The following is a 144179-nucleotide window of genomic DNA, read 5'->3' as shown; positions in this document are numbered from 1 at the left end:
CCAAATTTCAACAGTTCAACACTCCCCTAGATAGCATTTTGTAAGCTTACTCATTCTTCACCGCCAAAGGCAACACAACAGGAACATCTACCAATTTGAATTGCCATTAAATGCTTATTTAAGCACATGTGGAAGAATTCCGGGGAAAGTAGCTAAAATCACCTCTTATTCTGTATTCTTTTTAAGGATTAGATCCTGTATAACAGTTTTACTTTCTTTTGAAAAATGTGTAAGGGGCGCCTGGATGGCTCAGTTGGTTAAGTGTCTTACTCTGGCTCAGGTCATGATCTCCTTGAGTTCAAAAGTTTGGGCCCCCCATAGGGGTCTCTGCTGTCAACACAGAGCCCACGTCGGATCCTCTGTCTCCCTCTTTCTGCCCCTCTCCCACTTGCACAAGCTCTCTCTCTGTCTCTCTCTCTCAAAAATAAATAAACATTAAAAAAAGGAAAGAAAAATGTGTGGTATATTATTATAGTCAAAGGATGAACAGTCCTTAATTATATTGATTGCATTCAGGAAAATTATAAATTGTATTACAAACTAGATAGCCAAAAGTTAATAATTTAATTGAAAATTTATCTTTCTCATCTACAAATGTCAAGTTTCTTTGCTTCCTGAGACATAATTTAAACAAACCAAACAACTGGGGCGTTCTGTGTGTTACAAATGCAAAAAATTCAAAAGCGTAACTTGACTTGCCAGCTGGGCTCTTTCCGCGTAATTATATTTATGTGGATAATGGTTGCATTCTCATAAAAACTGTGTTAATAACAATTTTAATACACATATTTCAAAAAGTAAATAGGGGTGAAAAGGGCATTCTACACATGGCGATATAATTGATAAAATAGCGGATTTGGAATACGGAGACTCGAGTTCTAATATTAAAAACTTAAGACACATGAATCATATTATAAATGCTTGGACTCTTTAGGTTGTCACCTAAACATGAAACTTACACTGAGTATATGCAATACTGCTCACTTTTCTGTGGAAATCTCCCCGTAAGACCGACAGCAGTTTTATAGGCCTCCAGAAGTTCTCAGACTATGAAACTATGAGTTGTGTGTGGCATGATTTTAGACTATATTGTATTGTGTGTATAGATAGATAGATGACATGATATTATTTCAATAATTATCTCTTATGAAAACACGTATTTTGAGAGAGAGAAAAAAATGGGTGTGCACAGGGGAGGGGCAGAAAGAGTAGGAGAGAGAAAATGCTAGCAGGCTCAGCACTGTCAGTGCAAGCCCTACGCAGGGCTTGATCTCAGGAGCCATGAGATTATGACCTGAGCCAAAATCAAGAGTCGGAGGTTTAATGGACTGAGCCACCCAGGCGCCCCTATGAAAATACATACTAATAAAGCTTTTCCCATTTCAGGAGTCATTAAAATATTTTTGATGTTTATGTTCTTAAAATATTTGTTTTAAAAGAGGGTATATAAAATATTAAATATCTAACACTACAGCTGATAATAAACAGATTTTTAAGTGATGGAAGAAGCTTGATTGCTGAGAAGCAGAGGCTGCTTGAGTATGCAAACCTCAGTTTGAGAAACAGTGAATGACATGTATTTGAGGTTCCTTCCCGTTTTGAAGTAATAAAAGTGAACCACATTGCTTCCTAGATGGTAAAAAAAAAAAAAGAAGAAGAAAGAAAGAAAGAAAAAAAGAAAGAAGGAAAGAGAAAGAAAGAAAGAAAGAAAGAAAGAAAGAAAGAAAGAAAGAAACTGACCACACGGCAAATATCCTAAGTAGGCATTTTCAGGACCCTTATGCTAAATTTTACTTTTCTTCAAAATGTAGTTCTTTATGCCTTGGGAAATTCCTCCTCAGGAGTTATTCAAGGGCTTTTACGTGGACCACCACCCAGAACACCCCCGAAGAGATTACTCAATCAATTCCATATGGTATTGATGCAAGGACAGACATATAAACCCAAGAAACAAAGTAAAGGCTACAGAAATAAAGCCATTTATGTAGGGTGAATTGAATTGCAATACAAGGACCAGTGCATTTCAATGGGGAAAGGAAAGTGGTTTTAACTTTTAACTTTAACTTTTAATAATACTGAAACAACTGGAAGTCCATTTAAGGAAAACAGTCTTGACCCTTAACTCACATCATACACAAAAACTAATACAAGACACACCCTGGTCCTAAACATAAAAGCTAAATCTACATTTCTAGAAGACAGCAAGGAGAAAATCTTTGTTAACATGGAGTAAAAAAAAAAAGGCTTCTTAGATAGGTTACAGAAAGCATCGATGATATAAGAAGAAATTGTAGATTGGACATAATCAAAATAAAAAAGAAACTCCTCTTTGAAAGACATTAATATGCCCGGGAGAAGGAAGGCCATGGACTGGGGAAGGAATTAACAGTGCATATATCTGATAGGAGTATCCAGCAAACAAAAAACTCTTATGACTTAATCAGAAGACAAACACCCTAATTTTTAAAAGACAGGTAAAATATTTGAATAGATACTTCACCAAATAAGATACACAAGTGCTTAATAAGCACGTGGAAAGACGTATGATATCATTAGTCGTCAGGGACATAAAAATTAAAAAGTGATGAGGTACCACTACACACCAACCAGAATGACTAAATTAAAGAAAATAAAAAGATGGACAATAGCCCATGTTGACAAAGAAGTGGGGCAAATGAAAGTCTCATACATGATGGTCAGCATGTGTAAGCACTTTGGAAGTCAGTTTTTCAGTAAAGGTCAAGCTAAGCATATACTTGCTATATGATACCTCATTTCTGTCCCTGGGTGTTTATCCAATAGAAATAAAAGATAGGCCCACGTAAACCCTTGTACAGGAATGCTCATAGCAGCGGTAGTCATAATAGCCCCAAACTGGATGCAACCCAAAGTTCACCAGTAGGTGAATGGATAGAAAAAAGTGTATCCATACAACATAACACTACTCAGCAATAAAGAAGAATAAACTACTGCTACATGTGACAGCATACATAAATCACAAAAATGTGGCACAGAGTTACATGGCCAGAAATAAGAGTATATAGTATATTACGAGTCCATTAATGAAAAATTCTAAAATAAACATCTATAGCAACCGAAACCAGATCAATGGTTGTCTGAGGCCGGGAGGGGAGTGGAGATTGAATACAAAAGAGAGGAATTTTTGAGGTAATAGAAATGTTTCTTGGGGCACCTGGGTGGCTCAGTCAGTTAAGTGCCCGACCCTTGATCTTGGCTCAGGTCATGCTCTTGGGGTTCCTGAAATCAAACCCCGCATCTGGTTCTGCATCAGCACAGAGCCTGCTTGGAATTCTTGCACACGCACTCTCTCTCTCTCTCTCTCTCTCTCTCTCAAAATAAATAAACTTTAAAAAAAAGAAATGTTTCTTATCTTCACTGGCATGTTAGTTACACATGCGTATACATTTGTTAAATCTCATTTATGTGTACACTTAAAATAGCTGCATTTTGATATCAATTTTGATAAAGTTGATGTTTAAAAACTATAAAATCAGAATAACGTTTGCTTATGAGGGAGAAGTAACAAAATGTACACAACGGAACCTTCTGCAGTTATCAAATATTTTACCTCTTTGTTGGGGTGGTGGTTAATCTGTTACACACATTTGTCAAAACTTATCAAGCTATAACCTTAAATTCTATTCATTTTTATTTTGTGCAAATTATTCCTCAATCAAATGAAAAAAATTACTTCAAGAAATACACAGACATATAGATTAAAGCAAAAGGAGTATTTTTACCTTTCCCCAAACGGCAGAGATATATTATATACATGTATATATCATGTATGTATGTATATCAGCACTGATAAAAGTTGGGCAAGATAGAAATATTAGTATACTGATGGTGGAAATGCAAATTAGTACATTTCTAAAAATAAATTTGCCAATATTTATTAGCTTCTGAATATATATACCCTTTGGCCAAGTAATTGTACTCCTTGGAATCTCTACTAATGAAACACTCAGAACTCCAAAGATGTATATGCAAATATGTTTATTTCCTATATCTGTAATTTAGCTATAAAATTGGAAAGAAACCTAAATGTCCAAGAAGCAGGATATAATTCTATACATTACGGCACATCCATGTGGCTGATTGAATAGCTATTAAATGATGTTTACAGATGATTTTGAATAGTATGGGAAAATACTCTATTAAATATTTAACAAAATGAAAAGATACCAAATGATATTAAAATATTATGGTTATAATATATAAACTATGAAAGTGAATTTTAACAAAAAAAATGTAAATGCTAACCATGGTTGTGAGTGGGAAGCAGGATTATGATTCATATTTTATTTCCTTACACTTTTCTGCTTTATAGTTTCATAATTTACAAGTATTTTGTGAAAAAAATAGGATTAAAATTGTAACAATTTTAAACATTAATCTTGTTCATATTTGCAAATGAAAGTGTTTATGGTATTAATGTTACTAAAATTTTATAAGGTAAAGGTGTGTAAATATATGCCTTATACAGTTGTAAATTATGCTTAATGTTTTAGCCATACAAATAAAACATGAATATATTTCTCTGAATATAAGGTATTGCATTATTCTTTATCAGTTTGGAAAGTATCCTTTTAACTTTTTCTCTTTCCTTGCTATGATTTCTGAAAAATAACTTCTGTTGTTTTTTCCTCTTCTGGGAGTGGCAGAAGTAACATGAAAGAAATGGATTTTTATTTTTCAATATAGTGCTCAATACTTATCATACATAAGACAGAGACATTTCATACTCACTAAATACTCCCAAGCTTCCTCACCATTGCCAGCTCCCTTTCACCTAACACAGCCGTGTGATGTGATAAATTCTGGCTGCCTATGTAATTCTGCAGATCTTTCTTCCCCTTCTGCGGTAAACTGGAATCCTCATCATAAGGTTGAAAGTGGAAGGAGTTCTTAAGGGACACCTGCTAATCAGGTCAGTCACCAATAAACAACAGAATGAATATGCACTTGTGAAAAGCGGATCTTTGTGATGTTAAGCCGTTGGGGTTTCAGGATTTGTTTCTTGCTTCAGTTTCAACTGCTATACTTACCAGTACAAATATTGGTACCGGACATGAGGCCTGTTATAGAAATACAACAAGAAAAACGAAACCCCAAAATGTCTGGCACTAGCTTAATCGTTTTGGGGGAAAAGAAAGTATACAGAGGCTGGAAAGATGGCGAACCATTTTATCCCATGGCAGAACACTGGGTAAAACTTTCTAGTATGAGGTAGTGCTGTTTGTTTTTACATTTAGCAAGTTACTTCAAGGGAAAAAGTGAAAATTAAAAAAAAAAAAAGTGGCTCGGATGTAAGTGGAAATAAAAAGGGATCATGAAAATCCAGAAATTAAGTGCCTTATCGGATTGGCAAAGTCACTAGTTCTAGACACTAACCCATAAGAGGTGGCATTTCAGAAGGCACTTTTCAGCAAATTTAAAATGAGCAGCTGGTTAAAATGACTCAGGGCGAAGATCCAAGAAAGGGTATGACCTTCATGTCTACTGTTATTACAGCTTAAGGTACCACCGTTAAGTCAAACAAGAGAAAAATAGGGGTAAAAAGGCAGGAAAATATAGCAAATCTGAGGGCCATGGTTGTGGCACATTGATGTGACTTCAAACAAATAATGGGTACGTATATTGAATTTTTATTATTTTTTTTATTTTTTTTTAACGTTTATTTATTTTTGAGACAGAGAGAGACAGAGCATGAACGGGGGAGGGGCAGAGAGAGAGGGAGACACAGAATCGGAAGCAGGCTCCAGGCTCTGAGCCATCAGCCCAGAGCCCGACGCGGGGCTCGAACCCACGGACCGCGAGATCGTGACCTGAGCCGAAGTCGGACGCTTAACCGACTGAGCCACCCAGGTGCCCCCGTATATTGAATTTTCAAGAGAGTCTTACTAGGGGTGCCTGCCTGGGTCAGTCAGTAGAGCATGTGACTCTTGACATCAGGCTCATGAATTTGTTGGGTCCCTATGTTGATTGCAGAGATAATTTAAAAAAAGTAACTTAAAAAAAGAGTTTTACTTTTATAGAGATCAAGGGTTTGATCAAAAAAATTTGTGACTATTCAAGACATAACAATCATTAGGATCCCAAAACTTCCTAGACCGGAAGCAACTGAAAAAGGAAAGCCACGAGTAACAGTGGTCAAAGGAATTTCTCCTTGACAGTTGAATCAGTCTGATAAAGGTGCACCCAGGATAGGGAAGCCAGCAGGATTTCAAAATTGCTGTCAACCAGTGCAGGCTTGTCTCCATTCTTTCCTTTTCTGGAGAGAGATTTTACTGAGGTTATCTTGTCTCTGTTCCACCAGTTATACTGGGTGAGGGAGGAGCCGATTACTTTCTTTTTAGTTGATAGATGTCTGGCCCGAGAGGAGTCACGACCAAATCTGAGGGAGAAACAGGCATATAAGCTTGTACGTAGAGCTGGGTGAAGTGACTGACTGTTAACACTGAGTTGTCTTGTTTGGGAAAGGTTGAATGTGTTCTGTGAGTGGAAAGATATTAACAAAGGCATGTTTATTGACCAGAATGACAGATGGTGGTGGAGACACTGACCAATTATGGAATAAATCTGATCTCACCCCTTTTCCCAGTTCCCTTACATGCAGCGCCATGTGACTAGTGGGTAGCCAAGAAGCTAAAAATAGAAATCAGGTGTGTACTTTAATGTGTTAAGCTGCTGAACATTTTGGGTTTATTTTTTGTTGCAGGATAACCTAGCTTATCCTGAGAAATAAATATATTCCTAAAGTAGATTTGGGAAACAGATAAAAGTTGGAAGAACAAAAAATAACATCCATAGTACATTTGCAAAGCTTTTGTTTTTGGTGGCAGTTAATATGTTTGTTGTTGAAATTCAGAGAATACTTTCCCAAAAGAAAATAAAAAATGAAATCACTTATATTCCTACTTCCCAAATATAATTACTGCTACGATGACATATATGTGAAATTTTCAATAGTAGATTTATAACTTGTATATTTTATTACCTGCATTAAACAATGTATTATGATAATCATCTCAGTACAAATGTATCTGTTTTGTTCTTAGTATGACAATATTATAATTTGTTTTATTTTTTACGAATTTTTAATTCTAAAATCTCATTCCATAAAGTTGAGTTGTTTATTGTATGGCACACCTACTTTATATATTTTAAATATATTCGGGATACTAGTTATTCCATTGTTATATATGTTGCCTATATTTTCTCCCAATGTATGATTTAACCCCAAACTTAGTTTATAAAATCTTTCATGGGCATGTATTTTAAAAATACTAGTAGAATCTTTTGATTTTTTTCTTCTTAAATTCTTCCAGGTTTCACATCTTTTTAAAATAAATTACATCCAATGACAACAGAAATTCAGTTTCATTTTCTCCAAATATTAATATGAGATTATTTCTCTGTTGTTTTATTTATGTTTTTTAAATTTCAGATCATGTAAGTCCCCAGATTGTTTTCATTTGCCTCAACATTGTTTACAGAATTTACCTTCCCCCTCACCAGTTTGCAATGCTACTTTTAACGTATCTCAGATTTCTACATAAATGTGTGCTGTCGCCCCTCTTTTCTTTTTTTTTTTTTAATTTTTTTTTTAATGTTTATTTATTTTTGAGACAGAGAGAGACAGAGCATGAATGGGGGAGGGGCAGAGAGAGAGGGAGACACAGGATCGGAGGCAGGCTCCAGGCTCTGAGCCATCAGCCCAGAGCCTGTCGCGGGGCTCGAACTCACGAACCGTGAGATCGTGACCTGAGCTGAAGTCGGACGCTCAACCGACTGAGCCACCCAGGCGCCCCTGTCGCCCCTCTTTTCTGTGCCATTCATTTTACTTGTTTCTGTCAGTGCCAACCTCTACTGTTATCATTAATGTATTCTTACAGATTATGCTGTATCTTTTAGAGAATTTTTTCACTTAAACAAAGGCTACTTTTGTACATTGTCTCTTGCATAAGAATCACCTCACTAGCTTGTTGAGATCTGCAGAAAGTTATGTTTGGATTTCACTGAATTCAGAGGTTAATTTACTGGAGATTGAATTTGTTACACTATTAATTCTTCATAACCAGAAATTGAGTATTTATCTCCATTTATTTAAATCTTATTTTGTTCAAAAATTTTTTAAAAATGCCTAGATGTTAGAATATATGTTAAGGACCATCATTTTCTCATGTTTCAAAGAATTAAAAAAATAAAGAACTATATCAACAGCAAAAACTTAAAAAGGATTCTAACTACAGCAATGAAGTGGAAGGAGAAAACATCTTCATTGAAATAAGGCATAACCGTATTGAAAAGAAGACTAGAATAATAGGGAGGACTTGATTTTGCATTACTAAGTACGTGTTAACATATTTCTTCTATTTTAAGAGTCAAATCTTTTTATGTGCTTACTCTGGAATATCTCTGAAATTGCCATGTGTTATGCAATCTATGGCATCTTACAATGGCTTTCAACAATCGTGACATAGTTATCATTGCTTGTGTGCATGGCCAACGCTTGGTCATAGCTGGTTACTTGTTATGACATCAACTGAGACAATATTGAAATATACTGTGTATACTGAATTCCATTGCAGTTTTTAAAAAATTTCACTGCAGCTTAAAGGTGGAAAGTTATCATGTACCTAGAAAGGCAACAGAAGAAAGCAATGGGAACATAAATTTGCCATTTGCAAAGCAAATATTTCCATTGGAAGAATAAGCTCATTCTGCATTTTCTTGCAAAGCTGCAACCAAATGCTTCCTGAGAACCAAGAAAGGAAGAAATCCATGGTAGATGATGTGTGAGGTTTTGTTACTAATATATACGCTATAGTATTGTCTATCATAGGCAAGGAACAGTAAGCACCAAAATTTTAGAATGGATGTGTAGGACTTAGAGAAAAATTACAGAGACAACCGTTGGGCATATAAAAAAGTTATGTCACCGAGGATGATATCCGGTAGGAACATATGGGTAATGATGATGACCGAGATGATTTCAGAAGAGTTGAATACTAAGTGGGAACACATTTTAACTAGTGTATGTCATTTATATGCCCTAATGAATGCCTCCCAAACTTATTTGATTGATAAAAGTCTAACAGAGATCTTTGATAATGTTAACAAAAATTTTATAACTTAAGGGATGTAAAGCAACAGTTTCTAGTTTAATTGTGCATGCTTTTTCTCAATAGTATATAAAATAATTATGATTCTTACAATGGATAGTGATTTAGAAGAGATGACATATTTCATATCAGTTAGAATCCTTTCGTTATAAGTTAAAAAATTGAAAGACTGAAACTTGCCTAAACCCTAAAGGTGATTATTTAACTATGAAGTCCAGTTTTTCAGCTTGATTCAGGTAAGCTCTGAGCCAGATGTTCATAAGATCACCAAGCAATCGACTTCTGTGTCCTCACCCTACCTTCCACTAGGAAGTGGATAGGGTAACCCGCTATCCATCGTAAGAATCACTATTATTTTATATACTATTGAGAAAAAATATGTGCATAATTAAACTAAGAACTGTTGCTTTATACTCCTTAAGTTATAAAATTTTTGTTACCTTTTTGAAAGATCTCTGTTAGACTTTTTTCAATCATGTAAGGGAGGCATTCCTTAGGGCATATAAATGACACAAGCTAGTTAAAATGTGTTCCCATTCATCTCCAGATTAGCTCTCTGTATAGTGTCAAGATGACTCCCAGCGGCTGCTGAGACAACCGTCTTCTTTTTCCTCATCCATCAGGATAAAGCGGAAACTTCCCTAGGAATTCAGAAAAAGTAGATAACTCTAGACCAGCTTAAGTCATATGCACGGCCCCTGGGCCCCAAAGGTAATAGGGAACTCTTACACTGACCAGAAGAAAGAGATATGGAATGCACACAGGGAAGGTGACTAGAAATGATGAGAAAATACACTTATTTACCAAACGTAGCAGACCCATTAATTTCCCGTCCATATGATCACGCACTCAGGCCTGATTTCCAACTGCCGGTATCCACATCTCCTTTCCTAAGGACTTTTTTGCTCTCCCAAATCCTCTTTATCCACAGGCTCCGTGAGCCAGTAGTTCTAGAAGTTAATGTCTCCAGTGTTGGTAGATAAATACTCCAGCTCTTAGTTCTTTTGTAATTTGGGTGGGAAACTTCTAAAGTGCGCATATGACCCTGGTTCCCAGAGCAAGATTACATCCCAACAGCCGAGTGGTAAATAAACTGATAACACATGCGTTATTGATTGCTTTTTCTTCCCTATCTCCACTCCCCTTCCAGTGTTTCCTTCTCCCCCCACATAAACTCGTTACCCTTAGATCTATAGCTCAGGATCTGCATGTGAGGAAACCCAAACTCAAGACAGTGATGTTAAGTCTTCACCTTTCCCTACTCATTTAAAATCAAGTGTTTCTTTTGCAAGACGTGTCTGAACCTCGGTTTCTCCTTGAATAAAAGGGAGATAGTCATGCTTGTGCCACTTTCTTGACATGAGTAAGATGGAGATCAAATGTGAGCACATATATAAAAATCTTCTGTAAGATGCTGCCCAAATGAGCATAGCTATAGTTATAATCATTATCTGCTTTAGAAAAATTAATCCCTTCAATTTTGCACACGTAAAGAACAAATAGTATTCATCAGTGGCTGGATCCTAGGCAGTGCCCTCTGCCTTCTCTTGAAATCAAAAGGACAAGAATTAATAAAAAATTAGATGATTCATCACAAAGGGATTACCTAAGGCATCCCTTTGTGTAGGCTACAGCTGCCCATTTATTTGTTAATACCAGAGACTTCTCAGCAGGAAGAGAGCAGAAAGTAAACAGGGAAAACTGCTAGAAAAGGGCAAAGGGAAGCCACCTGCTGGGCACTGCTCACTCAAAGGCTAATGTCACCTGAACTGACTCACACTTCGGGCTCCACAGGGCAGTTGATGGAGAACACAACCCACGCCACAGTCACTCACTCAATACAAAATGTGGGTTTCCAGAAAAAATTCAGATCGAATTGACAATTAATGGTTGCCAAATTTATGGTCATTCATCTTACTCAAGTTAGGAGCTCAATATGCTTTACTGTGTTGTATTTTATTTTTATTATTTTAAAATATTATTAAATTCCAACATACGTGCAGAAAAGTTCACAAACTGAGGAGTTATCACCGTGTGAATAAGCTGGTGATCACCACACGAATCAAGAAATTAGCAGCACCCCTCTTGCCCCTCCCAGTCACTACCCTACTCTCCTTCATAAACATAACCTCTGTCTGGATTTTACCACCAGAGATTAATTTTGCCTGACGTTGAGCTTCATATAAATGGAATCATATGGTAGATACTCTTTCCCGTCTGGCTTTTTCACTAAAAGTTTGATAATGAGACTCATCTATGCTGTTGCCTATAGCCATATTTCATTCATTTCATTGTTGTATATTCTTGTAATGTATGATCTTACCATGAGTTATTTACCCTTTTTACTGTTGATAAACATTATGTTGTTTCCTGTCTTGGGCTATTATTACTAAATCTATAATGTATATTCTCGTATGTCTTTTTATGGATATATGTACTCATTTCTCTTGGGCATATTCCTTACAAGTACTGCATCATGGAGTGGATGTATGTTTAATCTCATTAAAATGACATTTTCCCAAAGTAGTTATGCCTTTTACAATTCCACCAGCAGTTTATGAGAATTCTATCGTTACATAGTCTTGTAAACACTTGGTATTATCAGTCTTTTTGTTTGTTTGTTTCACACACTGTGATCGATCGTATCTCATTTGGTTTCAAATTGCATTTCACTGATTACTAATGACTTGAACATCTTTTTAAATATTTTTGGCCATTTGGATATCTTTTTTTGTAAGGTATTTGCTTAAATCTGTTGTCCATTTTTTACCAGGTTGTCATCTTTCCCTTAACTGAGTAGAAGTTTCTACAGACCATGGATACAAATAATTTCTCAGTTAAGTATATTATGGCTTGCTTCTCCCATTCTGTGGCTTCCCTTTTCATTCACTTAATGAATTTTAAGAAACGTAAGTTTTTAATTTTAATGTATTCTAATCGATCAAACATAAATATTACATACCATGAGGTCAGGGCATAGTCTTCTGTATTATCTTCTAGACACTTTATTGTGTAGATTTTACGTTATTTAAAAAATCTACCTGGAATTCATATTTGCTTATGCCTAAAATCACAAAGATTCACCTTTTTTTCCCTCATGGATATTTGTCCTGTGCCTGAAGAACTTCCTTTAGCATTTCTTGCAGAGCAGGTGTGCCAGTAATAAATTCTTTCAGTTTATGTTTGTCTGAAACTTCTTTCTTCTTCTTTTTTTAATCAACCAAATGTCAGACTATTGTCTTCTGGTTTGCATTGATTTTGGTAGAAGTCAGTGGTAATGCTTATCATTGTTCATCCATACAGTATGTTTTTCCCTTTCTGACTCATCTCAAGATGTTCTCATGACATTTAAAATAGACTTGTCTGAAGTGTGCCAGATGTAATTGATTGTTCTGGAAAGATAGATTCAATGTCATCAGTGGAGGGTAAAGTTTCAGCAAGGATGTCAAGGTAAGAAGAAGCTGGGTTATTATAAGAAAATGAAAGAAAGTTGAGTAAGGTACTAATTTGTCCTTCTGTGCCTGGGACTTTCTCAGTTTCGACACTAAAAGCCCTACATCTGGGAAGGTCCTCAAGTCCCTAAAAATTGAACAGTTTTCCCAGGAATATTCTGGTTTTAAAACTGAAAGCCTGGGACACCCGGATGGCTCAGTCGGTTAAGCAACCGACTTCAGTTCAGGTCATGATCTCTCAGTGCATGAGTTCGAGCCCTGTGGTGGGCTCTAAGTAGGCTCTGTGCTGACAGCTCAGAGCCTGGAGCCTACCTCGGATTCTGTGTCTCCCGTCTCCGCCTCTTCCCCACTCACTCTCTGTCTCTCTTTCTCTCTCTCTCTCAAATAAATAAACATTAAAAGAAATTAAAAAATAAATAAATAAAGCTGAAAGTCCTACACCTCAGAAAACCTCTCAGTTCCACATAAATCAAGATGGTTGGTCATCTGACATCAGCTTATCTCTTTATATATCCTTTCCTCTCTATCCCATCTGTTACTAACTTAGTTCATCTCCATTTTCCATTTGGATTCTTATAATGGCCTGCTAACCAGTTTCCATGTTTTTTATCATTGCTCCATCCTTGTTCATTTTAGCAATCATTTCCAAGTTTGTGAACCCAGAGTGTGCATGGCTTCTAAATTATATTTCTTGCAGCTAGCTCTGTATTTGATTTGCCTTAGTACTGAAGTTTCTCTATGCGATAACCTTGGTATCCGTTTGTTCTAACATGTCAAGCAAGAGACCATTTCTGGACTGTAGGAAATGATTTATCTTGATGATATAAAATGCTCGGTATTTTCTAGATCCCAGTGCGTGAACTTCCCGCTAAAATGGATCTAGAGCAACTTATTATTTTCTTTAGTGATCTGACAGTGCCTAATGGTTTCCAGCACTCACTATGTTGGATGAATATCTGTTGTGCTCTTTTCCAGTCCAGGAGGAATTCGAGTGACCACTGGCTTCTTGGGGTGCTACTATAGGAACAAAAGTAAATTGTCCCAAGAAAAAAGTGCTCGTTAAAATCATAAGTTGAAAATAAGGTTTGGATGCAAACAAAGTTAAACTAGTCAAGAAAGAGGAATGTATTTTGAATTAAGTGTGAGCTGTGGCTACTGAAAGGCTAGGATAGTTTCTATTCTTTAGTGGATCTTGGTTATAATCCAGTTTTTCTTGTCCTCTAGTAATTTCTTGGATGAAGTGTCTATGCATTTCTTATGTACAATTTTCCAGAAGGTTAAGAACTTGTCTAGAGAAAAGTGTGGGCATCTTAACTACCTTCAACAGGTTTTGAATGAGATAGTTATAGCAGGGCAAAATATTTATACCAGATCATCATTAGTATATGGAGGGAAGTGTTTCATTTTTTCTAATATTGTCTATTTCCAATTAATGACATCATTGCCAAAAACTTTCACAAAGTTAACCACTCCAGGAATATATTTAGTATAGATTTGGGCAAATAAACCACTTGGAGACTAGAAAACCATAGACTTTGTAGCTGAACTTCATGGCTTCAAGGTCATTTAGTGAGACAGCTTTGAAGCTGTATTTTTCTTTCACAGCTGATAAACTTTCTTCGAATAAAATCTTGTGCGGAAATGCAATATATAAAAGTAAAAAAGAAGCATTTCTCTGGATGAGGTCTGAAAGCATGACTGCTCACCATTTGCCCCTCCCTCAGCATTTGCAGTATAATGAAGAATCAGAATTATTAGAATTTATAATAATATTGTGCCGAGTTTGCACAAAATTGTGATGTAGCATGCCCACCAAATGTATGGAAAAATTGTTCTCAAATTATATCCTTGCAAAGCACACAGAAGAAATGTACAGTTCCCCTTAACATTTCAAAGGAGCTGGAAGGGAACCTTCCAAAAAAATAGTATATTTTTAAAACGATATTTTAAGATCACTGTATAGAAATCACCCTTAGCTTATACACAAAATACTTATTTGAAATGGCAAAGTTATCTCTTTAAAATTTATCTTATGTACAAAATAATAACAGCAAGCATAAAAACAAACTTACAGTTTTTTGACTATGTGACAGATCTTAACTTGGAGACATACAAACTCATTTTTGAATCAGATACTTGTTTTGTATACTTTGTGTTGTAAATCTGTGGAATCCCTTCTTCAAATCAAATTTTGTGGAAGCTCGGGGGTACAGAAATCTGACGTCGAACCCTTCTGATGGAAGCAGGGGTAGGATCCTGGAGCCCTGACTGCTTTCGTCTCCAGCAGTGTGCCTGCTTTCTAGTGCTCCAGGAATCGGTCTTGGAAGGGCCCAGACCTCCTCCGTCAGTGTGGAAGCCTCCACAAGAGAGGCTGTAAAGCAGAGTGCTTAACGACGCAGGCTTTGGGGTCCGTGATAGCTCGAACTGAGTCGCATCTCTGCCATTTATTAATTTGCCAACCTGATCTCTCTGTGCTCCAATTTCCTTGTCTGACAAATATGAGCAGTTGGGGCAGATAGTCTCCAAAGTGGGATGCCATCATTTTTCTCTCTCTCTGTGTCCATGGTTGCTCCATCCATTAAGAGATAGATTCTATTTCCCATCCCCTCGAACATAGGCTGCCTTGTGAATTCCTTTTACCAGGAGCTTGTAGAGGAAATGACTCTGCCAGTTCCTGTAATAAACCTTAAGAAGTCTGGAGCCTCTGCTCAGGAAGGCCAGCTGACATTCTATAGTGAAACTCAGATGACGCTGTTAAGATGAGAAGAAATCAGGCAGAGGCACTGAAGTCACAGGGAGGAGCACAGAGGCCCCAGAGATCTGAGGGGGACCTTCATGGATCTTCCAGCCCAGCCATCCACCAGCTAAGCTGAGGATGAGTGAGTGATCCTGTTTGGAAAGAGAACCATCTAGCTGAGAAAGTCCTGAAAGTCTGGCTCACTGAACAGTGAGAGATGATGAATTGTTGTGTATCAATGCACTTAGCTTTGGAGTGGCTTATATGTAGCAATAGACAAATGAAACAGAAATAGAATGTACCTCATGTGGTTGTTTTTAGGATTAAATGAGATAGCAATAATAAAACAATTAGCACCCTATGGGGGAACATTGCAATTAAATTCAACTGTTGCTAGTGATTGGACTGTGAGTCAGAATTCCAGAGACCTTTCCCTTTTGGGGGCTTACGTTCTAGAAGGAGCAGAGGGAAATAATACATAAGTAAATTATATAGTTTGTTAGACTGTATTAAGTCCTGCGGAGGGAAAATAGAGCAAAGTAGATGGGTAATGTGGGGCTGGAGAAGGGAGGAGGCAGTTTACAATTTTGGTTAGAATAATCAGGGTAGGCTTTATTGAGAAGATTAAGTGTGAGGAAAAGAATGTAAGGAGGTTGGGGGAGCACTCTGTGCTGTTACTTCTCTGTCAGAAAAGAGCCTTCCAGAGAAAGGACAAACACTACAAGGCAGGAGCAGGCCTGGAGTGGTTAAGATTCAGTGAGGAGATCACTGTGTCTGTGTCTGGAACACAGTAGACACAGAAGGAGACAGTGGAGAAGAGGCTGTATAACCTCCCGCGGTATCTTTGCCTGTCCTAGAACATTCAGAAAGACATGTTCTGTGTGATGAAGGCAATGCTCTTTTCTTTCAAAAACCGTGAGATGGAAGTTCAGTAGCAACCATTTGACATTTATCGCCCCTCAATCATCTTGTTCTGTTCATTTATTTGTGTATTCTGCCAGTCCCACGAAAACGTAAGGTTTATAACGACACAAACCTCCCCTTTTTATTTCATCGTTGTATCTGCCAAACCTGAAGGAGTTCCTGTCACAGAGTAGATGATCAAGATAGACTTTTGTTTACAGGAATTTCATGGGTGAAAATACTTCTTAGTAGCCAACTTCTCCTCAGCACTTCATAGTTTACAAAGTACTTTTAATTTTTTTTAATGTTTATTTTTGAGAGAGAGACAGAGAGAAAGTGGGGGAGGGGCAGAGAGCGAAGGAGACACAGAATCCAAACAGGCTCCAGGCTCTGAGCTGGCAGCACAGAGCCCAACGCGGGGCTTGAACTCACAAACCGTGAGATCAGGACCTGAGCCGAAGTCGGACGCTTAACTGACTGAGCCGCTTAGGCACCCCTACGAAATACTTTTAGATTGGTAATCTCAATTTAACCTTACAGCACGGTCAGGAAAATAATATTATCATTCCATGTTGCAGACGTTCAGAGGTGCAGGAAGTTTAAAGTTCTGGCTGGTAGCCATCTGAGAGCCAGATGCAGGGAGCTGAGGGAATTCTAGGGAGTCCAAGGGTTTGTGTACTAAGGTTTTAAAAGAAGCTGTGTCACATGGCACATTTTAACTTAATATGTAAAGACATTTCATCATACATTTAAGTTGAAGATGTAATTTCTAGCAGAGTGACATTTTGACACCTCTCTTTAATATTTTTCCCCTATTCTTAAAAAATGTATTCTCAACTTAGTTAACATACAGCGTAGTCGTGGCTTCAGGAGTAGAACCCAGTGATTCATCAATTTCGTATAACACCCAATGCTCATCCCAACAAGTGCCCTCCTCAATGCCCACCACCCACTTCCCCCACCTTTCCACTCCCATCAACCCTCAGTTTGTTCTCTGTATTTAAGAATCTCTTATTGTTTGCCTCCCTCTCTGTTTTTATTTTTCCTTCCCTTCCGCCATGATCATCTGTTAAGTTTCTCAAATTCCACATATGAATGAAATCATGTGATATCTGTCTTTCTCTGACTGGCTTATTTCACTTAGCATAATACCCTCCAGTTCCATCCACGTCAGTGTGAATGGCAAGATTTTGAAACCTCTCTTTTGAATGTAACAGATCTAGGAGTGCCTGGCTGGCTCAGTTGGTAGAGTATGGGACTCCTGATCTTGAGGTTGTGAGTTTGAGCCGCACGTTGGAAGTAGAGATTACTTAAAAATAAATCATATGTATGTGTGTGTGTGTGTATTAATGAAATTTTAACAGTAAGAAATTTTTACATATTTCTTTTTACCTCCTTGAACTCACTTCCATTCTATTTCCTTCATAGGATTTTATCTTAAAAATGTATTTTTATATTTGAAAGGCTTTAATTGATCATACTATCAAAACTCTCTGTGACAAAACAGTGCATATAAATTGAAATTTAAGTATTTCATTTCTTATGACAATAAGGTTCCAGATTGAGTGATCTTTATAGCTATTATTAATAGATAGCTAATAAAAATGGCATAGATGTATTACAAGTGTTAATAAATAATGAGCATAAAAGGAAAACTTATTGCATTTCTTAAGGAGATGGATAAGGATGTAGGGTAGATTCTACTTATTTTTTTAAAAACCCCATGGGGCGCCTGGGTGGCTTGGTCGGTTAAGCATCCGACTTCGGCTCAGGTCACGATCTCACGGTCGGTGGGTTCAAGCCCCGCGTCGGGCTCTGTGCTGACAGCTCAGAGCCTGGAGCCTGTTTCAGATTCTGTGTCTCCCTCTGTCTGTGACCCTCCCCCGTTCATGCTCTGTCTCTCTCTGTCTCAAAAATAAATAAAAAACGTTAAAAAAAAATTAAAAAAAACCCAAGGTTTAGTATCAGCTTTATTCCTATTTAATGTCTTTTTCTGAGGTAAATACTGAGAAAACATGTTTGCATAAGTAAATAGGTGAGAATGAAAAGAATTGTGTTACTAGCAATGACCCTTTAATTCTGTGACAGCTCTTTCAAGTTATACAATAAAAATGACTTTGTGATCTACCACCAAGGATTATTTTGAATGATCTGTAAGCTGATAATTCACTGAGATATATTGTGAAAGGTGGAGAATTAGAAAGCACCTACCCTGAAAAAGGTTTGCTGCCTTTTCCTTATAGTTATTCACTTTCTTGACACCTGCACGGACATTTAGAAATGACTCTGTCGTGTGCACCAGAGGATTTTCCAACTCGAGTACAGAAACAGAGAGATAGGAGGCATTAGTGAAAAGGTGTGCTGAGGGGTACTTGTAAAAAGGAAAGCAAAAAAGGAGAACTTGTGAAATATTCTCAGGCTGGTTCATTTTATTTATTTTTTAAATGTTTGTTTGTTTTGAGAGAGAGAGAGAGAGAGAGAGAGAGAGAGAGAGAATCCTAAAGAGGCTGCACACTGTCCTCGCAGAGCTGGATGGTGAGGGGCTCAGTCTCACAGACTGTGAGATCGGGACCTGCGCCAAGATCAAGAGCCTGGTGCTTAACCGACTGAGCCACCCAGGTGCCCCTCAAGCTGGTTCATTTTAGATGAGAATATGGAAGTTGAGAATTTGGAAACTGGCTCTCTTAAAATTATCTACATGCCCCAGTATTGCTTGGGAACTCAGCAATTCCCAGAACCCAGTTTGAAGACAGGCTGCACACAGCCCCCCTGCCCCCCCCCCAGTGTGGGCAAATGCAAAGGAATAGAGTGATCAGAAGATACCCCTAGAAGCATGACCTCCAAGAAATGAGGCAGGAGAATGAGCCCCAGAGACGGAGAAATTTCTTTCTTTCTTTTTTTTTCAACATATGAAGTTTATTGTCAGATTGGTTTCCATACAACACCCAGTGCTCATCCCAAAAGGAGCCCTCCTCAATACCCATCACCCACCCTCCCCTCCCTCCCACCCCCCATCAACCCTCAGTTTGTTCTCAGTTTTTAAGAGTCTCTTATGGTTTGCCTCCCTCCCTCTCTCTTTCCCCCCCTTCCCCTCCCCCATGGTCTTCTGTTAAGTTTCTCAGGATCCACATAAGAGTGAAAACATATGGTATCTGTCTTTCTCTGTATGGCTTATTTCACTTAGCATCACACTCTCCAGTTCCATCCACATTGCTACAAAGGGCCATATTTCGTTCTTTCTCATGGCCACATAGTACTCCATTGTGTATATGAACCACAATTTCTTTATCCACGGAGAAATTTCTTTAGAACAAGGGCACAAAATGGCTAAAGTAGGCATTTCAGGACCAAAGTTCCAGAGCCCTAGACTGCTGGGGATGGGAATGAGCATGGGAGCAGCAGGGATAGGGTTGGGTGGGGGTCTTTAAGGAGCTGGCACCTCCAGACTACTGGGAATTTTTATCTGAAACTTAGAATCCTGTGGGAAAACGTGATAGATATGAGAAAGGAATAAAATGGTGCAAGAGGGGCCATGTGAAGGAAATCCTCTACCTTTGAATACTAGTTTAACTGTTGTGCTTGTTTGAGATCTACTGCAGCCAAGTAAAACATGAGAGACCATACAGAGCTACTCGACCCCATGTGGCAGGTACTAGCCACCTGTGGCTATTGAACACTTGATATGCGGCTGATCAGAATTAAGATGTGCTGTGTGTAAAATACCAATCAGATTTCAAAGATTTAAAACTGAAGAAAAAGATGTGACTCATTAATGATATATTGTATTGACGGCATCTTAAAATGGCGACTGGTCGGGGGGCACCTGGGCGGCTCAGTCAGTTATAAGTGTCTAACTCTTGGTTTCAGCTCAGGTCGTGATCTCACAGTTTGTGGGTTCCAGCCCCCAGTCGAGTTCTGTGCTGCCAACGTGGAGCCAGCTTGAGATTCTTTCTCTTTCTCTGTGATCCTTCCCTGCTTGCTCTCTCTCTCTCAAAATAAATAAACTTTAAAAAAGATAAAATTTAAAAAAATAAGTGTTTAAAAATAAAATAAAATGGTGATTGGGCGATATAGTGGTTTAAATAAAATATACTATTAAAATTAATTTCAACTTTCTTTTAAGATGTCGGTACTAGAAAATTTTCAATGTATACATGGCCCATTTTCTCTTGGTTAGCACTGGCCTGGAACTTCTCCTATACCTGAGGAATTTTTTTGAATCAAAATCATTTCTGGATTATTTTATTTTATTATTTTATTTTTGAATAATTTTAAAGTCAATTATAATTTTCTTTTTTTATTAACAAATTTTTTTTAATGTTTATTTATTTTTGAGACAGAGAGAGACAGAGCATGAATGGGGGAGGGGCAGAGAGAGAGGGAGACACAGAATCCGAAGCAGGCTCCAGGCTCTGAGCCATCAGCCCAGAGCCCCACACGGGGCTCGAACTCACGGACCGCGAGATCGTGACCTGAGCTGAAGTCGGACACTTAACCGACTGAACCACCCAGGCGCCCCATAGTCAATTATAATTTTCTTATGAAAGAAGTAAAAAGATGTGGAAAAACAATAAGGTCACTTTATACATTTTTTTAAAAGTAAAGATATAAGTGATAATAATATATTAACTAAATAAAGCATTCTTAAAACTGTACTGATTCCAAACTTCAAAAAATTAAACACACACATAGAAAATGACTGGAAAATGGGGCACCTGGGTGGCTCAGTGGGTTGAGCTTCTGACTTACCCTCAGGCCATGATCTCACAGCTGTGAGTTCGGTCCCTGTGTTGCCCTCTGTACTGACAGCTCAGAGCCTGGAGCCCACTTCAGATTCTATGTCTCTCTCTCTCTCTCTCTCTGCCCCACTCCACCCTCATGCTCTGTCTCTGTCTCTTTCTCTCTCAAAATAAATAAACATTAAAAAAAAATGACTGGAAAAGTCTTTACGATAATATTAATAAGAGATTTTTCCTTAATAATGGGATTGTGTGTGATTGTATCTTTTTATATGTTTATATGTTTTTATTTTCTAATTATCCAAAAGAGACATGCATTATTTTTATTTTATTAATTATTATTATCATTATTATTAATTGTTAAAACAGCATGATGGGAAGATGTCCTTTTGTTATCCATTGACAAAATATAAACAGAAGCATTGAGAAATGCTTATTTCTATCATTTGGAGTGGTATACTATAGCATAACTAAATTATGTGATACATGAAAATATTTTAGGAATACCTTATAGTTTGATTCCCTTATTGTCCATTATCAATTAGGACTTCTTCCTCATTTTCATTATCAGTAAACTTCAAAGTAATGGGAGTCAATGATAAGAAAGCATTACATTGTTTTGAAAGTACCAGGAGAGAAGAGCCATGAAAACAATTGACTCAATTTTTCAAAAACACTATCTACAAGGAAAATCTAGCTCCTTGGCTCTCACACAAAAGCCCAATTGTATGAAAAGCATTTCATGGAGCTGATTCCAATACAAAACAAAAACAGGAATTAATTGATTTGCAGAGATCTCAGATACGGCTCCCAGTATCCGGCTATGATTTACCAACTCAGAATGGAAAGTGAGCTGAATTCTCCCAGAATTTACACCCTTAGTACTTACTTTTAAAAATTGTTGCTGGGAATTTACCCAAGGGATACAGGAGTGCTGATGCATAGGGGCACATGTACCCCAAGGTTTATAGCAGCACTTTCAACAATAGCCAAATTATGGAAAGAGCCTAAATGTCCATCAACTGACGAATGGATAAAGAAGATGTGGTTTATATATACAATGGAATACTGCTTGGCAATGAGAAAGAATGAAATCTGGCCATTTGCAGCAATGTGGATGGAACTGGAGAGTGTTATGCTAAGTGAAATAAGCCATACAGAGAAAGACAGATACCATATGTTTTCACTTATGTGGATCCTGAGAAACTTAACAGAAGACCATGGGGGAGGGGAAGGAGAAAATAAAAGAGGTTAGAGAGGGAGGGAGCCAAAACATAAGAGACTCTTAAAAACTGAGGACAAACTGAGGGTTGATGGGGGAGGTGGGAGGGAAGGGAAGGTGGGTGATGGATATTGAGGAGGGCACCTGTTGGGATGAGCCCTGGGTATTGTATGGAAACCAATTTGACAACAAATTAGATTAAAAAATCAAAAATAAAAATTGTTTATAGTTTGCCTGAGCAGTAATTTTCTAATTATACTCAGTTAGCTATAAAAGAATTCTGTAGTCTCCCAAAGCACCTAATTTATAATCAAGAAGTCATCCCAATGAGACAAGGTGAGCCTGTTTGCTAGTGTATCTCAAACATCCATATTTGGCTCATAAGCTTCTAACCACGTGTTTCCTTTAAAAGGTGAAGATATGCAACCCAATATATGAGAAGCCTGGATGTCTGAAGCCTTCAGAATGGCAACAGCAAAAGACTGCTTAATTAAGAAATGGCAGAGTTGTCTAAACCCAGCAAGAGGGCAACGATTCAGCATTCACCCCATCACTGATCTGCTTTTTCATCTTCTCCAGCTCATCAACTTTTTTCTTTTCTTAATAACGACTTTATTGGGTTGTGTTTCCTTTGAGGTTTGAGAATGGAGAAAGAGATATCTATGAAAATTTCAGGACTGTGTCATTGATGCTGTCTTTCTCCAGTGACTTACTTCAACACGCATGACTACTGGGCCAACACTGTCAGTGAAAGAATGCTCCTCTGTTACACCTTTGACTGCCGCTGGCATCATAAGATAGAAGTAAGTTGAAATAGAAGTGGGTGGAAATGGGTGGAAAACTGCTATTTTAGAAAATGTGATATGTGCTATAATGGAGAGTTGTACATATGTCCAAATTGCCCTGAAAGTACAGAGGACAGAGGAATTCAGGGCACTTCTGTTCTGCTCAGCAAACAGGGTTTTGGGTTTGGGGAAGGGGCCCCAAAGAGGTCTGATATATGGGGCCATGCTGGCCAGGCAGAGAGCTAGAAGGAAGTCGGGTGGAGGTTCTAGATTTCTGGGCCCCACTTCTTCAGATTGAGAAGTTCGGCAGTGGGGCCTGATAATTTTAACGTCTAGCAAGTTTCCAGGTCATGCCAATTCTCTTGTCTGGGACCATATATTGAGATTCACTGTTCTAGGCCAAGGGAGCAATAAGAATGTAATCAATTCTATGACGATGTCACCCTTGCTTGCCATCAACAATCTCTCTCTCTCTCTCTCTCTGACACACACACACACACACACACACACACACGTTCACACTAAGCAAGGGAAAACAGAGCTTGGTGTCATGTCTGAAGTTATCCCTGCCCCTACAAAGCATTTTTTTGAGATTTCAGTTTTGTCCTTACAGGTCCAGTGGAACACCTCACTCAGTAACGGGCAGCTTTGTTTCCAGTAGGCCTTGCAGACTGCAGTTTGACAGCTGCAGGAGGAGATGAAATCCAGAAACTGGCAGTGCTCCACACCTCCACAGAAGTGCAGATTTCACTGTAGTCTGGAATACCCTTGAGGGTGATGGAGTGGTGAGAACATCATCTTCTCCTTTCTAAGCTTAGGCTTTTTTGATTACGGATATTTGACAATTAATCTTTGCTTTCATCGTGTGTGCAAATGTGTTTATATGATCAGTTGACCACTGAAGACTGGGGGAAAAAAATAAAGAAATAGCTATGATTCACAGTAGGTGGGAGACCAGGAAAATGGCTGAACTTGGTGGGGCTATGTCCAGTCTAAGTTGTGCTGGGGAAGCTTAGAACACAAAAGTCAAGGGGCTCCTGGGTGGCTCAGTTGGTTGAGCGTCTGACTCTTGATTTTAGCTCAGGTCATGATCCCAGGGTGGTGGGATTGGGCTTAGCATTGGGGTATGCACTGAGTGTGGAGATTCTCTCTCCCCTCTCTCTCTCTCCTCTCTATCCCTCTGCCCCTTTCCCCTGCCTGTGCTCCCTCTCTCTCTAAAATAAAAATTAAAAAAAAAAAAGAACACCAAAGTCAACCTGAACTGTTCTTTAAGAGTCTCCAGGGCAGTACTCCAGGCCGAATAACTCACAATTGAGACAATGAACCCTAGGGGGAAGGGGACAGACGAAGGCTGGGATAACTCTAACAAACAATAGGCAAGGGAGGAGATTTCCCAAAGATGGATCAAGATTTTCATATCTGACGGTCAGTTAACATTACTCTGAAAAGAAAGCAAGCCAGAATTAAGGGAACAAGACTTGCAACACGGGGGGACACCTGTAAACATATTCTCTGTGAAGGGTTTTACTTCCTAGGTACCTTTCCCTCATGGGAAATACAACAGTTAGCTAGCTCATAGTTTTCAATTCTTTCCCTCACATTTAATTTGCTTTAGTTTTTTCCTAAACCTTCAAAGTTGTCTGATGTGTTCATATAACTGTGTGGAGGTCTTCTGAAAGGAAATAAGGAATCCATTCATAAGAGGAAACGAGTCTTTTCTCCTCCCAACGATTTCCTCTGCAGAGGCTCTTCAGAGGTGTCTGCATCACCTTTGCCACAAGGAAGCCTGAAATACACGTTTCTGTGCCACAACCAACTGCAAAGTAGTGTGACTTGAATTGGTGTGGTCCAGGGCTGGGAGGGGCCCTGAAGTTTTTTTTTTTTAATTTTTTTTTTTAACATTTTATTTATTTTTGAGACAGAGAGAGACAGAGCATGAACGGGGAGGGGCAGAGAGAGAGGGAGACACAGAATCGGAAGCAGGCTCCAGGCTCTGAGCCGTCAGCCCAGAGCCCGACGCGGGGCTCGAACTCACAGACCGCGAGATCGTGACCTGAGCAGAAGTTGGACGCTTAACCGACTGAGCCACCCAGGCGCCCCAGGGGCCCTGAAGTTTGAAGTGTCCTTTGCTTCACAGAAAATCCACCTGTTACAGTAAATCCACTTCTGTCAAAATTCCTGAACAGCTACTCCTCCCTCCTGAGTTTTAGTTTTCTGTCTCAGGAAGCAAGTCCCCACCTGGATGGGCTGTAATGTCACCATAAGCTGGGACTTTATTTTATCAAGTATAATATGCATATATAAAGGTTCACATTTCAACATTGTACATTTTGATAAGTTTTTACAATCTTAATACGTCTCTAACCAACACCCCAGAAGGCCCTCCCTCCTTCCAGGCACTACACCATCCCTTCACCAAGGAATCACTATCCTGATTTCTAGCTAGTAGACCAGTTCTGCCTATAGATGTGCTTTATATATAAGAACTCATACACTATATATATTGTGTGTCTGGTTTCTTTCTTTCCATATTACGTTTCTGGGATTTGCAGATGGTTTATTCTCAAAGGTGTGTGGGTGTATACTATTACTCTGTGTGTGATTACTACAACTTATTCTTCCATCTAACTTTTTTTGTAAAGAGCAGGGGGAGGGACAGAGAGAGAGGGAGAGGAGAGAGAATCCCAAGCAGGCCCCGCACTGTCAGTGCAGAACCTGAGCCCGATGTAGGGCAGATACTCAACGGAATGAACCACCTAGCTGGCCCCTTCCTTCTAACTTTTGATGAGCATTTGGTAGTTTTGTATTTTAGGCTATTAAAAATTACTACCATGAACATTCTAGTATGTATCTTTTGTAAGCATGCATCTATTTATATATATAGGAATGGAAATTCTGGGTCATAAAGTATTCGTGTATTAAACTTAATGAATACTTCCACATCCAAAGTGCTTATGCTAATTTACATTTCCATGAACTGTGTGCATGGGAGTTAGTCAGTCCACAGCCAGATCAGAACTTGATGGTGTCTGCTTTTTACATTTTATCAATTCTAGTAGTTGTATATACCATCTCATTGTGGTTTTATGTGCATTTCACTTATGGCTACTGAAATAAATTACTTCTTTAAAATGTTTCTTTGGGCATTTGGCTATCTTCTTTAAAATGTACTTTTTCAAGTATTTTGCACATTTTTCTATAGAGTTATCTGTGATTTTGTTGTTAATTTATAGGAAATATTTATGTGTTCAAGATAAACATTATTTGTTGAATGTGTGCATTCCAAACATATTCTTTTAGTCAAGATTTTGCTTTTTGATTTCTTCATGGTCCCTTTTTGACAAATGGAATTTCTTAATTTTATATAATTTATTATTTTTTAAAAAATTTTATGGTTAGAGCTTTTTGCACACTGTTCAAAAAATTTCTGTATACCCCAAAGCCACAAATACATTATCCTATATTTCCTCTTAAAGTTTTATGTTTTACTTCCCATATATAGATTTGCAATCCATTTAGATTTAATTTTTGTGTGCAATGTGAGGTAGGAATCAATATGTTATGTTTTCTCCGTATGGATAAACAATTAATCCATCACTATTTGTTAAAATTAGCATCCCTTCCCTGCCACTCTGAACCATTGCCTTTGTTACATATATCTGGAGATCTGTTTTATCATTTATCTGTAGTCTGAATACAGGAATAAAGCGGGTTCCCTGGAATGAAGGACAAAGGAACAGAATTAAAAGGGATTGAATTCAGATGCATGGGTTTGTCACACTGATTAAGATGAAGGCTGGAAAGACATAGAAGGAACCAGGCAATGGACAATGGAATGTCCTCCAATCAACTATTTAAGATTCTTGGGGAGCTATGTTTATAGGCTGAAGTCCCTGGGCATCAGTCGTGGGAGCATTCTTTTTTCATTTTAGGAGAAAATTTGGGAGGAAAATAATATGGATAATTTTCAGAAAATACAATCTCCCCAAAACACAGTGTAAATTGGAACAATAATTCCTACCTCATAGGGTTATTACAAAAACAAATCAGTAAATACACATGAAATTCAGCAATTTGTTGAGCTTAAATATAGTAATATATGTATTTAACAATATTATTGTTATATTTACTATTAAGGTCCTGAATTTCCTATTCTTACATGGAATTTGTATTTTTCCCACAAAATAAAGGAATGTGCCATGCTTTGAAAATTCCTGTGAGAGATCAATCTGTCTAGAGATTATGCTTACTTATTGTTTAAATGTTCTATCAGAAATCTGATAGGAAAGGGGGTAGAATTACAACCCTGCCCCTCAGTATATCCACTGAGAAAAGGATGGTTGTAATCAAATGGTATAGAAGCCATATGACCCAGAGGAGGTCATAAAAGTTGTTAGAACATTAGTTCTCTTAAAAGTAATTATGTCCATAGAGACTAGTAGTCAGTTGTGGACAGTTGTCACTCTTTTTGTTACTTGCCTTTGTTTTGTTTTAATGTTTATTTTTGAAAGAGAGAGACAGACAGAGACAGAGACAGAAAGACAGAAAGACAGAGCATGAGCAGGGGGAGGGGCAGAGAGAGAGGCAGACGCAGAATCCAGAGCAGGCTCCAGGCTCTGAGCTGTCAGTACAGAGCCAGACGCGGGGCTCGAACCCACAGACCGCAAGATCATGACCTGAGCCGAAGTCGGACGCTTAACCGACTGAGCCACCCAGGTGCCTCAAAGGTTTTATTTCTGAGTAATCTCTATACCCAAAATGGGGCTCAAACTCACAACCCCAAGATCAAGAGTCACAAGCTCTACTGATTGAGCCAACAAAGCACTCCACTCTTAAGGCATTTTAAATTAAATTTTCTACCTTTGTGCTGGTATTCAGAGTGAAGCCGGTAATGTTGCTAAATCCTCTCCTTAATTCTAACAATTTATTTGTATATTATTTTGCTTTTTATCTCATCTGCAAATAGCAAAGTTTTTTTCCTTCTTTTGAAAACCATGTATTTTTATACCTCTCTATTAACTGGCTAGAATTTCCAGTACAATACTAATCAGAAGTCCTAAGTCTTGTTTGACTCTGATTTTAAAATAAATACTTGGGGCGCCTGGGTGGCTCAGTCGGTTAAGCATCCGACTTCGGCTCAGGTCACGATCTTGCGGTCCGTGAGTTCGAGCCCCACATCGGGCTCTGTGCTGACTGCTCAGAGCCTGGAGCCTGTTTCAGATTCTGTGTCTCCCTCTCTCTCTGACCCTCCCCCGTTCATGCTCTGTCTCTCTCTGTCTCAAAAATAAATAAACATTAAAAAAATAAAAAAAAATAAAAAAAATAAAATAAATACTTTTATTTTCAGAAAGTTTATTTACTTATTTTGAGAGAGAGCCAGAGCATGAGCGGGGTAGGGGCAAAGAGAGCGGGAGAGAGAGAATCCCGAACAAGTTCTACAGTGACAGCAGCCCCGAAGTGGAGTTCAAACCCACGAACCCTGAGATAATGACCTGAGCCAAAATCAAGAGTCAGACACTTAACCAACTAAGCCACCCAGACGCACCTAAAATAAATACTTTTAACGTTTAACTGTGAAGTATAACACTTACTTCTGAGTTTCCTTTTTGGCAAATTCTATATTAAAGTCGTATCCAGATTATATTCTTCACAAATTGTTTTTAGAAAATCCAGAACAAGAGTAGTTTACCTACAGGGGAGTCTATTCAATTATTTAAAGTAGTACAGAAGTAAGCAGTCCAAGGATGGACACAGCAGCTACATAAAATCATGAGGAGTGTAGCTCTTTAGTATTTTCCTCCACCATTCTTCACACCAGTTGCCCTTCCAAAGTCGTTTCATGGCCCCACATAGCTGCTAGGTCTCCACCCATTTTTTGAGGAGCAAGAAGGAGGAAGTTAGAAAAAAAAAAAAAAAAAGAAAGAGAAACAGAATCACTTCCTGTTTAGAGGACTTCTCAGGGGTCTCACATGAAATTTGTCCTTAGTTTCATGGACAACCACAAGCAGCTACAAGTGAAGTTAATAAATGTAGTTTTATTGTAGTCCACATTGCTATTCTCTCCCAAATTGCAAGATTATTTACCTAAGAAAGAAGGAGCTAATGGACAGTAAAAGGCAAGTCACAGTCTCTGTCTTTATGAGGTTAAAGAAGTTCCAAGCTATTCTTTGCTTGGCAATAATTTTTTTAAATCATAAATATACATTGACTTATACTGAGTGCTTTTATGCATCTATCCAGATGACCACATTTTTTTTTTCCTTTCGCCTGTTAATGTTGTGAATTACATTCATTGATTTTGTAATTTAAATGTACTTTGCACACCCAGGATAAACTCAACTTGGTCACGATATATTCTTGCTGTTACACTGTTGGAATTGACTTGCTAATATTTCGTTTAGGATTTTTTCATACATATTAATGAGTGAGATCAATTTGCAAGTTTCCCTTCATCATGTCCTTACTGATTTGGGTATCAAGGTTATACTATCTCATAAAATTAATTAGAGGGAGTTATCTACTGTTTAAGATTAAAGCTTATCTGTACCTTGAAGCTTGGGTAGAGTTTTCTAGTAAAACTAGCTTTCATCTTGGGATTTCCTTTGTAAGAAGATTTTTAACAATGAAGAGTATTTTTAATTTTTTGAAATTATTAATATTTCGATATACTTCTCTCAATCCTTTAAATTTAGAATAAAGACTCTTCTCAACATATTTTGTTTTTCTAAAATGTTGTAAGTGTTTTGTTTATGAGGACCATGAAATACAGTGTATATCTTTTTTTTTTTTTTAACGTTTATTTATTTTTGAGACAGAGAGAGACCGAGCATGAACAGGGGAGGGTCAGAGAGAGAGGGAGACACAGAATCCGAAACAGGCTCCAGGCTCTGAGCTGTCAGCACAGAGCCCGATGTGGGGCCCGAACTCACGGACTGTGAGATCATGACCTGAGCCGAAGTCAGACGCTTAACCGACTGAGCCACCCAGGCGCCCCTACAGTGTATATCTTAAAGCCCACGTGTTAGGGCTACGGTAGTTGGTCTTTTTTTTCCTAGAGGAAAAATTTTAAAACTTTTCAGTAGAATCAGGTCCTACTTAGTCCTAAGATCAACGAAAATGGGGCTTGAAAGTGTACAATGAGCTCTATCCTAACCGACAGATGGAACTTGACATAAGCTCATGTCCAAGCCTCGTCTGTAGAGTGTCTGGAGTCATTGGTTTAATGACAGCAGATCCCTCCTCTCTTGTGTGACCTAGTTCTGTGACTGACTTCTGTCTTGGTCTCTAAATACACTTAATTCCCACACTGCTTGGAATTAAGCACTGAGAGCTCAGCCACCTTGTAGATGACGTTTTCTCGTTCTACAATATGTTCTATCTGCTTACCTTTCCAGCCTAACCACCTTAGCAACCTCTATTCTTTTTACTCTTTCGTTTCAAACTCATGGTCATGAATCTTTTCCACGGGGAGGTCTTGCAGGACATAAACAGAGATGGACTGTCTTTCTTCCATGTTCTCACCATACCTGCTACTTGCCCCTATCACCTTACCCTTAGTATTTTCAAAATTTCTTATTGGGATATATCAGAAATGCACATATCATGGGTACCTATATTTATAAATTTGCACAAGCTGTACATACATTGTGCTTTATATTTTTAATCTCTTGGCTTCCCCTATCACACTCAGCTAAGCAATAGCTCTCTATAATAGTAGCTTTCTATAAGTAGGTCTTTCTAGGACCTATCACAGTGGCTGGAATAAATATTTAGTAATAAGCAAATGACAGATAATTTTCTTTTTTCTTTTTGTCTATCAGTTATGATTATCGAGCAATTTCTTAATCCGTTTTAACACTGTGAGTTTGCTACTGTTCTTGCCATCGGTTGTTTCCTGCTTAAGGTAACTTAAGAGATTGAATTATTGAATTATCAAGAGATTGAAATGGCCCCAATACTTCATCCCTTTCAGTAACCAGGTCAGCTGACATATACTTTGGCAGTTTTTCCCATCACCATGGGAAGAGTCTTCTTCCCTAATCTTTGGAGCTCAACGAGGTAACTTGATTGCTCAGTTGGAGATTAGCAGAAGAGATGGTAAAGAGAGGCTGGAAATGTGCTTCCGTACTTGGCCAAGTACTCTTGTGCCTGTCATTGCCATGAAAAAGAGCTTTTCTTATGTGGCTGCTGCCCCCTCAGCCTGAGCCCTAGAACGAGACATATGGAATAGAAACTGGGCCAATCAGACTCAGCCTGGCCCAGCTGACCTCTAACACACGTGACTTAATTGAGCTTTGCAACATGAAGTTTGAAATAGTCTCATGCCACTGAGACTGTTATAATGCACTAGCTCTAATCTGGCTGATTCTAAAACCAGATTTTACTGACTCTCAGACCATGTTTTCAAGTATGGTGAAATTCTCCTTCATCTATGATGCATTTCCTAATCTTCAATCCAGAGTTTAGGACTCCTGTCCTTATGTTTTCTATGTTTCTGCTTTAATACTTTTTTTTTTTTTTTTTGAGAGAGAGAGAGAGAGAGAGAGAGAGAGAGAGTAAGTGCTGGGGAGAGGCAGAGGGAAAGGGAGAGAATCGTAAGCAAGCTCCCTGCCCAGTGTTGAGCTGGATGGGGGCCCAATCTTGGGACCATGAGATCATGACCTGAACTGAAATCAAAGTTGGATACTGAACTGACTGAGCCACCCAGGCGCCCCTCAATAAAACTTTTTAGAAAGTATATTTAAAATTGTATTTACACTCTATTGGATGCTAAATATGGCCACATCCTCTCCTTGAGGGTGACTTCTTATGACATCAATCCATTAAATGGAAGTCTGTCTTCTTGGTTAGTGATTATTGGTTTAAACATGGCTGTTGTGTCCAATGTGGTAATTTGCATTGAAAGCCACCCTCCTGGGAAGCCAGCCCTCTAGCTACATTAAATATCACTCTTTAAGGTCTTTCCTTATCCAATTTACTCCTCTCTCCTCTTGAGTTCATCTCTGAGGACCCACTGTGCCTTAAGAGGTGTTTAACCTGGACAGGTTATGGCAGCTCTTAACAGAAATTAATCAGTGGGATTTCCATGTCGTTCACTGTAGCTGGCTGGCTCAGTAGGTATAGCATGCGACTCTTGATCTCAGGGTCAAGAGTTCAAGCCCCATATTGGATGTGAAGATTACATAAAACAAAATATTTTTTAAAAAACTAAAAAAAAAAAAAAGTGAGATTTAATTATCAGGAGTGGTTACAGGGCTCTGGAATGGCTGGTTCTACTCTCTTCCAAGCCACTTGATTCTTCCTGTGGGAAGGGAATTACTATCTCCATAGCTCGATGTTCACATCTGCACATTTCTAACATGCTTCAGTAACTGATTCCACAATAAATACGTAATCTGCATAGTAGCCCAGAAATAGGAGAATAAAGACTAAATGCTCAGTTTTAAAAAAATTCTTTTTTTAGTTTTACTTTTTATTTTTGAGAGTGAGAGAGAGAGCACAAGTGGGGAAGGGATGGAGAACAGAATCTGAAACAGGCTCCAGGCTCTGAGCTGTCAGCACAGAGCCCGAGGCGGGGCTCGAACTCATGAACCATGAGATCACACGACCTGAGCTGAAGCCAGACGCTTAACCAACTGAGCCATCCAGGTGCCCCCAAATGCTCAGTTTTATCATTCTTACTCTATAATCATTTCTTCCATCAATGGCACACATGTCCTCTTATTTTTCATGTTAGGTATTGAGTGTTGAACGAATCATACTCCCTACACCAGTGGTTCTCAAAGGTCAGTGACATCAGAATCACCTGGAAGAGTTGTTAAAATACAGATGTCCTAACCAACCCCCTCAAGAATTACCGACTGAATAGTTCTTGGGTGGGCCCTAGGAATTTGTATTTCTAACCAGTTCGAAGAAGTGATGCTGTGCCAGTGCTGATGGTCCAAGCACCACACTTCGAGAATCATTGCCCAAATTTATGTTGCACTAAAATCACTATAAAACTCTACATAATATCTGTCAACTGTCTTATTTACTTCCCCATTACCTACCTCCGTCTCCCTCACATAGCCAATTGTCTCAGTTCAGGGTGAAATGGACCCTGAGGGGGGGAGTTGCGTGAAGAAGGTTTTTGGTTAGAGCTCTCAGGAGATACCCCAGTTAGGAGGTGAGAGAAGGCAAGACTGGGCAGAAAGACAAGCTGACCCACAAAAGATTTCCACTGAGGCCTCAGCCAATGCTATGACAGTGCTCTGGAGCTGAGACAGCTGTTCAGATCCATCCCAGTGGAGACGAAAGGTTGGCTTTTGTATTCCCACATCAGTCAATCACTGGCAGCAGGCAGTCACTGGGAAGGGGCATTACCCTGGGTGAGGCAGTTCTCTGATGCCAAGGTAGTGCCCAGGAGAGATTGCTGTCACCAGCAGAAATTCCCAGCATCTAGGGAATGGAAGCTTTCACTCCAAAGAGAGTCAGATCTGATGTGCTGACCTCCATGGTTATTTATGATGTATATTGTTCCACGAGAAAACAGGTTTCAGAAACATGTATACAGTATCATCCCACTTTCAGAAAATAAGCATCTCTGTTATGTTTATAAATTCTCGTGTTTAGGTTTGGAAAAGAATGTAGGAAGAGAAATACAGGGCTCCTTACACACATTACTTCAAGGGGAGGAAAGTGTGAAAGGGAAGGGATTGAATAAGATAATTAACTATTTTCGTTATTTCTGTGCTGTCTTAATGATTATGTGAACATGTCAACTATATACTGTTACTATGTTTAATTAGAAAACATACAATGTGGTTTATTCATATTACAAAAGAAACAGGCATCCACCTCAGAATTCTTTTTTTACTTTATCTTTTTTTTTAATTTTATTTTTTATGTTTCAAAATTTACATCCAAATTAGTCAGCATATAGTGAAACAATGATTTCAGGAGTAGATTCCTTGGTGCCCCTTACCCATTTGGCTCATCCCCCCTCCCACAACCCCTCCAGTAACCCTCAGTTTGTTCTCCATATTTATGAGTCTCTTCTGTTTTGTCCCCCTCCCTGTTTTTATATTATTTTTGTTTCCCTTCCCTTATGTTCATCTGTTTTCTCTCTTAAACTTCTCATATGAGTGAAGTCATATGATTTTTGTCTTACTCTGGCTAATTTCACTTAGCATAATACCCTCCAGTTCCATCCATGTAGTTGCAAATGGCAAGATTTCATTCTTTTTGATTGCCGAGTAATACTCCATTGTATATATATACCAAATCTTTATCCATTCATCCATTGATGGATATCTGGGCTCTTTCCATACTTTGGCTATTGTTGGCAATGCTGCTATAAACATGTGGGTGCATGTGTCCCTTCAAAACAGCATAGCTGTGTCCCTTGGATAAATGCCTAGTAGTGCAATTGCTGGGTCATAGGGGAGTTCTATTTTTAGTTTTTTTGAGGAACCTCCATACTGTTTTCCAGAGTGACTGCACCAGCTTGCATTGCCACCAACAATGCAAAAGAGATCCTCTTTCTCTGTATCCTCGCCAACATCTGTTGCTGACTGAGTTCTTAATGTTAGACATTTTGACAGGTGTGAGATGGTATCTCATGTGGTTTTGATTTGTATTTCCCTGATGATGAGTGATGTTGAGCATTTTTTCATGTGTCGGTTGGCCATCTGGATGTCTTCTTTGGAGAAGTGTCTATTCATGTCTTTTGCCCATTTCTTCACTGGATTATTTGTTTTTTGGGTGTTGAGTTTGATAAGCTCTTTATAGATCTTGGATACTAACCCTTTATCTGATATGTCATTTGCAAATATCTTTGCCCATTCTGTTGGTTGCCTTTTAGTTTTGCTGATTGTTTCCTTCTCTGTGCAGAAGCTTTTTATTTTGATGAGGTCCCAGTAGTTCATTTTTGTTTCCCTTACCTCCAGAGATGTGTTGAGTAAGAAGTTGCTGCGGGCAAGATCAAAGAGGTTTTTGCCTGCTTTCTCTTTGAGGATTTTGATGGCTTCCTGTCTTACATTGAGGTCTTTCATCCATTTTGAGTTGATTTTTGTGTATGGTGTAAGAAAGGGGTCCAGGTTCATTCTTCTGCATGTCGCCGTCCAGTTTTCCCAGCACCACTTGCTGAAGAGACTGTCTTTATTCCATTGGATATTCTTTCCTGCTTTGTCAAAGATTAGTTGGCCATACATTTGTGGGTCCATTTCTGGGTTCTCTATTCTGTTCCACTGATCTAAGCATCTGTTCTTGGGCCAGTACCATACTGTCTTGATGGTTACAGCTTTGTAGTATAGCTTGAAGTCTGGGATTGTGATGCCTCCTGCTTTGGTTTTCTTTTTCAAGATCGCTTTGTCTATTCAGGGTCTTTTCTGGTTCCATACAAACTTTAGGATTATTTGTTTTAGCTCTGTGAAGAATGATGGTGTTATTTTGATAGGGACTGCATTGAATATGTAGATTGCTTTGGGTAGTATCGACATTTAAAAAATATTTTTTCTTCCTATCCAGGAGCATGGAATCTTTTTCCTTTTTTTGTGTGTGTCTTCTTCAATTTCCTTCATAAGCTCTCTATAGTTTTCAGTGTATAGATTTTTCACCTCTTTGGTTAGATTTGTTCCTAGGTATTTTATGGTTTTGGGTGCAACTGTAAATGGGATCGATTCCTTGATTTTTCTTTCTGTCACTTCATTGTTGGTGTATAGGAATGCAACCAATTTCTATGCATTGATTTTATATCCTACAACTTTGCTGAAATTATGAATCAATTCTAGCAGTTTCTGGTGGAATCTTTTGTGTTTTCCATATAGAGTATCATGTCATCTGCGAAGAGTGAAAGTTTGACCTCCTCCTGGCTGATTTGGATGCCTTTTATTTCTTTGTGTTGTCTGATTGCAGAGGCTAACACTTCCAATACTATGTTGAATAACAGTGGCGAGAGTGGACATCCCTGTCTTGTTCCTGACCTTAAGTGGAAAGCTGTCAGTTTTTCCCCATTGAGGATGATATTAGTGTTGGGTTGTTCATATATGGCTTTTATGATCTCGACGTATGCTCCTTCTATCCCTACTTTCTTGAGGGTTTTTATCAAGAAAGGATGTTGTATTTTGTCAAATGCTTTCTCTGCATCTATTGAGAGGATCATATGGTTCTTGTCCTTTCTTTTATTGATGTGATGAATCACGTTAATTGTTTTGCGGATATTGAACCAGCCCTGCATCCCAGGTATAAATCCACTTGGTCGTGGTGAATAATTTTTTTAATGTATTGTTGGATCCAGTTAGCTAATATCTTGTTGAGGATTTTTGCATCCATGTTCATTAGGGAAATTGGTCTGTAGTTCTCCTTTTTAGTGGGGTCTCTGGTTTTGGAATCAAGGTAATGCTGGCTTCATAGAAGGAGTTTGGAAGTGTTCCTTCCATTTCTATTTTTTGGAACAGCTTCAAGAGAAGAGGTGTTAACTCTTCCTTAAATGTTTGGTAGAATTCCCCTGGAAAGCCTTCTGTCCCTGGACTCTTGTTTTTCGGGAGATTTTTGATTACTAATTCCATTTCCTTACTGGTTATGGGTCTGTTCAAATTTTCTATTTCTTCCTGTTTCAGTTTTGGTAATGTATATGTTTCTAGGAATTTGTCCATTTCTTCCAGATTGCCCATTTTATTGGCGTATAATTTCTCATAATATTCTCTTACTATTGTTTTTATTTCTGCTGTGTTGGTTGTGATCTCTCCGCTTTCATGCTTGATTTTATTTAATTGGGTCCTTTCCTATTTCTTTGTGATCAAACTGGCTAGGGGTTTATGAATTGTATTAATTCTTTCAACGAACCAGCTTCTGGTTTCATTGATCTGTTCGCTGTTTTTTTTTGGTTTTGATAGCATTAATTTCTGCTCTAATCTTTATTATTTCCTGTCTTCTGCTGGTTTTGGGTTTTATTTGCTGTTCTTTTCCAGCTCCTTAAGGCATAAGGTTAGGTTGTGTATCTGAGATCTTTCTTCCTTCTGTAGGAAGGCCTGGATTGCTATATACTTTCCTCTTATGACCGCCTTTGCTGCGTCCCAGATTCTCATTGACTCCCATATACTTTTCAATTTCCTCTTTAACTTCTTGGTTAACCCATTCATGCTTTAGTAGGGTGCTCTTCAGTCTCTAAGTATTTTTTGCCTTTCCAAATTTTTTCTTGTGGTTGATCTTGAGTTTCATAGTGTTGTGGTCTGAAAATATGCACGGTATGATCTTGATCTTTTTGTACTTACTTAGGGCTGATTTATGTCAGGTATATGGTTTATTCTGGAAAATGTTCCATGTGCACTGGAGAAGAATGTATATTCTGCTGCTTTAGGATGAAATGTTCTGAATATCCGTTAAGTCCATCTGGTCCAGTGTGTCATTCAAAGCCATTGTTTCCTTGTTGATTTTTTGATTAGATGATCTGTCCATTGCTGTGAGTGGGGTGTTGAAGTCTCCTACTATTATGGCATTACTATCAATGAGTTTCTTTATGTTTGTGATTAATTGATTCATATATTTGGGTGCTCGCACATTTGGTGCATAAATGTTTACAATTGCTAGGTCTTCTTGGTGGATAGACCCCTTGATTATGATATAATACCCTTCTGCATCTCTTGATACAGTCTTTATTTTAAAGTCTAGATTGTCTGCTATAAGTATGGCTACTCCGGCTTTCTTTTGTTGACCATTAGCATGACAGATGGTTCTCCATCCCCTTATTTTCAATCTGAAGGTGTCTTTAGGTCTAAAGTGGGTCTCTTGTAAACAGCATATAGATGATCTTGTTTTCTTATCCATTTTGTTACCCTATGTATTTTGATTGGAGCATTGAGTCCATTGACGTTGAGAGTGAGTACTGAAAGATATGAATTTATTGCCATTATGATGCTTGTGAGTTGGAGTTTCTGGTGGTGTTCTCTGGTCCTGTCTAATATTTGTTGCTTTTGAGATATATATATATATATATATATATATATATATATATATATATATATATTTTTTTTTTCATCTTTTCTCCCCTCAGAGAGTACCCCTTAAAATTTCTTGCAGGGCTGGTTTAGTGGTCACAAACTCCTTTAATTTTTGTTTTTCTGGAAAACTTTTTATCTTTCCTTCTATTTTGAATGACAGCCTTGCTGGATAAAGAATTCTTGGCTGCATATTTTTCTGATTCAGCACACTGAATATGTCCTGCCACTCCCTTCTGGCCTGCCAAGTTTCTGTGGTCTCCTGCAAACCTGATCTGTCTTCCCTTGTATGTTAGGGACTTTTTTTCCCTTGCTGCTTTCACGATTCTCTCCTTGCCTGAGTATTTTGTGAATTTGACTATGATATGACTTGTTGATGGTCGGTTTTTGTTGAATCTAATGGGGGTCCTCTGTGCTTCCTGGATTTTGATGTCTGTGTCTTTCCCCAGGTTAGGAAAGTTTTCTGCTATGATTTGCTCACATAACCCTTCTACCCCTATTTCTCTCTCTTTCTTTTCTGGGACCCCTATGATTCTGATGTTGTTCCTTTTTAATGAGTCACTGATTTCTGATTCTTAAATCGTGCTCTTTTGCCTTCATTTGCCTACTTTTTTCTGCTTCATTATTCTCTATAAGTTTGTCCTCTATATCACTGATTCTCTGTTCTGTCTCGTCCATCCTTGCTGCCGTGGCATCCATCTGTGATTGCAGCTCAGTTATAGCATTTTTTATTTCATTCTATTTTTTGCTTCTTTTATCTCTGCAGAAAGGGATTCAAATCTATTTTTGACTCTAGCTAGTATTCTTATTATCGTGATTCTAAATTCTGGTTCAGACATCTTGCTTGTATCTGTGTTGGTTCAATCCCTGGCTGTCGTTTCTTCATGCTCTTTCATTTGGGGTGAATTCCTTCTTTTTGTCATTTTGAAGGATAAAAGGAATCAATGAGGTAGAAAAATTAAAATTAAAAAAATTTTTTAAATTAAAATTAAAAAATTAAACACACACACACACAAATCGAATAAGTGATGCTAGATCCTACGTGTGTTTTGGTCTGGGTGTTGAAAGTGGTTTGACAGATTAGAGAAAAAAAAAGGGGAGGGGAAGGAAAGAAAAAGAGGACATCGTTTGAGAATTTGAAAAAATGAATACACTGAAGTAGACTAAAATGAGATGATGGGAGTAAAATAGAATTTGAAAAAATACACACAAAAGTGAATATAGTAGAAAAAAATTAAGGAAAAATATTTTAATAAAAATCAAAAATAAAAATGATTTTTTTCTTTTTCTGTATTTAAGAAAAAGAAAAGAAACAAAAAGGAGAAAAAAGAGAAAAAGAAAAAAAGGAAATCATTTGAAAATTTGAAAAAGTGAATACACTGTAGTAGACTAAAATAAAATGATGGAAGTAAAACAATTGGAAAAAATTTACATAAAAGCAAAAAATATAGTAAAAAAATTAAAGAAAAATATTTTTAATAGAAATTGAAAGTAAAAATGAAGTTTTTCTCTCTGCATTCAAGAAAAAGAAAAGAAATGAAAGAGAGAACAAAAGAAAAAGAAAAAAGGAAATCGTTTGAAAATTTGGAAAGGTGAATACGCTGAAGTAGACTAAAATAAAATGATGGAAGTAAGATAGAATTTGAAAAAATTTACACAGAAGTAGAAAATATAGTAAAAAAATTAAAGAAAGATATTTTTAATAAAAATTGAAAATAAAAATGAATTTTTTCTCTTTCTGTATTCAAGAAAAAGAACAGTAATGTAAAAGAGAAAAAAAAGTAAGAAAATTGAAAAGATGGACCTGCTAACAGATTGAAGTAGGACTGAAATTACATCGTTTTCCCCTAGAAGTCAGAATGTGTAGCACTTTATAGTCCATAAACTAAGTAGGCAGTGAGACTTAACGTTCTTAAAGAGTCAGGTTGGCCCACTTGGCCTGGGCTCAGTGTAACGGCTCCGCTCTCCACTAGATGGCGCTGCTAGCCTACTTGGGTGGAGTGTTGGGGCGCTTGTAGGTGCGTATGCGCATGCGCGGGATCAGTTAAAATGGCGCCACACAGGTATCCAGTCGGTTCTCCCGGATCAGCAATCGCGCACCCGTCCTCTGTCTTCAGCTTTCATCCACTCCCCGCTCTTTCACTCTCCATGACCAGGCCCCAGGCAGCACCTCTCCCGAGTTTTGTCTCAGATGCAGCTGTTTTCCCCGGCCCCTTACTTCCGAAGGACTGAGGCTTTGACCCGTTCCGCCCCTCTGCGGGAGGGTCTCACTGAGCAGTGGCCGGATGAGCAAGGGCCGAATGCCGGCCGCACCCAGGAACGCTTGCTGGACCCTGCTGCTGCCGGTGCCCTGAGACTGCGGCCAGGTGCCGCCCGGCCCAGAAAAAGTTCGCGAGACAGTGTAGCAGCAGCGTTTCAGGGATTATGGAAAATCACAACACACATCTGGCACCAGGCTTCACCCTTAAAGACCTTGTTCCAGCACCAGTGAATGTGGCCGTTTTCTGGGGTCTGCGGGGACCAGGTGGCTTCAACAGTCTCTACCAAATGTCCTTCCAGCAGTGGAGCCGCTTTTCCCCGTGTGGCCCGAGAACCTCCCGGACCCCACTCTGCTCCTGGGGATTCGCCCTTCCCACCAGAGCACCGCCAGGTATGGAGCTGTGGAGTTGCAGCCTTTGCGCTCCCCTTGTTTACAGTCTTAATGGAATTTAAACCCTCTCCTTTCTCCTTTCTCCCTTTTTGGTTTAGTCCCTGCAGCTCTTTCCAATTTTCCACTTTCTCCCCAGCTGCTTTTGGGGAGGAGTGCTTTTCCCGTATTCTCCCCCCAGTCTCTGACCTCTCTCTGCTCACAAAAGCACCTCCCTGCGCCTTCTCGCTCCTCAAGTTCACCTCTCTGTGCCGCCTACCTGCTGAATTCTGTGGTTCAGGTTGTGCAGACTGTTGTGTTAATCCTCCAATCGGCTTTCTAGGTGTGTAGGATGGTTTAGTGTTGGTCTGGCTGTATTTCATGGACGTGAGACACACAAAAAGCTTCCATGCTGTTCCGCCATCTTGGCTCCTCCCAGAATTCTTTAACAATGTAAATTTCTTCAGTGTATTTGAAATACAAATCAACTAAAAACAAAAAATAAGTTTACAGATTTTTTAAAGAGCATATGTAACAAGAATCCCAGTGATGAATAGGTTACCTATAAAACAGATATTTTTGACTTAAAAGCCAATTACATATTTTCAAGTGTAATCTTAAATTTGACTTTAGGGAGATTTTCCATCTCCCTGCAGACCATACAGGAGTGTCCTAGGTGCTCAACGTGCTCTCCAGTACTGGGTAACATCAGCCTTCAACATTTTAGACATTTTGTAGGGATATAGGCTAATCTTCACTGAGGTTTTATTTTGTTTGTCACTGATGGCTGGTGATGTTAAGCACCTTTACATATACTTACTGGTCATTTCACTTTCTTTTCTTTCTATTTATTGATTTCTCTTCCTTCCTCTTTCTTTCTTTACTTTCCTTCCTTCCTTCTTTTCTTCCTTCCTTCTTTCCTTCCTTCCTTCCTTCTGCAAAAAGCTTTATTGTTTCCATTTGGTCCAGAGCTTGGGAGAGGGCTCCAGGGCGGTTCAAAAGCTGCCTAGTGGCTGCAGGGAGAGGCTGAGGCAGAAGTCCTGGCACCAGGGGGAATACCAGGGGAGTAACAGTCTGCTGAGCTGGGTGGGCTCCTAGTCCTGCTAGAGGGTGGGCCTTTTGCAGCGACACCAGCCTGAGAGGTAAGTCAGGTGGTCACCATCTTCTCGATGAATTTCCCTTCCTCACCTAGAAAGTGGTTCTCCCTGGTGTCACAGAGAGGGGGACTCTGCGGGCAGAACCCAGAGCATGCCTCTCCCAAAGGTTTTTCTCCAGGACCAGGATGGCTTCCATGGAGTCCCGGGTTTGCCCCGCTCATCTTGGGAAGGCTTCAGTGCTCCTGGAAGAGGGTGCCAGGCGGTGGAGGCACGGTTTTGCATCTTCAAGAGCCTCTCAGCCCCTCACACTGCTCCTCGCCCACTGGCGGTGGCCCCTGCCCCCAGAGTCACTGAGTCACGGTGGAAATAGAAGCCCAGAGAGGAGTAGGTGGGGGAACCCCGCAGATGCCCGTTGACCAGGTTGGTGAGGGGGCCTCCACTTTGTGGGAGAATGGTGAACGATCTGGGAGCTCACGTTGGTGGGCAATAAGGAACCGGGCTCAGAATACAGTGTTGGCTGGTCCTGGAAGCAGAGGGTGGCTGACATGGTTCCCAAGGCTGCGACTGGAAAACAGATTGCAGGGTGGTGGGAGGCGGGAAGGAGGGGCGTCCTTGGGTCTGCTCCTGGCAAACTCAGTGAAGCAGAGACAGACTGGGGACTGCCAGACCGTCCTCTTTTATTATGTATCTCTTCAACTCTGTTGCCATTTTTCAAAACAGGTTAGCCTGTCTTACTGATTTCTAGCATTTCTTCATATATTTTTGACACAGGTCCTTTAGTGTTGTGAACGTCTTCTTTCACTTTGTGGCTTGCTTTTTCACTCTTTATGATGAAGAGAAATACTTTTTTTTTTTAAGTAAGTTGCACCGAAGGTGGGGCTGGAACTCACAACCTGGGGATCAAATTCCTATGCTCTACTGACTGTGCTGGCCAGGTGCTCCCGTGAACAGAAATTGTTAACTTTTACAAGTCTGACTTGTTAGTTTTTTTCTAGTTAAGGCTTTTGGTGTAGAAATCTTTGCCTACTCTAAAGTTATAAAGATAGCCTGCTATATTTTCTCTGGAAGCTTTCTTGATTTATCTTTCACATGTAAGTCTCTGCTCTGTGTCAAATTAATTTTTGTTTGTGGTGTCGGGTTAGGTGTAATATTGTGTACCATTTTAAGGACTCAGTGTTGGGTGTATAAATTGTGTGTGTATGTTTAGAACAGTGCCTGATCGTCACGGCTATCAAAATGTTAACTATTATTACTATTATTATTTGCTATTTATAATTTTATTAATTCTCTTTTTTGAAGTTTATTTATTTTGAGAGAGACAGAGACAGAGTGGGGGAGGGGCAGAGAGAGGGGGAGGGGGAGAGAGAGAGAGAGAGAGTGAGTGAGTCCTAAGCAGGCTCTGTGCTGTCAGCGCAGAGCCTGATGTCGTCGATGGGCCAAACCCAAAACCATGAGATCAAGACCTGCACTGAAACCAAGAGTCAGATGCTTAACCAACTGAACTACCGAGGCACCCCTAATTTTTTTAACTCTCTAATGACGTTTTAATCTTTATTTTCTTAGCGATAATACTTCTTAAATTTTATATTTCATTAGTTAATATCCACGTGCTTGTTTTACTTCACTTTTAAATTCTGCTATAATGTAAAACATTACATTTCAGGGACTGTTTGTCAGCCTTTTAATTTGCTTCTTTTGTTTGCTTCCAAACTGGATTTTTGATCTGTTAGTCACTAGTCTCCTTCCTTCCATTTTTCTCTCTCCTCTTTTATCCTTCCTTCTCTCTTCTCTTGCTTCCTTCTCTACTCTGGCTTTCCCTCTCGTCTTCCTTCCCCCTCACCCCTCTTTCTTTTGTCACCCCACGCCTCTCACCTTTCTCATGATATTGTGGTAATGTTTCCCTAGACTTTTTTTTTTTCATTTACTATAATCAGAATAATTTATATTTCTTCATGGAAATAGGTAGCATTTCTCTTTACTTTTCTTTCTTTCTTTCTTTTTTTTTTTTTTTTTTTTTTTTTTTTTTTTTTTTTTTTTTTTGGTGTTGTGTTAAATGTCTTCTATTTGGGCTCATTCCTCATACACAGTAATGTTGCCTATATCCTTGGGGGAAATACTGTTATATAGTTTGAAAGGTCACACTTCTTCATCTTTTCCAAGTAATTAGCCACATCTGCATTTGTGTCATCAGCACTGAGTCTTTGACTTTCCCAAATATTCATTGATAAGGTGCATTGGCCATTTGCAAGGTTTTCTTATTTCTTTTTTGAACTATCATTTGACATTTATGTTTTATTTTTAATTATGTCTTTAAAGTGGAAAATTGGTCCAATCAAGAAATCAATGCTTGAAAATAACGTTTGCAAAATATTTTATAATTTATAAGCCCTTTCAAAATTGAAATTTTTTTATTGAAATTGCTTTCCAAATTTCAAAATAGAGCTCTTATTGTTATATTCCTCAAATATTGTGAATAGCTTGCTTATATTTTTTCCTTAAAAAGTACATATGAGATGTGTTCAATTGCCGGTTAAAAGAACAAATATGATAAGGTGTTATACATTCAGATAGTATATTATAGTGAAAAAAGAAAAGGAACTAAATATTTTATGGTCTGTAGGCTGGGATTCAAGCTTAAACTTTGTCACTTATTAAGTATAAGCTTTTCAACATGAGTTTCTCTGAGTGTCAGTTTCTGTATTTGCAAAGTGAGGATTAAAATAACTGCCTGAATGAGCTCATGAATTGTTACAAGAATCAAACTGGATAATATGTAAAATTCCCTGTAAGTGGAAATTGGCATGCCAATTAAAGTTGTTTGTTTTCTCAACATGAAACTGAGAACTGGGAAACTTTTGAAAAATTTGACAATTGGCTCTTTGAAAACAGTTTGAAACAAACAGAGAGGACCCAACTTGGGCTAATGTCACTTCATCTCAGGCTCAAGTCTTTGGTTACCTAGGATACAAGGTGGAGGTGAAAGGTCACACTCAATAGTGACACCTTCTGCTCTTCGCTCTCCTCTTTCCCAATTTTAGTTTTTTAGACACTTAAAAGGAAAAGTGGACAAGCTAACCAGTTTGATAGATTAGGGAAAAAACTATGAGGGTGCATCGTGTTCTATTGGAAATCAATTATTGTCACAAATGACTCATTATGTGACAAACACCAGCCATCTTGATTGTTATTTCTTTCAAAGAAGAAGTGATAGATACCAGACATACTAACTAAACTAAGACCCATCAGATGGAACAAAACTGTCTTCTTCTTAATTATCTCTGAATCTGAGTCCTTCTATTTCATTTGGGCTTATTCCTCCATTATGAGTCACTAATTTGTTGTTGTTGCTGCTATTAAGGCAGTTTACGTAGACAAGCTACGAGTGTGCAGGGCCGTCTGAAGTCTGAGATTACCAATCTTGGTCCCAGACTATTGGTTGCCAAGTATAAGTCAATGCAATCAAGATGGAAAGTTTTTGTGTTTTGCCAGTGCATTCCTGGCATAGCATCAAACCCAGGCTCAGTCTCTTCATTCCTATTTTTCTTGCCCTGTGAATTCATGCCAGAAAGCTTGCATCACTGGGTGAAGAGATAGTGATTCAGAGCCCAAGCACAGATGCAGAGTGGACGTGGGTTCAAATCCCACCTCTTTATCGTCTATCTGATCTTAGATCGGTCACTTAATCTCATTTGACCTCTGTTTCTTCATCTCTAAAATTGACATATTTACAGTACTAGGTTCTTAGAATTGCTGAGAATGTTACAGAAATTAATTTGTGTAGCTCTATGTTAAGCTGTGTTGGGCACATAGTAAGTGTTCATTATTATTAGGCTGTTCTAGAATTTAAATTCAAATGACTCCCTAAACTTATACTATTTTTGCTATGAAAAATGTTTGAGATTTCAGCTGGCTAACTTCCCTGCCTTCCAATAAGACGATACTACCGCACAACACACAGGACTATTTATTCTTCCTTTGGCTTCAGTACCTTTCAAAATTAATCCATGGTTAAATCTAAAGTAAAACCAAACACATTTAGCAATGGTGAATATCTCTTGCAAAAAATAAAAACTGACCTGAATCTTTGAGGCAAGTTGGAGTTTTCTGTAGAGGCCGGATGCCAAAAGCCTGCTGAGAGAACAGCATATGATGAAATCGGCAGAAAAGACCAAAATGATCATATCCTCGAAATGCATTTTATCAACACAAAGCCCATCCACTCTCCTCTCCCCACAGGTTCGGGCTATGACCACCTAACTCTCAGGACATTGTGGTACAACATTATTGATGACGAACTCCAGGCTCTGTAGTGAGGGGTTAGAAGAGGGAAGGGAAGCAAGCCTGAAGATTCTCTTCACCTATTCTTTTTATTACACATTTGTTTTTATTTTACGGAACTTCTCTAGGCCTGGAGTGAAGGGCATGCCTAAAAGGCAGTTGTGTGCTTGCAGAATATTCTAGAGCAGTGGTTCTTGAAGTGCAGTCACTAGACCAGCAGCATCAGCATCACCTGGAAATTTGTTTGAAATGCAGATGCTTGGTTCCATCCCATCCCTGTTGACTCTGGAACTCTGGCTGTGACACTTAAAGACGTGTGTTCTATTTTGTTTTTTTTTTTGTCTTTTTGTTTGTTTTTTGAAGTAAACTCTTTGCTCAATGTGGGACTTGAACTCACAACCTCAAGATCAGGAGTCTCATGCTCTACTGATGGGAGTCAGCCAGGCACCCCAGATCTGTGTTGTAACAAGTCCTCTGGTGATACTAATGCGTGCTCAGTTTGAGAGCCAGGAATGAGAAGTTGGTGGGCCTAGTCTCCTGGACTGGCCCTGCAGTTTGTTTCTGGTGTGGCCTAGAGATAAACCTTATAACCTCTCAGACCCTGAGCCCTCTTTTGCAAAAGTTAAACAGAGATATTGGGCCCCTGGCCAGAAGATAATATGTCAGAGTACTTCATAAACTAATGTGATATAGCTATATATCTTTTACTGGAGCCTGTTGATAAGGGCACAGGAGAAGTATGTCAGAAGGGTGAATGACTTTTTTTAATAAAAAAAAAAAGATAAAATAACAACAAAGTTCTCAGAGTTTGGGACTGCCTTTCATGGGCAGACCAGACTAGAACAGTCAGAACAACTGATAGGGGTGGTGCCCAGGTAGGTGGGAGACAATTCTAGAATTGTGCCAATGTGGGGGTTCCACTTGAGGAGAAATGAACAATGGTGATTCCTCCTCCCTTTGCTTTTAATTGTATACTGTTAACCCCCATTAGAGTGCCTCTTTCTTTGTGACAAGATGAGGGTAAGAGGTGGCTTGAGTTACTCGTAAGGAAGTGGAACCACAGTCAAGAAGAGTTAGCTGGAGGAAAAACCTTCCTAAAATTATAGCAGGCCAAAGGGAAGCCTGATTGTTTGGACCCCAGGAAAATATATTCCTCCAGAGCTTAAGAGAATACATTAGCATCTTCCTGAATCCAAATTGAAAAGACTCAAGCTTATTCTCTAGTTATTCAAAAGGTAGCAATTTTCCAGTGACAATAAGCGCTACGAAGTGTAGCAGTTGAAAAGGACAATAGAGTGTGGCTCACTGAGCCCAATTCCGAATCAGGATTCTTTCTTAGTATCAATAACATTGGTAGTGCTGTCTCTTTCTTCTTTCTTTCTTTCTTTCTTTCTTTCTTTCTTTCTTTCTTCCTTCCTTTCTTTCTTTCTTAATTTTTTTCTTAATGTTTATTTTTGAGACAGAGAGAGACAGAGCATGAACGGGGGAGGGTCAGAGAGAGAGGGAGACACAGAATCCGAAGCAGGCTCCAGGCTCTGAGCTGTCAGCACAGAGCCTGATGCGGGGCTTGAACTCACAGACCGTGAGATTATGACCTGAGCCGAAGTCAGACGCTTAACCAACTGAGCCACCCAGGCGCCCCTCTTTCTTAATTTTTTTACTTTATATTGGAGAGAGAGAGAGAGAGAGAGAGAGAGAGACAGCACGTGTGGGCAGGGGAGGGGCAGAGAGAGAGGGAGACACAGAATTAGAAGCAGGTTCCAGGTTCTGAGCTGTCAGCACAGAGCCCGATGCAGGGCTTGAACCCATGAATTGTGAGATCATGACCTGAGCTGAAGTCGGACACTTAACTGACTGGAACCACTCAGGTGCCCCTGTGCTTTCTGTTTCTATACACTTCTTATAAGTTACTTATGTGTGTCACTGGATTTGATAGAAATATTTAAAGTATCATATCTGCATATGAAATGTCTTTGCTCTGAAATTATTTTTTCAAAGTCGTGACGACACATGAATCCCAAGCTATTTTTTTATACACTAAAATGCTGTTTGTAGGAATTTTGTTATGTTCTTTTTCTTTCAAGGGTCTTTCTTCTTGTAAGGTACCAGCTACATACAGAAGACAGCTTTTTAAGGCAACAGAAGGTTGAATTTCAAATGCCCAATATTAAGCTGTATTTTCTTTATTTACCAATTAAATTATGCATGCCCCTGGTGACGTCAAGGGGGAATATAATATACCCAAGAAAATGTTGTTTTGTTGTGTGTTTTCCATTTTGTGGCACAGCTCCTTTCTTTTTTTTTTAAGTTTAATTTATTTTGAGAGAGAGAGCATGCGCCCTGGAGAGGCAGAGAAAGAGAGAGAGAGAGAGAGAGAGAGAGAGAGAGAGAGAGAGAGAGAGAGATTCCTAAGAAAGCTCTACATTGTCAGTGTAAAGCCCAATGCAAGGCTTGAACTGTGAGATCATGACCTGAGATGAAATCAAGAGTTGGCTGCTTAACCGACCGAGCCACCCAGGCGCCCCCTGGCAGAGCTCCTTTCAAATGATGCCCCATTGTTCAAGTACTAACACAGAAGTTCTCAATGAATGGGGTCTCTCTGGCATACTTGGAAAATGCCAGTTAGAAAACAAAGCTTCAGAGGAGTTGGTTTTGCCCTAACTACATATCCACCCCTTCTCCAACTCAAAGTCAGAAGAGGGTACAGAAAGCTCCATAAATTTAGACATGCGGTTTAGGATACCCGGCTGCCACCAAAACCTGAGGTCAGATGCTTTCAGTTCAATCGCTAGCATTGTAACAGTGGTGTACCCATTCACTGTGGTACCACAATGTCCTTTTAACACAGAATGGGATAAATATTCTAGTAAGATCATATTACTATCTGTATTGGCCTATGTGCTTCTTCATTTGTCAAACATCACTTATTTTTAGAGTGGTTTAAGGTTTACAGCAACATTGAGCAGAAAGTAGAATTTCCATATCCTCCCTGTGCCCACTCATGCCCAGCCTCCCGCACTATCAACATCCCCACCAGAGTGGCACATTTGTGACAATTGATGAACCTATTTGACACATCATTATCACCCCAAGTCTATATAGTCTGTATTAGGGCTCACTCTTGGTGTCGGACATTCTATGGGTTTTGACAAATGTATAAAAGCATGTATCCACCATGTAATACATAGTTTCCCTGCCCTAAAAAATCCATTGTGCCTCCACCTGTTTATCCTTTCCTCCCCTAACTCCTGGTAACCACTGATCCGTGATTTTGCCTTTTCAAGAATGTTATATAGCTGGAATCATACACTATGTAGCCACTTTTAGATTGCCTTCTTTCATTAGTAATATTTACTTAATGTTCTTCCATGTCTTCTCATGGCTTGATAACTTATTTCTTTTTAGCACTGAATGATATTCCATTGCCTGGATGTACCACAGTTTATCTGTTCGCTCACTGACCGAATGATGTCCTGGTTGCTTCCAAGTTGTGGCAAGTAGGAATAAAGCTCCCACAGACATTTTTGTATAGACCTAAGTATTTCAACTCTTTTGGGTAAATGCCAAGGAGTGCAATTGCCGGGTCGGAAGAGTATATTTTGTTTTGTAAGGAAACTGCCAAACTGTCTTCCAAAGTGGCTACCATTTAACATTTCCATCAGCAGTGAGCAAAAATTCCCACTGCTCCACCTCCTTGCCAGTATTTAGTGTTGTCAGAGTTTTGGATTTTGGCCATTCTAATAGATGTGTAGTGGCATCTCATTGCAAACCCCTAATGACATTTGATGTTGAGCATCTTTTCACATTTTTATTTGTGATGTGTATATTTTATTTGGTGAGATGTCTGTTCAGGCATTTGCCAATTTTTTAATTGGTTGCTTATTTTCTTACTGTTGAGTTTTAATAGTTCTTTGCATATTTTGGACAGCATCGCTTTATCAGATACGTTTTTTTTTTGTAAATATTTTCTCCCAGTCAGTGGCTTGTCTTCCCATTCTGTTGATAGTGTCTTTTGCAAAGCAGAAGTTTTTAATTTTAATGAAGTCTAGCTTATCCATTATTGCTCTCTTGGATTATGTCTTTGATGTTGTGTCTAAAAAGTCATTACCATACCCAAGATCACCTCGATTTCCTCCTATGTCACCTTCTAGGAGTTTTCTAATTTGGTGTCTTACATTTGGGTCTGTGACCCATTTTTGAGTTAAATTTTGTGAAGGCTGTAAGGTTTGTGTCTATAGACTCATTTCTTTTCTGCATGTGGGTGTCCAGGAGTTCCAGCACCATTTGTTAAAAAGATTATTTTTTCCCTCTTGTATTGTCTTTATTCCTTTGTCAGACACCACTTGGTAATATTTATGTGGGTCTGTTTCTGGATTGATCTATTTGTTCCTTTGCCACCACCGCACTATCTTTACTGTAACTTTCTTGTAAATCTTGAAGTTGGATAGGTCAGTCTTCCGACTTTCTTCTTCTCATTCAATATCGTGTTGGCAACTTTATAATCAGTTGGTTGATACCCACAAAATAACTTGCCAAGGTTTTGATTGGGATGGCATGAAATTGATAGACCTTACTTGGAAGAATGGGCATCTTGAAAATATTGACTCTCCCCATGCACGAACATGGAATATCTCTACTTACTTAATTCTTCTTTACTGTATTTCATCAGAGTTTCAGTTTTCCTCATAAAGATGTTGTACATATTTTGTTAGCTACATATCTAAGTGTTTCATTTTGAGGGACACTAACATAAATGCTATTGAATTTTTAATTTCAAATTCCACTTGTTCATTGCTGGTACATAGGAAAGTGATAGACTTTTGTACATTAACTTTGTATACTGCAACCTTGCTGTAATTGCTTATAAGGTCCAGGGGTTCTTTTGTTGATTCTTTTGGATTTTCTATATAGACAATCATGTCCTCTACAAGTAAAGACAGTTTTATTTCTTCTTTCCCAATATGTATACTTTTTATTTTCTTTTACTGTCTTACTGTATTTGCTAGGACTCCCAGTACTATGTTGTAAAGCAGTGAAGGGAGGGATCATCCTTGCCTTGTTCCTAGTCTTAACAGGAAAGCTTTGAGTTTCTCATCATTAAGTGTGATTTTATTTCTAGGTTTTTTGTAGGTATTTTTTATCAAGTTGAGAAAGTTGCCCTCTATTCCTATTTTGCTGAGAGTTTTTATCATGAATGGGTGTTAGATTCTGTCAAATACTTTTCTGCATCTTTTGATATGATCATGTGATTTTTCTTCTTCAGTATGTTGATGTGATCGATTACATTAACTAATTTTTGAATGTAGAATCAGCCTTGCATACCTGAAATAAATCCTATTTGATAATGGCATATAATTCTTTTTATATATTGCTGAATTTGATTTGCTATTATTTTGTTGAGGGTTTTTGCATCTATGTTTACGAGAGATAATGGTCTATAGTTTTCTTTTCTTGTAATGTCTTTGTCTGGTTTTGATATTGGGGTAATTCTGGCCTCAGAGAATGAGTTAGATAGCATGCCCCCTGCTTCTGTCTTCTAGAAGAGATTATAAAGAATTGGTATAATTTCTTCCAAGTGAACCCACCTGGGCCTGGTGCTTTTTAATTTGGAAGAGTATTAATTATTGATTCAATTTGTAATAGATATAGGCCTATCCAGATTGTCTATTTTTTCTTGATTTTTATGGTAATGTTTAATAATTACTTATTTCCAGAGCTCCAACAAATGGATTTCAAGAACCTCTTTTCATGAAAGCATTTATATTTCCCTGATCATATAACCAAATCCTCTATCACATTTGCTTATGGGTGTATATATATATATATATATATATACATATATATGTGTATATATATATACGTGTGTGTTTATAAATCATATCCATCTTCCAAAAAGGGCTTTGCTCCTTCTGCCAATGTATTGCTTGTTTGCACAGAGCACAACCAAACAACAATGTCTAAAGAATATAATAAATTATATTAATATTAATTCAGTATTTATTTCAAAAAGTATATAAGGCATATAAGTTATGGTATTAAAAGTGAGATTCGGAGTTCCATTGCCCTAATATAGCAGATTTCATTTTCCAGTGATGGCCACATTCTTTCCCATCGTAGCTCTTTAATGGAGAGGTGAGATTTATATGCTCTCCCCTTGAATTGTGGCAAATTTGTGACTATGGTATAAGTGATGCTGTGTGAAATTTGAAGCTAATTTAATAAGTTGACAGAGTTTCTACCTGATTCTCTTTTGGGACATTTGCTCTTGGAATCCAGCCACCATGGTATGCTGGAGCCCAGACTACATGTTACATGTACAGGTGTTCTGATTGACAGCCCCAGCTAAGGTCTCAGCCGATAGACAAACTAAACTGCCAGATCTGTGGATAAGTGAGCAGACGATTCTGGCTCCCAGATATTAAGTCACCCCTCAAAGTCTTACCAGCTGATGTTCCAGACATCGTGGAGCAGAGAAAAGCTGTGCCCCTGTGACGTTTTTGAATTTCCAACCCTGTCTCCTGTGGGATGCCAGGAATGTGTTTGTATTTCAGACCCTGAGATGTTGCATTACTAAGTAGGTTTGGGATCGAGTGTTAGGCAGCAGTAGTAATTAGGACACCTGTTTAATGCTGGTAGGGTGGATATCTTCTGTTGGTCTCTTCATCCCCAAATCTACCTTCTACCCACCTACACTATGCTCTCTTCCCTGTGGATGCTGACCTGCTGACCGGCAACAGGCTCCTGTGCCTTCCAGTCCAACTGGGGACCCCAGGAGTTGAGAGGGAGAGAGAATAGAGAGGTCTGAAGAATTATCCCTCTGGCTTCCTCTCTGAGAAGACAGCTCAGTGCCTTTAGCTCCAGACATTGCTTTCTCAAGATGGCCCACTTTACATGTCTCTCTCCCCTGGGTTTTAATTCAGTATGCATTTAATATTCAATACTGCTATCTCCTCTCATTCCTTGCCATCTAGTAGTGGGGTCGGTCATAACCTTCTGTTAGTTATTCTTTGTGCTGCTGTGGCATCTATTTCGTGGGCCTTTAACCAGTTCAGTTAAATGAAACCAAACTTCTCATTTCACTGCCTACTTAGATAAGGCCCACATACTAATTTCCTCTGACCACTCCCAAGTTCTGCTCTTACCTGTCAAGAATATGGGACAGCTAAGTTCCCACCAGACATACAGTCCCTAGCGACCACCTTTCAACTAACCAGTTCCCCAGGAGCCTGGGAATCCCTCTTGGCTAATATCTTGAATCCCAGTAAAGATTGACCCACAGTTCTCTTCCTTTCATTCCCTGCCTGCTGGTTGAGTCCTTGCATCACTCAGCATCCTGCTGGCCCTTCAAGGTAGGCCAGAGTTTCCTCTCTGGGACCTGGGAGTAATAAATTTTATTTTCCTTTGGCATTCTGGTCTCTTGAGTGCCCTTCAGTGTGCTGCATGAGAAACCGTCACCTTAATAACATACAGCAGTGGCACCTGCTGTTACCTCCAGGTTCCTGCATGCATATCATGTGCTCCCTGCACGTGACTTTGTATTTAGTCCTTTTGTTATTCTAAAATTATTCTAAACATGAGCGCACTGTGTATTTCCTGTTGGGAAAGAAAGGTATAGAGCTAATGGATGGTTTAGCTGAATCTTGAATTTTAACCCGTCTATAAAGGCAGAAGCCCCTCACCTGAATTTATTTAATGACACTTAAAACTCTGTAATTGTTATTTAAATTCATTCTTTTCTTGGCTTATCTTTATGTCCCACTTTCTTTTAAATGGCTTTCCCACAGTAGACGCTGAGTAAATGTCTGTTGAGTATGTAGATACTTGCCAATCACAAGGTACCCACAAAATAAAATAAATGTAAAGTTAATTAAGTGCCTTTTTTTCTGGGGGCATTCTCTCATGTATCATAACAGACATGGTCTTAAGTTGAAGATGTATTCAAATGGGATAACATAGAAAGTGTGTCCCACTGACTGAGGAAAACTGACTTCAGGAATAGCCCACAATGAGAGTGACCCAGCAATTCCTACCATGTGTGCAAAGTGCACAACATGCATCAGAGTGAGTCAGGTGACCCCTCTTATTAGTCATAGAGCAGGAAATAGATATATATTAATGCTGGACTCCAGGCCATAATCTCATTCCCAAGTTAGGTTGGCAATAGGTAGTGGGTCATATATCCTAGTGGACCAGAACTCTCTTGATTTACTCCTGCTTCCAACATACTATTTTAGTGTCCCTTTTCAGTCTTTATTATTATTATTATTTTGAGAGAGACAGAGATAGCACAAGTGGGAGAGAGAGAGAGAGAGAGAGAGAGAGAGAGAGAGAATGAATCCTAAGCAGGCTCCACACTGCCAGCACAGAGCCTGATGCAGGGCTTGAACTCACAAACTGTGAGATCATGACCTGAGCTGAAACTAAGAGTCTAAGAGTAAGATGTTTAACCAACTGAGCCATACAGGTGCCCCATTAAATGTGTACTTATCTAGATGATAAATATAGGGTCACTTTAGCTATAAATTTTCATTTGTAGACTGGAGAGTATGGAGAGAGTATGCAGGCTTTTGGAAAAGAAGACAGACCAATTTGTCCTAGAAGGAGAGCAGTCACCACGAAGCCGGAAAAACCAGAGTGGAGGCTCAAAGCAGAATTTCAGTTTTTTGGGTTGGGCCATTATGGTAGAGGTTTGGGCAGCAAGGAGTGTTGGGACATCTTAGTTTTACTTGGATCAAGAACTGAGCGTTGGGGCACCTGGGTGGCTCAGTTGGTTAAGCTTCTGACTTCAGCTCAGGTCATGATCTTGTCATGAGTTCAAGCCCCACGTCGGGCTCTGTGCTGCCAGCTCGGAGCCTGGAGCCTGTTTCAGGTTCTGTGTCACCCTCTCTCTCTCTGTCCCTCTCCCACTTGCACTCTGTTTATCTCTCTCTCTCAAAAATAAATAAACATTAAAAAAAAAAAAAAAAGAACTGAGTGTTGACAAAGGAGGCTGGGAGAGGGCACTAACATGGCTCTAAGTATTGGGCGTTTTTATAAAGTCCCCACTGTATTGATTCACACAAGTACCTCTAAACTTCCTCTGGGGTGGTGGCCCTAGCAGGCACAACTATCACTTAAACACTGTGAAGATAGAAAGCATCTATTTGGTGAAATTTATCAGAATGACCTACACTTGGTCCACTGCTCTGTAGTGTAGTACCTGGCGACCCCTATCTATCTTCATCTCTAGAAGAGAAATTCTTACTCTTATCGCGTTCTTCATGTTTCATGATTATGGACAAAGCTTGACCTTCAAACACATTCATATTAAAATTGCCACAGACCTGGAATCCATTCTTGTTAAGTTAGGTTATTAGGGGTTTTGATTTATATCCTGAAGTGTAGGCCTTTCTTCTAAATATCCCCACACACTAGGTCTAAGGCAACGGACACTGTTTTGCCTCGGAAAGTATAATTGGCCTCGGTCGTAGCTAGGTCCATTGGTACATCCAGCTTTGGGGATCAATGAATTTGAAGATAAATGGGAGTAGGTACAACCTAATAGGGCTAACTTCAGTTCACAATTTTGTTCTTGATGCGTTTTTTGTACAATCGAGAGCAAATATAAGTAATTCTATAGACTGGCTTATTCATTTACTAGTATTCACAAAGTTATGGAAACTTTGTATAAACTAAATGCACGGATAATGGAGTCACAGTTACAGGCAGCTAGTTACCCTGAACAGAACAGGTTTTGTCACAGTTTGCCAAGACTTCTGGCTTAGGCACTCAGGGAATAGTTAGGTGAGGCCTAGTTTTAAAACTGAGAAAATGTCTATGCATTCGTTTGTGATGGTCCTCAGTAAGAGTATCCTGGACATCAGGGCAATAGAACTGAATTTAATTCCTGGCTTTAGAATTCTTCACAGACTCTTGAACAAGACCCTTGGCTTCTCTGCATCTGTTACCTCAATTCAAAAGTTGCTCTGAGAGTTGAATGTGGTCATGCACATGACCACAGCTGGAAAATGCTGTTGCAGGGCTTTAAAGGTTAGTTCAATCTATACACAGTGGTTTCTCTATACAATCTATATATGGTGCTTATTTGTGGTTTCAAATTATGTGCTAGATCATAGGTGAGGAGTTCCTTATAACATGTTACGTGTAACCTTACTAGGGCTCTTATGCAGTGACTGACTTACAATATTTTTGGTAAAGGAAAGAGGGAAGGAAGGAAGGAAGGAAGGAAGGAAAGGAAGGCAGATGTAACCATGATATGATTAAAGAATTTAAAATTACTGAGATGAGTTCCAATCATGGATATGGATTAAGTTTGTTATATCTCTGTAGAGTTTGATGATGATTTTTCAGAACCAATGGTCTTTATTCCACATTGTACAAAACACTTACCCAGATTGTGCTCCCAAGCAGGGTTTTATGGAAAGCTTCTTGTTTTTATCTCCAAGAAGATAATCATAAGACAGTACTGTCCTACTGAGCCTGTGTCGTGTCATAATAATTGCTTCGTTAATAAATAGTTGTAGCAAGACAAATTGGAACATCAGCAGCCATTTGACTTGGGAGATCTGATTAAAACTGTAGGAGGTCAACAGAAAATGAAAGAGATAAATATTATTTTTAGGTCCTGGTCTGGGAGCTCCTTGAAGCTCATTCATTTCAACAGTTTGCACTGCTCAATGAGTCTGTTTCTAACAAGCGCTATGTGGTCACTGGTTCCCAAGCCAACCCACAAAAGCCTTTTTAATGGCTAACACACCTCAAGCAGTCTCTGTGTCTGCAGGGCAGTGTGGTCAAGGTTTCACTGAGGAATGGCAGGAATATGTCTGTCTTTCTAGCTCTGTGAGATAGGGAGTTCCTTTCTCCCTTCTAATCCCTTCAGCTTTCATCCAGCCAGGAGGAGGATAAGCGAACCTGGAGGAGGCTTTGAAGGCACTGTTTGCTTGGACTGAGTTCAGTGGAGGCATTTCTGGGATGTACAAAAAGGAGATATTAAGTTAAATGACTCTAACAGACCATATATAATAATACCGAGACTATTGCTTTTTATTCATCCATTCACATCTGTTATTTGAAATATTTTATTTTTAAATAATCTATACACCCAACACGGGACTCACACTTAAAACTTTGAGATCAAGAGTCGGATGCTCTACTGAGTGAGCCAGTCAGGTGCCCCTATCCATCGAATCTTTTATGGTTTTGGGGAAACAAATGGACATTTTGAAGAAAAGTCACACACAATATCTAGCATAAGTTTTATCGATAATCATGTAATTATACAGCGATACATTAATCATGTAACTTAAGAGCTACTAGAATTCAGCTATTTCAGTGTATAATTATGAATTCACTTCTGCATTTTTCTGAAGGGTCTCCAAAGAAGCTTTCTGTAATGACTCCAACTGCACAAGGAGCAGAAAGTGACCTTTCCCGGCTTCACAGGGAGAAAGTGTCTGTAAGGGAACTCCAATTGCGTTTGTCGAACTACAGAGCAGAGGACAGTTCTCTCACCTCCATGTTAGTCCTTTCGTCCTGAGTTTCGCCTCTAATCCTGGAATCAGAGAAGTAGATTCTTTATTAGCCTCGCTTTCACTTCTTAAACTATTCTACTTTGAAATGAGAATGGTTTTCACTTCTCAGACACTATTCCTAGGCTGGGGGCTCACGTGGCAAGGCTGCCATCTAGTGTGCAATAGCCTTCATTACATCCTGTACATCCTGAAGCGGGGCGGGGCGTGGGGGTGCGGAGAGAAGAATCCACAGAATTGCAGTATACACACGTGCGCATACGCTATCAGCGTCAGCTATATTGGGGGATTTACTGGTGATTTCAAGACAAAAACAGGTCAAATATCACTAACAGAATTACTATTCTTAATCACATTTTTCTGTGACTAAAAATATCTGCAAGCTGCAGCCCTCACGTTTGGGGTACTTTGTAGTATCTTGGGAAAAAATACACGCACACATCCTTGGGCTCTGATCTACGGGAGAAATCGCAATTGCTAAAATAAGATCATGTGTACGGAGATTAGATTCAGCGGAAAATTTCTTGCTTTACTGCTGACTTTCAAACTAATTTAAATAGTTTATCTAAATAATGGTGGTGTCCTTAAGTCCCTTATATCTTGACAAGGTATCAGTGAATTCATGCCAAAGACTTTCGTTAGAGAGACTTTTAGGTAAGAGGCAGCACAAGATGGGTTTTTAAAGTCAGACTCCTGGGTTTGAATCCTGGCTTCCCAACTCAGTAGCTGGGCAGACTGTGGAAGTGTTACCTTAATGGCTATGTGCCTCAGTTTTCCCATCTGTGGATTGGACTAATGAGAGCAGTTACTTACAGAGAATACTGTGAGAATTGAGAGTTATGACATACACAGGAGTCTAGACCATTGTTTTTAAAAAATACATTGTATCCTTTATTGAATAAGCAGGGATAGCCAGCATTTGAGTTTGAGAGTCTGCACTGTCTTATTTATAATCATACGTTTGACAGATAATAAGGAAGCAAGCCTAAACCTACCTCCATGTTAATTTTTCTTCTCTAGACATCAGTCAATGAAGGCAGCCTTGCTTTCTGCGCTGAAAACTTGTATTTCAGGGTTCAGTGCAGTAAAGTAGCCAAAAAAGGTAAGGGGGAAATACCTGAAGACATGATTATTATCATAGTTTTTCAAACAGTAGGAAGAAAGCCAATTGGTTTGTACTGAAAAGGCTGCTTTTAGAGTTTAGCTCTCTGCACCATTTTCTGAATCATATTCAGTGAATCAAAACGAAATGAAATGTCACATCTCACCTGCCTGAGTAATTGAAAAAAAAAAAAAAAGAAAACAAACAGGAGACCATTTCATGATACATAATGAAACCATAGAATTTAGAGATAAGGCATATAGAAACCCAAAGACACAATAAAGTTAGTGAGTGGTGAAGGCTAACTCCAGAAGCCCTTCCCAATACCCAAGATGGACTTCAGACAAAAATAATACAAGGTCACTAAAATGAAATCTTTATTGGTAACTCACTCTTTTTAGTAAGCACTGATGAAGCCAAAAATTTAGAACGTGTGCAGTTTGAAGAAACGACCCCAGCCTCACAAACATTGTTTACTCATGTAATCTCCTAAACTTTGCTCCTCTTAGAAGGTGTAGGAGCTGGTATTTACCAGGAATGAGAAGAGAGGCCTGATGTGGGTAAATTACCCCTGCATCTTGGAGGGTTGAGCCGGAACCGGAAGCAAGAAGCCTACAAATGCCCTACCTAGAGAAACAATTCCTAAGGATGTACATATTTTTTAATGTGAACGGGAGGAAGGTCCCATGAGGATGGAGAGCAGAAACATTCAAGATTAGAGTTGACAGTCAAGGTGACCACCTTTCATTCTTGGTTTTGTGAGAGCGAATCTCTCAAACAGCCATCCAAATATCTACCTAGACGATCCCCCTCTGTAGCAGATGCCTTGGCCCATGTCGGTTCAGCAGCAGCTGTGGGGGACAGTTTCTGTGCGTGCTGGCTGTGTCCCACCGGGACTCTCCATGGTTCTTATTCAGTGCTTTCTCTAAAACCAAGGGAGCTTGCCCTGGAAGTGTGGGGAGATTCATTTCCTCAGGAGAGACCATTATACAAGAAGAGATTGGAATCACTAGAAAAACTCCCCCCCTCCGGCACCCATTCTTTGATGGGGTAATTCTGAGGTGCATTTTGCAAGGCTACTCAAAAGGGCTTCAGCAGGACTGAGTCCTAATTACTGAGGGCAATAACCAGTTCTAACAGAAACCTTTTAAAGCTTGTTTCTTGCCTCATTCTCCTTACCTTTCTCTCTCACTTACTAGAATAACTTACACCCTCCCTGCCCATCCCCTACCCCCAACAACAACAACAACAACAACAACCTCTGCCTGCACTTAATCAAGTCCTTGTCTCAGGTTCTGCTTGTAAACAAACCCAAACTAAAACTCCACTTATGGTTCGGAGAATGTCTGACTCCTTCCTTTCGGCTCCCTCCTCATTGGCTAGGAGAAGGATGCAAGAATCCCTGTTAACTGACTCTGGTTTCCCTGCAGTGACTCTGCAGACATCCAGCACCTCTTGGAAGAAGACAAAGCCTATGCCCAGCAACACTGACCATCTTTCTTTGCAAAGTTGCAACCCCCTTTTTCAGGATGAGAAGCAAGGGCTAGGGAGAGTTTACTAGGGACCCAACTCTCATCCCTGAAGAGCAACCCCCCAGGGGTCAAGAAAGGCTCTAGGGCTGCCTGCCTAGAACAGAGCCTTGCTGTACATCTTCATGTGCCTGCATCCCAGGATGGTTTCTCTGAATTACTTCACTGTATTGGGAGACTGGGGAAAATATCACGCCGTAGGATGTCCCTTCCCACATCAAGTTCACAATTATTGCAGTCGAACCAAACATTGATTTGAGCAACCAGGACTGTATGTTTTGCTCTGTAAGATCCTCTGAAGCCTAGTTAGAGAGGTTAAAACTCTGGTAGTCATGAACGGTGTTCCTTGTGCTTTCAGACAGGTATACTACTATAAGGGACAAAACATGTGCTTAGAGCCAGATAGGGCTGAATTTGAAGACTGACTTAACCATTAACGGGTTATATGTAGTTGGTACTGTGATGGTCCACCCAGAAATCTCTTCAGGAATGAGGGACACTTCCTCCCAGTGACTGAGAGTTCGCCAGCTGAGAGTTTTCAGCTGTCAGCCATCTCTAGAAGTTACTCCTGGTAATCCTTTGCCCAAGGTCACTGTGGCAGCTGACCCATATCATCCACTGGCTGACTGACAGAAATATGTAAAGGCCTGGCCATCTCCCCCCAGGTCAAACAACTATGAAGGGCTCAATTACAGAACTCCCCTGAGGGTTGGCCAAGGCCGGTTGAATCTTTATCAGAGCTTAGCTCCTCCCTTAGCCCAATCCTCCATTCTTTCCCCCTTTTTGTAGGTGTTGGTGCTGACAATATGCCCTTATCAGTTGTCTGCATGCTAACTGCATTTCAGAGTATGCATCCCGGGACACTCGCTTTGTGGCACTCCATCATTGGACTTGGTGGAGACAGGTGAGGTTTTTGGAAAACTAATAGTGCAGCCCTTGATTGAGACAGGTAAGGTCCTTGGAAAACTTGACAATGCAGCCCTACTTTAAAAAATACTCTTTTCGTGTTTGGTCAGCATTTCCTCCACAAGGATGAGATCAATACCAATGAGGAGTGTTTCATACCCTTGTTTTTGGTTTTCTCTCCTTCAATCCCAGAGGATTTCCCAAGTGATGCTAAGGAATTTAATGTGAATCCTTGGATTAGCTGTCAAAAATTTTTCCACGTACTTAGATAATGTTTCAGTACTGGGTACAGATTGATTCTATATGAAACTGACCGTGTATCCTGCCCCTTAATCTATTCTGGGCTTATATGTGTGATCCTGAGAAAGTCATTTAAATTTTATGAGCCTTGGTCATAGCCACAGAATGTTGATAATTGTGTCTTACAGAATTATGGAAAGGGTTCAATTAAATAGTATAATGGCACAAAATAGCTATTCAACACAATCTAGCTTACCTCTCCCCACTTCAGTACTCTGGGCCATTTGCACTTTTTGAGTAAAGTAAGGCATTACAAATTATAACACAAGAACCATGGTTACTGTAGGCAAATTTGGACCTTTTTTTTTTTTTAATGTTTATTTATTATCAAGAGACAGAAAGAGACAGAACATGAGAATGGACGGGGCAGAGAGAGGGGAATCTGAAGCAGGCTCCAGGCTCTGAGCTGTTACCACAGAGCCTGACGTGGGGCTTGAACTCACAAACTGTGAGTACGTGGCCTGAGCCGAAGTCGGATGCTTAACCACCTGAGCCACCTAGCCGCCCCCAAATTTGGACCTTAAGTAGACAAGGTCTATTATCTCTTGAGAAATAGGGTCTCCTCCAAGGAGTGAGTCACAAAATCTCCAGAGTGTTCCCTGATTTTCATCATGTCAATGGCCACAGTCCATGCTGAGGTCTTTTCTTTCTCAGCCAATATTTCCTTTTTTGGGTTATGTGTTTTAACAAGAGAGGCCATTCACATCATAGCTGTTCGAGTAGGTCTTCATAATGACCTCTGCTTTTGATGATAATCAAAGCAACTTTATAGAAGGCAATATTTCCCCATATATTGAAGGAATATAAGTGAAGGAATAGGAAGAGTGATGGTAGGAGATAGGACATAGAAACAGAAAAAGGAATTTCTTAAGTTATTATTTCCATGGAGATACTGCTTGCCATTTTTATTAATCTTAGCATTAACTAATTTCCAGGCTCCATAATAATTACCTATTTCCCTGAATCTCTCTAATCTAAAAAAAAATTGCTTAGCATAATTCACACAAATCCCACTGTGTGTGCAGTGAGAAATTGCAAACCAAAGGAAGAATTAGGACTTCTAGATTCCAATGGTTTAACTAACATATGTTTCTGGGTCCAGACATCCAATCAAAATTTCCAGGGCCATTTTAATGGGGTATGGACTATAGGAGACAATTTATTATCTCTTTGATCTAATAAAAAGGTGCTTTGAATTTTTAATATGTTCTCATTGGGGCTCCTGGGTGGCTCAGTTGGTTGGGTGTCCGACTTCGGCTCAGGTCATGATCTCGCGGTCTGTGAGTTCGAGCCCTGCGTCGGGCTCTGTGCTGACAGCTCAGAGCCTGGAGCCTGCTTCGGATTCTGTGTCTCCCTCTCTGTCTGCCCCTCCCCTGCTCATGCTTTGTCTCTCTCTGTCTCAAAAATAAATAAAAACATTAAAAAAAAATGTCATAAATTCAGGAATCTATTCAAATAATCATTAATACTGAGAAGAAAAGAGGAAAAATGAGGTTATCACTCAGCCCATAGAGAATGACAGAATAGAGCAAAGTCAAAGGTGAAGGTTAGATGTATGTCCAGATGGAAGCCTGGATTCTTCTCAGATGCCAATTGAATTGCATTTCTTCATCTTTTCTCCTCATTTCCACCCCCTCTTTCTTTTTCAAATCTGAAATCTTAGCAGTTTTTTTTTTTTAATTGATCATCAAACCATCACACTATTAGGTTTTTTTAAAAAAATTAAAAGTGAGTTGAAGTAGAATCATTCTCATTAATAGTGCCAGTGACAGACAATATTTTGAAATACAAAGAACTTTCATGTAATGCTGGCATCTTTTGTGTTTATTCCTCTCCTGGCTGAGAGTCACCACCCTCATGACTTAGATACGGTTTCCCATTGTTGTAACTAAGATGGGATGAGACAGAGAGTTCCAGCTTACCAAAACTAACCTGCCTTGTCTTCCAATCCTCACAGACCTGGCTTTTAGTTAATTCTCAGGCTGGAACACAATCTAAATAATCTACAATAAACTATCACTATTCCAATTATGTTAATGGATACTCCTTCTTCCCTTTTTGCCTTATTTAAATTTTCTTTAACCTATACTTCCTCCCATGTGCCTGTCTCTTTGTTCTAATCCTTTACCAAATTTGGTAATTCTGTCTCCTTATCCCATTCAAATAGTCTCCAGTTGACTGCCACTGCCCTAGTTTGGTCCCTGAGTGACCGTTTTCCAGCTAATGGAATAACTTCTTAAAACGTCTCTTTTGTTTCCAGTCCCCAGCCCATGCCTCAATTCCAGTGACATGTAGAAACTTTATTCAACACAGATTTATTCCCTTCCTATTCCTTTTTGCTGTTATTGTCATATATCTACATCTTTATATAACCCCAACAGTAGCTTATAGTAATAGTTCTATGCAAAGAGAAAACATATGCTTATATTTACATGTTTACTTATGTGTAAGTACATTTTATTTATTTTATTTTTTGTTACTTTCTTACATAATTATATTTACTGGTGCTCTTTCCTTCTTTGTGTGGATTCAGGTTACCATATGGTATCATTTCTTTTCAGTCTGAAGGACTTCCTTTAGTATTTCTTGTCATGAAAATCTGTTAGCAATGAATTCTTTCAGTCTTTGTATCTGGATAGACCTTAATTTTGCCTCATTGTTGAATTATAGTTTTGCTTGTTATAGTTACTGATTGATAGTCTTATTTTTTAAGTACTTTCCGTGTGTCATCCCACTACCTTCAGGCTTCATTTTTTCCTGTCATCTGGTAATTTTAATGTGGTTTTCTTGTTTGTGATGAGTTGGGGGGTGGCATGAATGTGTATGTGTAAGCTGCTTTTAAGATTTCCCCTTTGACTTTGTCTATGATATGTCTAGGTGTGGATCTCTTTGTATTTACCTTACTTGAAGTTCATTTAAGCTTTCTGGATATGTAGATTAATGCTTTTTCTTTTTTGGCAACAGAATTTTGAAAATGTTTAGCCATAATTGCTTTATTTATTTTTCTGCCCCCTTTCCTCTCTTTCTGAGACTCCTTTACATATATGTTAATATAATTTATGTTGTCCCATGTGTCTGAGGCTCTATTCATTGTGTTCTCATTCTTTTTTCTTTCTGTTCTTCTTTCCGTTTTCTTTGGGTCATTTTTATTGACCCATTTCAGGTTTGCTGATTGTTTCTTCTGTCAGCTCAAATCTTCTGTTGAGCTGTTTTAGTGATTTTTCATTTCAATTATTGTACTTTTCCATACCTGAAATTCTACTTGGGTAATTTGTATAATTCCCCTTTCTTTATTGATATCCTATACTTGTTGATCCACTGTTATCATGCTGTCCTCTAATTATTAGAACATGGTTTCCTTTTGCTTTTGAATATATATAATACCTACTTTTCTTTGTCCGCTAAGTCCAACATCTGGGCCCCTTGAGGGAGTTTCTATTGAAACAGAGATCGTGTTTTTCTGTATATTAGTTACATATTCTTTATTTGCATGCCTTTTATTTTTTGTTGTTGTTGTTGTTGAAAACTGAATGTTTTAGGTAATATATTGCAGTTCTAGATTCTGCTTTCTACCTCTCACCTACTGTAAATGTTGTTAGGGTTTTTTTTTCCACTTGTTTACTTGTTTAGTGATTTTTTTTCTACACGATTTATATAGAGTCTATATTCCCTACAGTGTGATACTGGCTATCTCTGCTAAGTTTTTAAGAAAATGTATTGTTATTTTTATTGTTAAAACTGGATTCCTATGGGTCATCCCTGGATTAGCATAGCTTGGCGCTCAAAGATTGGTTAAAGATGTGGTGGGAAATTTCAGTCTTAACATGGTTTATCCAATCCATTTTCTGACTTTAGAGACACACAAATTTCTAAATGCTTAGAGATATTCATCTATTGCCAAAATAATTGTAAGGGCCCTACTGTGTATCCAACACTCTGCTAAACTGTGGGACTATAACAGTGAATAGGAAAGTCACCATTTCAACTTCATAGAACCTACAATCTCATAGGCATGGCCAAAGAAAGAGAAAAAATATCACAACAGTCCATATTTGGGAATGGGGAAAATATGAAGAAAGAACAAGATAAACTTATTTTTTCTTTTCTCAAAAACTTGGCTGTGTTGGCCATTTCAAAATTATTTTCCCCTAAATACAGTTCAAGACACCTGGTGAGGTTCTGAAATACCTAAAGCAATGGTTAGAGTTGCAAAGGGGAATCGTGGTACTTCCTCATTTCTTATCCTGTGATAGCAGAAAAAGAAAGCAAAGAAGGGAATGTAGTCATCTGTTTCATTTATGTCCACAACAAGCCTCACCATCTTCAGTAAGTAACCTCCTTCAGTGCTTATGAAATGGTTGCAAGGATTCTGATCAAAAGACTGATTTCATTTCCTTGTAATCAGACAAGGTATTTTACTGTAACAATTAAAAACTAAGTAGCTCTTCTTTGATTATTGGTATTCAGTTTGGCCTAGAAAATAATTAGAAACTTATCAATCTCTAATCCATGAGGATGCAAAACTCCTGATAAATGCAAAGTAGTAGCTCTGACCTATGCATGTTGGAATTTTCAAAATTATAATGAATGGGCTTGATTGAGGCATCAAATGTGGTTTTTATAATGCAATTTATTTCTGTATGGTTGCTTTCAGGGACACACATCACAAATCACTATACAAATCATTGCATTCTATCCAGCAAATACAATTCCTAGCTATAAATATGGCATTGCATATATCAAGAAACTACAGTGTCAAGGAGCCAAAAAATGACTTTGAACAAGAATGTCACAGAGTATGGCATATTTGAGACACATTGAGTTGATTTGGTTGTTTTATTATAGAGGCTATGAGGTATTACAGATCAGAGAGAAAGATTTAGATTTTGAAGTGATGAATTATATAGTTATTCTCCCCCAAATACAGATAGTTATATTGTTTCCCATTTTCCAAGCAAAACAAGAAAAAGATACTCATAGAAATGAACTGAAAGGGAGGTTGCTCTTGCTTTCAAAGATTTATTTTTCCATTTACATGCGATTTGTCCATTCCCCAACCCCCCCCCCCTAAAATATGCAAGAAGACTTTAGCTGCAGGAGAGGCAGTCTTGCTCAAGGAATAATTCTCTAGCTTCATTGTGGAGGAACCCTTCAGCTGGTAGAAAAACCACATTTTTGCTCCTAAGTAAAATGATTTGGCTACGAAGCATAATGAATGGTAATTTTCAAAAGCAGTATGATTTTCAAAACAAACTTCACAATACTGTATTCAAGAGGTTTCTTTGTGCTGTAATTAATGGAAACAACTTCACCAGCTGAGCCTGTGAGTCCCCAAGGACACCGTCATTTTATCTCGGGACTCAGAGAAAAGTTTCGATAGGTGGTCTGCAGGTATCAGTCTGGTGCAGGAGCAGGAGGAGCCTTAGCTGGAAATTAGACCCAGCTCCTCCCGGAGCAGAAGCGATGCTGGCAGTTTAGAAATGGAGGAATGCATTTGTGTGTGTGTTGCTGGAGAAGAGGGTGCCAAGAGAATCTGGCTGACCCTGCAATTGTGTGCACAATCTTTGGTACTTCGGTCCTCAGTCACACTTGTGGTAAAAACAATGACCCGGGAACGTATATGAGTTTTCTATTGCCATGTCACAAAATATCACAAATTTAGCAACTTAAAACAACATGCATTCATTATCTCACAGTTTCTGTGGGTCAGGAGTCCGGGCACAGCTAAAATGGTCTTTTGCTCAGGGTATCAAGCAATCAAGGTGTTGACTGGGATGCATCCCTTTCTAGAGCTTTGGTCCTTCTTCAAAGGCCGTGGGATGGTCAGCAGAATTTAGTTCCTTACGTTCGAAGGTCTGAGGTCCCTTATTTCCTAGAGGCCACCCGGCATTCTCTGCCACATAGCCTCTCTACAAAGTGACAGTTTGCTTCTTCAAGACCAACAGGGAGCATGTCTGCTGCTGCTTTTTTCTTACTCTTAGACCCTTTTTTGAAGGGTCTAGATTGGGCCAGGATCACTGAGGATAATCTCACTTTTGATGTTCTCAAAATCAATGCACCTGAGATCTGACGTATACCTAAAAATCTCAGATTTGTTGGCATATAGTGCCAACTAATTGTGCAGTGACATCCATCATATTCACTGGACCCACCCATGCTCAAGGGGAAGGGATTATATAGGGCATATTAAGGATTAGAAGTCTTGGGGCAATCTTGTAATTCTGCCTACCATAGGACCCAAGATAAAGAAGCAGGGTGAATCACCAAAACTGAGGAGGAATGAAGGAGGTAAACACCAAAATATGGCAGAAAGAGACCCCTTATTGGATACCAGGGCTTGATTTGAACAGCTTCCTGAAATAGGAACTCAGAAAAGCCAAGACTATGAGAAGCTTCGCCTTGGAAATTTAGAATAGAACAAAAGCATTAAGGTCATTAGGAATAGCTATAATTCATAGAGGAAGGGTCTGTTGTTTTATCCCGTCTTGAAATGGTAGTGATGTGAGGTCAACATAAGAGTATCATGGACATATACGACTAAGAAAAAGTAAGGAAAAGATCTAGTTTTAAGCCTTGTTAAGAGTTAAGGGTGGATATTCAGTACCATATTGCAGGCTATCTCATAAAAGCTAAACCAGAGAATGGGGCTAAAGTTTAGGGTCTAAGTAGAACCTTCTAACCTCTGACTATTTCTTCCCTACTCTCAATTTCAAATCTAAAAATCTGAGATAGATGTGATCAGGCAAATCTGAGGAGAGAGAAGGAGAAGGAGAGAGAGAGGGAGAGGGAGAGGGAGAGGGAGAGGGAGAGGGAGGGAGGGAGGGAGGGAGGGAGGGAGGGAGAGAGAGAGAGAGAGAGAGAGAATGGGCAAGTGAGTACTCAGCCCTAGAAGGACTCTGAATTTACTCAGCCTGCCACATGGAATATAAAAGGAAGTTCAAAAGATAACTGACTTGTCCCATGGACCAGTTTTTCTCTAAGGGTGAAGTTGGAAGGTCAAGATAAAGGGTGAAAGCTGGGCTCATACAATTAAGTGGTAGCTGCCTTGTCATTTATATATATGACCTGATCCAGTGAATATCCTGGGTTATGACCAATCATAGCCTCTTTTGATGTTAGCAGATGTGAGGAAATTGGTTTGCAGAAGAGTTCTGCTCCCTCTAGATTAATGTGGAGGGCCTATAGATGCTATAATTAATGAGCCTTTTTTTTTTTTTTTTTTTTGGAAGCTGGCATAAGAAGGACCATGGACATGCCTTTGGGTGGCAAAGAACAGATCAGGCCACTTTCAGGAGCAGTGGAGTTGGGCAATAGGCTGTTTATGCTAGTAATTAGATTTGATTTATTTTTTATTTTTTGCTTTTGACCTGGTGGGCACCAGGTAAAGGAGCAGTAGACTCTTTGCAAGCTCCACTAATTACCAGAAGGTTGTCTTCATTGTACTGTCTGCTCTGGTTGTCACTGGTTCATCCTATAGTGGAACTCAGGGGCCTGAGCTCAATTCTCTAATACCCAGTTTTGATTCCCTAATATTAGACATTGTATGGTGTGTTAGGCATTAAAATCATAACAGTGTGATGCATACAAATTATGTTGTCATTTTCAGAGTGCTGCACTTAGTTTAATTACAATGTTGTTTTTGCTTTTATTGGTGCTTTAAAATGTCTCTTGCAGTTATCTTAAAAATATATAAAATGCTTATTTTTCAGAGTGTAAAATGTACTCTCGAATCTCTAGAATCTTTGAGAAATGTTACAGTGTGAAGAGGTAAATACCCACCATATGCAGTCTTAACACCTTTTAACCCTTTTCCACTTTTCATTAAAAGCACAACTTATTAGTCAATGATCAAATAATAACCTTGGCTCAGACTTGCCAAATTAGCTGCTTGCTGGGGTCAGGCCTGTGTGTGTCTTTGACTAGTGGGACAGAGCTTTGGTTCATGATAGTAATTGGAAGGAGCCACTAATAAATATAAAAAGTTGTGCACATCTTTGCTTATTTCCTTTAGGACGTATTGCAGGAACTAGAATCCTGGGTCAAATGGTAGGAAGCTATTTACACCTCTTGATAACGTTGCTGTGACAGCCAGTTCCATGTGTCAAGCTACCTGGGCTATAGTGCCCAGTTACTCAATCAAACTCTAATATAGGTGTTGCTGTGAAAGTATTTTGTAGATATGATTAACATCTACAATTAGTTGATATCAAGTAAAGGAGATTATTCTCAATCATCTGGGTGGGCCTGATTCAATTAGTTGAAAAGCCTTACAGCAGGACTGAGACTTCTCTGAAGAAGAAAACATTCTTGCAGTGGACTACACCTTTGGCACCTTCCTCAGGTTTCTAGGCTGACCTCCCTCTATGGATTTCAGATTTGTCTACCCAGCCCCCACAATCTCTCAAGTCAGTTGTTTATGTATTTATAGATCTTTTCACTGTGCACATATATGTCATGTAATGTGCATGTGTGTCTCACATACACGTGTATGTGTGTTATATGCATGCATACATCTATATGTATATGTCATGTATACACATACATACATGTCACAGAGATAGAGGCGGTACTGGTTCTGTTTCTGTAGTAGAACCCTGATTATTCAGTTGTCAAATTCCTTTTCTGAATGATCATACCTGTGGTTGATAAGAATGTCCTACTCAGCACATGTTAACCAACACGAGTTACTATGATTCTGTAGACACGAGGACCATTGGCTAGTTTTGACTGACCAGAATGGTGTTTCAATTCGTGACATTAATATGGTGACAAGGAGCAGGGTGTAATAAAAGGGAGGGTAAAGAAATCAGGGGACCTATCACAGCTCATAACAATGAAATCCCAAATACTTAAGGCATATCCAGTGGATAATGTGTATCCGTTAGGATTCTCATATATTCTGTCCTTTTTGCTCTGCAATTGTCTGTATAAATTAAAACTGAGTCTCCAAATGATTTACTCAATTGCTCATCCAAGTATTAGGATTATTAAAAGACTTCAAACTCCTGTCAAATACACCTCAGGTAAATTCTTTGGGCTGTTCATCTGTTGTGGAATGTAACATGGTGTTTCTGTACACAAACAGCCCTTTATCAGACTTTCTTTGGCTCACAACTATCCATGCTTTATAAAATAAACCTTGATCTCTTCTATCAAAGGAAGAAGCTGAGGACAAATGTGGAGCAGTGGGTCAGCCATGGGTTGGTGTAGCAGGAATCTCATTCAGAGACCTTAGGAAGGTATGATAAATGCGGTGTGTAGAACCATTACTGAAGACACATCGCTCATGGGGACATGAGAAAGCAACAGCCACTTTAATTTCAGCTTGCCATTCTCCTTTTACATCTCCACTGGGAGGCAAATTCTTCCCCTGCCTTTGGATCAAATCTTAGGCCCTTGATTTTTCTGGTCTTTCTCCAATAAAGCTGAGAATTCTTTTGTCAATTAAAATCACAAACAGAGTCTCAGTTGAGTAATTCGAAAGTTGCATCTCCTGTGTAGTTAAAAATGTCTCCTCCTCCAGTCGCTCAGGCCGCCTGCAGACAGGAAGGCAGGAGTCACAGAGAAGGGCGTCGGCATCTTTTCCATATTATGTACGTTCTCTGCCATCTGACAAACCATGCTTCTGACCCTTCCAGAGTCAGAGGGAGAGAGGGAGATGCCCTAAAGGGAAAAGTTCCCACCTAACATGTAGGGTTCTACTTACCTAACTTCAATGCTTGTGAGATTTGGCAGGCATTTATTTTTTTAATGTTTATTTATTTATTTTGAGTGAGAGAGAGAGAGAGAGAGAGAGCAAGCGCATGCACGCATGCATGGCAGAGGGGCGGTGAGCAGAGAGAAAGAGAGAGAGAGAGAGAAGGGGAGAGAATTCCAAGCAGGTTCTCCACTTGTGAGGGCAGAGCCCTACAAGGGGCTCCAACTCACGAACTGTGAGATGATGATCCGAGCTGAAACCAAGAGTTGGACACTTAACCAACTGAGCCACCCAGGCGACCCTGGCAGGCATTAAAAATGGACTTTCTGGAGGCACTTGGCTGGGTTGTTGGAGATATCTCGCCCCCTTCCTTCTTGGGGAAATTTTCTGCCTGTCATCACCTTCACAGAGGAAAATGCATCTGTATTATGGCTGATATCTTACTCCCTCCCAGCCTCTATAAATCCAGCGGTACCTCCAGCCTTTTCTCCTGGCAGGCTGCCCTCTTGGTCACAAGTTATGAAGACCCATGTAAAGGCTCTTGCACATGGCCCACATGTAATCCCTTGGGGGAGGGGGGGAAACTCATCTGACTTTTTTCTTGACAGACTTCAGCAGGGCAGGCTAATTATATCACAGTAGCCACTTTGCATAAGCCCTGCCTTCAGATCAGCTAGCCTGCCAGTCTCTGTTGCTATTTAGATTTCTCAGGCTAGGGGGAGAGAGAGAAAGAGAGAGAGGGAGGGAGGGAGAGAGAGAGGGACAGGAGTCCACTCTGTGTTTGCAAACTGTAAGGAAGATAGCTGTGTAAGTGGTTAGATTGAAGCTTTCTCCCGTAGTCATGATGCGAAGTGTCTGCACCTCCAGCCCGTTTCTACCACCCATGGGGGGATGGGATTCACAGCACACATTTGAGAGTTCTCTCTAAAGCCCTCTACCTCCCTCATCTCTAAATCTCCAGATCCTTGTGGGGGAGGAGCTTTTAGTCACCTCCTATAAATAATTTTCATCATAGTTGTCTTGCACTTCATTTTTGGGTACAGTAGCAATTGAATGAAGGCAGTGACTCCCAGAGTGGTCCCAGACCCACATTATCAGCATCCTTGGGGGTGGGGAGCTTAGTAAAAGTGCCAATTCTCAGAGCTCACCCTCGACCTACTGATCAGAAATTCTAGAGGTGGAGCCCAGAAGTCTGTTTTAGCAAACCTTCCGGGTGATTCCGGTGTATGCTAATGTTTGGAAAACACTGTTACTGTTTGAAAAAAAAAAAAGATGTTTTTAACGTTTACTTATTTTTGAGAGAAAGACAGAGTGTGCTTGGGGGTGGGGGGCAGAGAGAGACACACACACATATAATCCGAAGCCGGCTCCAGGCTCTGACTTGTCAGCACAGAGCCCCGTGTGGGGCTCGAACCCACAGACCACAAGATCATGACCTAAGCCAAAGTCAGATGCTTAACTGACTGAGCCACCCAGGTGCCCCAGGAAAACACTGTTTTAAGATATCTCCCCAGATTCTACTTTAATATCCTGTCACACAAATACTTAGCTGAACTTGTCGACCCACTTAATCTGGTTCTTCTAGTAAGTCATGTGTTTACAGATTCAAGAAATAACTATAAAAATGATAAATCATAATTACATTTTACTACAGCCGAAGCCTGCTGATTATCTGACACTCATCAATCCTAAATTACCATGAGTTGAAGGTTGGCCAGTAAGGACAGCTGGAGTAATGTGTTCTGTTATCTCCCCTCTCCCATTTCCCTAGCTCTAGCTTGCTCCCTAAACTGTAAAATAAATTACTGTTTTGTAAACTACTGCATTAATTGTTTTTAGCTTTGGTCAGACTTCTTATTGTTCTTTTTGTAGTGAGAGACATCATCCCTTTATTTTACTTGCTACTTTTTACAGTAACCTTTTAGGTCCTTTTGTTGGTATAAATCAGGATTCCTCAACTTTGGTACTGTTGTTATTTCTGGCCAGATGATTCTTGGTTGCACGGAGCTGTCCTAGATGCTAATAACATACTCTAAGTTGTGACGGCTCCAAATTTCTCCAGACATTGCCACATGTTTCCTGGGAGTCAAAATGAACTCTAGTTGAGAAGCACTGGTTTAAATGGATACCCATTAAGTCCCCAAATACATTTGACATTTCTAATCGATTCCACACATTTTGAAGGCCAAGAGGAACACTCCGTTTTGGTCAGGACTTCTAATTACCATAGAGATAATTTGGAAATATTTTAAATAGTATTATTTTGCAACTTGTTATAAAAATGCATCTTTAGATTGCTGAGCAAATATTCTTAAGTTCATCTGATTCCCATCATCAATTAAGCCCTTAGAATCATTCTGAGAATTTACTGTCTGAGAGTCCTCATTTATAAACACAACAAGCTCCAAGAAACACAATTACTATACATTTTCTCAAGGAAGGGAGTGGTGGTTGTATCGTAGACTGTTGATTTAAATTGTCTTCTTTTTTTTCTTCTTTCATTAAGTGGTAATTCAACTCTTCATCTTTCGTGATTTTCTTTACTCACTTCAGGCAATTATTGCCGGCGATTATGATGTTAATGAGTTATGCAGAGCAGACTGAAAAAAAAAAGAAATATATTTTTAGGAAGTTAAGTTAATGGAAGCAACAACTTGAATGCATGCAAAAAGCAGGCATCTTTCTTATTGTGCCCTGATTGATTTCATAAGTCAGGTGTTCATATGAATAGATAACCTTTACTTAGCGCGGGGAGTATTTTGACAAGAAATTTACTCTGATGAGCCATAAAGGAAGTCTTTTGTGAGATTGCCTGTTCTGCATTGTGTCTGATGTATTTTTTTTATATTGCTTGAGTTAATTTTAAGGCCTCCAAATCTAAGCAGATGATGCTGATCGACATGAAAACCAGAACTCTTTTCTTGCCTCCTTTGTAGTTGAATTCTAATGGTCTTGACATATTGTGGTATTGTTCACCAGGGTGACATAAAATACAATCAAACGCACACACAGATGACTATGGAAAAGCAAACCCAGATGACAACACATATCAATAGAATATTTTCTTTCACCCTTTTCTTTTTCTTCTTGAGTGACACAGCAACCGAATTAACCCTCCTTTTTGAATGCCTTTGATTCAATCAGTTGTATGTTTCCCCTCAGATGGGGTTGAAGTATTAACACTTCACTGTCAAAACCACCTTTGTTTCTAAATTAATACCCAATATTTACATACCAATAAGATAGACCTCTCAGCTTTCTCAACCTTCAGTCTTACAAGCCACTTTTATTCTGGATAAACTTACAACCCCAAAATATGCATCAGTGATCCAGGACTTTTGGTGAAGAGATTGGAGATGGCAGCCGTGAGCTAATGCCGGTTAGGTGTTTTTCAAGGTAAGAACATTAAAAAAAATAATAACATCTATTATTAGGAAAAGTCAGATAAAACCAGGGAGGACAAAAATGTCTAAATAAGGCATTTTCCTTAAGTAGATAATGCATTTGGCTCATGTGAAAATAAAGTTATGATATGTAGATTAGAGATATCAATGTTCAGTAGAATTTCCTGAAATTATGGGTATGTACTAGATATGCACAGTTAAATATGGAGCCGCTAGCCTTGTGGCTATGGAAGACTTGAAATGTCGTAAGTGTAGTTAAAAGACGAAATTTTAATTGTATTAATTTTAATGAACTAAAATGCAAATTTAAATAGTCACGTGTGGCTAGTGGTTACTGTACTGAGCAGAGGAAATATATATGATGTATGTATTTGTGTATTTGTTCCTACTTTTCTCATTTTTACAGAGAACCTGTTATTTAGTGATTACTCTATTCGAAGCTGCATGGGGCACCTTGGTGGCTCAGTCGGTTGAGCACCGACTTTTGATTTCAGCTCAGGTCATGACCCCAGGGTTGTGAGATTGAACCCTTCTTCAGGCTCTGCACTGAGCATGGGGCTTACACTGCTTAATATTCTCTCTCTCTCTCTCTCTCTCTCTCTCTCTCCCCCCCCCCCGCCCCCGCTCCTCTCCCTGCTCCCTCTGTCTTTCTCTGAAAAAACAAACAAACAAATAAAAAAACCTCTTTATAGGTACCATGCCATATGATACACTCATTTAAAGTGTACAATGTAGTACCCTTGGCATAATCACAGCTGTGCGTTCATCATCACAATCAACTTGAAAATATTGTCACCCCCTCCAAATTTCCCCACAGCTCTTAGCCACCATCCATCATACCCAATCCTCCCCACCCCAGCTTCTATGAGGCAACCACCAATCTCCTTTCTGTCTCTCTGGATTTGCCTACCTGGACACTACATAAGTGCAATCACACAGTATGTGGTCATTTGTGACCGGCTTCTTTCACTTGTCACAACGTTTGCAAGATTCATGTTGTAGCCTTCATCAGTGTCTCTCTCTGTTTTTATTGCCAAATAATATTCCATTGGGTGAATATACCACATTTTGTTGATCCATCCATCACATGATGGGCTTTGGGTTGTTTCTATTTTTGACAATTGTGAATAGTGCTGCTGTAAATATTCACATACAAGGTGTTTTTTGTTTGTTTTTTTAATGTGGACCTATGTTTTTATTTCTCCTTGGTATATATCTAGAAGTGGAATTGCTGGATCATCTAGTAATTGTACACCATTTGATGAACTGCTAGACTGATTTCCGAAACTCTGCACTGTTTTATATTCATTATATTACAGCGTATGAGCATTCTACTTTCTCCACATCCTTACCAACACTTGTTATTATCTTTTTTATTATAACCATTGTAGGGGTATGAAGTGGTATCTTCTTGTCGTTATCAGTTACAAAATTTGCAAAAGTTTTCTCCTATTTTGTTGTTTCTCTTTTTACTTTCTTGATGGTGTACTTTCAAGCACAGACGTTTCTCATTTCGATGTTGTGTATTTTATCAACTTTATCTTCTTTGTGCTCTACAAGTTTTATAGTTTTAGCTCTTGAGTTAGGTCTTTGATCCATTTTGAGTTAGTGTTTGTGTGGTGAGAGGTGGGGTCCAACTACAGTTTTACAGTGTGTATCCAGTTGTACCAACATTATTTAAAAAAATTTTTTTTTAACATTTATTTATTTTTGAGAGGCAGAGTATGTGCAGGGGAGGGGCAGAGAGAGAGGGAGACACAGAATTCGAAGCAGGCTGCAGGCTCCGAGCTGTCAGCACAGAGCCCGATGCAGGGCCTGAACTCACAAACCTCGAGATCATGACCTGAGCCGTGACCTGAGCCGAAGTTCATTGCTCAACCGACTGAGCCACCCAGGCACCCCTGTACCAACATTATTTGTTAAAAGACTATTTTTGCTCCACTGAATTTCCTTGCTACCCTGGTTGAGGAACAATGTTAGGGTTTAATTTTAGACTCTCATTTCTATTTTATATGATTTATATGTATATTTTTATAACAATACCACTCAGTCTTTATTACTGTATCTGTATAGTAGATTTTTAAATTTGGAAGCATGAGTTCTCCATATGTATTCTTTGCAAGTCTGTTTTGGCTATTCTAGGTCCCTAGCATTTCCATATGCATTTTTGGAACACCTTGTCAATTTCTACAAGGTCAACTGGCATTTCTTTTTTTCTTTTTTTTTCTTTTTGTGAGCTCCATTTCTTTTTTTTTTTTAATATGAAATTTATTGTCAAATTGGTTTCCATACAATACCCAGTGCTCTGGCATTTCGATGTAATTGTGTCAAATCTGTAGATCGATTTGGGGAGCATTGCCATCATAATACCATTAAGGCTTCTGATCCTTGATTGTGGTGTGTCTTTCCATTTATTTAGACCTTCTTTCATTTCCTTCAATCATGTTTTATAGTTTTCAGAATATGCTAAATTTATTCCTAATTACTTTATTTTGGGTACTATTATAAATTATTTTCATTTATTTAAATTTTGCTTTCTCATTGCTACTGTATAGAAATACAATTAATTTTTAAAGAATTTTTTAATGTTTTTTATTTTAGAGGGAGAGAGAGTGTGAGTAAAGGAGAGGGGCAGAGGGAGAAATAGAGAGGGAGTGAATCTTAAACAGGTTCTGTGCTGAGTGTGGAGCCACCCCCAACATGGGGCTTGATCCCTGACCTGAGCAGAAATCAAGAGTCGGATGCTCAACCAACTGAGCCACCCAGGTGCCCCCTTTAAAAAGTTTTTTTTTTTATCTTTTTATTTTTAGAAATACAATTAGTTTTTGTATATTTATCTTGTATGCTGCAACCCATGGGACTCACTTATTAATCCTAAATATTTTTGTAGTGAATTCCTTAGGATTTTTTATATACAAGATCATGTTCTCTGCAAATCAAAATAGTATTACTTCTTCCTTTCTAATCATGGGATATATTCTATCTCATTTTCTTGCCTGATTACCCTGGTTAGATCTAATTAGTACAATGTTGAATAGAAGTGGCTAGATCAGACAACTGTGCGTGGTTCCTGATCTTTACGGGGAAAATATTCAGTATTTCAATATTCAGCATTCAGTACGAAGTATGATGTTAAATGTATTTCGTAGATACCCTTTATCAAGTTGAGGAAGTTCTCTTCTATTCCTAGTTTGTTGAGTGTTTTTATCATAAAGGAGTAATGAATTTTAGCAATTCTTTCCCCTGCATCTATTGAGATGATTATGTGATTTTGCTCTTTATTCAGTTGATGTGATAGATTACATTAATTTATTTTTGATGTTAAAACAACCTTGTGTTCCTGGGATAGATCCTATTTTATCAAGCTGTATTCTGTTTTATATATTTCTGGATTTGATCTATTAGTATTTTTTTGAGAAATTTTCTGCCTATATCTGCAAGAAACACTAGTCTTTAGTTTTCTTGTGATATTTTTTTCTGGTTTTAGTATCAGGGTAATACTGGCCTCACGCGATGAGTTCTCTCCTTTTATTTTTTGGAAGAGGTTGTGAAGAATTGGTATTAGTTCTTTTTTAAAAAAAATTTTTTTTTAATGTTTATTTATTTTTGACAGAGAGACAGAGCATGAGCGGGGGAGGGGCAGAGAGAGAGGGAGACACAGAATCGGAAGCAGGCTCCAGGCTCTGAGCTGTCAGCACAGAGCCTGATGTGGGGCTCGAACTCACAGAGGGGGAGATCATGATCTGAGCCGAAGTCGGGCGCTCAAATGACTGATCCACCCAGGTACCCTGAAAATTGGTATTAATTCTTCTTAAGTGTTTGGTAGAATTCACCAATGAAGCCATTTGGTTTTGGGTTTTTGGGTTTTTTTGTGTGTGTTAAGTTTTTTGATTACTAATATTTTTATTTGTCATGGGTCAAATCAGATTTTCTAGTTCTTAATTTAGTTTTCGTTGTTTGTGTCTTTCTAGGAATTTTTCCATTTCAGTGAAGCTATCTAATTTGCTGGCATGTAGTTGTGGAAAGTATTTCTTCATAATCCTTTTGATTTCCATAAAAGGATGGCTCCTTAGGGCCGAAAACAATGGCAATAAATGAGATAGAGTTGTCGGAATACTTTGGCTCAGACTTGAGTAATAATTTAAAACTCTATAAAGTTGTGTTAAATGGATGTATTAAGTCAGACATCTAAGACTTGAGAACTAACCAATTAACTATATTCCCAGGGAAGGCCTAGGGGACACTCCCATTATGAAGATGATAAGGAATGCATTGGGGAGACAGGCACTGGTATCGCTGAGAAGTCAAGAGGGGCTGTTCTTTGCCACTATGGAAATGAGCTTGCTGGTACCGGTGGGAATAATAACGAATCAGGACAGAGGGAACTAGACGCCAGAGACAAGATGGATGTGATTTCCTGGTGGGCAGCAAGGCCAATATGGCCCAGAGGGCCCTGAGCTGCTACAAGGCGTGGCAGTTGCATGTAGAGCACGGTGTGCCTGGGGGTAAGACAGACGGTAGCCAGTAAGAGTATTGTTTGTCTAATACAACCACAAAAGATCAAAAGCGAGTGAACAAGAAGACCCATGAGAACCATTAAAATGGAAAATCACAATTTTTCACCTAGCTTTCATACCTGCACAGTTCTCAAAGTCTTGAAACATTACTTCCCTTTAATGGAAGAATAGTCCAAATCCCTTTGAGGAAGAACCCTGCAAAGACGCAGCGAGGATATATAGTTAGCGATTTCTCCAGTTCTTCCCCAAATGATCTTATGGTATTTGCCAGAATAACTGGAAAGGACAACACAGATCTTTCAATGACTTATATACACGGTCTCAGATGACAGTGAATCCAAATGGCTCAAAAATGGCAATATATTCCCTTTGATAGAATAGGAGCATGTAGCTAGAGTCCTGGTATGTTAATTAGGATCTTGGATGAACTGCGGCAACAAGGACAGTAGCTTGTTCCATGAAACCTGCTGTGTAAGGCTTTCTCTCTCTTTCTTTTTAAAATTGCAACTGGATATCACCATGAACAAGCACTAACTTAAAGCGACCTTAAGTTGGGGCACAAAAAGTACATCTGAATGGTGCAAGGAATTGAGTGCCTTAAACATAGCCCCTCAGCACCCATCATTCACAAGCATACCAACTCAAGAATTTCAGTTCCAAGCCCTTACAATTCTTCACCTGGAGCTGTTTGGTCCACAGGCTGGAGGCGTGGGCGAATAACCACCCCTCCCTAATAGCCCTCGAACAATGAGTGACAGGAGTTGGTAGATAAATACTCCAGCTACCTTGCAGGAGTTAGTATCTGAGCACGTTGGGATAACTGAGGCATGTGACACCATGTCTCTAAGCCTCAGTTACCCACTGTTGGTTGTCTGTACAATGACACACCCCTCATTTGCTGTCTTACCTTCCCTGTTTCGCTTCCCTCCTTCTCTACAAGTGTTTTCTAGAATCACCTTGCATATAAATTACTCATACCACATCCTTGTCCCAACATCTGCTTTGGAGAAACCCAAACTAAAACTAACAAGAACTAACAAGACTAACAAACCCAAACTAAGACACTTCCACCTTCAATTCAGTCTGACTTTTTTCTTTGCTCTTTTGAAGCAAAATAGAAGCACTGAGAGAAAGAGGACTGAAAAAAGGCAAGAAAGAATAGCTGAAAGACTGGAAGGACTAGCGGGGGGAAATAAAAAGTGTTCGCCAGTGGTATTGTGGGTTCACCTGCTCAGAAGAGAAAGATCTGAAAAAAGAACTGGCTCATGACCATCTTGTTCCATCACGCACGTACCTAATCTCTGAAACAACCCACAAAGAACACGTGGTTACCTGAAATTGTTAGCACAGTGTAAGGTATGTGTGATGGCTAATTTTATGTGTCAACTTGACTGGGTCACAGGATACCCAGATATTTGGTTAACCATTATTCTGGGTGTGTCTGTGAGGGTGTTTCTGGATAAGATTAGCATTTGAATCAGTAGACTGATTAAGTAGACTGCACTTCCACACGTGGGTATCATCTAATCCACTGAGGAACTGATGAGAAAAAAGGCAGAGGAGGGGAGAATAATTTCCCTTCACTGTCTGACGGTTGGAGCTGAAACACTGATCTTTTCCTGCCTTTAGACTAGGATTTACACCATCAGCTCTCCTGAGTCTCCAAGTTGTAGATGGCAGACTGTGGGACTTCTCAGCCTCCATCATCAAGTGAACCAATTTTTGACAATTAATCTTTATTGGTTCTTCTTCTCTGGAGCACCCTGTCTAATACTGCGCATCATTGAAGATAGTGGGTAAGCTGCAAATAACAAAACATGACTACAGTCACTTAAGCATATAAGGTTTTACTTTGATCACATAATAGAAAATACAGGGGTAGTAGTCCAAGTCTTTTCCAGCTGCTTAGCAACAATGTCAAGAACCCAGACATTTTCCATTTTTGTGTTCCAACATCCTTTTGTGTTCGTGTTTGCCACCTTCTGGTTGCGATATAGCTGCCACACCTTCATCTCACTTTTGTTGCAGGAAGAAAGAAGGTCAGACATGGAGTGGTACCTCTTCTAAGAAATCTGAGCTTTCCCAGGAAGCCTCAACCATTTCTATTGGCTAGAATTATGTCCCATGGCCATCTCTAGCTGCAATAGACTATTTTTAGCTGGGTACATTGCCACTCTGAATAAGGGAGAAGAGATTGAGGAATTAATATTAGGTCACAATTATCACCATCTTCCACAGAAGGTGAGCACAAGTAAAACTCAAATTATCTCACAGCAGGGTTAGTACATCCCTCTAAGGTCATTTTGTAAAATCAATTTCTGAAGAATGGACCCTAGAGATATGTATGTGACTGGTCTAGTGGCTTCATGCAATTAAAGGCCCACCTACATTGTGTGTGTGTGTGTGTGTGTGTGTGTGTGTGTGTAGTGGGGGGTGAAGGGAGATGTCATCTAAATCTAAAAATAAAATGTATTAAAAAGCTAGGATAACATGGTAAAGAAGAGAGGGAGCCAGAAACAGAGAGACAAGCAGAATTTGTAGAGCTCACTCAACAATCCACGTAAGGAACAGAAAGTACTCTTTGCCCAACTTAAACTCCTTTGGACCTTAGCCAAAAGATCGAGAAGGGGTAGCTGGCTACACTTAATCACAGCAAGCAAAAGAGTTTTCGGGTGGCCTTCCTGAACACTATCTCGCATCTATAGTCTATGTATGAGGCTAAATGACTTCATAGACTGAGGAGTGAAGTTCTCCACGTAAGAACTTCTATCTTGACTGCAGGAAGACTGTCCTAGTTGTTGTATTCTACTTGTGCGTGTTTGTGTGTCTGTGTAGGTGCATGTAAGGGTGAAAATGCTCCCTGGAAAATGCCGTTTATGTGAATTTATGTAGGGATATGTGAATAAATGGCATTTTGTAGGCCACTTATTCCAGAGTCAACCTCATGCTAATTTTTTATTTCTAAGAGGTTTCTTGGAGGAGTACTGAGAGACCACTCCCTTGCACTCACCTGCATGGTTCACTTGTTACAAGCAATGAAATCCCCAGGAAGATACAGTATCATCATGCTTCTGTTCTTTTCTTTCTGAAATACGTGCAGTGACACTTTTGATCTCTCCAGAGACACCAAAAAATGCTTGCGGACAGAAAGATGGTTCTTCCAAGACTCATAATTTGTATTCTCTCTTTATGTGTCTGTATCTTTTACTACATGTACAGCACTCACATGACAGCGCGGAAAATATAAACAAACCTTTTTTTTTTTTTCATTTAGAATTAAAAGTCTTCCGGATACTCATTGTAATGGCGATAAGAAAGGCATGCTCATACATTATTAATCTGTGCTATAAAAAATGGAATTTACAGTAACATGATGTTTATTGCTTTTGCTCCTGAGATGCAGGGACATGCGCCTTTTTTTTTTTTTTTTGCCAGGCACTTTAAAGCAGAGCTGTTCCACTTCATGCTGATGGCACTGTGGCATCAAACAAGCACCAATGACATTGCTCAGGGTCTTCCAAATGAATTTCTAGATTTCATTATCAAAAAAACAGTCTGCCCATTTGTACTGCCTGTCTTAGTCCAAACTGACAGCGTGAGCTGGAGTGACTCCAGATCTGGTTTTGTAGGGATATCTCACAAATTACAATGGGGGTAGTGGAAGTGTATTAGAGTTCCATTACATTACCTCGCTGTCTTTCCAAAAAAAAAAAAAAAAAAAAAAAAAAAATCCTACGAAGAGGCTTTGTTATTCTTGTTTTATTTTGCTTCTTGTGCAAGAGTCTAGCAGATTTGCATTTAAAATTTCCTGCTGGAAAGGACGAACATGGTTGCACCAAGTTTTCTGGAGCACTGGGCATGGGGACAAAACCCCTGGGTTTCCAGGTGTATCACCTGTGCTCATGGTGATCTCATAGACGGACTTAAATTTCCACAGTTACGAATACAGTTTGCTCTCATGGATTCAAGATTGCTGTAGGTTCAGTGTAGGTTAATTGGTTTGGGCTAGATATTTCAGCCCGGACTTGTGAAACAGACTTTACCTTCAATTTTTTTTTTTTAACATTTATTTATTTTTGAGACAGAGAGAGAGAGCATGAACAGGGGAGGGTCAGAGAAAGAGGGAGACACAGAATCTGAAACAGGCTCCAGGCTCTGAGCTGTCAGCACAGAGCCCGACACGGGGCTCGAACCCACGGACCGCGAGATCATGACCTGAGCCAAAGTCGGACCCTTAACCGACTGAGCCACCCAGGCGCCCCCAGACTTTACCTTCAAATCAAACATGCTTTTTCCTGGGAGCCCCGTACAGTAGGGCAGTATATTAGATGGACCATATGTAATCATCCTTTTCCTATGTCAGAAATGGTTGAATATGAACAATTTCGTTGGCTCAACCTAGTATTTGGGCCTAACAAGAAAAACAATTCTCAATGAAATATGACTACCTCCCTTTCTTCAGTTTACTCCAGAGTCCTGTCCTTAGAACGGTCCCAGAGAGAGCACTGTAACTCCTGACCTGACTGGAGTTGCAGGAGATACAGTACGGCCCAGAGAACTGGGCAATCGTGGCTCAAACTGGTTCTTCTCTTTCCATAACTTTAAGGTATTTATTAATGTTGGTTCCCGTGTTATTCACAGTGGTTGTCCCAGGTTTCCATGACGTTTTCAAATATATTTTCAAATACTCTGGGGAAAGATGAGCCTAGGCTCATCTTATACATTGGGACACTCAGGCCAAATGTGATGTTGTTGCAGTTATGATGTGGTCAGTGGCGGTGTCACAGTCTCCTCCTGTCCACCTCAAGTTTTGTTTTCCCACTTGCCCCCCCTCACAGCAGTGAAGCTCTCAATCCTCTAACTGCTCACTATCAGTGATGCTTCAGTCTCCACATTTAGACTTATTTAACTTCATTTCTAAGCTTTAAAGTGGGCATAATAATAGCTACTTCATAGGACTGTTTTGAGGATTAAGCTAGTTAATTCATGTGAAGTATTGGAGCACCTGGGTGGCTCAATTGGTTAAGCGTCCGACTTCGGCACAGGTCACGATCTCGTGGTTTGTGGGTTCGAGCCCCGCGTTGGGCTCTTTACTGACAGCTCAGAGCCTGGAGCCTGCTTCAGATTCTGTGTGCGTGTCTCTCTCTCTGCCCCTCCCCCGCTCACGCTTTGTCTCTCTGTCTCTCTCAAAAGTGGATAATAAACCATTAAAAAAATATATGTGAAGTATTTTGAATAGTGCTTGTATTGGAATAGTGCTATGTGTGTTTATTCTTATCAATAGACTTTTTGATTCAAAAGCCTCCTGCTCTAGGAAGCTGAAACTTGATGGAAAACCTACACTTGAATTTTATTACAGGCAGCTTTTATATTCATGAAGTCAACAATGTGAAAGCACAACCAAAGACTGATTATGAGTAGATGTATTGCATTCTGCTCTAATAGGGGTCTTATGTTTCACCATTCAGGGAGCTCATCCATATTCCTCTCGGTTTATGGTCTTATGTTGGGCTGAGGAATAATTTTAGAGACTCATAAAAAAAACCAAGGTGTTTGTCATAGCACCTGGAAGCAAGCATACTGTGGGCAGGTGCTGAGAAACCATTCTCCATCCCTGGTGCCAAAACACCTCAGCCTTTTCCCTGCCACGGCCCTGGTCTTGGACATCACCGAGGCAGCCCCTGCCAACCCAGCAGGCTGTTTGATGGCTCGGCGTTCTAGGAACTGAGACTGCGGGATGAATGCTCTGGCTGCATCTCACAACTGGCACTTTCCACAAGGCCTGTGGGGTTGGAGCGGTTGGTCTCAGGGCTCATTGCATGATGGCCAGGTATAAAATGCTCAAAATGCTCAATGGGATCAAATTGGCTGCTTCTGGGTTATTACCAATAGACTACGTCTTCCAAAGACCAAAACTAATACACGAGTAAGACTGTATTATCAGCCCACTACTAGATTAAGTCATTGTTTTCTATGACAAGTCCTCTACATAGGGGTTGCTGCTGCTGCTCTGTGTTTGTATTACCAAGAGTTTGCTTCTGAGTTGTTAAAAATGTCTGGATCGAATTTTTGGAGTTGGGATAGATCAGGTGAAGGTCTTTCTGTGGGAGCCTCAGTAAAGAGGGTAGTCAAGCAGATGCTGAATGGATTGTGGAAGGTGGAACCCAGGCGAGGAAAAGGCCTAGTTCTTTCACTTTCTGTACAGCTATTTATAGAAATGTTGTTTATAGACAGGTCTTCATGGGAATGAGGAGCCTTGTTGGGGAAGAGAGAAAGTTTGAAGACAAAACAAATGAAAGCCTGGATTATGTTTATCCTGGGATGGCCTAGGTGGAGAAAGGGTGGAGGCAGAATTTTGATGGGATTTGAGAGGCTGATAAGGAGAGAGGCTCAAAGAGTATAAGCCCAGGCAATCTAGGATGTGTATCCACAGCAGCCAGGAAAGTAACGTGTGTTCTGTTCATAAGGCGGCCGATCAGTGTATTTTCTTGGTTATAAATATAATTGTTCAGGACCAGGTCAGACAACAAAAATTTTAAACTTAAAATTTGCATAGGAAGAATCTTTCAGAAGATAATGAATCAGTACATTTTTAACAAATGACATTTTATCCAAGTTTCTTTTCATTAATTGAAACTAGAGATTAAAAAATGAGTGAAAAGAGAAAGAATATGCAATGGGGAAAAGACAGTTTCTCCAACAAATGGTGTTGGGAAAACTATAGGCAAAAGAATGAAAGTGGACCACTTTCTTACACCACATGCAAAAATAAATTCAGGATGAACCAGAGACCTAAATGTGAGAACTGAAACCATAAAAATACTAAAAGAGAGCACAGACAGTAATTTCTCTGACATTAGCCATAGAAACATTTTTCTAGATATGTCTCCTGAAGCAAGGGAAATAAAAGCAAAAATAAACTATCGGGATTACATCAAAATAAAAAGCTTCTGCACAGTGAAGGAAATAATCAACAAAACTAAAAGGCAACCTGCTGAGGGGGAGAAGATATTTGCCAATGACATATCTGATAAAGGGTTAATGTCTAAAATACATAAAGAACTTCTACAGCTCAACACCCCAAAAGTAAATAATCCAATTAAGAAATGGGCAGAAGACATGAACAGACATTTCTCCAAAGAAGACGTACAGATTGTCAACAGACACATGAAAAGATGCTCAACATCACTCATCGTCGGGGAAATGTAAATCAAAACTACAGTGAGATATCACCTTATACCAGTCAGAATGGCTAAAATAACACAAGAAACCATAAGGGTTGGTGAGGATGTGGAGAATTAGGAACTCTCGTGCACTGTTGGTGGAAATGCAAACTGGTTCAGCCACTGTGAAAAAAAGTATGGATTTTCCTTGAAAATTTAAAATAGAACTCTCCTAAACCCAGTAATTGCAGTACTGGGTATTTACCCCCAAAATACAAAAACACTAATTCAAAAGGATACATGCACCCCTATGTTTTATAGCAGCATCGTTCATAGTAGCCAAATTGTGGAAGCGACCCAGGTGTCCATAAATAGATGAATAGATTAAGAAGATGTGGTGTGTGGGTGTATATATATATATATATATATATATATATATATACACACAAATGGAATATTATTCAGCCATAAAAAAGAAAGAAATCTTGCCATTTGCAATGACATGGATAGAGCTAGAGAGTATAATGCTAAGCAAAACAAGTCAATCAAAGGAAGATACTATATGATTCCCCTCATATGTGTCATAAGTGGGATTTAAGAAATGAATGAGCCAAGAGAAAAAAAGAGAGAAACAAACCAGGAAACAGACACTTAACTCTAGAGAACAAACTGATGGTTACCAGATGGGAGGTGGTGGGGGATATGGGTTAAATAGGTGATGGGGATTAAAGGGTACACCTGTGATGAGTACCAGGTGATGTATGGAATTATTGAATCACTATATTCTACACTTGAAACTGTATGTTTAAAAATTAGTGAAAAAGAAAGGTAAAAATGTCAAAATCAACATAAGTGAGAAATATATCCTCTGCTGAACAAATATCCATAAATTTGCTTTTTGTTTGTTTGTTTGTTTCATGTAAGAAGCAAGACTCGACCAAGACCGGAATTCCTCTTGTGCCTAATAAAAGGTTAGTAGATTCTTCAGCTTGAAAAACTCAGTGTTAAACAGATTCTCAGTTGTGGAGGTTCTCAGAGTCTAAAAAATATTTCTAGTAGTTCCCGTAGTACGCATTCTCCAAACTTATTTGATAACAGAATCCCTTTATAAGACCCATCTGTAGGGATTAATGTTCTCCCAACATGTTTTGAGAACTGTTACTACTCAAGAGCCTCTGCAATTCTTTCATGAGCCTCAGAATATCTTAATAGACCTTATTAAATGGTAGGTATTATTATTTGTGAAGCACTTTCCACATATTGTTTTTAATTCTTAAACTGTCATGTGTAAGACATTATTATTCATACTACAATTAAAGAAAGAGACTGAGAGAGGTTAATGGATCTACCCAAAGTCACAAAGCTAGTAAATAATGGAGATTATTTAAACTCAGATCTACTCCATCAACAGCCTTTTTGTTTTCTGTATAAATATGGTTGAATGTCAGAGTTCCTCCCTCTGTGTTTGCTGAAGAAGGTGGTATTCTTCTATCCCTTAGAATTAATTATAATAAGGAATACCCTTTTGGTAAACTTGAGGTTTGATTTAAATGGCGATTGTAGAAGGTCAGTCAACTGATTAGGAAAACAAAGGAATGAAATCATTCCATATGAAGCAGGACATAACCAAATTTGCTGCTGAGTAAGACTTGAAAATTATTTTCAAGGCTGCATTAATGCATCATCTACTGGCTTTCCCCTGGCTCATGCTGTTACTTCGCCAGATTCAGATTTGATTTAATAAGCAACAGCTTAAGAAAAATCATTTATGGAATATCCTTGCAATGTTTAAAAAACATGTTCAACTTGAAAGCATCTTGAAGACCTTATTGAACCAGAAGGACGGTATCCTGCACAGCTCTTATGTTGCCTTGAACGAAAAGCCTCTACTTGTCCATGCGCTCTTATTTGTAAAGCCCAGCTTAGAAGCTTAAATGTTTTCCTGTAGGAACAATCCTTGCTACTTTACCTTTGCTTCGACCACAGTAAATGCTTGACAAAGCACAACTGACAAATTCAATGGCCTCTGCCTGCCAGCCACACCTTGCTTTATAACAAGGGTCTTCAAATGCCAAAAGGAGGATTTCTAAAGAGAACCATTTAAGGAATATGCCTGCTTTGCTAACTCTAGCACTATTGAGTAAAATCCAAATTCTCCTTTCATTTCTTTTTTTTTTTTAAATTTTTAAATGTTTATTTATTTTTAAGAGAGAGAGAGAGACAGAGTGCAAGCAGGGGAGGGGCAGAAAGAGGGAGACACAGAATCCAAAGGAGGCTCCAGGCTCCAAGCTGTCAGCCCAGAGCATGAAGTGGGGCTTGAACCCATGAACCGCGAGATCATGACCTGAGCCAAAGTCATGTGCTTACCAGACTGAGCCACCCAGGCGTCCCTCCTTTCATTTCAACTGCACTGTGGAATTGTTTTCAGTTTATTTTATAACTTCAGAATGCCTTATTATTATAAACAGCATACTTTTTTTTATGTGACCTAAAGTATCTTCTGACCTAAACTTTTTTTTTTAAGTTTATTTACTTTGAGAGAGAGTGAATGTGAGTGAGGGAGAGACAGAGAGAGAGAGGTAAAGAGAAAATCTCAAGCAGGCCTCTCACTCTCAATGTAGAGCCCGATGAGGGGCTCAAACTCGTGAACCGTGAGATCATGACCTGAGCTGAAATCAAGAGTCCGACACTCAAGCGACTGAATCACTCAGGCACCCCTCTTCTGACCTAAACTTTACTTTTCTTGACTCATTTTTACTATAAATGTGGAATCCTGAAGCTATTAGATTGTGTCTCTTGAAGCCAGTTTCCTGTTTCTCAGACAGTTTAGGGCCTGGCAGCTCAGGTTGAGAAATTCATCAGGGATTTTGAGGTATTCACCCAAAGTACCTTTCTTTGAAATACTTTCACATTTACTACAATGGCTTTTTAAATGGAGCAGTCTTCTGTTGGAAGAGGCAGGAGAGTTTGGAGAAAAAAAGGAAATAGTCACCTGGGGATTTGAGTAGGGTTGTCAGATAAAATGCCAAACACTGTTAGCTTTGAAATTCAGATTTCAACAAGGAAGAAATTTTTAGTATAAGTATGTCCCAAATATTGCATGGGACATACTTACGCTAAAAAAATCTGCAGTATTATCAGACAGTCGAAGTTAATGTGGCTGTGTTTTTATTTGCTAAATCGATGGCCCTACACATGGGAGAAGCGTAAACCCAACGGGTAAGAGGTGGTCATGGCTGAGAGACTGCCCATGGAGCTGGGTCCACCTTCAGCAGCATTGGAACAGAGGGACACAAGAGGTGAGGATGACAATGTGTGGGCATAAAAAGGGAAGAAAGAAAATATGCTTCTTAATTTCAGGCATTAGCCTTCCTGGGACTACTTAAATAAAATGAAAATAACCTAATCATTTTTGTAAACAAGTACAATTAGATGAAATGTCAAATGTTAACGTTTTATCACACTGTCACCTAGAACATCAAATTTGAGCATTTGCCAATTCTGCATTTAAGCTTGTCAATTTTTATCAGTCATTTCTTTTTTTTATATGAAATAATGACATCAGAACTGTGTTTTCTAAAGTTTAGCTTTTTTTTTTCAAATTTTTAATGTTTATTTATCTTGACAGAGAGTGAGCAGGAGAGGGAGAGTGAGAGGGAGGCACAGAATCCGAAGCAGGTTCCAGGCTCTGAGCTGTCAGCACAGAGCCCGATGCGGGGCTAGAACTCAGGAACTGTGTGATCATGACCTGAGCCGAAGTCAGACAGTTAATTGCCTGAGCCACCCAGACACCCCTAAAGTTTTCTTTTTAAAAATAAAATCGCAGGGATCCCTGGGTGGCCCAGTTGGGTAAGCATCTGACTCTTGATTTGGGCTCAGGTCAGGACCTCAGCATTCCTGCTTGGAATTCTCTCCCTCCCTCACTCTCTGCCCCTCCCCCTCTCAAGCCTGTGCTATCCCTCCTGCTCTTTCTCAAACGTTACAAAAAATAAAAATAAAATTGCGTTTCCTGGGAAAATTGGTTGTGTTCTAGGATATGTTATCAAGATGATAATGTTTGCCCTTCGTTTTCCTCTCATCTGTATTCTGAGTACATAAGTGATTCTTCGCAATGGACCTCTGAGCTGCTTGGACCTAGCAGAAACTTCCTGTTCCCTGAAACTAGTCTTACTGACTAGGAAAAGCCTAAAAAATATAACGCTAAGATTGCTTCTGAGGGCAACTGGAGAGAGAGAAGTGAGTCAGTGGCTAGTAAAGCAATAGACAGGAGGGAAGGAAATAGCTCCCAGAGAGGAAAGAGGGAAAAAAAAGGTGCCGGTGGGGCATGGGCGTGGTTCCCGGCTGTGCGGCCACCTGCGGGCTGATGAGGGGAGGTGTTCTTGGAGGTGATGGCCGCCGAGGTGCATGTCTGTAGTGGACACAGAGATCCCAGCCTTCCAGACTATGTCACATTGCTGGCGCATAGACAGAGCACGGTCAGCCCTGAAGGGACCCTGACAGCTAGGCCCGTAATGCCTCAGCGGCAACCATGATGAACCTATAACCGATGACCGAGAGGCTTCCTCATTTCTAGAAGTCACCTAGGACCCGAAAACCTTTGTATAATACTGGGCAGGGGTGGGGCGGGGAGAGGCTTGTCACATGACTGTGATGAAATTTCCCAGCAACACAGCAGGATGAGTCAGAATTAAGCCGATTCAAGGAAAATAAAGTGAAATTTGCCACATCCCTGTGGCCTAAGCTTCAAACCCACTCCGCACATTTGCTTCATCTAGGTGTGTGAATTCCACACCTAGCAGTTACTAGGAGGAATCCTTCTAGTGTTTTAAGCCCAGGAATACCAATTTCATAAGTTTGCTTGTAAGATATTGTGGGTTCCAGAGAAATTCCCAAATTGCTTGATTTTGATTCAACTAAGACAGACTCTAACTAATTGTGCTGCCTCTAAGATTTGGAAATAATTGAATTTCTGTTTCTGTCTTTTGATCCAAGTCCTAGTGAGTAGTTCTCAATATAATAATATTTTCCTAGTATTACTTCAGCAGTCAAACAAGAATATAATCCAAAAAGCCCCCTGTATTCACAGACACAATGCTCTTATGGTGAAACCACAGAAAGAAGTTGTAATTAATGCAAGAAATAATGCGAACAATCTATTAACATAATCTGAATGAAATCCCTGCACTGTTAAATGCAGACACTAAGTGCTCATATAATACTTTATTAATTAACAAAGTATTTATCCACAGGGAAATGAGGATAAGAGACCATACACTTTGTCAGACTACAGAAAAATGTATTAGTGCTTCATAAGAAATGCATACAATTCAAACAATAGCATGATTATCTTTTTAAAGCAATTACATTTAATCTCAGAAGAAAGAATAAATACATTAATTCTTCTATGTTCCCTGATAAGCCACCAAGATACATAAGCGATCATTTTCTTTTCCTACAGCTCTGGAGGCTGGTGGCAATCCAGTGTGCTGCTCAGACAACTTATGCAGTGAAATATCACTTAGCACATGAAAACACATTATGAGATTAACTGACTTTTGGCTGAATAGAGTTCTCTTCCCTAGGAAGCCACGGTCTGTACTTGACTTTGCACATTCCTTTCAGCTTTAGAGACTTGGATGATGAGAAGGTGTATCTCCCATACATAATAAGAGTGTTTGGTACTGAATTCCAAGTCTTTTTTCTTATCCTGGCATGCCGGGCTGAACCAAGTATGATCACTGAGAATGCCTTTTACCTTTAAAACTCAAAATGCGATGAAATCAAAGGATTTCCATGATTTCTGTCTCTTGGCCCTATCCAGGCTCCTCTTGGCCTTCTAGAACTGGAAGCTGATAAGCAGAAATCATACCCCTCACCTGCATTAGCTGATTGTGACAGCCAGACAATGATCTACCCACAGGCCATGCAGCCACCAGCTAATGCAAGAGAACTTTGGCCAACACAGCCCTTGTTCATCACCTCCGAAGCAACACCCAGGCTTTCACAGCTGTGGTTTCCAACCCTGTACTATTCCTTGTCTATCGATCTGAAAAGCTGGCTCCAACTTCTCTCATGGTTGCTTCATAGATGCTGCCTCCCTCGGCTGCTGGTTCTTCAGAAATAGCCCTTCCCGGTTTACCCTGGACCCAAGACCCAGGGTACTGTGTGTTCTAGACGCTGTCACCCCTCAGTGGAGTCGCACCACGGGGATGGGAGCTGGTGCAAAAGTACAGAGAGATTGCATGACTGACCAGTCCATATATTTCTTGAATAAGAGGATGTTTGCGAGAAGAAGACTTGCAGTCAGGGGGCGTAAATGCCAAATGCCCTAGATGCCACATGGCATGACAATGAAAAGATAATCGAGCCCTCCAGGGGTGCCTGGGTGGCTCAGTCGGTTCAGCATCTGACTTCAGCTCAGGTCATGTTCTGGCAGTCTGTGGGTTCGAGCCCCACGTCCGGCTCTGTGCTGACAGCTCAGAGCCTGGAGCCTGCTTCGGATTCTGTGTCTCCCTCTCCCTCTGCCCCTCCCCCACTCATGCTCTGTCTCTGTCTCTCTCTCTCTCTCTCTCTCTCTCAAAAATAAACATTAAGAAAAAATTTTTAAAAATAATCGAGCCCTCCAATGCCTCTGTTTCATCATCTGTAAAATGTTGGTACTAATTACTCTCCTGTTGTTTCCCAGGGACTGTGGTTGGTAATGGACACTTATTACTATATATGTGAAAATATTTTGGAAAAGTACAGAATGTCAAATGCATTGCATTATTGTTCATATTCATGGGAATAAAACTCTGTTTAAGTCAGCCCTTTTAATGTTTTTTTCTAAAGCATGCCTGTCACAATGCCCCATGGGAGAAAATGCTGTAAATGTTATATGGTCAAATATGTGTGGCAGAAAGTGCCTAGAGAATCTCCTTGTAGGAGATGAACAACACTTGTTGGCATATTAAGGGCTCTGAAAAGGCCCATGAAAAAGACACCTGTTTAAGTTTTGGTTAATAATGTTTACCTTATTTGGCCATTGATTTTTTTTTAAAGCATTAAGAAAAGTATTTTTAAAAAAAGATAGTCATTATTAAAACTAATGGAGGGAAAACATATAAGATACATCCAAAACAACAACAAATATTCCGTGGAACTAGTTTTCTATAAAACATGATTTAAAAAGCAAGGTCTAGATCATTTTAAAAGTGACCCTGAAACAAAATGTAAAGACATGATAGCTTTCAAAAGAGAAGTTGCTTATTTTTGTATGTGTATTTTTTAGGATAACATTGCGATTGTTTTAATATGAAATAGAAATGCACCTGGTGTATTTCACCTAGTTTTTGTAGGATTTTCATCCATTCTTTTAATGTGGCGACCCTAATACTTGTACTGAGGCTTCTAGAGGAGACACAGTGAGACAGTTGGGTTCTCTCACATTCCTTGTCGGCACTGTGGCCTTCCTTCTAGGCCACCTCTGACAAAAAGTACCAATACCAGAAAGAAGGAGCCGAGGGGAATAGTAAATCAATCCTTTAGGGGCTAAATAATTTGTCTCGGTCTGTTTGGGCTGTTATAACAGAATACCATAGGCTTGGTGGCTTATAGATAACAAACATTTGTTTCAAACCCTTCTGGAGACAGGAAGTCCAAGATCGAGATGGCGGCAGTTTATCATCTGGTATGAATGCCCTTCGTCTTTCATAGAAGTGCCATTTTCTCACTGTGTCCTCACAGAGGGAGCTCTCTGGGGTCCTATTTATATGGACACTAATCTCATTCATGAGGGCTTCACCCTCATGACCTAATCACGTCCCAAAGGCCTCACCTCATAACATCATCACATTAGGGGTGAAGATTACAACATGAATTTTAAGGACACACCAATATTCAGTCTGCAGCCTAACTATATCTGACATCATTCTCGGCTACTTCATCCTTTTATCAAAGTGCATAAGGCAAGATCACTGACATTCTCAAGAAGAAACCACCAACTGGAGTAATGGGCAGGATTTGAGTGTGCCTTCCATGTGTCTTTCCACTTTCACTCTCTTCTCTTTCTCTCCATTTTCTTTAGCAATTTTTCTCATTGGGTTGCCTCTCTTGCTTTTCTTAATGACTGAGTTTCTTTGATTTTTAGATATCATTAATTATAACATGTAGCACAGGTTTAATGTAAGCTGGGGGAATGGAAGGAGATAGAGTGATTGGATACATCAGTTCTAGGATGCATGCTGATTTTTTTTTTTTTTCAACATTTTTTATTTATTTTTTTTGAGACAGAGAGAGACAGAGCATGAACGGGGGAGGGGCAGAGAGAGAGGGAGACACAGAATCGGAAACAGGCTCCAGGCTCCGAGCCATCAGCCCAGAGCCTGACGCGGGGCTCGAACTCACGGACCGCGAGATCGTGACCTGGCTGAAGTCGGACGCTTAACCGACTGCGCCACCCAGGCGCCCCGGATGCATGCTGATTTTATACATTTATTTGTGTAACAGACATTTATAAAGTGCTTATTATGCACCATATGCCAAGTCTAAGAACCTCGCATTTATTAACTCATTTAATCCTCTTTATAACTCTATCAGGTAGATACTGCCATTGTTCTTATTTTACAGAGGAGGACACAAGCACAGAGAAGTTAGGAACTTGCTTAGTATCACAGCTAGTAAAAGCTAAGGGACACATTCAAACACAGCAATTCTTACTACCTCTCCCCCCTCCCCGCCATTCTGCCTCAAAAAAAATTCTGAGCCCCAATAAATAGATTTTGGTTGAGAAATTTTCACCTTTGTTTTCCATGTCATAAAGTACAATGAAGATCAGAAACACAGAATAATTCAACTATTCCTAATTATTTAGTCTTTTATCTGATGGATATTTGTCAAGCTGCTCTTCTGTGCATTCTGCTGAAAAAGGCTCTTCTCAGAGGGGAACCGAGGCTGTCACAGCTGTGTTGGGAAAAAAGATGTATACATGTAAACCACAGCACAAGGGAGAAGACTACCCTTTGGGTTGTGGCCACAGACGCTGTATACAGGTGCTACTCTTAGGGTCCCAGCCTCTTGCCTAAGATCACAAAGTGGGAGGCAGTGAAATTAGGGTTTGACCTTACAGTGCATGCTTTCAAATTTTTTTTTTAAACGTTTATTTATTTTTGAGACAGAGAGAGACAGAGCATGAACGGGGGAGGGTCAGAGAGAGGGAGACACAGAATCGGAAACAGGCTCCAGTCTCTGAGCAGTCAGCACAGAGCCCGACGTGGGGCTCGAACTCATGGACTGTGAGATCGTGACCTGAGCCGAAGTCGGCCGCTTAACCGACTGAGCCACCCAGGCGCCCCTACAGTGCATGCTTTCAACTACTACCGCTGCTGTTTAGGAATCTCTGAGAACTGTGCAAAAGCATGTGGCATGAGTCCCATGTAGCTGCTGGTGGTGGAGGAACCTTACTTTTAGTTATTTTGTTTGCAAACGGTGTTCATAATGTCACTGCTTGATGGGAAGTGATAGCGAAGTCAAAGTCCAGGGAACCAGAGATGGCATCCAGGAATCATTAGGATCTCAGAGGTGGGAAATTAGGAACAGGTAAAGTTTTCTCGCTCTTTACTGTGGGTCGGCCTTTGATGTCTCATTGCCATTTGTAAGCTGTCGGATGCCTGAAACACACCCAACTCTTCAATCTGTTTATTCAATTTCTTCCTCATTTGGGATTTGGCAATTTATTATTTTTTAAACAATGTGATGATTATAATCTAGGTTAGATTTATTGAATTCAGAGTGCAAGAGAATTTCTTGTTTTTTTTTTTTTTTCTTTTCTTTCCTTCTTTTCTTTTTTAACCAAGGAACAAGAGTCTGCCTCTGCCTTACAGAATCTTCATTGCAACCTATTTTTTTTTTTAACTGCCAGATTCTTAAAATGAATTTCAAAAATGCATTTGGGCCACTCTATTCAGGTGGAAACTTCTATTAATGGTCTTTTGACCTAGTAAGCAGCAATGATGTCATTTCTAAGCAGATATAGCAAGTACATGATCACAGTCCATTAGCAGGAATATGAAGCCAGTAACACTGAACTTTATTGACAAGCTGGAGAAAGTTCTGTCCTCTGTCACTGAAAAAGCTGCATGGTATATTTTCCCGCATGGACAACAAGCTTTGCCGGTAATGGAATTCGGTGGCGCTTCGAGGGATGTACCGCATGTGGTTATAGATAACCTTTTTCTTGTTTATTCTGGAAACTGGCTTTACTCAGGAGAGACCTTGAGATTTGTGTAGTCCGAATTACATGTGTCAACACCGTACCCGGATGGCTAACGTTATCCAGTATTAGCACCGCTCCTTTATGTTGGATGTCTTTATCTGGGAGAATCAAGTCTTCCACTAGATAACACGTTATGCAGAATTGATTTATGGGCAAAGTTTTACCCTTAGGATACAGATGAAGTGGAGAGATTTAAGTCAGGCACGTTCTGAGGGTACAACAGTTGCATTGGAGGAAAAGCCTGTAAAAAAAGATTGCTGTGTGGTTAAAATCAGAATTATCGTAATTCTAACACGAGTTTCTAAGCTTCTTTCTGGAGTTACTGAAAGTCCCTATAAATTGTACTCATTAGAAGACGCTGCTTTATGTCACTGATGTTACAGAATTAATCTGCCTGGAAGACATCAAATCCCACGTAACCAGGGCTCATATCCGCAGAGAGGCCTTTCAAGATATATCCACAGAGAGTACATAGGGGGCCCTAATAATATGCCATCGGTGAGCCCTGGGTTTCTTAGCAGTATTTTGCCACAACTGTAGAAATGGTTTAAAACTGCCAACACCAGGGTCTCTGCCTTTCCATCTTCTGGAGTTACTCTTTTTCCGACCATTCAAATAGTCCATTTGACTCCCCCGTCCCAGGGGGAAATCTAACAGCCTGTCCTGCATCTCTCAGGATCCTTGAAAAGTACTTTCATCTTTTGGTATCTGTCACTTCCTGGTTGGAAAACTGCTCTCAGTTCCATTTCAATCTGCTTTTACCATCGGGTTCCCACTCTCACCCACAGATCCAGCCCTCTGGCCTCCATTCTCTAAGTAGGGTGACCAACTATCCTGGTTTGCTTGGGATGTGGGACTTTCTGGGCTAAAACTAGAGAAGCCCCAAGCAAGTCTGAATGAATCGTTCACCTTATTCTGTAGGAGACCAGTATATGGCTGTTATGTATAACAAACTTTCTGAGGGATCGGGGGTAACAAGAATGAAATAAAAGCACAAAAAAGAAAACACAAACTTGGAGATAAGGCATCAGTATAGCTAAGGGCCTGGTCCTCTGTCCCCTTATCCTTGGTTAGCATCAGCACAACAAACTCTAGCAGTTCTGAAGCTATGATCTGTCGTCTCGTGATTGAAAGTATGATGGATTGAATGTTTGCATCCCCCAAAGTTTATCTGGTGAAATCCATACCCCCAGTGTGATAGGAGGTGAGGCCTTTGGAAGGTGATTGGATCACAAGGGTGAAGCCTTCCTGAATGGGATGGGTGCCCTTATAAAAGGGATTCCTGAGAGCTCCTTTCTCCTCTTCCCACCATGTGAGGGTGCAATGAGAAAACAGCTGTCTGCAGCCCAGAAGAAGGCCTTCACCAAAACTGGACCACGTTGACACCTTGATCTTGGACTTCCATTTTTCCTGTGAGAAATACATTTCTCACAGATCTGATTTTTATAAGCCTCCCAGGCTATGAGATTCTGTTAAAGCAGCCCGAACTGACTGGCAGAAAGGTTGAAGGGCGAAACATGCGGGCAGATTTCAACACGAGAGAGCATGTGTTTGCCTTTTAGAAAGAGGCCCCTGGCAGCATTCTGTAAAATAATGGAGCAGATCCTGAAGTGCGTGGAAATTGTCTTTCTGTGGAAAATGCTACACCTTGTGCCAATTAGACACTCAATAAATGCCTGTTGAATCAAACCATAAGTGCCCTAAAAATATGTAAAGAGTAACTCAAAAAGATTTTACTATGAAAACCCTTTATTGTCTCAAGTAATAAGAGACCCCAGGTAGTGCATTTCAGAGTTCACTCAATAGCTCCTCCTTGTTATCAAGAGTGGTGTCACTTCTATCTTCAGACTCGACCATCTTCAGTACTTTGGCTGCATTTCCCCTCATTGTCCCAAGATGCTAATTCTAGGGGTCAAATTGCATGGCCACATCAGTAGAGGAAAAAGGGCGAGGGGAAGCTTACTCCTGTTCCCCTTTAATTAGAGAGGGGAGTCTTTCCCACCAGATTTCTTTTTTAAGACTCACAAGGTTCATGTAGGGAGGCTAGGAAAACTAACCTGTAGGAAAGTGATACAGCCTTTCCCAGGCAACGTTGAACAGCAAACAGAAACTTTGACTCATAGCAAAAGTAGGCTGTTTTCAGCAGTTTGGGGGTGGTGAGATTTCCTATAAAATGAATTTATGTGTAGAATCTCTGATAATGTTTCAGCCACATCCTGGTAGACATTGACAAGAAGTTCACCTGAATAATTTTTTTCCACAGCCTGCACAAATACTATCTTTCCCAGCTTCTCTTATAATTAGAATGAGGCCATGTGATTGAGTTCCCGGCCAAGGGAAAGTGGGGAGGAGTGCCTTCGAGGAGCCCTGCCTGGGAGAGCCACATCTCCCACATTAAACTGGGATTACTGAGATTCAAGTAAAAAATCAACTTTATGGGCACCTGGGTGGCTCAGTCGGTTGAGCATCCAACTCTTGATTTCGGCTCAGGTCATGATCCCAGGGTCGTAGGATCAAGCTCTGCATCCAAATATCCCTGTGGCTCCAGAAGCCAACTTACATGTCAAAGATGACTAGCATTCATATCTTGAGAATTCCTACCCTTAGCAGAATTTACTTGTGCAAATAAAAATGAACCTAACCCATTGAATTATTTTCATCATCGCCACAGAAGTGACTGCAAACTTAAGATGAGGTTGAATCCAACTTCATTCTGTAAGACATTACACAAGGAAGCATTATGGAGGCAGTTATATATGGTCTTACTTTTGGGGTCAGCCTTTATACTGCTGGCTTTTATTATGTCATTCCAACATTCAACAAAACTTCTGTGTGGGCAGATTTTGTTAGTCCCTGGGATTATAAAGATGAACAGTGTCTTGACCTCAAAGAAATGACAGTTTGTGTATTGGTAATGGAAATTTAATGTCATGTGAGCATTCGTGGAAGTGTATACATTCTGCTGTGCAGAACGGAAGAGAAGGTTGCTGAATCTGCCTGGGGATGATGTTACAATATCTATCATGGGATCTTTGTCTATTTGGGCCGCTATAACAAATTACCATAGACAGTGGGACTTATAAACAATAGAAATTTATTTGTCATACTTAAGGAGGTTGAAGAGTCCAAGATCAAGGTGCCAGCAGATTCAATGTCCTAGTGAAGGCCCACTTTCTGGTTCATAGACCGCTGTTCTTTGCTGTGTACCCATGTAGTTGAAAAAGCAAGCAAGCTAGCTCTCTGGGGTCTCTTTCATAAGAGCGCTAATCCCATTTATGATGGCTCTACTCTCATGACCTAATAATTTCCCAAAGGCCCCACATCCTAATACAATCACATCAGGCATTAGTTTTCAACACACGAATTTGAGGGGGCATGGCACAACTATCCTGTCTAAAGCACATATATGGGGTGCCTGGGTGGCTCAGTTGGTTAAGCCTCAGACTCTTGATTTTGGCTCAGGTCATGATCTCACGGTTCGTGAGTTCAGGCCCCACATCAGGCTCTGCGCTGATGGCACAGAGCCTTCTTGGAATTCTTTTTCCCTCTCTCACTGCCCCTCCCCTGTTGCTCTCTCTCTCTCTCTCTCTCCCTCTCTCAAAATAAATATATAAACTTTAAAATAATGTTTATAAAACACATGTATAAAGCCCAACCCAGTGACAAGGATGCTGTTAGTGTCCAATAATGTTATCCTTTATCTTTTCTTTAAAGCTATGTTCTAGCTGATCTGAAGGCACTTTTATTTGTGCCAGACTCTTGGCTGTCATCAGTGGTGTCCTGGTAAACTGGTCCTCCAAAAAATAACAAGTCTTGATTTATAGGGTTTGCCAATCTCTGTGGTGTAAACACTTCCATCATGGCCAATTTCAAGCTATAACACTTTAACACAGGTTGGCAAAATGGCTGAATATTTAATAATTGGCTCGTCAGAGTCTGCATTAGCCAGCGCATCATATCACTGCCATAACCTGGTAAGATTCCCCTCATTGATGTATTTCAATGTAAGAATATTTAAAGAGAGAAAGGTCATGAGCAGTGGAGAGGGGCAGAGGGAGGGAGGGAGGGAGAGAGAGATAGAGAGAAGGAGAGAGGGAGAGAGAATTGTAAGCTGCCTCTATATTTAGCATGGAGTCTGATGCATGGCTTGATCCCATGACCGTGGGATCATGACCTGTGCTGAAATCAAGAGTCAGATGCTCAACTGACTGAGCCACCCAGGTGCCCCAATATAAAAATATTTTGAAAAGACTTTTAAATATAGGATTTTGTGAAGATTCATTCATTCATTCATTCATTCATTCAACAAGTACTATTTTGCATTTTCTAGGTGGTTGGCCCTGTTAGATGCTGGGGCAATACCAGGAACGAAGCAGACATCGTTCCTTCCATTCTGGAGTTTCCATTCTAGTGGAGAGTGATGACTATAATGGAGAAAAGTAAGATGAGGTAAGGGGGTTACTAAGATAGTTTGGGAAGTACTGTTTTATATACGGTGGTCAGGGAACTCTTTTCTTGATGAAATTATGTTTGAGCAAGGCTTGAAGGAAGTGACAGAGAAAACCGTGTAGATATTTGGAAAAGGACACTGGGGGTTCAGAGATTCTGGAACAGGACTATGCTTGCCATGTTTAAGGGGGGACAACAAGACTCCTGTGTCCTGATTGGAGTGAGTGGAGGGTAATCAGGTAACAGAGGCATGGGGACAAGGTGGGGCTTCCTACGGATAACTACAATTTACTGAATGCCTACTCTGTGCTGGTAACAATGATAAGATTAATATAGACATTGTTTCACTTAATCTTTACAAGGCTCTGAGGGACTTACTATTTCTTCCCTTTACTAAGGACAGATTTGAGGCTTTGTAGTTTTAAAACATAAAAGCTTACAGTATTTTCGTTTGGGTTACTCCAGAAGCAAACCCTGAAACAAGAATCTGAGTGTGAATAGTTTATTTGGGAGGTGATTTCAGAAGATGCCAGTAGGAAATTTGGAGAATGAGTCAGGCAAGGGAAGAAAACAGGAAAATGATGGGCTGTGACGTCACCTACCACTGTGGGCTACTAGAGTTTCATTCCACAAGGGGTCTATGGAAGCTGTGTAGAACATATGCCCTTCAGAGTTATTCAACCTGAAGGGTGATGGAGCTGGAGTATTTTACCTCAAAGTCCCATCAGTCAAAGTTTGGAGGTTTTCCCAAAAAGCATTGCTTCTCTGTGCTTTCAGCCTGTCATACTTGTGGATAGATGTCTGGTCAGTTAAGAAAGCCTTTAGACAAAGATTTTCAAGGGCTAGCAGCTGAAAGTTTACCCTAGGTACACAAATCACATATGGGTGCAGATGTGGGTGGGGTATGATGGCATCTACTACAAGGAATTAAGTGGTGTTTTGCAGAATCAGGATTTGCACATCAACCCATTCTGTGGTGCCAGAGGAAGAACGTAAATTATCAGTAGGATTTCAACTATCTTATCTCTGTGTCACATAGAAGGTAAATATGCTTTATTTAAAGAAGGTCAACATAGTCCCCTGCTTTTTTTTTTTTTAAGTTTATGTATTTATTTTAAGAGAGAGAGAGCTCAAGCAGGGGAAGGGCAGAGAGAGAGAGAGGGAGGACCTCAAGCAGGCCCCAGCACTGTCAGCTCCGAGCCTGATGCAGGGTTGGAACTTCAGGAACTGTGAGATCGCGACCTGAGCCCACATCCAGGATCCGACGCTTAACTGACGTGAGCCACCCAGGTGCCCCAGTCCCCTGTTCTGAACACTAGTAAAGGTTCACAATGAGTATTCCAATTTCGTTTTCTCAACACCCTCAAATGGGAGCTAGAACCATCTTGAATTTTATTTCAACACGATTGCAGATTCAAAGACCACTTAAGACAGGTCAGCAAGGACATTTTCATGCAATCTAAAGCCACAGTAGTCTAAATGAGTTAGAGATTTGCCACCAAGGATGGCAAATCTTCAAGTAATTACTTGACATAAGTGAAGATTAAATGTGGTTTTTCCTTCTCTGGAACAGTGATGGCACAGGCCAGAGAGCCAAGAAGCTGAGGGGTGGTACAATGTGAGGTAGTATTCGTTATGGTAAGAAAGAGGGATGCTTGGAATATTGTGTTAAAAGCGAAGGCTGTGGCAATCTGGGTGAAGCCACTGTGCCTGTCCAGGGGATCCCGCCGTGCCCACATTTAAATAGATACAAAGCAGCTCTGGTTTTCAGGGAGCAGCCTGTGTATGTCTGTGGTCTCTCTGCTCGTCTGTATTTGACACTTAGAAAAAAGAGCCGGGGAGTGGAAGTGATTGCAAAGAGCCCTTTGGGTTATGCTGATCCTTACCGTGTGCTCTAGGAAGCTCCACTATCCTGAAAGGTAGTGGTCAGGCTTCCAAAGGAAACTCTATAGGGAGTGTGGTACAGAAGGCTTTGCATAAATTAAATGAAACACAACCATTCCTAGACCTGAGAGATCACATTGTTTTCCTCTCCAATCTCCAGCTAGATTATTTATTTGAAATGGTATCAAACATGCCTGTCCCTAGGCTAGGAGTAAAATAGCAATTTTGAGGCTGAACATAAGGAGAAGAGAACAAAAAGATTAAAGCAATCAAAATAAAACGGGGCATGTTGTGGAAAAAAAGGCCAAAACATGGCAAAGATAATCCCATTCCTTGCTGACACACAAAGAGCCAAAAATTAAATAAATAAATGTTAAGGCCATGTTTAAGAGAAGCAGTGTTCTTGGGTGGAGGAAAAATGGATGTTATAGCAGAGGAAGACGTGATCAAAGCCAATGTTTTCCAACCATTTTTTAAGCAGCAGAATGCTTTTATTCAAATGTAATCGTACATGGAGTTCAATTGATAAAGCAGATAAAAATGCAGCTGCTCCAGTAGAGTGAGGGGAGGCCAAGGGCACTGTACCTCTGCCTGTCTGTTTTCTCCGGCAGCTGCTCCTATAGCCCTGCCAGGGAATCCTTACGCTTTGCAAAATGGAATTTGAAAAGGAAACATTGGAATGTTGCGGCTTCCATCCATCGCATAGTTTCACACGTATTCAGTGGTACCAGCTCCTTTTCAACCGGCAGACATACCCTAATAAGGTGGCCAATCTCTCTTCTTGTGTCCATGATTGTTTCAGCCTGTCAAAAGAGTCCAACGATGTAGCAACCCACGGAAGGACGGGACTTGAACCCACCCATTCACACTTCCTGGTGTTCCTGCTGGTGTTGGCAGGTGACAACTGTATGTGGACAATGTGCAGTGTTCACACCAGGGATAAAAATCTTGCCTGGCCTCATGATCTGATTTATTTGAACTTCTTATCACTTCTCAGATCTTTGACCCAGGGACTGTTTGCCACTTGCATGGTTTCGACTGAGTTAAGTCGGATACATTTAATATGTATCCTGGGGAGGTCAGAAACCTTAGGTGAACTCTGTATCTAGTTAGCTGGAATGATTAATTCATATATCCCAAAGCTAAAGGGTCCTTTCTGTGAATTGTCTGCAACATTCTTTCAAATGCAGCAGGATGGTTTAATGGCTTAGATGCACTGGTGATGAAGGGAAGAAGGGGGCTCAGTGCTTCTCGGTCCCATGAGGAACTGTAGGCATGGAATCAAAAAGGGCCATTTAGCCCCTGCTTAAGCCATAACCAGGGTAGAGAGGTCCATGGCTCTGTAATTTAAATCATCATCAGTCTCCAGTGAAGAGGAGAAGGTATATCTATTATCACATCTGAGTGGATGATCTGAGGGAGGAGAAAGCAGCCTGTAACATACTCAGTGCTTGAGGGGAGACAGCAGTAGGAGCAGTGCGTGGGAGAAATACAGAAATGCAGACTTCGAAGCTTTCCCTGGCCACACTCTACTTTTTTGTCTGTAAAATGGGAACGACTGGGTGGCTCAGTCAGTTGAGTGTCTGACTTCAGTCCAGGTCATAATCTCGCAGTTTGTGGCCTCAATCCCCGCGTCAGGCTCTGTGCTGACAGCTCAGAGCCTGGAGCCCGCTTTGGATTCTGTGTCTCCCTCTCTCTCTGCCCCTCCCCTGCACATGCTCTGTCTCTCTCTGTCTTTCAACAGTAAATACATGTTAAAAAAAACATTCACACTTTTCCACCACCTTAATGGGAAGAATAAACTTTCCTCCTCGGCTGATACTGGGTTTAGCTACGCAATTTGACTGGCCTCATGTACGGCGGGAGGAACCTCACTGTAATTTGGCTTTGAGCTTGACCATGTGACTTGTCTACACCAATGGGTTATCAGTAGGTACGATGCAATAACAGTTTAAAGTATGCCTGCATAAGAGAAACATGCTCTAAGTGACCCTACTCTCTGAAGGGGAAGAGAGGCTCTTGGAGCAGACCTGGACCCAACCTGTAGCTAGAAGCCAAGGCCAACCTATACCCACAGCTCTGTGAGCAAGAATAAATATTTTGAAGTCACTCACTTTTAGGGTACTTGGTTACACGGCAACGCTTACCCAATCTGCTTAGGTTGTTACCAAGATTAAATAAGGTGACATACAAAACAACCAACGTAAGGCCCATAAACTAAAGCACTCCGTAAAGACTTTCTGCTCTTATGAACAATGTTCACATTAGAATTTGGGTTCATGTTTTTTTTCCTTCCAATGTTGCTGACGAACGAATGGGCATCACATGGTCTGGCTGGAGTGTCATACTACTGGGGAAATTCATGATACTCTCATTTCTGTTCGCATTTCAAGTCAAGTTCCCCTCTGTCCTTCCCTACCTTTCTAGTTCTTTCACATCCAGTGTGGAATACTGAAAAGGTGACAGAGTTAGACGTGTCTTTGGGTCTTTGTTTCTTTTTTTTATTTATTTTTCTTTTTTTATTTAAAATAATTTTTTTTAATGTTTATTTATTTTTGAGACAGAGAGAGAGCATGAATGGGGGAGGGGCAGAGAGAGAGGGAGACACAGAATCAGAAGCAGGCTCCAGGCTCTGAGCCATCAGCCCAGAGCCCGACGCGGGGCTCGAACTCAGGGACCGTGAGATCGTGGCCTGAGCTGAAGTCGGACCCTCAACCGACTGAGCCACCCAGGCGCCCCAAGGGTCTTTGTTTCTTTTGAAAAGAGGCCTTTTTGTTGCAACCAACAAAAATGGTAGACTTTGCACAAGCCTCAGTGGGTGTGCGATGCTAAGCACGTGAAAGCTTGTGGTCTGAAGCTGGCTCTGCCGCTGGTTTTCGAGCTGCCTGAGGAACTTAACCTTTCAGTATCGCACTTCCCTGATTTACATAATGGGGCTGATTATAATTGCCAACCTCACAGGATTGTTGTGCGAATTAACTAATGTTTGTAAAGTACTTAGAGGTCCATAGATGAAAGGTGCTATATAAGCCTATTATTATGTCATCAAAAACGAAATTCCAATAAGATTACACTTTCATTTAAATTTCCATTAATTTTGTCATCATTCTAGATTAATTCTCCACTGGCTTTCTAGAGCAAAAATAAATAAATAAATAAATAAATAAATAAATAAATAAATACATAGGAGAACAGGGTTATATATTAAAACATGAAGCATTCAGATGAAAAGGAAATTAGCTAGAGAAAGCTAACACTTAAAAGTGATTTTTAAATTATTATCCTTTAATGAGCCCAGATCATGTAATCAATATTATGTAAAACCTAGATATGGTCTCTGAGTTTACAAACTAAATCATGAACCTGCCTAATTAAATAGCGAACATTTCCCATTTCAAGTGTGTAGAAATGAATGCTATATAAAGACCTGTAACTCAACTCACTTTTAAATTGGACTTCTTGTTATAGGAAATAGCCTTACAAGACTTAAAAAGATGATAAATGTATAAAGAAGGTAAATATGAGGTTATCATGTGGTCTGCTTAACTCTATATTGGGTCTGTGTGAAATGGCGTTGACATTCAGACTTGCTGTAAGTGACCCGTAGGTAATTAGTACCAAAAAGTTTGAGTGTAATCTGTCTCATCAAACCACGGCATGTTAGATCTTGAACATCTGGTTTAATGTCCTCATTTTACCGATAAGAAAACGGAGACTCTATACAATAATTTGCACAGAGTCACATAGCCAGAGGTTAGCAAATTGGAGCCTCTGGATGACTCCACCCAACACCGTTTCCACTACAGCTATTGACATCTATGAATAAGAGGATCAGTTACTTATTCATGTTATAATACGGGCTATTTCCGCTGTGCTTTCGACATCAAGGGTACATTAGCCGCACGCGGCATTGTTCACCAAAGTAAGTTCCTTGTATGAATACAAGTAAAATGTCTGCACTCATCAGGTCACAGTGCTGGTTTGAGAAAGCAAGACCTTATTCTGGGTGTCCTAAACACATAGAAATGATTCCTTTTTTCCAGGATTGTTGACAAGAAATGGCAGAGGGGGCATGTGAATCTGTTTTCTTCTTTGGAAATCGAGGGGTGAGGTCCAACGTTATCCAGTTCTCCGACTCTGAATGTCTATGCACCCGAGATGCCAGATTCACTAGAAGTAGAGAATGATACCAGATTCTCTGCTTGTAACAAGGAGAGTTCATTGGATTCCACTGAATTTTAATGACAGTTGAAAGAGATGGATGCCATTGCTTCGTTTTCCATTAGGTAGATGCTATACACAGATAATAAAGGAAAAGTCTCTTTAGAAGCTTAATGCACACTTCTTTCGTAGGTCGTCTCATGCCGCTGATGTCTGAAGATGCAAATTTTCTTTTTAAAATGGGGAGTGAGAGTAGTGGTCCAACTAAACTTCACTGGGTTATGGATGGGGGAAATTATGTTTCATTTGATGACTGCAGCGCTGCCAAAAGAAACCCAAAAGACAAATGCCTGCCTTAAATATTGAGACAGGGATAGATGGACTAAAAGAAGCACTACAGGAAAGCGACAGCAACACTTTAGTGGCTGGGAATCAGATTCTTTCTCTAGATTTGATTCATCTTTCCGCTCCGCTGCCAATTTTACCCACAGATTCATTTTCTGTTTCTAAGAAATTGAAAATACTGGTGGCCTGACACGAAGGTGCATAATCATGGGAACTTGCTCGCTCATTCACGCGTTCGTTCATTCAGGGCTTTTCGAGCACGCCCTGCTTTGTGGGAGGCATGCGAGAGGTGCTAGCATGACAAATGCCGATTTTTATATCATATCCTATATGTCACACACTTCATCTAGTTTTTGCTACAATCCTACGAGGTTGTGTTTTTATCCCCATTTTACAGATGAGGCAGGCAAGAGTGAGCAGCCTGTCAAAGTCATATTGTATTGATTATTGATCATGTGTTTGTTTGTTTGTTTGTTTGTTTTTTCCTACATCTGACCATATTTCGATGTCTTAAAAAATCCTGTTGACTAGGGAGAGACTGGCCCTGCTAGGGAAAGCCGACTCTTGTAGATAGCAAAGGCTCAGCCAAGGAGCACGCCTCTCCTATGCAAACTGACCCTCCCAAACACCTCCTTCTCTAAATAACACACACCAAACCAATATTTCCATGGCCCTAAATCATCCCAGGGCAGGGACCAGGCACCTAGAGACTACTCTGAGAGCCCCAAGCCTACTGGAATTATTCAAATTAGCCAATCCTGAACTATTTATTCCGCTCTGCCTTGCCTTTCCTACGAAACCCAAATCAAAGCTCCGATCTATGCTTCCACGATCATTCCTGCTGCTGCCTCCTGACGGGATAGGGTGCTTCCTTTTTGTGGTACACCATGGCTCTTGTTTCAACAGCATCGACCTCTCCACATTGTCCCTCAGTTACCCTTATAAATTAATACCCAGGTACAGTTCATCATAAAGCTGGTAAGGAGGACGGGGTGGGGTACTTGGGACTCAATAGGCTGAGTGGCTCCAGAGTCCGTGCTCTTAACATATGAGCTATACTGGTATAAATAAGATACTCCCTTCAGAGGGATCTCGTTCCTGTGGGGAAACAGAGTCAGAAGGAAATAATTATAAAATAATATGTAAATGCAATTGTGAAGATATTGTTATGGCTATAACAGTAGAATTGTTATGGCTCATTCCATAGAATTGTCAATGAGGGGGGGAGAAAAGCATGTATCTTGGTTGGTGTTTGTGTGAGCTTGCTGTTTGGTTCCACTCAGCACATATTTAAGCACCTACTGTGTGCGGGAACTTTCTCAGGTACTGAGATACATATAGGGCCTGCAGTAGAATACACCTTTGAGTAGCAGAGTGGAGGATGTGGACGCTTCAACAAATGCTCTTTTTTTTTAATTTTTTTTTTTCAACATTTTTTATTTATTTTTGGGACAGAGAGAGACAGAGCATGAACGGGGGAGGGGCAGAGAGAGAGGGAGACACAGAATCGGAAACAGGCTCCAGGCTCCGAGCCATCAGCCCAGAGCCCGACGCGGGGCTCGAACTCACGGACCGCGAGATCGTGACCTGGCTGAAGTCGGACGCTTAACCGACTGCGCCACCCAGGCGCCCCAACAAATGCTCTTAATATAGCGCAGTGGGTGTCACAAACAGAAGAATGGCTATGGGAATCCATGGGTGGGGTAATTAACTGTGTTCCCAAGAGGAAGGTGGGGCAGGTGAGCAGTAAAATTACTGTGAAAAATTAGGAATTTGGAAAGTTTTGTGGGAGATGTCACAAGGAGAGGGGTAGGGCTAAAGAGTGGGGAGTCTCATTTACTTGTAGGGGACAGAATTAGGATTTTGACACGTCATTATGCAAGTCTCATGAATTTGGTTTGTGTCTTTAAGCTCTGGTTGTATTGAACATCAAAAACGAGAGTGGATTATATTTAGAATTTCACGCCAGGGTCACAGACCTTACTGTATGGCGGTGAGAAGCAGGTCAGAGTAGTAAAAAGAGTGCCAGTTTTTTGAATTTAGTAGATTTGAGTTCAAACTTGGAATTTCTAACTCACTAGCTGTGTGATTTGGGGTAAGTTACTTAACCTCTCTGAAGTTCAATGGGAATAATTTTACCTATATAAGATGTGCAAAATGCCTAGTAAACAGTTAAGAAACGAAAGTTTTCTTCTATGTTCTGGACCCCTCTGCTCCAGAGGGGTCTACTTACCTTAGTCAAAAGATATGTAGATGTGTATAACCCCAGGAAGTTTTCATAGCAAAGACCATGACAAAGACCATGACAAAGACCATGCCAAAGACTATGACAGCAAGACTCCACGTAGGCTTTTGTTAACAGCCCCTGCGATATATGACAGTGATAAAATTAGCTGAACCAACTTCCCGTTTTCCTTCTTTCCTTGAGCAACCTCTTAGCATTATTCCTTTCTTGGATGAGGCTGAAGCATGAGGAGGTTTGTAAATTCTTGAACTCCAAGAGGCTGGGGTATATTGGTGTAGTGTGACTCATGGAAAGCAAGGATGATGAATAAAAACCAGAATTAGGTAACAAGTGTCAATAACTTACCTTCATTTCCCAGTTGGTGTTTTTCCTTTGCCCTTTGTCAGTAAATGATCAGGCCCCAACTTGTCTTCTGTGTTTTCTTCCCCAGATGCCGTATCAGATTTCCCTGAAGGAGGCATAATTTTCATTTTATGAGTGTTTACTATGTGATATGCTCTTTGGGTCACTCAGCATATACATATGTATCTCAATGGCCTTGGTTGTAAGCTTGCTAACTCGTGTTTGAACTCAGCTCCTTTGGAACTGGATTGATCACTGGTTCATCTTTACCTCCAGGGTGACATATTCCTCTATCATCCATTCATCAGTTGGTCTCTTGTTATATACCCACAGAAGTTGATTCATGTGAATAAGTAGAGTGAATTCAACAGCATGTTTCTTGATGCCACCTTAAGAGTTTGATAGGGAAAAGTCTGGAGTCAGACTGTCTAAATTATATTCTGACTCCTTCACATGCTAGTCTGGTGACTTCAAGATAAGTAATGTAATGTCTACGGACTTGAGTCTCTTCAACCGTGATAGTACCGACTTCAGAGACTTGTTGTGGTGATTAAATGAGATAATGTTTAGCCTAGTTCCTGGTAGGTAATAAGTACTCAAAAGATATTAGTTATTACTTTTATTGACAAAGACAACTCAATGAAATTAAATTGTCTTGCACTGTCCAATTCAGCAGCCACTAACCACATGTGGTTATTTAAACGTAAATTTATTAAACGTGAAAAATCAGTTCCTTAGTTGCACTGGCCACATTTTATGTGTCCAGTAGCCAAACACGGCTACTGGTATTGGATTGTGCAAATGTAGAACAGTTCTATGATGTAGAACTTTCTACACAGAAAGTTCTGTTGGACCCGTGCTGATAATGACATTGCTATCAAACTCTAGAAATATCTAAGAAAAATGTGTGAAATGCACCACATACTTAAAACAAAAGCTCATTTGTGTATTCTAGGGGGGGCTATAAATGCAAAAAAAATATATCCCAAATACCCACCTACAGCGTGTGTAAACCTTCTGAAACAATTAGAGCATACGCAGTTCCCTTTCACATTGTTTTGTGGCTGTTTCTCCCTGCCCCCTCCTCCATTTTCAATATCTTTCTGATGGAGTTACGTTCCATATGTAATATTGTTACAGGTGCAAAATTGTTTCTTTCAATCCTGAATGCAGTTGCACATGTGCAACAATAGCTCTGAAGGCCAGCACACTATTACTGTGGATCCAGGCCTCTCTCACAGTCTGTGGGTCAACAGCGTTCTTCTTTGCTTGCTAATGCTTTATTGTCTCTTAGTATACATTGGAATAATAATGGTAATTTATGCAGATATTTTGTATGCATAGCAAATAATGAGAAACACCTGCAGAAATTTCCCTCCTTCTCTGAGTTCAGCAACTAATTATATTTTTAAATAATGGCTACCATTGAACACAATTATCCAAATCACTTTAAGTAATGGAATCTTTTTAAGGTGTTTTTGAAAATTTTAGCACAGTTTTTAAACACTCATTTTTATCTAGAAGATGGGAGGAAAGAAAGGCTAGTGGGCGGCTTACCCAAAAAAAACCACTTTCTGCCAAGAATGGATCAGCCCTGGATTTTCCTCTGGGCCCTGGTCTGGCTCCCAAGGCTATGACGAGCTGATGAAAACCAGGTTTTCTGTAGAGTTCACCTTGCTGATTTTGGCGGCTTGCTCTTCCTTTCCTTCTCCCTTTCTTAATGCAATATAAAAATAATTAGATTACCTCTAAAAATTCTCTTTTAAAAAGCACAAATTGCCACATGATTTTCCCTTCTGTCAATCTAATAGTTTGAGTGGGAAAAACACTGGCTGGGAAGTCAGAAAATGAGTTTATTTTGTCCTTCTGACTCTCAATACCTCTTCCATACATTGGGAAGGTTGAGACAGGTCATTTCCTGAAGACTTTCCAACTCTGAAAAACCACAGGCTCACGATACCCGAGGTCTCTGAACCCTAGCCATCAGGAATCAAGTTCGCCAAAGAGAATCTGTAAAACAGAAGTGTTTGGCCAAGGACAAGACTAGTAAGAAGCATCTATTTCCTCCTTATAGCTAAAGCTTAGGTTGTGGTCTTCATTAGAGCAAGGTTCTAGAAACTTTTTGACATATATGCATATGTGATTTGGTGGTTGAACATAGAACAGTTGGGGAAATTTCCATCTTCTTGGGCACTTGCCCTCATTGCTATCACGTGTGGATGTGATCAATTCCACCTTCTAATAGTTCTTTTTCTTTAATTTTGGCTTTTTCCTCTACCTTCTAACATTTCTAACCCTTTTTCTACATGCCTATAAGGAGTTATAGGTCTTTAGGAGGGAAAATCAACTCTTGCATGAACCATATATCATTTTCTTTTAGACCTGGGTTTATGTGGCCAACTGAAATTTATGGAGTGCTTCGTAGAAAATGTTTAATTACAGGAATTTCTGACCTCAAGGGGTTTACAGTCTGAAGATGGAGACAAGTTAAATACCGGCCAAATTTAAAATAAAATGGTGAAAATGAAACAGGACATCATGACAGCATGAACGGCGAAGTTGTTCATTGTGATATGGCAAATTAAGGGGGAATCACTTGAGGAGGTGACGTTGACCAACGACAAAGTGGGCAAACTGGTAGGTCCCAGATGCTGGTCTGTGGACTAGCCCTATTCCAAATAGACGTTTAACCGATCTAATTGATGAGAAAGCACAATGGAGAAAAATAAGGAAAGTGGAGTGATTATTTTCTAAAGCTAAATATAGCCAATGAAAAGGATGCCCTTTTTACTCTTTGAGATTATGTTCTTTCTACCTATTCCTTGTTGTTAAGGTATCTTTTCTTTTATAAATGATAGTTAGAATATACGGCTATTTACAGATAAAAAAAACAAACAAACTTCTTTGGCAAAAACAAACAAACAAACAAACTGGAAAATATACATCATCCCCAAACCTTGAATACCATATTTGAAATTTTACTGGAACTTTAAAATATAGGTGCCATTACGTTACAGTTCTCTCTGTGTCCTTATTTGTTTTGCAAATTTCATAGGAACTAAGTGTTCTTCTAAGAGATGGAAGGTGAAAAGCCAAATGGTTTTTTATCTTGTATTTTTCCTGTGCCGATGAATTACACTGCTAATCTCAGAGAGAGACAGAGATAGAGACAGCGAATGAGAACAGGGAAAAATGAAGAGTTTGAAAGTACCTATTCTATAAAAACCAGCTGACGGCGACTTAAAAATACATATCCACAAGAGCCAATAACTGTGCATTTATACGGCGAGCTTTTCACAGTCATTATTTGATTAAGTTTTATACAATCATAGTGAACAAAAAGGCTGTGAGAAAAGTGTAGAGAAAGGAAGCTAGGCACTAACTCCCCAGGGAGATGCACACCAGACCTTAGAGAGCGTGACAAAAGAGGTGTAAATGGGACATTTCCCTCCCCAGTGAGGACAGAAAGGGGTAGCAAAAGTCACTGGGGGAAACACAATCAACAAAAAAAAGGGCCCCTATTTGAAGAAAGTCCTTTTCAATTTTGGAGTTCCAGCTACAAATTAAATTGATGCTAATCCTATTTCCTGAATATAATCTTCCTCTTCTGTGAGCTGCTTACATGACTCACATTGCAGGTGGATAGTTAAAAATGAGCTGCCTGTGCGCGGCTGCACAAAATGGAGGGTGGTCAGTAAAATATGCAGGGGTGGCCTGTGGTGTCCACGCTGCCTCAGCCATGAAGGGAAGAGACTTGTCATTTGGTGGCTCAGCCTGGGGTAGGCGGGGGAGGGGAGGGAAGGAGGCATTCACTTGGAATCAGAAGAGTAAGCCACATGTTCTTAGTCATTACATGATCTCTGTGCTCTCGCTTCTTGGCAACTAGCTCCCTTGTTTCACCGCCCTCCCCGGGACGCCCAGCACTAGCGACCATTTCCGCCCTGAGCCTTCAGTTCCCATGTTAAACTTTTTTTGTAAATAAACTCTGTGGTGCATGAGAAGGACTGTGGCTTGAAAATGGCTTGACAAATATGAATGCTTTCATTCTCTAACAAGGATCCTTAGAGTAGAATTGAAAGATGGCATCTTTATTACTCAAGACTTTGAAGTGGGCTAAGAAAACATCGCATCCATCTTGCGCGGATGGCTGCAACCCTTTGTAGATACTCATGATCATATGACCACGAGAACAGCTTCTTGTCTCTGTCACTAACAACACTTTACTTTTACATTAAACATGATCTTGAGAAAAAAAATCTGCTTAAGGGACATCTCTTGGCTGTTGCTGTTCTGAACATAGTTTAACACTGAAAGAAAGCATTTGTGGGCTGTTTATAGCTGCTGTGTCAGAAGAATGCTCTTTATCACAGTAATTTGGAGAGTATAAGATGGTCGCCCCTGGGGAAATTCGACTCAAAATAAATCTTTGAAAGCATATATCAAAGGTGCTTGGAAAGACTATCTTTGAACAACTGGTTAAGTGTCAGATTTTTCCCCTCTCAGATGAACTTTGAGAATAAAATGCCTCAGAAAGCAAGCGTAGTCTAGATTTAATTCTACAGTAGCAACGTTCCCTCCAGAGATAATGAATAGTGAATGGTGAAGTTCTAAGTCCATTCCCAAAGCTTTCAGTGAAAGGCTAACCTGTCTTTTTTTCCCAACATGCACACTGACACCTTCAAAACTGTCCTAAAATATGGATACCGTACCTCAAAGAGAGTTGGTTTTTTCCCCCTAGTACTGCCTGTAATAAGCATCAGGCTGCTTGGCTATTCTTTCTCAATAAATTCCAAAACTTGTACCTGACTGAAAATAGGTAACAATAGGTCCTGGGGGACCTGGGAATGACTCCAAATATTATCTGCAAGCAGATTAATGCTGTTTGTTTCATAGTAATCTGTTTTAATGTCGCAAGAGATTTTTAGCCCCCCACCTTCTTAAATCGCAGTGCTCAAGTGTTGCCACAAGAGGGAACCATTGTTTAAATGTTGGAAGGATTGGTTCTTCTGAGCGATTCATCCAGCTCAAATCTCTTTCATATTAGAACCTGGTCAAAAGGGTTGAACAAAAAAGTAAAGGGACAGATACAATCATTGATGTAGTTCTGTTTTTTGATAGCTGAAGTATTTCACCTTTTAAACATTGAAATAAACACAGGTACCGCCGGGACGGTAACCTGGTTAACGGAAATCCAAGACCAGAGTCAAGCACCTGATAGAAATTGGTGTAAAAAGAGAAAGCACTGACGAATCTTTATTTTTACTAAGAACAAGGCAAACTTTTTTTGGATGCAAATGGAAAATATTGAAATGTAAGGACACAAAGACAAATCCAGACCTTTAGCTCAAAGCGTTGTGTATTAAATACCAAATAATAACAGTGATCGGTAACCGGAGAAGGGGAACATATGTTGTAAAGAATTCCTGCTTACAGCCTTTTGAACCAGCACAGTTGTGAAATCCAGATTAATGTGATAAAAGACATATAGAACGGCCTCTTAGAGTTCACATGCGCCAGGCTGGCACAGGCCCAGTTTCACTGCAAAACAAACTGGAAAATATTTGATACTAGTAGGGCTTTTATAGGAAAACAGAGGACGGCTGAGATTATTAATCCTGACAGTTTCCTGATTTATTAGAACGTTGTCATCCTCTTCTTTCGTATAATTTGGCAAATGATCACAGTATTAGACCTAGCGGAGGCAGAGCTAAGGGTTTTCCCCTAACAGTGGCAGCAGGTATAAAACATGAAGGCTTGGGTTTAGGCACGAAGTGGATGAGATGAATTTTCCGTTACATACTGTCATCTGAGGAACACAAAATCGGTGTTTTCTAATGACTGTCAGCCTAGATATAGCTATGCAACTAAAATGCACGAATTAGCCCAGAGAAATAAACCCTCTGCTTATTTGATAAATCTGAAGCAAGGGTGACTAAATTTAAAACCAAGGTCTCTAGCAGTCAGGAATTATTACTGTTTACCATGCAGGCAAGGAAAAACAAAGAAAACAATTAGAAAATAGTAGTAATCTCTAAAAGCCATTCTTCTAAATTGTTATACCCTGCAACACAAAACTGTACGGAATTTCTCACTCTGAATCGTTCATGCAAAATCGCTGAAACAATCTTGGGTGACTTCATAATGGACTCAAAATTAGAAAACGTTGGCATAATTTATTAGTGATCTCCTTCACCAAGATATCTTTACATCCTGTTTTTCATAATACCTTGCATTTAAAATAACTGCAACAGAAATTAAACCTCAATAAAATACATCACAATTATAGATATTTCCAACTAAATGATGTTATCCCCACGACAGTTTTATCAAAATATAAAATCCCAAACTTGAAATGCTGTAATTGAACACTTTTTTTTATTAAGAAAAGCCATGTCTGCACCTATGTTTCAAGACTGACATATTGTGCAATAAACAGCAATCAGCCTAAAGATGCTATATTAAACAAACCAAGTTTTGTTTTGCTAAACTAAGCAAAATTAGTTGAATGCCCTAAGTAATAGTTGCTGGTATTTTTTTTTCTAAATTATTTCTCCACTTGTTTTTGTGTCTATGCATAAATTAAAAATCTGCTGAAATTTATTATTCATCTGAGATGTAATTAATATGCAAAATTATGCAAATTAAGATGCAATTAGGCTTCAATTCTCTAGTGGAATTTTCCATTATAATTTAATACAAAGTAATAGAGTAATTGGTGTCACGTGTAATTACGGTTACTCACGTGTACTTGCAGACGTGCAAATGATGTGGTATATGTTAGTTATCCTATGCAAATGGTTCATGCAATCTCCTAATACTTGGGAATGCAGTAAACAAAGATGGGTCTTCACAAAAGGGTGAGAGGGACCCCTCTTTCTTCTCATGTGCTACCATTTTGAAGAACTATGTGAATAATTGTAACTAATTTCTCTGCATTTATTTCTAAGAATTTTTAACTTGATATTATACAGTGTGTTGTTTATTACTTTAGAGAAATTATTTCTAGTAAAAATGAATCTTTAACCGGCGACCGCATAGAGATTCAGATGCCACATGGGTGAATCCAGGACGAGAGCAAGCAAAGCACTATCTAACCCCGCAGAGGCTGCTTTTGCATCAGGCTCGGAAGGTCTTGTCTTTAAAAGAACGAACACAGCCAGCTTTGGCAAAGAAATCATTGTAAACAATGTTGTGCTCTTCCCTGATTACAAAGTTGATCACTTTGCTTCCCAATCTCTTTCGAAGCCAGGCAGTTTGATTTTCCAAACCAAAATTTCTTCCCTCCTACTTTTCCGAATTCTAGAAGAATTCTGTGTCGTTTCTTTCCGCATGAATAAAGCACTGAGCACATTGAACTGTATGATTCTCTCCATCACTAACTCTGCCATTTGGTTCAAGGGACTCGGCCGCTCACTACCAAGTGTCTCCTTGTGTCTCCCTGGAGAAATGAAAAGAACGAGTCTCCCATGTGCTTGTCCTGAGCCTGGAGCTGCAGCTTATAATTTCTCCGTGAGAAATGATTACCGCTTGTTTTAAAACACCCATGCTGTGTTGAATCCCGCACAGAAAACATTATGATCTCGACACTTTCCTTCTCATGACTGAAGCACACACTTTAAGACGAGTATTTTATATTCTCATCTCCAATTAACCTGAAGTGTTTCTCTTCCCTATGTCTCCCCTCGCCCCTGCCCCCTTCACCTGGGCCTGTGCCTCTATCCTTTTGTAACAGATTTTTTTATTTTTTTATTTTTTAGGGAGGGGATAGGCGATCTACTTGGCTGCAATTAATAAGAGTGGGCACTGACAGAGAAAAACAGGCATGCTATGGAATAGCAGATAAGGAGCTTCCATCTTTCCCCAGTACATTCCCACTTCTTATCCCCTTTCCTCCACCTCCCCTGCCTGGTTATTTGAGAGAACAGACGTAGATAAGAGAAAATAAGCGCTACCGTTAGTCTCTCATGCTGCACCCTTTCAAAGGCCCACCCATCCATCCATATGTGGCTTTCCCATTCATCCTGATAATAATACCAATTACTATGCAGGCAGGGCCATTCTTATTCACATTTGCAGCTCACTGTGGACATTTATCCTGCACTCTGAGCAACACTCCTATCTTCAACAACATCGATTATACAGCTGTTGTACAATCATTGTAAATGAAATATACAATGCCCCGCGCAGCTTGAGGAAGCATTTGTAACCATGGAAGGTGGGATAGGAGAGGGGTGGCCCTTCTTCTGCCTCATTTCTCTCCAACACTGCCTCAGTCTCCAAGTCCTGATACATCCAGAGGCTTAGGGTGGGGAAGGGGCCAAACTGATATAATTTAGGAACAAAAAGCCGAGGCAACGCGGTTTTTCTCTCAGAGGAGGGACTCTGTGATTCAATGGGCAAATGGGGCCCCACAACCTCAGCATCATAAACAGTGGCTCTCGCAGGGAACTTGCTGTGACCAGACGTCCTAGGTCACATGGAACAGCTTTGACTCAAGCTATCTAAGAGCTCCAAATCAGAACGTCTGACTTAGGCAGATAGCGTCTCTGCTATTTCCTCTCTTTCCCGATAAAGTTTTTCTGTTTGTTCTTGCCTTCAACAAGTTACATTTGTCGTCAAAATCAATGTGATGCGTAGGGGCGCCTAGCAGGCTAAGTTGGTAGAGCATGAGACTCTTGATCTCGGGGTGGTGAGATCGAGCCCCATGTTGGGCCTAGAGATTACTTTAAAAAACCAACATTATGGGTCTTTTATTTTTATTTTTCCAAGGAACTGTATTATTCAGTCTGCCCTTCCCAGAAAGACCCAGTCTGTGAACGCTTTTGTACTCCTTTCTTTCTCTAAGTTTGTCTCTTCCACCCCTCAGAGACTCTGATCCACTGTTTATTGACATAAACAGGACCATCCATTCACCTAGGTACTGTCACATTTAATCAATACAACTCAGATTATACCTATTTTATAGGTGAAAAGATTAATGTCTTGAGGCCATACAGATAATTCATGATAGAACTGAGACTTAAGTAATAATACTAGGTTTCCCCTTTATCTAGATTCTGCTTACCTTTATTTATCAAACACTCTTCTACAAGCTTTGGACTCTATTGGACAAAACTTAATATACTTCTTTTAATGTTTTAATATGTAGGAAAATGTCTTACAGTCTATGCCACTTTGATGGTCACTCTCAGCCAAATGGCAGTTATGTAGGTGCACGAATTTTTTGTTGTTCCTGGTAAATGATTGACAAATGAAATCCTTTGAGTGTTTAGCAACAATCTTTAACTTAAGGACCATTCAAAAATAACACAAATCTTTCTGTTGTCTGACAATTCTCCATCTGACATCTTCTGGTAAGATCAAACCTTCTTCTGTGGGTGTCAGCAACTTGGAAGAAATTCCTGGAGACAATGGTGGAGAACTCTTTTAAAAGGTGTGACATCACCGACATTCTTGGTAGTAGCAGGGATGACACTTTGTGGAAAAGCACAAAGTTGAAAGCTAATTCTTAGTTGTCTGCCTCCTAATGTAGAGGTTTTAAGAATACCAAACCTGATTATTTCACTTATATTTCCTTTATATATATAAGTGATAAAAAAAAAAAAATCTATGTTGGGGCGCCTGGGTGGCTCAGTCGGTTGAGCGTCCGACTTTGGCTCAGGTCATGATCTCGCGGTCCGTGAGTTCGAGCCCCGCGTCGGGCTCTGTGCTGACAGCTCAGAGCCTGGAGCCCGTTTCAGATTCTGTGTCTCCCTCTCTCTGACCCTCCCCTGTTCATGCTCTGTCTCTCTCTGTCTCAAAAATAAATAAACATTAAAAAAAATCTATGTCAAAATCCTCTGAAAGAACTCCTTCAATAATTCTACAACAACAAGTCTAAGTGATAAGAAGCCATTGTGTCACAGGTTAATTAGCAGCCATCTTTTCTTTCTTGGGGAAACCTAAAATAATGGTTCAGCCTACATTTGGTAGTGTCTTAGAAACAAATAAGTGTATTAGTAACTATTTGATCCTCATAGGCATCCTATGAGATTAATGCCATTGGTCTCAATTTATAGTTTAAAGACTGAGGCCCAGAAGTAACTTGACCAAGATTACATATGTAGTTAAATGGTGGAACGTGGGTTTGAAACTAGGAAATCTGGCTCTGGAATCCATGCTTAACCTGGGCTAGATCTGACTTATAGATAGATAGATTTGTTAGGCTTAAACATTGACTTAAAAAAATCATTAGCTTTTGGTTTTGTTGTTGTTGCAGACATTTAAAATTGGGAAGTTTTGAATAAGAATTTGAATTTCCAGCTTTTTAGGAAAATGAAATCTAGCAATTTTGGGTGTCTATTCCCATCTGATAGCAATCAGCTTGGGGGGTTTGCTGCTTCCCCTACTGAGGCACATGCTCTCTTGTCTCCCCCTTGCCTGCTCCACTCATTTTCTTCCCTTCCTTCTTCTCTGAATAGATTTCATGTTGTGATGTCAGCTGTGCTCTTGTGTTAAAACTGGGGACATCTTCTGGAGCACTCTCTTGCAACCTATGGTTCCCACCCCAATCTCCCCCTTTCCTCCCATATTGTACATAGCACAAGTGAAATCTGTGCAAAAAGGTTGACACACCTCTGGGCCAAAGCTGTAAAACCGAAATCTTTGTTTGGCCATGACGTTAGGCAGTGTATGATCCGAAGCAAATTGACTAGGAGTGATATCCGATAAGGGACTTGTCACAGGGATTTTACCATGTACAATTCTGGTTACTGGTAAGACAGTTCATGTAGGGCTATTGTATCTGGTTCCGGGCCTGGCATGAGCAGGGCTGACAGGGGAAAAGGAAGGCTGGTTGTGAAGTGGGGAACGGCAAGTGCAAGTTGGAATTCACGTGGACAAGGCAGAACCCACCCAGGTGTCGCACTGCTTCTAAGCCTCCGACCTTGTAGATGTGAGTCACCTGCGGAAGAAGCCGCCAGCCCATTATCACAGGAGTAGACAGGGTCTTGGGTGGGAGTCAGAGAAGCCAAAGGAGGAGCCCTGGTGGGAGGTGGTGGAGAACGGGCTGGGTCGCTGCTGCACACTGACCAGGAGAGCCGGCCCCTGTGGCCACGTACGTGAGCTGCAACTCCTGCTGGCCATGCTGCCAGCCCTCCAACATGACCACAACTGCATCTGCACTCCGCTTCCCAGCTTCGTGCAGAATTTTCTGGTGGCCAATAGTGGTCTGGAGCCATAAAGTGAGGGGGTGCTCTGGGGAATGTGGTTCCAGCTTAGCTAAATTAGCACAGCACAAAACCACAGTAGCCCAAAGTCAAGAAATGTAAACCCTCCCAAAGCTGTCGCAGAAACAGATTCAATCTCCCATCTTTGAGGGACCAGAAGGATGAGAAACCTGTCAGGAATCCATAGCATGTGGCTCATATCTATAACCATGGTGCCGCCTTACTGTCTGCTATTCTTACATAAGGCCTAAAATACTCTGGGGCGCTGGGATGGCTCAATCGGTTGAGCATCTGACTCTTGACTGCGGCTCAGGTCATGATCCTAGAGTTGTGGGATTGATTCCTGCTTCAGGCTCTATGCTGGGTGTGGAAACTGCTTAAGATTCTCTCTCTCTCTCTTTCTCTCTCTCTCTCCGTCTCTGTCTCTCCCTCTCCCTCTCTCGCTCTCTCCCACTCACGCTGTATCTCTAAAATAATAATAATAATAAAAAAAACTTCATTCTCCAAATCTAGTTTCCAAGTGGCTGTCACAAATAAGTCTCTCTTTTTCCTGGATCAGTTCTACCTTAATCTAGTTCCAGCACTCTGCTGCCCTGACTCATGTGAATTCTCTCCTTTGGGGTAAGGGTGCTTCTTCCATCCACACAGCGGCAGCTCTCATATTGCTGTTGACACAGTTTGTTCTGTTTGTAGGCCCAAGTCTACTTTCAAGAAACTCTGGCAGCAAGAACTGCAGAACCTGGTGTTATACGCAGCACATGCTTTGTAGAATCCTGCCCATTGTCTGATGACCAACATTTACTGACTCTAACCTTGCTGCTCAGCAGTGGTTTACAGAGCAGGCAGGAAACAGAAGTGCCTTTCCTTAGGGCAACCCTCATCTATCATGACCCATACTGCCTTGTAACTGGGATCTCGTTTTTACAGTTGCGTAGATTGCACTCAAATAAATGCACAGCTAGCCTGTCTCAAGCCAAGTTCACAAAGCCCATGTTCCAACCTCACCTTCACATTGTGCTAGATCCTGGCCTAAGTCAACAGCCAAGACCCACCTGGACCCCTATGATCAGATTTACTCTAGAGATCCTGAGCGTCTTCTGCTCTTGACCAACCTTGCTCGGGCTGTCATGATACATTAAATTCTAATAACATTGAACTCCAAGAGGAAAGACATTTCAATCTTTTCTTTTCAGTGTCTCATTAATCCTTTACAAAATGCCCACTAAAATGGTTCTGGTACCACTTCCAACATGGGAGGGATAGTTTCCCCCCATGTCACCTTAGCATTTCCCCAACACGATCTTGGTGTCCTACAATTTAACTGAATTCAACTCAATTCCAACACTGTCTACCTAGAGATAGAATAAAACCCCACAGTTTACGAGGTCCTAGAAAACTATCCTCTCCCCAGTTTCCGATGGCAGTTCCAAGCCCAGGTTGTTACCTGTGTTTCTGACCAACTGGCTACAAATTGGAGATTCTAATGACACTCCTCTTTGGGTTTGATTACTTCACTAGAGCAGTTCACAGAACTCAGAGAAACATTTTACTTACTAGGTTACCAGTTTATTATGAAAGGATATAACTCAGGAACACCAGGTAGGAAGAGATGCATAGGGCAAGGTAAGGGGAAAGGACATGGAGTTTTCATGCCTTCTATGAGATTGCAACTCTCCCTCAATCTCCTGGTATTCACCAACCAGGAGGCTTCTGAACTCTGTCCTTTGGGTTTTTACAGAAGCTTCCATATATGGACATGATTGATTACATCATTGGCAATTGATTCAACTTTCCAGCCCTATTCCATCCCCAGTGGGACTGAAAGTTCCTAATCTCTAATCACATGGTTGGTTCTGGCAACCAGCCCTCATCCTTGGGTGGGGTCCAAAAGTCACCTCATTAGCATAACAAAGATACCTTTTCTGCTCTTATTATTTAGGAAATTCCAAGGATTTTAGGAACTCTGTTCCAGAAATGGGGATGAAGACCAAATATAAATTTCTTCTTATAAATCACAATACCAGACCCTCTCCTTACCAGTCTACCCTATTAAGCATTATGGAGTGCAGAGGAGTTTCAAGTTTTAAAAATTGTCCTATTATATTCAGTTTTTGCCCGGGTTCCCCCTAATGCAATACGAGGAAACAGCAGGACAAGGATGCATGAACAGTTTGACCACTACTATGTGACATGGGTTGCTTAACCCATGGGACTTTCCGAGGAGCCTAACGAAATGCATCTCAGACCTATCTGCCTGAGAGAGTGGAAGAGGGAATGATTTGTCTATTAATCCTTTCATTCATTCATTCACACATTTGGGTTCTGAGTGGGATTCTGTAGGTATCCTATGTTGCAGCATCAGAAAATCCAGGGCATGGTGGGCAGTTCATGACAAAGCCCCAAAGTGAGGTTGCATCTGAGTGAAGCTGATCGAAGCCCATGTGGGACTGGTTATTGCAGCAGTGGCTGGAGAAAGAAGTCTGGCCAAACAGAGATAAGTGGGCCACAAGAGGGATCCAGTAAAGTCCATCCTTGCAATACTTAGATTTACTCATGCCTTCTAGTCAGGTCATGTTCACTGACATGGTTATGGGAGAATACTCTCTTCGTAAAATTCAAGGAGACTTACTCATCTTTTTCGGGAAGTAGGGTATACCAAGACACCAAATTTTCACAGAGAAAACATCAGGCCTTCCTTTGTGATCTTCTCACTGAATTAGTAATAAATCATCAATATCTGGGCATTCTTTTCTTTCTGGGCATATGAGAGTCAGAGTTTCCCAGTCCTTTTGCAGTAAGCCAGGGCTATGTGACTAATAATGGCCAATGAAACATAAGCAGAAGTGACATGTGTCCCTCTGAAATGGAGGCAGGTGACAAGCCCCTATACAATTTTTCAGTCTCTTTCATCTCTCCTTGGGTGGAAAACATGGAGGCTGTTTGTTGAAATGACAGAACAACAACAGCCTGGATCATTGAATCGCATGGAGGACAGCTGCCTGGGAGTATCACCCAGCAAATAACAGATTTTGCAGGAGCAAGTAATAAACCCTATATGTTTAGCTGTTGAGATTTTGGGATTGTGTATTATAATATCATAATATATTCTGTCGAAAACACCCTTAAACATTTGCAGATTCCGTGTGCATTGTAATCGAAAGTCGGGAGAATGAGTTATATATTAATGTTATAAATTATTTATAATATGCTATAAGTTTAATCAATGCTCAGGAGGAATTAAATTCCTAAGTGAGGGAATGTACTAACATTCAGAGCTGATAGAAAACTTTCTAACATCTCCTGTCAACTCATTGTTGGAATTGGAAAGTCATGGTTAAGATCCTGATACCTGCCACAATGAGATGTCTCTTGGTGAGTTTTCTAAAGACCCGCATGTGTTCCTAGCCACAGAATCTCCAAATATCCCTTCACTTTGTGTTCTACACTAAATACATCTGTACCATTGTCCATTACAACCTCATTCTTTCATCAAATTACATGTATTTTCCTAGGGATAAACTTTTGAATTGCGTAGCATTCTCAGAAGCCCACATTTGCAATGATGCCACGATAATCCCATGCTATGTCTCGGCATTGTAGTTGATAAATAGTTGATGTTTGTCGAATTAAGTCAAATTGAACTGACATGAATTGAAGGAGGAGGAGGATGATACAATCGTTGTGTTTGGGACATTATATCTGTTATGAGGTGGCTAATATTACCCCCTTTTTGCAGATGAGGAAATTACTGTTTAGAGAGATTGGGTGAGTTGCCAAATATGATAAAAAAGGTAGTGGATGTTGAAGTCTGTGAATTTTAAGATCTGAAATAAAGCCGACCTTCCTTCCATAATACCCTAATGCTACCTTGAATTGAAACAAATGTAAATTGAATCAAAGTGAATTGAATTGAACTGTATTGAACTGAACCGGCAAATCCATCACAATGTAGAGATGTGGGGCCCAAGACTCTGTAGCACTCATGTTATTTATGATGTAGCATTACAGCCAACGCCAATCACTACATGCCTGTTTCTGAGAGGTGATTCTTTAAACTATCGAACTCTTAATATGTTTTAAGTCAACTTTTATTAATAAAAGTTTTAGGTAATAAAAAAAGTTTGGAACTAAACTCTCGGGTGACTTATATTGCCATAATAAACCCTATCTTCTTCTTTGTGAGAATGACTCCTTTGATCTCAGAGTGCCAGGAATAGGCTTGATTGGCACTGGTTCGTAAGACTTCTAGTCTCACCTGACATGTCCACATGGTGAAAAGCTATCTGGGATGACCACAGTAGGGATATTCACTGGTGCATCAGACACCAAGCGACACTTTCTAAGAGGCAGGTTCTGTAACTGGTTTTTAAGTCACTTCACACTTTGAGCCAACATACTTAAGGAAAAAATAACAACTTGTAAGCATATCATTGTGGAATGCTGCTTGTATGGGTCATTAAGAAAAAAAAGAAACAGATCAGGTTCAACTGCCTCATTTCTCAGAATAGGAAACAATGCTAACACCTCGAACTGATTTTATAGTTTGTAGTTTATACAGGGTATTCACACATGCATTATCTCATCTGTTAGGTCCTTTGAGGCCTCAGCCCTAGGAGGTTAAGTAATCTGCCTCAGGTCACATGGTTACTTAGTGACAGAATAATAATGAAGTGTTAGAAACCTGAGGTTTGTTATACGTGTGTTTTTCATTGAGTTACTTGCTTAACAAATATATAGTGTAATAACCAGTAGACATTGTACTTAGACCTTTGCGCTAGCATTGCAAAAAGAGGGTGTGAGATATTCAATAAATGCTGAATTGCCCTCGACCTGAAGACAATTGAAAGCAGTGAAAAAAATTTCCCAGTACAGAGTAGGAAGTGACAAGTGCCTATGAGTGGTTCCAATCATTTTCTTGGGGACTTCATGTAGGAGTGATTACATTCGTCTCAGTGAAGAGAAAGGTTCTCAAGGATTTCTAAGAGAGGGGACATTGGAATAGATTTTTCAATAGGTAGAATTTTAATATGCAGACCTGAAGTATATAAGCAGAGGGAATTGTTCTAGACAGGGAGAGGAGGCGGGAAATATAAGACACGTGGAAAACAATGAAGACTCTTGCCTCAAATCTCAGCCACATTATATTTTTGTATTTTAATGTCTAGAATATCAGGAATTATCTTAGAGTCAATTTCAGAAAAAAAAAATTCCCATCTATTAGGCTATGGAGTAAGACGCGTATTAAATGAATGATGAACTATTCAATCAGAATGGTGTCCCATCGATGATTTAGGGCATTATAACTCATCTTGACCAAATTGAGGGTGCATGGAGAAAAGCAGCAGAAACTTAGATTGGAATTTTAAGTTGTGGAGAAATCATGAAAGGCCTTGAATAACCAGATTAAAGTTGCTGAGACTTTGTTACATGTGCAATCAAGAGTCACCGAACATTTTTTGAGTAAAAAGTAATAGAGTAAGAATGGTGTTTAGTAAACGAAGTTGACAGTAATATGTGGGTAGACTGAGAGTAGGAATACAGTAGAAAGGTAGAATACAGAAAGGTGATTAAAATGGTTCAGGAGAGAAACTAACCTGAACCATTGAATTAGTTCCTGAATAACAACCCCCCCCCAAACTTAGTGGCTTAAAACAACAACCCTTTATTTATTCTACAATTCTATGCAGTAGCAGTTGGGGCTGGGCCTATCTAGGTAGTTCTTCTGGTCTCAGATATTCTCAGTCATACACTTGCAGCTAATCACCAGACCTGGCTGGTCTAGGATGGTTCCAATTGGGATGGCACATCCTTGCTCCAAGTGGTTTTTCATCCTCCAGCGGGCTCGCTCAGATTTGCTCACATGGAGGCTGAGACTTCACACCTAGAGAGGAGAAGTGCCAAGGGCACTTGAAGCCTAGGCTTGCAGCTGGCATGATGTTACTTCCATTGTGTTCTGTTATTCAAAGCAAGTCACAAGGCCAGACCAGATGCAAACCCAGACCAGATGCAAATGGAGGGAAAGCAGAGTTCACCTTTTGGTTCCAGTAGCTGCAAAGTCACATTGCAAAGGGGCATGCATAAGAGAAGGAAGGAAATAAATATGGTCATTTTTTTCCTCCAGCCATCTGCTATATTCCCCAATTTATTTCCTTTATCATTATTGTTATCATACAATTTTTCTTCTGGCTATGTGAAAGATATAGCGGAATAAGCCACTTTTTCTAGAACATTTCTTATTAACAATTTCTCTCTAATTGTCACTGTCCTTGCTAAAAAGAAGCACGGCAATATGATTTTGTCTTCAGTTAAGAAATCACCAATTCTATTCTTATGATTCAGTTCTATTCTATAAAGCCGGAAATATCTGTAGCATTTTATGCCATATTTAATAATATTAATTAATGTGGTTTGTGACGAAATTTGTCTTTTTTCCCCTCTTATGTTCAAATTACATTACAATAAACACATCATATGAGGCTTAGTGAAAAATATAAATCAATGGAGGCTCATGAAGGATATCCCCACACGTTGTTAAAAAAATATTTGGTGCTGAGGCCCCTGGGTGGCTCAGTCGGTTAGGTGCCTGACTCTTGATTTCGGCTCAGGTCATCATCTCATGGTTCGTGAATTCAAGCCCCATGTCCGGCTCTGGGAGGACAGCATGGAGCCTGCTTGAGATTTCCTCTCTCCCTCTCTCTGTGTCCCTCCCCAGCTCTCTCGCTCTCTCTCAACAAATAAGTAAGATAAAAACACATTTAAAAAATATTTGATGCTTAAAATATTGAAATTGCTTTGGATCTAGAATTTCACTGAACTGCTCATTTGGTGATTTTTTTTTTCAACCTTTCTTATTCTGGTAGGTCTGTTTTTACATGTCTTAATGAGTCAGAAAGACTTCTAAAACATTTCATGGACTAAGAGGGGCAGAATAAACATAACTGGGCATCTTAGGAAAATTTCCCTTAAAGTTCAACCCAAAGGAAATATGTTTCTTTTCCACATCTACTCCATAAATATCTATTTCATATAGATATGCCTTTGGTTTTCATCTAGGTGCTTTTGTGAAACTTAAAAACTTACAAAACATATTGTTAGATAGGAATATCTAGGATTCTATTTCATTAGCATAAATACTCTCGCCAGATCATGTAATTTCATTTTCTAAATACTTATTGAACCTGTCCAGGCTCATGGCTATCGCCATTTCTCCAGTTCAGATCCTCATCACTTCCGGACAAATGAAGTAATCTCTTAGCTGGCACCCTTGGTTCCAGTTTTTCCTGTTTCGCAATGTTCCTTTTACTCCTCACAGTATTTCCAATGGAATATTGGTCTGGCAGACGTTCTTTAAAGAAAAATGATCTGTGTTCAAATAAGTTGGAAATTCGATAGGCCACACCTTTCATGCTTGTAGAGTCCAAAAATCCGTTTGCACATTAAAAGCTTTTGAGAAGTCCTGAGTAACACGAAGATTGTAATGTGCTTTTCTCGTCGGCACGAACCATGATCACCATGCAGTTTAATCTGAAGTACCGAGTGCCTTAGGCAAAATTAGAATAATTACAGGATAGCAGGAATTTGGAAAGAAAGAGTTAATATTCAATATTCAACTTCCAAAAGGGACGGTGAACACCAAGACTAGAAAATTTCTTGAAATCCCAGCTTTACTGAGAGAGAATGGATTTATAAATTCCAAAAGATCTTATGCATATCAAAAGAATCTTATACATATCCAGGCTTAATGGAATAACAGATTGTTAAATTTTACCCAAAAAATGTTGGGAGGTTAATCAGAAAATAATTAGTGTCTGAAGAATGCCTACGAGGCTGAGAAAGGAACATGATACTTTTCCTGAAGGGGAGAGGAGATATTTGGAAGGGATTGGTAGAGGATAAAGAAGCAGCCTGGATCTGTCAGAGACCCAGTGCCTCGACCTCCATGGGTCTTCGTCCAAGGGATGCCAGAGAAGTGAGATAAAAAGCCCCCAGGCAAGTTAAAAGAGAAGAAACCTTAGGGTGGGTGCATTCCCTTTACCAATTGTAACTCTGAAAGGACCCTGACTTGCAAGATCCTCGTACCAATTCGGGAAGGTCACAGTGGAGTAGAGAAGATTGTACACATATGTAGGCAGAAAACAGCAGGGAATTTTGCCAAATTTCCCATGACAGATATTTGACATGGAAGGCTCGAACATTTTCTTCCGTGCTCCCTTTGAGGCAACTGACAATAGTTGGGAAATGAGACTGGATCTGCTATGGGTCACCAAAGTAAATGGCAAGGTGATCTCCTATGAAAAACAGTAACACAGAAAGAAGTTGTAGGTGAACAGCAGAGAATTTAGTGTCAATGGAAGCCAAGGAGAAGCAAGATACCCAGAGGTAAGAATGAGGATGAGGTTCTCAAGACTTTTGATTTTTGCTGGGAGAACAAGCAATAAGTTATACCAAAGAAGTAGATGGAGTCAGAGAAAAGGTCAGTGCCCAGAGTTAGGTGAGCCAAGCGAGACCTCCACCAGAATTCAACAAGAGGAAGCCCAGAAGTCATCTACCCCAATGCTGGACATTGTTTTGGAAAGGAAGTTATGCAAGACCATCTGGAGGAGAAGAATTGCTTGAAGGAGAGCTTAAACTTTAAATTGAGTGAACATTTACCTCAGTGAGGAGATCTTCAACTGGAAAAGATTGAGTCACCTGTAACCGGAAAGTTCACATTATTATTTTCGACACATTGTTAGAAATGGGGATGATAAAGGAACTTAGTTACACGGGAACATCATTGAATTTTATACGAATGAGACGCACGTATAAAGTATCTACTCTATTACACAGACAAATCTGATTCCTCATCTAATCTAGAATCCCCCAAATGTATTTCTCAAAAGTTTTTTTTTTTTTTAAATTAACACGTGTCTTCTCTCAGAACTAGTATTTCATGGAACTAAATCTGGGAAATAAGGTCTTATATTCTTATTAGAGTTATCTCTTAAAAATGATCTTTTTTCTTTTAAATTAATCTTGGTTTTTTTTTGCTTTTTGGAATTCTTACATGTTTCAGGCATTATGTTGGGTGCCTGAATTAGAAAGATGTCTCAATCATAAGTTTCGCCCTCAAGGAAGCTGCAGACTTACAGAAGAAAGACGTGCTTGTTTTGGCAAAATATATACTAATATTAGAACAGTACAGAGGCAACTAGCATGAGTTCTGTACAAAGATTGCAGGAAAATTTAGGAGTTCCACATTTTCTCTTTAAAAAAAATTTTTTTTAAATGTTTCTTTATTTTTGAGAGCGAGAAAGGGTGCAAGAAGGGGAGGGGCAGAGAGAGGGAGACACAGAATCGGAAGCCGGCTCCAGGCTCTGAGCTGTCAGCACAGAGCCCGACGTGGGGCTCGAACCCACGGACCATGAGATCATGACCTGAGCTGAAGTCAGAAGCTCAATTGACAGATCCACCCAGGGGCACCCACATTTTTGTCTTTAAGAGGTTATACTGTCTCTTTAAGAAAATGATCAAGGCTAGGACATTCTCTCTCATCACTTCTCTTCTATATTGTAACAGAAGTTTGAGAAAGTGAAATAAGGCAGGGAACATAGAGATTAAAAGAAAGAATTCAAACTGTCAATATTTTCAGATGACATGGTTGTCCGTGTAGTGAATCCTAAATAATATACAAAACATCTACTAGCCTTAACAGTGAATTTATCAGGGTCACAGTAAACATAGTTAACATACTAAGAACAAAGATCTGGAAAATAAAAAATTTAAAGACGCATTTAAAATAGCACCAAATCCAGGATGCCTGACTGGCTCAGTCGGTGGAGTGTATGACTTTTGATCTCAGGGTTGTAAATTCAAGCCCCATGTTGGGTGTAGAGATTACTTAAAAAAATAAAAAATCTTGGGGTGCCTGGGTGCCTCAGGTCATGATCTCACAGTTTGTGGGTTGGAGCCCCATTGGGCTCTGTGCTGACAGCTAGGAGCCTGGAGCCTGATTCAGATTCTGTGTCTCCCTCTCTCTCTCTCTCTCTCTCTCTCTCTCTGCCCCTCCCCTGCTTACGTGTTCTCACTCAAAAATAAATAAATAAGCAAGAAAAAAAAAAACAACCACAGAAAAAATTTATAAAAAAGATAAAATAAAAAATAAAAAATCTTTAAAAAATAAAACATAAAATAGCACCCAAACCATAAAATACTTGAGGATAAATTTAGCAACACATAAAAAAAACTTCACACTGAATCCACAAAAGATTAATGGGAGAAATTAAAGAAACAATTATACCATGTTAATAGGTAAAAGACTTATGTTGTCAAGATATCAATTCTCCCAAGTTGTACAGATTCAAAACAGGCCAAATCATAATCCCCAAAGTTTGTTATTTTATAAATTGATAAGCTATTCCAAAATTTATATGGAAGTGCAAATAACCTAGAATAGTCAAAACAATCCTGAGAAGGGAAAATAATATAATACAGAAGAGCTTCCCCGACTTCAAGACTTATTTGTTATGAATCTACATTTAAAGACAGTGGCATGGGGCACCTGGGTAGCTCAGTGGTTTAAGCGTCCTACTTCAGCTCAGGTCATGATCTAGCTGTTTGTGAGTTCTAGTTCCACATTGGGCTCTGTGCTGACAGCTCAGAGCCTGGAACCTGCTTTGGATTCTGTGTCTCCCTCTCTCTCTCTCTGCTTCTCCCCCACTCATGCTCTGTCTCTCAAAAATAAATGAACATTAAAAAAATAAAACAAAGATAGTGGAGTATTTGTAAAAAGGTCGTTAAATAAAACAGAACAGAGAATCGAGAAATACACCCACACTTGCACACTCAACTGATTTTTCATAACAGCACTGAAAGATTTCAATAAACGATGACTGAGCAACTTGATATCCACATGGAAATAAATGAACTTTAACCTCTATAGCATGCTGAATGTTAATTTGAGATGGATCTAAACTTACAAAGTTTATAAAAGAAAACCTATGAAAGTATCTTCATAAAATGAGGGTATGCTGGGAGAAATCATTTAGAAAACATACATCTGGCAGGAGAAAGAACTTGTATCCTATAACCGAATAATAAAAAGATAAACAATTCAATGAAAACAGATCTGAACAGAGGCTTCAGAAAAAAGATCTGAACAGGCCAATAAATAAATGAAAAAAAAAATTCAACATCATTAGTTAGCAGGAAGATGCAGTTAAATCACAAAGAAGTACTACTCCATGTTTATTAGCAGAGTGGTTAAATTTAAAAAGAACAACAACACTAAATGTTGGCAAGAATATGGAACAATGCGAATTCTCACACGTTAATGATGGAGTGTAATAGAGTGTAATCAATTTGGAAAATGGTTAGTTTTTTTTTTTTAAGTTGAATATATATCTTCCCTATGATCTAATAATTTCACCCCTAGGAATTAATCCAAAAGAAATGAGAATATGTGTCCACAAAATTAGAAACAACCCAAATGCCTATCAAAGTGCAGGTAAATAACTTTGATATATTCATACAATGAAATAATATTGAGCAATAAAAATGAAAAATTCTTGACTCCTACAACCTGGATAAATCTTCATACTGAGCAAATGAAGCCAGATACGAGAGAATGAACATTATATGATTTCATATGTATGAAATTCTAGAATAGAAAACCCTAATCCAATGGGACAAGGGATTTACCCAGCAGAGACCAGAGACCTTTCTACAATGGTGAAACTTTTTATGTCATACTAGCAGTGTGAATTACATGGATGCAGGCATTTGCCAGAATTTATTGAATTGTACACTTAACATGTGCATATTTTACTGATTATAAATTTTACTCTAAAAAAAGGAAAATTGAACTCTACTTAGTAGGAGTGATCTTCACAGTGGTATGGATAAATAATTCTGAAATAATTGTGTGTTCTCTGAGCAAATACGTAAATATATTGATGATAATAGGTGCCAGATTTTCCTCTGCTGCCGTTATAATTATGGAAGGGAGACAGCTAGAATGAACATGGGAGTGTTGAAGTGGAATTAGAATTACCAGACAAATTCGTTGTTTTCAATATATAAATAGGTAGACACAGGAATAAATGTGTGTGTGTGTGTGTGTGTGTGTGTGTGTGTGTGTTTGTATTTTTTGTTGTTTTCCCAGCTCTGAACACTGAGAGAGGTTGAAAGCAATGAAATTCTAGTAGCTGTGACCACAGCCAGTACTCAGATATTGCCTCCCAAATATCATTCTCCACTAAAAAGTACCAGGGCTCCCTGGAGGAAAGATTTAATTCCAGTGCTTAAGCTAAAAAAGTACAAAATGAGTTGTACAAGCAAGTCAGCACCTACTCAAAGAACATTGGAGATCTGACAAGAGGATGCCAAGACCAGACGGAAGGAGCTACTCATGTCCAAAACCTGGAACGATTTGACCATCAACATAAATAATGCTAGGAATTATAGTCTATTGAATTAAGTAGAAATATATGGGTCCAAACGGATATAAACCCAACGTACATGTTGCCTCCTTTGCGAAGGTTTCTTGAATGTTTAGAAGCATCTTGGTGAAGTAATTATTGATCATTTGTTGTCTTATTTTTCCTAATCTCTTTTTCAGCATAGGCAGCAGAAATTCTTTTTATATTTCTTAGAGCTGTCTTTCTTCCTTAGGGTCATGTTGTCTTCTATGTTTCCTATATCCATTCCCCCACCTGTACTGGTGGGCACTTCAAGATTTTATCTCATTTTTTTGATGCTTTGTTATGGAGGATGCTGCAACATTAATTGCATTATATTAAATTGTATCCCATCAATTGGTTGCAAGCTATGAAAATGAAAGTAATAGGGGTCAATTTAGTAAAAAAATTAGTTTATCTTGATGCCAGCTGTGAAAAATGCATGCAACTGGCTGAGAGCCAATCACAGGAGCCCTGTAAGGTATATCCTTCCACCTGCTTGCAGAAAAAACCTTATTAAAAAAAAATCAGCAGATAACTGCAGCTCTCCTTCGTCCTTTGACTCAAAGATGTGTTTTGTTTTGCTCCCAGACTAGACGGTCCTGAATTGGGTTCCCTGACAACACGGGGCTCTGTCAGCCAGTTGGGCCAAATGAGTCAGTGACCCGCCACAATGATGGACATCAAACAGCCATGCAGGTATGAGGATGTCCACTCACCCAGGATCAGAAAGAAACCTCATGCTGGTTTCCAGGCTTTCCTTCCCCTTTCCTCAGCTCCTACTGAAAATAAACGTACAGAAACCACAACAAAATAACCCCTCCACTCCCCGATCATTCTTTCAGAAGGGCCAGAACAAGCAGAAGCAGGCCCTCTCTGAGGTAGGAATTTCCCAGTGAGGGTTAGACTTTAGGGGGCAGGGCTAAAGTACAGATGCTAACCTTACCCCTGCTGCTCACTGAGCTATCAGTCATTTGATAGTATTGCTTTGCTGAATACAGACGTCGCAGCCCTAACTACCTCAGCCAGCTGAGCCTAATCATATTATTATAATGATAACTGAATTGCAAAGTGAGGCTAGATGAGTACCTGTTTGAGACAGAATCCAGGAATATGGTGTGTACGGCTCCAGGGAAGGAAGGGCAATGTCTTAGGGGCTTCAGGAAAACTACCATTCCCAGTGTTTTTCTTTGTAGCTTGTAGGTTTCTTCAGACTCATTTACAAATATGTCTTTTCTTTTTTTAAAAAAACATTTTGAAAATGTTTACTTATTTTTGAGAGAGAGAGAGAGAGAGAGAGAGAGAGAGAGACAGTGCGAGCTGGGGAGGGGCAGAGAGAGAGGGAGATACAGAATGTGAAGTAGGATCCAGGCTCTGAGCTGTCAGCACAGAGCCCAATGCAGGGCTAGAACTCATGAATCATGAGATCGTGACCTGAGCCGAAGTTGGATGCTTAACCAACTGAGCCACTGAGGTGCCCCTACAAATATTTCTATAACATGAAAATTACTATATACTGTAAACAATTATAACTGATATCAATATGGTCATTTCTGATCTTCACAATGGGATCAGATCTTCAATCTCAGCATATTCTCATGATAGGGTCATACATATGACACCTATGAAGGACATATGATAATCCCCATTTTATAGATGAAGGAACAGAGACTTGGAAAGGTGTAAATATTTTCCATCATAAAAGGAAGAGAACTATGCAATTCTGGGTTGAAAATAAGTTATTAACGGACAACTGAATAGCTAGTAAGCTGTATCTTGGGTATTTGAAGAAAATAAAAAAGAATGGCAGGACGAAAATAACTGGTAAACATTTGGCCAGATGTTTTCAGTAGAAGATCTGGGATGGGTTCACTCCACAACTTACTGCCTATAAAACTTGGCCTTGAGATGTTCTAGGATGTCGCCGGGAGACACCACTCCCTAGACTCACTTGAGATTTGTTTGATGTGACTGCAGATGACTCAAGACACTTCTATTATATGAATAAAAACAGTTCCCTACTCACAGCCACAGAGGATACTATTCTGTCCTTTTCCCCATCATTCCTACTTCCTACGTCGTTACCTCACACACAAGCGTGGTGTGCCTCCTCATTGGTATTGATTAGTGGAAAGGAGGGTGATGCAGTAAAGCTGGAGAAAGAAAAAAGTTTTGCTTTTCAAAAATCTTGTTTTAGGTTTGAGATAAAAAATTCAGGAATCAGTCAGATTCAGTTTTCTTACCACTGAGGGGAGATAAAGTTTTCAGGAAATGGGAGAATGGCAAAGAACGAGTAGAGAGTACACAAGGAAACTGGATAAAGATGGACCCCAGCAAAGGGGCCCTCAGTTCTTCACTATGCTTCCACCAGCCTTCATCTGCTTCTGTCTTTAATCTCAGGGGACATAATCGAATTCCAGAGAGTTTGAGGATTTGAATGTAAATGACAACCATGCAAATTTTCATAAGTAGCATCTAGGATGAAAGCAAGACTTAAGTTTCTCTGTGAAGGAGCAGAAATGTCTATGATCAGACAATAAATCAGGATATTTTACTCTGAACTCACTCTATTGTCATGCAGGCCATTAAAGAGGGGTTGTGTGCTGACTTAGGCAGAAGGTGGGTCAAAGTTCAGATACCTGGGGGAAGGAGAGAGAATTAACCAGAGTTTAGTTAGCAGGTATTTTATTCATCACTGATCAGTGAGGACAAAACAGTACAGCTAATCATTTATGAAGCAAAGAATGGGAATTTTGGAGGTCTGTGTTGCCCAGTCACAGGTAGATAAGGAGGAATCTGTGAGTCATATCTAAGTCATGCATGGAATGGCCGTTCTTTCCCATAAGCAATTTCCTAGAACCCAAGAGTTGCGGGGGAGGATTTTTGTAAACTTGCTGTTTTCTAAGATCATAGGGCTTGAGCAAAGTTTCACATTTTTTAAAAAGTTTATTTATTTATTTTGAGAGAGGAAGAGGGAGACAGAGAGAGAGCGCTCAAATAGGGGAAGGACAGGGAGAGAGGGAAAGAGAGAGAATCCCAAGAAGGCTCCACACTGCCAGCGCAGAGCCAACGCTGGGCCCGAACCCACAAACCATGAGATCATGACCTGAGCCGAAGTTGGACACTTAACTGACTAAGCGACCCAGGAACCCCAAGTTTAACATTTTAAAAACGGATACCGGCAAACCAGGAAAGTGGATCCAGTATGGTCAACTCTAGGACTTATACTTGGACTCTAAAAACGAAGAAGGAGCCACCACTGCAGCAGCATCCAGGAACAAAACAAAAATTCCTAGAACAAAATACTAGCCCTGTATTTCTTCTTATTAACATTCAATACAAGAAACAATAAGATACTTAAGCCAAAGATTGTTTAACCAACCACATTTTATTTGATATATAAAGTCTCTTCTGTGAACAGTTCTGACCATGCAAAAGCTCAGAGGATATTATGCCATTGAGTCCTTCTGGAAGAAATTATTAGACAATGAATTTAGGCCAACTAAGAAGTAACTAGGTAAGCAGTGTCAAAAGTACTGGGAGTAAATATTGAATATATTTACCTGTAGAAAAAAATATGGAGATTGAGATGTCAGAATGAAATATAAATGTTATATGTCTTCATTATGTAGAAATGATATAACTAACAAAAATTGGATAGGTGAGGGAAAAAGGAGATCAGAAACTGGATATGTTGATGGTCTCATTTAATTTATTAAAAATAAATCTATTAGTAACTAAAGTCAGGTGAGAGAGACAAGGGTAGAGAGGGAAAAGGAAGAAGAAACATCCTAATTTTTAATCACTATTTATAGTAGGGAAGTTGGAGATTTAGTTGAAAGAAGTGTATGATTGAAGGTCTAATATAAAATTATTATAAAGGTAACAACTAAAGGCAAAAACACAGAACTTGAATAGTAGACAAACAATACACAAAAAGCAAAGGAAATAGAGTTTATAATGAAAGAATATCTTTAAAATGATACAATGCAATCCATAATATGATGGAACAAAGGTGAAAGATAACTTTTATATCAATAAGTCACCTGTTAAAAGGCTTAGCTTTTTAAAAATTTTATTTTATTTTATTTTTAAAAGGCTTGACTTAGTTTTTTTTTTTTTTTTTAATTAGGCTTACCTTAGTTTTTAAAAGTAATGAAGCTCCTGGATGGATTATACAATGTAATTCTGTGCTCTATGGCACAGACTCATCTAAAACAAGGTACTTCAGTAAGTCTGAAAAGAAAAGAATTAAGGGCAGACCAGAAAATAAAAATAAACCAGGGACTTCAGACAAACAGTATTAAGAAAGAAAGCCTAATAGTGCAGAAGTATGTAACTCACAATGGGCATATTACAGTTATGAATATCTGTGCACCAAACATTCATAAAGCATAAATTACAGGTGATAAAAGCAGAAATAGACATAAAAACACTAGTGGGAGACATGAATTCACCTCTCTTGGTCCATGTCAGATCAGGTGGATGAAAATAATTAAGTATATTGAATATTGAAATAACATAAATAATAAGGTAGAGCTAATTGATAAGGTAATTCTGTACTTTATTACTTTTGAATACGCCTTGGAATATTTGGGAAAATTGGCCATATATTGGGCCACCAGAAAATCTTTAAACTATTCTAAATTAAAAATAAATAGGAATCTTATGTCCAACCATCTGCAATCACCATACAATGAAACTGGACAACAGAAAGACCCTCTTGCCTGGAATTTGTAATAACATTTTCTTAAAGTCTGGATTGAAGAGGAAATAAAAAATGAAATTGCGTCATATAGAAAAAAATGTAATAAAAACACTTCAGAATCTATGGGATGCAGTTCAAATGGGGTTTTTAGGCAAATTCATCATCCTGAAACACTTACCTCCGTAAAAAATGGAGTCACGGGGCTTCTGCACCCCTGTGGACCAGTGCAGAGCTTCTGGGAAGCTGTTGGACGCATACCTGGTGTATTCTGCCTGGTCAGAGTGACAGAGAACAATGCAGAAGGACTCCATCCCACCAGTGCCTTTTTGCACTGGATTGGCTTTGGCTCCGCATCACCGGTTGCTTCTGGTGGGATCATTGGCTAGGCAAAAGCAGGTAGCGTCCCCTCAGTGACTGCCGGGCTTCTTTTTGGTGGTTTGGCAGATCTGGGTGCTTATCAGCTGTCTTGGGATCTGAGGAATATTTGGGTTTTCCTAGCTACACCTGGCACCTTAGCTGGCATTATGGGAATGAGATTCCACCACTCTGGAAAATGTATGCCTGCGGGCTTAGTCGCGGGTGCCAGTTTGCTGATGGTCCCTCACCTTGGAATTAGTGTGTTGAATAGATCCTGTCAGTAGTAGTCGTGTCCCAGCTTGGAGTCATGAAGAATTTAAAAACTTCCACTCTTTTTAGTGTATTAAGAGAAGTAAGTGCAGCATTCTCACATATTCTGATATTTTACTTAAAAAACAAACAAACAAAACAAATGACACTGAACTTTGAACTTTACAGGAGAAAAAAAGCAGCTGTTATCATTACAGCCTTAAAGAGGTGGGTGGTATATAATCCAAAAGCATATTGTTATAGTTTCACACAGTTGGATTCTTGTGTGTTGATGTTATCTCTTCTTTCTGTATCTATAGGTAACATTCCAAGGGATAAAATGCCCTACTCAGAACAGTATGAAAAAATTTTTTTTGAGATTTAGGATTTCTGTTCTTTGGCTCATCTTAGGGCACAGACATACTTGGAAATTATGTCAAGTGACAAGTCAATGGAAATAAAGTTTACTGTAAAAAAAAATGGAGTCGTGAATAGACACCCAATTCAAAATTTAGAGGCCAGAAAATGAAATTCATTAGCCTAAGAAAAGTTGAGGAAGTTTGGTAGATTGAATACTGGTCCCACTTTCAACTCTCTCTGTATTGTCTGCTCCCTCTTGCCTTTGTGCTCTGCCATGTGGATTTCTTTGGCAGATGGGGGGCCGGTAGATGGGATGCATTCTAGGCTTGCAGCACTCACGTGCAGCAGCGTAAAAATCTTGCGCGTCTGCAATTGCCTTCAAAGTAACATGCATTAAGTAGCCTGTCGGTTCTGGAGGAGGAAGAGAGAAACCTACAAGAGAGATGCACAAACAGTCGGGGGCATGACACAGAGCGTCTTCAACCACCAAGACCTGGAAAGAAACTGCCCCAGGCAACATTGAAGTTCAAGAGTGACAGTGCCATGGAGATTTTGTGGTTCTTTGCTATGTGGCATTAGTATGACAATATGAATTAACTAATTAAAAAATAGAACAATGGTAAATTTTATTTTTTTAAGTTTTTACTTTAAAAATTTTCTTTAGCTTTTATTTATAAGCTTCTATTAAAAAAACTGATAGATTGTTAATCTCATCAGAGACAGAGAGAGAGAGAGAGAGAGAAAACCTCAATAGCAAAAGTAAGAAATGTTAAAAGAGAGGGAGAATATTCTGAGAAACAGAGGAAATTTAAAGCTCAGTAAAATCATTTTGCTGCAATATCTAAATAAATTTGAAAACCTGTATGCAATGTTTTATTTTCGGGAATACAAAATATTCCAAAACTCATCTCAGGATGAAATAGAGAATTTAAATGGACTGGTTCCATAGAAGAGAGCCACTACCAAAAACACCAGACCCGAAGAGGTTCATTGAAGAAGTCTACTAAACCTTAATGAGAAGATAAGTTAATAATTTAAACTTTTCCAGAGCATTAGAAAAAAAATCTGAAATATTTTGTAATGAATACAGATATCAAAATCTAACAAATATTGTACAAAAAAGAACGTTAAAGAACGTGATCACTTATGCACATCAATGTAAACATTCTCAATAAAACATTAGCTAATGGAACAATTAAACAATATACCAGAGAAGAACTGGGTTCCACTGAAGAGATGCAAGGATGGTTTTATATTAGGGCATCTATTAATATCCTTCATCACATTGATACATTTAAGGGGAAATATATGATCATAACTAAGCATCTGCAAAGGCATTTGATAAAGGTCAACATTCATTTTGGATTGAAAAACGATAAACATGTAAGGATAGATACAAGTTTCCTATTGATAATCTTACAACTGTGTATCTACCTATTTTTGCCTCTATCTATCTCAGCTCCAAAGCCACATTTTACTTGCTGTGGAAATAAATTGATTTCTTAGTGCAGTTTATAAATATTATATAAAAGAAGGGGCACTGGGGTGGCTCAGTTGGTTAAGTGGCCGCCTTCAGCTCAGGTCATGAACTCAGGTCTCGAGTTTGAGCCCCTTGTCAGGCTCTGTGCTGACAGCTCGGAGCCTGGAACCTGGAGCCTGGAGCCTGCTTCAGATTCTGTGTCTCCCTCTCTTTGCCCCTCCCCTCCTCATGCTCTGTCTGTCTGTGTCTCTCTAAAATAAACATTAAAAAACATTTTAAAAAAGATTATATAAAAGAAGCAAAAACTTACATACCAAAGAAATATTAATAGAAAGTGAAAAAACTAAAAATAAATCTCACAGGAAATGTGTAGCATATATATATATAAAGGACATATTAAAAAGCTCCTGAAGGATACATGCAAAAAACCCCTGAAGAAATGGAAAAAGAGACTATGTTCTTGGTAGGGTACTCTATATCATAAATATATCCAGTCTTCCCATGTGAATTAATTTTTTATGATCCCAATAAAAATATCAATTAAAAAAACTAGAAAAGCTGATAAAGTTCATTTGGAGAAAATAAAAACCAAAAAAACCAAGAAGAATAGTCATATGGGAAAGCGCAAGTGGTGGACTAAGCCCTTTCATATATGAAAACATCATTAAAACACTCTGGCATTTATGAATAATAGAAAAACAAACCAGTTGGATAGAATTCCAGAAATAGAGCCAAGTGCATGTACAAATGCATTCTATAATAGAGATGGGATCTTTAATCTATGAAAACTGGGTGAAATGTCCCTTAAAGTTGAACATATATGTGATATCATATACCATAGCAAATTCAAAAAGGATGTAAAAATATAAAATAATAAAAACACTAGAAGAAAACATAGGTTAATTCCATTATAACCTTGGCATGAGGAAGTCCTTACTCTGACTCAAAATCCAGAAGCCATGAAATAAAAGGTTGATAAATTCAATTGTGTTAACAAAACAAAAACAAAAACAAAAACACCCAAAAAACAAAAAAACCCTGCGCTTGGGAAATGAAATCACCATTAACAACAATAAAAGATAAACACTAAAGTGTGACTTATGTACATAAATATCTGACTGACCTTACAGATGAAGGGCTAATATCACCAATTTATAATGTACTAGAAATTGCGAGCAACATCAATAACCTTATTAAAATATGAGCCAAAGATATATACAGATACCTCATGAAGAAGCAAATATAACAGGCTTGAAAACACATGAGAAGATGCCCACTTTTATAAAAAAATGCACATTAAAACTACACTAGAATGTTATTTTTTTAAGCTTTAAATTGGCAAGTATTCCAAAGTTTGATAGCACCTTCATTTGCAGAGATGGTGGGACTAGATAGGGTGAAAAAGGATATTGACTCAAACCAGTATGTTTCCTAAGGGTAATTGGCCATATCTGTTAAAACTGTAAATACATTTGCCTTTGACCCAGCCATCTCATTTCTCTTATTTATTTGAAAGATATGTTTGTACATGTGCAAAATAATGCAGATTGTTATTCATGAAACATAATACATGCATTTTTCTAATATACAATGTTTGGAAATTACTTGAATATCCACCAGCATTGGACTGATTACATAAATTATCTATATATCTATATCTCTCTATATATCTCCTTTCAAAGGAATATGACGTAGCTGTAAAAAGGAAGGAGGAAACACACTATGCATAGATCTATATAAAGGTCATCGGGGTAGATAGATGCTGTGTGTGTGTGTGTGTGTGTGTGTGTGTGTGTGTGTGTGTGTGTTTATATATTTGCATGTTTTATATATTTGTGTTTAAGGTAAAAGTGATTTTTAAGTGATTGGCTTTAGAAAGAGAAAAATGTAGGTATAACATGCAATGTTTTGTCTATAATCGAGGGCACAAAATATGTGTATTTGTGTGCTTATTTAGCTTACCTACAGAGATAATGACATTGGTGGAAACACAAAAACCAGTACCAGAAGTTGTCTGTGAGGGAATGGGAATCAGGAAGGGCACTGGACACACACAAGCAGGGGTGGGAGCAAGGCTTTCACTCTACATCACTTTACATATTCTTTTCATTCTGAATCACATGAATGTATTATCTATTTAGAGAAAAGTACACCCCAGTGAAGGAATAAACATAATAGCCAGGAAAACATTGATGAGGAGGGGGAAATACATCAGACTACAACCAGGAGACTAACGAATGAGCGTAGAGAGGAAGGGATAGAATCAGTTCCCTAAACGTTGTCATATTGTGTAGTTTGGGGATCAAAATCTCGCGTCCCACTGGCCGAATTTAGCACAGAGATGTGTTTTTTTTCTTTCTGGCCAGCACACTATTGTTTTACAATGACAACCTTAGTATCTGTGTAAGCCTGTACTTTCCAGTTTGCTGTGGTCACTGACCCTCTCTTATTTTATACCAGATGCTGAAAAGCATTTGAGTTCTAATCCCTGATGGGGAGTCACTTGTGGCCATGTGTTTTCATTATTGGCTGTTGGAAACTTTACCTTCTCCAGATCAATCCTTAAGAAATTTTTCACTGGAGGAGAGCGATTAGCTTCTAAAACTCAAAATTTCAGGTGATCCTGTAACCAAGGTGAGAGATAATCTTTTTGAACCCACTTCCTCAGGAGCTAGGGGACCCAGACAAGGTGCAAAGGAGCATCTGTGGTTCTGCCACCTGTAACATATTTGACCTGTTTGTGAAAAGCTTTTCAGAAGAGAACCAAATGTTCCCCTTAACATTTACTTAAAAAATTAGAAAATGCGTTAGTAACAGCCTTATCTCCCAGATTTGCACAGGAAAGGACAACATGACCTTTTAAATATTCTTTTTTAGTTAATTCTTGGGATCAAGATTGAGGAAAGAAATTGAGAATAAATATTGGAAAAAAAATATGACTGTTAAACAGCCAAACCTGGAAGAGTGAGCCCCACAAAAGGGAAAGTAATTGATAGATGAATAATACAATGTGTAAAGATGTATTAGTGTTTTCATTATTTTGTACTATTTCTATTCAGTTGGAACTGATTTCCATAGTAATATAGTTAGCTAAAAATCTGCCTTTGTATATAAGGTCTCCACAGAAAAAGCAAATATGAAAATGGCAATTTTTAAAACAATATTCTGTTTTTTGTTTAATAAAACTAATGTTTCCAAATCTGCTTTTATTAAAACACAATAAATACCATCAATTTTTGACATGAAATCTCATTATATACTGTAAATATTTATCACTTTCTAGGGGGAAGATTATGCAGTAGATGACTTCTCATTGATTTGCTCATAAAGCTGAGTTAGAAGTGAAGCTTCTTTTTATTTTCATAAAAATAAAAGGAACTCAGAATTTGACATCCATTCCATTTGGACCAGCTAATCAGACAAAGCACAGATGGTGCACTTTTCAAGAGCATTTTTTTTTTAGCATTAGAAAAATTATAAAAGTGATGTTAATATAAAAACCTTCCAGGTAAAATAGGAAACAGACAATGCTACCGCAGAGATTATTTCCTCTCCTTTCTGGGATTTATTCTCTTACTACATCTAAAGTTTTGG

The 144179-nt window shown here is 39.5% G+C and overlaps 1 pseudogene; it reads left to right on the top strand.

The window, feature by feature from the left end:
* Positions 1-138433: 138433 nt before the first annotated feature.
* LOC125922146 (transmembrane protein 14C-like) lies at positions 138434-138842 on the top strand (annotated as a pseudogene).
* Positions 138843-144179: the final 5337 nt, after the last annotated feature.

Source organism: Panthera uncia, chromosome C2 (assembly GCF_023721935.1).
Source record: "Panthera uncia isolate 11264 chromosome C2, Puncia_PCG_1.0, whole genome shotgun sequence".
Taxonomy (NCBI): domain Eukaryota; kingdom Metazoa; phylum Chordata; class Mammalia; order Carnivora; family Felidae; genus Panthera; species Panthera uncia.
This window is presented reverse-complemented; position numbering and strand designations above follow the sequence as displayed.